General features: G+C 46.1%; 1 protein-coding gene across 2 annotated transcripts; it reads left to right on the top strand.

The window, feature by feature from the left end:
- Positions 1-3,549: 3,549 nt before the first annotated feature.
- Positions 3,550-91,579, top strand: ZC3H7A (zinc finger CCCH-type containing 7A). 2 transcript variants are annotated; one of them, XM_069734052.1, is made up of 23 exons: positions 3,550-3,609; positions 7,630-7,734; positions 17,866-17,905; positions 21,250-21,447; positions 23,355-23,513; positions 25,382-25,462; positions 26,912-26,950; positions 27,770-27,803; positions 28,909-29,180; positions 31,512-31,665; positions 31,790-31,824; positions 32,156-32,354; positions 33,913-34,074; positions 47,345-47,541; positions 51,983-52,086; positions 52,502-52,683; positions 53,211-53,284; positions 55,451-55,584; positions 55,683-55,788; positions 67,889-67,997; positions 88,951-89,069; positions 89,632-89,795; positions 90,988-91,579. In XM_069734052.1, the coding sequence occupies exons 2-23, from the start codon at positions 7,667-7,669 to the stop codon at positions 91,175-91,177; spliced, it is 2,820 nt and encodes a 939-aa protein (XP_069590153.1). In that variant the 5' UTR covers positions 3,550-3,609; positions 7,630-7,666; the 3' UTR covers positions 91,178-91,579. The 2 variants fall into 2 exon arrangements, with proteins under 2 accessions (XP_069590153.1, XP_069590154.1); XM_069734053.1 differs by having other exon boundaries at positions 3,557-3,609; positions 32,183-32,354; positions 90,988-91,323.
- The last annotated feature ends 20,395 nt before the right edge of the window (positions 91,580-111,974 follow it).

The raw sequence follows: 111,974 nt of genomic DNA, 5'->3' as shown, positions 1-111,974 counted from the left end.
ATTCATGGACATCTGTGGTTTGATATCTTTGCCTGTGTGGATTGGATGGCTATTAACTCTGCAACAGATAAAAATGTTTTGCAAAACTAACAACTAATTGCATTTGAGCTCAGTCATAAAAAATTCAAAGAAGTGACTAATTAAGCATTAATGAATCCTGAAAAAAAAGATGTATTTGGACAAATTATATAAATGCACTTTTATTTTATTCTCCTTCCTTTTCATTTTAACATTTTAAAAGGGTTTTCTTGTGAACCTAATTAATGTAATATTAATTATATATTTTTCTAATAAAAAATGGCACCCTTGCTCAGATATATTGTTACCATTACCCACAGTTTCCAGTGAAGGAAGTGTCCTATCAATCAAATTTTTGTACTTTCTTTTACTTTCTAAAAATTGGTATAACTTAATAAAATATCGCACCATTGCTGCTTCATATAATTACAAGTATCCAGTGTTTCCGATGGAGGACGTGTTCTGTCAATCAAATTTTCTTCTTGTCCCTTCATAGAATTTTGCGACACAACCAAACCATGACCCATTTTCTAGACAAGTGTCGATCATGTTGCAAACATCTCTTTGGTAATCATCACATTTATCCATAAATGATTATTTTCAATAAAATTCTGGCACATTTAATTCCAGAATTTAAGGCACAAGAACAACATTAAGTCCACGCCACTGTTTGCCCCATGCTGTATTTTTAACATCAGAGTGATACGATGGAATGATGGGCTCCCTCTGCTGGCGTGTGTTAAATGCTGCTGTCAGAGAGTAACAGGTTAACAGCTGCGGGCAGGGCTGTTCCACCCACGGCTGTTAAAGGCACATGATGGCTGATTAAATCAGTCATCATCTACCTGGAAAGATGCGGGCTCGGAGTGCAACCCTGCATCAATGGCAAGGACACCGTCTATGATGTAAATATTCGTCATATGCCTTGATGTGCTCAGGAGTGCACTACTCTCCTGCCTTCCAAAGTATCGAGCGTGTTCACAGACCCAGTGACTCTAAGCGGTGATGGCGCATGCGCAGTCAATGAAGCTGGATACGTAGACCCAGATTCAGTGTGCATGCGCAGGGAGCCACTCGTCAGTGTGCATGCGTAGGGAGCCACTCGTCAGTGCACATGTGCAGGGAGACACTTATCAGTGCGCATGCGCAGAGAGACACTCATCAGTGCGCATGCGTAGTGAGCCACTCATCAGTGCGCATGAGCAGTGAGCCACTGGTCAGTGTGCATGCGCAGGGAGCCACTCGCCACTGTACATGTGCAGGGAGCCACTCGTCAGTGTGCATGCACAGGGAGCCACTTTTTGAGCAGATTCCAGTGATGTCGGCGCACCCCATAGCATCAGAGTGCGTGGGTGTCGACAATATGATGAGCCCATGACTGAAAGTAAATGAAGCTCCGCCCTTATGACTGAAAGAGAAGGTACCATATTCACTGAACGGGAAACCACTGGGTAAATCTGACAGGAAGAAGGACTTGGGGACCCTAGTTAATGATAAACTTACCTGGAGCAGCCAGTGCCAGGCAGCAGCTGCCAAGGCAAACAGGATCATGGGGTGCATTAAAAGAGGTCTGGATACACATGATGAGAGCATTATACTGCCTCTGTACAAATCCCTAGTTAGACCGCACATGGAGTACTGTGTCCAGTTTTGGGCACCGGTGCTCAGGAAGGATATAATGGAACTAGAGACAGTACAAAGGAGGGCAACAAAATTAATAGAGGGGGAGAACTACAATACCCAGATAGATTAGCGAAATTAGGATTATTTAGTCTAGAAAAAAGACGACTGAGGGGTGATCTAATAACCATGTATAAGTATATAACGGGACAATACAAATATCTCGCTGAGGATAACTCAGTCGAGGGGTTCAAGAGAGCTCTCATTTTTCATATTTCTAGTGCAGTAATGCAGTTCAAATTTCGTGTTTTCAAGTTTGCATGTTTTGGCGCTGCAGTGTGCTGCCCTATTTACTTAACTATGTACGAGTTGGCGACTCTGGGTTCAGCACCTGTTCACACTCAGTCTATGTTTGGATGTGCAGGTCAGGTTTTTGAAATGTATTCTTTAGCCTTCTGATCGTGCACTCCCCGCCTCCTAGCCACAGATGTTTTAATTATAGTAGGTCCAATACCCCTCCACAGAGAGAGAGAATTTGAGTCCAAGAAGAGGTTTCACATGTACCCATTCAGATGGAGACGTTTATTCTCAGCGAGGTAGGTCAAGCGTAGGACCTCGTATAAGAGAGATGCCGTAAAGTGGCTATGAGGTACACATAAATATGGCCATTTTTATGCGCTAAAAGCTCTCATTTTTCATATTTCTAGTGCAGTAATGCAGTTCAAATTTCGTGTTTTCAAGTTTGCATGTTTTGGCGCTGCAGTGTGCTGCCCTATTTACTTAACTAGAGGGGTTCAAGAGAGGCCTGGATGTCTTCCTGGAGCAGAACAATATTGTATCATACAATTATTAGGTTCTGTAGAAGGACGTAGATCTGGGGATTTATTATGATGGAATATAGGCTGAAATGGATGGTCTTTTTTCGGCCTTACTAACTATGTTACTATGTATACAACGTGATTTTTGGAGATAATTATGATGCAGTTTTGATTGAAAACAATGTGTTGGCGACGCACATTGCATCACTAACAACACATTGGGGACAGGTTAGTTCCTAAAATTATGTGACCGGTTCACTTTAACCTCTGAAACACCACTATCAATCTCTGACATCAGCATTTAAGTTGTGTGGTCCTGGTGCCACGTCCATACTGGAATCCATCGGCCTCACACACAACATGACGGCATAGTGCAGATGGGTAGCAATGGCAGCCGAGGGTCTGTGAAAGGCAACTGCTGCTGGGGTCTTGGTACTCTCATGAAGAACACCGAGTGGGTGGGCTTCATAGAAGATTATGATTTTCACTATATACAGCAATACGGTACAAAAAAAACTACGTTTTTTTTCCCCGCACTTTGAATTCTCCCAATCCTTGGTATATTATACGGCGGTGGCAGACAGAACGGTGTGAAAACGTCACTTATCCTGCAGAAATACAAGACCGTGAAATGTAAAAATGTTATGGCTTCTGGGAGGAGCGGGGGAAAAGGTCAAAAATCCAAAAAGGCGTCCTTATGGTGGGCGACATCCCAGACCAGGGATGAGATGGTGGTGGTCACACTACAGGGGGAACGCCGGACCCTGCAACCAGGGGCATCATATCATTGGAGCAACGAGGGGCCCTAGAGGAAAGGGTGACCATTTCTACCTATAAAGCAGGTGAAATTTTGCATTTTAGGAGCTCTCGGGCTGTAAATAGTGTTCTTGGACGGCGGTCTTTGTCCACCAGTGCCCACATCGTCATAGGAGGACCCCCGAGCAGTATGCCCCGCCATTGTCCTCATGTTTCTCCCCATGTTGGCCGTTTCTGTGCCAGGCAGGACCCCAGTACGATGCCATGCTGGCACCCGTGATGCCAGAGCTTGCTCCTCTGCTCTTCGGTCCATCTGCCAGTAGGTGGCGCTGTGACTGTCGGCGGCTCCGGCTTCCTCGTTATCCACCCTGAAGAACGGCGCCTTCACCACCGCCAGGTAAAGGAGCGGGCTGCGGGGGTCGCCGCCACTGTGCGGGTGTATGGGGGGGCTGTGCTGTGGTGCTGGGTCTGGGCTGTGTGTTGTTATTGGGGTCTCTGTGCTGAGAGTCGCTGGACGGAGATAACTCCCTGACATTGACACTGAGCAGTCTGGTGGTCCTGATGGTGGCCCACCACTAATGGAATGAAGGAGGAAGAGGCTGGGAAGTTCATGTCTGTGGCACTATAACTCCCAGCATGCTCCTGCTGTGCTGCAGGGGGCTTGTTGTGTCTGGCAGCAGCCTGCAGTGGGGAATGGAGGTGACAGGTAAGAAGGGCTCGGCCATGTTCCTCCATATCCTGGTTCCTGCACTTCTCAGGGGGTGGACTGACCCCCCCTCACACAAGGGGTGGACTGACCCCCCCCACACAGGGGGTGGACTGACCCCCCCCACACAGGGGGGTGGACTGACCCCCCCCCCCCCACAAGGGGTGGACTGACCCCCCCCCCCCCCCACAAGGGGTGGACTGACCCCCCCCACACAGGGGGTGGACTGACCCCCCACACAGGGGGGTGGACTGACCCCCCCCCACACAGGGGGTGGACTGACCCCCCACACAGGGGGTGGACTGACCCCCCCCCCCACACAGGGGGTGGACTGACCCCCCCCACACAGGGGGTGGACTGACCCCCCCCCACACAGGGGGTGGACTGACCCCCCCCACACAGGGGGTGGACTGACCCCCCACACAGGGGGTGGACTGACCCCCCCACACAGGGGGTGGACTGACCCCCCCACACACAGGGGGTGGACTGACCCCCCCCCCCCCCACACAGGGGGGTGGACTGACCCCCCCCCCCACACAGGGGGTGGACTGACCCCCCCCACACACAGGGGGTGGACTGACCCCCCCCCCCCCCACACAGGGGGTGGACTGACCCCCCCCCCACACGGGGTGGACTGACCCCCCCCACACAGGGGGTGGACTGACCCCGCCACACGGGGTGGACTGACCACCCCCCCCCACACAGGGGGTGGACTGACCCCCCCCACACAGGGGGTGGACTGACCCCCTCCCCCACACAGGGGGTGGACTGACCCCCCCCCCCCACACAGGGGGTGGACTGACCCCCCCCCCCCACACAGGGGGTGGACTGACCCCCCCCACACAGGGGGTGGACTGACACCCCCCCCCACACAGGGGGTGGACTGACCCCCCACACAGGGGGTGGACTGACCCCCCCCACACAGGGGGTGGACTGACCCCCCCACACAGGGGGTGGACTGACCCCCCCCACACAGGGGGTGGACTGACCCCCCCCACACAGGGGGTGGACTGACCCCCCCCCACACAGGGGGTGGACTGACCCCCCCACACAGGGGGTGGACTGACCCCCCCCACACAGGGGGTGGACTGACACCCCCCCCCCACACACAGGGGGTGGACTGACCCCCCACACAGGGGGTGGACTGACCCCCCACACAGGGGGCTGCAGGTGCCCAGAGGCGGCAGCACTACCTGCGGCACCACCTCGTGCGCCCTCACCGGGGATCTCCGCACACCTTTATGCGTTTTCTTCTCTGCCAGTACTTTCTGGAGAAAAAAGATTTGTAAAGTCGAAATTTGTTTGTGCAATGTGAGACTGCTAAAAAAAAAGTTGAGACTTTTGGCGTTTCAGAGACTGAGATGATTATGGGTTACAGCCAATGAAAACGCAAAAGTCATTATCTCAGTAAATTAGAATTAACAAAAAACACCTGCAAAGGCTTCCTAAGCGTTTAAAAAGGTCCCGTAGTCTGTTTCAGTAGCTCCACAATCATGGGGAAGACTGCTGACTTGACAGATGTCCAGAAGGCAGTCATTGACACACTTCACAAGGAGGGGAAGCCACAAAAGGTCATTGCTAAAGAAGCTGCTGTTCACAGAGTGCTGTATCCAAGCAAATTAATGGAAAGTTGAGTGGAAGGAAAAAGTGTGGTAGAAAAAGGTGCACAAGCAACCGGGATAACCACAGCCTTGAAAGGATTAAGAAAAGGCCATTCAAAAATTTGGGGGGGAATCACAAGGAGTGGACTGCTGCTGGAGTCATTGCTTCTAGAGCCACTACACACAGATGTATCCAGGACATGGGCTACAAGTGTCACATTCCTTGTGTGAAGCCACTCATGACCAATAGACAACGCCAGAAGTGTCTTACCCGGGGCAAGGAGAAAAAGAACTGAACTGTTGCTCAGTGGTCCAAGGTGTTTTTTTCAGATGAAAGTAAATTTTGCATTTAATTTGGAAATCAAGGTCCCAGAGTCTGGAGGAAGAGTGGAGAGGCCACAATCCAAGCTGCTTGGGGTCTAGTGTGAAGTTTCCACAATCAGTGATGGTTTGGGGAGCCATGTCATCTGCTGGTGTAGGTCCACTGTGTTTTATCAAGACCAAAGTCAATGCAGCCGTCTACCAGGAGATTTTAGAGCACTTCATGCTTCCCTCTGCCAACAAACTTTATGGAAATGGAAATTTCATTCTCCAGCCGGACTTGGCATCTGTCCACACTGTCAAAAGTACCAATACCTGGTTTAAAAACAACAGTATCACTGTGCTTGATTGTCAGCAAACTCGCCTGACCTTAACCCCATAGAGAATCTATGGGATATTGTCAAGAGGAAGATGAGAGACACCAGACCCAACAATGCAGATGAGCTGAAGGATGCTATCAAAGCAACCTGGGCTTCCATAACCCCTCAGCAGTGACACAGGCTGATCACCTCCATGCCACGCTGCATTGATGCAGTAATTGATGCAAAAGGAGCCCCAACCAAGTATTGAGTGCATTTACTGAACATACATTTCAGTAGGTCAACATTTCAGATTTTAAAGTATTCTAATTTACTGAGATAATGACTTTTAGGTTGTCATTGGCTGTAAGCCATAATCATCAACATTAACAGAAAGAAACACTTGAAATAGATCACTGTGTAATGACTCTGTATAATATAACAGTTTCACTTTTTGTATTGAAGAACTTAAATTAACTTTTTGATGTTATTTGATGATACTTTTGCAAGAAGCACCTGTATATAAAGGAAAATAAACAATATATTAGATCTATGAGTGAAGTGATTGACATAGACCCCGATTCATCATTTGAGTCTTTATTTTTTGTCTTGCGATATTTGCGCCAAATTAATCAAAATTAAGCAAACAATTCATGAGTTTTGCACAGTCACAAAAGGGCTTTTTTTCCCTGCCTGGAACTGGTTTTGATGACATTGCACCAAAAAATGCTGGTGTAATAAAAATAGGGAGGGGGGAGGACTAGAGTGAAGTTGCGTAAAACTTGGTGACTTTTTAAAAAGCTGCAATTGATGAATCAATTTTAAAACATCTGTAATTGCTAGCGCCCAACCACAAAGCGGAAAAACAGACCAGCACATATAACATAGAGTTTGAAAAGGTGCAAATAGAATAAAAATAATACATTGGGTGCAAACAAAAAAAAAAGTGCAAAATACACAAAAGTAGACAAAAAACAGGCTCAAAGTCAATGTTTCGCAGTATGCTTATTCAAGAGCATTCCACAGAGCAAAGGTAAAAAGAGACACACTATATATATATATATATATATATATATATATATATATATATATATATATATATATATATATATATATATAATTACGCATGTATTTTGCTCTGGTAAGTTGACAACTATCTGTAACATTACATCTGTCTCAAGCACGTTGTCAGCTATCTTTTTGATCTGTTAACCATTTATGGAAACTCTGCTTCATATCAGTTTTAATATTCAGATAATTGAGAAGATTATCAGACTCCTTGTTCACTTATTTGTCACCAGTGCTAAGCAGGTGCTCAAATTCCTTTTTTTTCCATTCGTCCCCTTTTTGGTGCCCTTTGGGATAGAATTCGCAATTTTTGTTTAGTAAATCTCCCGTTTTATGGCAACATTAAAAAAAATAAAATAAAATGAAACGCTTCTTGTTTGTTGAAAATTTCTGATACTAATGAATGATTTTTTATTTTATAGATTTTTAACCATTTAGGAATCTGATGAGGAGAACATCATGTCCTACGTGTCAAACGACCGTCTCGGCCGGCAGGAAGATATAAAGAGCGGGCTGGAATTTATTCAGTAAGATTTACAGTATTCACCCTACTTTAACTGCTGAAATGAGTAGAATTCTGCTGCACCTATATTAAGGGATTTTTCCCGCTTTATACATTTACTGCACATCCCCAGGGTAGATGTGGCGGTCTTAGGCTAGGTTCCCATTGCGTTAGGGCAATCCGTTTAGCGCATAGCGCTAGCGGATTGCGCTAACGCAATGTATTTTTTGGGGTCGCGTTTAACGTCCCCGCTAGTGCAGATCCCCGATCTGCGAGAGCGGGGAACGGACCTTGGGCGCGCCTTGGACACTGCAAGCAGCGTCCGAGGCGCGTCGCAAAAGAACGGCACATCGCTAGCGCGTGCTGAAAATGGCACGCGCTAGCGATGCGCGTTAACATTGCTGCCAATTGGTGCGCTAACGGACGCGTTGCACGGCGTTAATTTCGCCGTGCAACACTGTCCGTTAGCGCTGTCAAATTAACGCAGTGGGAACCTAGCCTTACACTCGCCTGTAACGGTCATAGATTTTAATGCAGAGAGGTGTGCGCGTTTGCTGCCAACTTTCTTTGAAGACTCTTCCTTTGTTAGCAGCTGCATTTCTTTTCGGAGATCCTCTATTTTCTACAGAAGAGAGGGTCTAAGATTGTAAGACCCTGATAAAAGGAATATGTCGCCAGGTTTTTTCCTCCTAATGTGATAGCATTGTAATGTAGACACAAATGACCTGATTCCAGTAATGTATCACTTACTGGGCTGCTTGCTTGTTTTGAGAAAATTACCCTTTTATCAGTAGGAGGTTGCCACTAGTAATCCTGCTGCCATGTGGTCCTCCATGTTGATGAGCTCTGTATAACCCCTTCCCCACCAGTGATTGACAGTTTTTTGCCTATGCACAGTGTGGGCGGTTTTATACACAGCTCATTACTCAGAGAACTGGGAGATCTGCAGAAAAGAAAATAGTGATTTGTATCAAAATGTCAACACGCAGCCCAGTAAGTGATACATCACTGGAATCAGGGTCTGTGCCCCTATGTTAAGCTGCACTGAAATGAGATAGCAAGAACCTGGTGACAGATTCTCTTTACTATCCTTTGCAGTTACGATGTACATAGAATGCATGCCTTAGTACCATAGTCTTATGTCAGATAACTCCAGTTTTCTCTTCCTATGGACTCATTCACCCCTTAGTTATTATCGTTCTTTTAACAGACATACAGTGCCTTGCAAAAGTATTCGGCCCCCTCGATCTTTTCAACCTTTTCCCACATATCATGCTTCAAACATAAAGATACCAAATGTAAATTTTTGGTGAAGAATCAACAACAAGTGGAACACAATTATGAAGTTGAACGAAATTTATTGGTTATTTTAAATGTTTGTGGAAATTCAAAAACTGAAAAGTGGGGCGTGCAATATTATTCGGCCCCTTTAACTTAATACTTTGTTGCACCACCTTTTGCTGCGATTACAGCTGCAAGTTGCTTGGGGTATGTCTCTGTCAGTTTTGTACATCGAGAGACTGAAATTCTTGCCCATTCTTCCTTGGCAAACAGCTCGAGCTCAGTGAGGTTTGATGGAGATCGTTTGTGAACAGCAGTTTTCAGCTCTTTCCACAGATTCTCGATTGGATTGAGGTCTGGACTGTGACTTGGCCATTCTAACACCTGGATACGTTTATTTGTGAAAAATTCTACTGGAGATTTTGCTTTATGTTTGGGATCATTGTCTTGTTGGAAGACAAATCTCCGTCCCAGTCTCAGGTCTTTTGCAGACTCCAACAGGTTTTCTTCAAGAATGGTCCTGTATTTGGCTCCATCCTCCCATCAATTTTAACCATCTTCCCTGTCCCTGCTGAATTAAAGCAGGCCCAAACCATGATGCTGCCACCACCATGTTTCACAGTGGGGATGGTGTGTTCAGGGTGATGAGCTGTGTTGCCTTTACACCAAACATATTGTTTGGCATTGCTACCAAAAAGTTCGATTTTGGTTTCATCTGACCAAGACACCTTCTTCCACATGTTTGGTGTGTCTCCCAGGTGGCTTGTTGCAAACTTTAAACGACACTTTGTTTGGATATCTTTGAGAAATGGCTTTCTTGTTGCCACTCTTCCATAAAGGCCAGATTTGTGCAGTGTACGACTGATTGTTGTCCTATGGACAGACTGTCCCATCTCAGCTGTAGATCTCTGCAGTTCATCCAGAGTGATCATGGGTCTTTTGGCTGCATCGCTGATCAGTCTTCTCCTTGTTTGAGATGAAAATTTAGAGGGACGGCCGGGTCTTGGTAGATTTGCAGTGGTATGATACTCCTTCCATTTCAATATGATCGCTTGCACAGTGCTCCTTGGGATGTTTAAAGTTTTGGAAATCATTTTGCATCCAAAACCGGCTTTAAACTTCTCCACAACAGTATCACAGACCTGCCTGTTGTGTTCCTTGGTCTCTATGATGCTCTCTGTGCTTCAAACAGAACCCTGAGACTATCACAGAGCAGGCGCATTTATACAGAGACTTTATTACACACAGGTGGATTATATTTATCATCATTAGGCATTTAGGACAACATTGGATCATTCAGAGATCCACAATGAACTTCTGGAGTGAGTTTGCTGCACTGAAAGTAAAGGGGCCGAATAATATTGCACGCCCCACTTTTCAGTTTTTGAATTTCCACAAAAATTTAAAATAACCAATACATTTCGTTCAACTTCCCAATTGTGTTCCACTTGTTGTTGATTCTCCACCAAAAATTTACATTTGCCATCTTTATGTTTGAAGCATGATATGTGGGAAAAGGTTGAAAAGTTCCAGGGACACAAATACTTTCACAAGGCATTGTAACACTGAAACATTCATATTTCTTGGTATAACATGTAAGTTTTTTTTTTTTTGTGGATCAGTGGTCTGCAAAGTAAATGGATACAAAATCATGACAACGCTCATTGGAGTACACAAAAACAGAAGTAACGTTTCGCTCTTCATGGTCTTTATCAAAATACACATAGTAAGTTAAAAACAGCAGGTTTAAATAGGGCGATCATTGAGAGAACACCAACCACCGATCATTAAATTGGGCGATCGTTCAGAGCTCATTAAATAGGGCGATCATTAAGAGAACACCAACCACCGATCATTAAATGGGGCGATCATTGAGAGAACACCAACCACCGATCATTAAATAGGGCGATCGTTCAGAGATCATTAAATAGGGCGATCATTGAGAGAACACCAACCACCGATCATTAAATAGGGCGATCATTAAGAGAACACCAACCACCGATCATTAAATGGGGCGATCATTGAGAGAACACCAACCACCGATCATTAAATGGGGCGATCATTGAGAGAACACCAACCACCGATCATTAAATAGGGCGATCATTGAGAGAACACCAACCACCGATCATTAAATAGGGCGATCATTGAGAGAACACCAACCACCGATCATTAAATAGGGCGATCATTTAGAGAACACCAACCACCGATCATTAAATAGGGCGATCATTCAGAGAACACCAACCACCGATCATTAAATAGGGCGATCATTGAGAGAACACCAACCACCGATCATTAAATAGGGCGATCATTGAGAGAACACCAACCACCGATCATTAAATAGGGCGATCATTCAGAGAACACCAACCACCGATCATTAAATATGGCGATCATTGAGAGAACACAACCACCGATCATTAAATAGGGCGATCATTGAGAGAACACCAACCACCGATCATTAAATAGGGCGATCATTGAGAGAACACCAACCACCGATCATTAAATAGGGCGATCATTCAGAGAACACCAACCACCGATCATTAAATAGGGCGATCATTCAGAGAACACCAACCACCGATCATTAAATAGGGAGATCGTTCAGAGATCATTAAATAGGGCGATCATTAAGAGAACACCAACCACCGATCATTAAATGGGGTGATCATTGAGAGAACACCAACCACCGATCATTAAATAGGGCGATCGTTCAGAGATCATTAAATAGGGCGATCATTAAGAGAACACCAACCACCGATCATTAAATAGGGCGATCATTCAGAGATCATTAAATAGGGCGATCATTAAGAGAACACCAACCACCGATCATTAAATGGGGTGATCATTGAGAGAACACCAACCACCGATCATTAAATAGGGCGATCGTTCAGAGATCATTAAATAGGGCGATCATTAAGAGAACACCAACCACCGATCATTAAATAGGGAGATCGTTCAGAGATCATTAAATAGGGCGATCATTAAGAGAACACCAACCACCGATCATTAAATAGGGCGATCATTCAGAGATCATTAAATAGGGCGATCATTGAGAGAACACCAACCACCGATCATTAAATAGGGCGATCATTCAGAGATCATTAAATAGGGCGATCATTAAGAGAACACCAACCACCGATCATTAAATGGGGTGATCATTGAGAGAACACCAACCACCGATCATTAAATAGGGCGATCGTTCAGAGATCATTAAATAGGGCGATCATTAAGAGAACACCAACCACCGATCATTAAATGGGGCGATCATTGAGAGAACACCAACCACCGATCATTAAATAGGGCGATTGTTCAGAGATCATTAAATAGGGCGATCATTAAGAGAACACCAACCACCGATCATTAAATGGGGCGATCATTGAGAGAACACCAACCACCGATCATTAAATAGGGCGATCATTGAGAGAACACCAACCACCGATCATTAAATAGGGCGATCATTGAGAGAACACCAACCACCGATCATTAAATAAGGCGATCATTCAGAGATCATTAAATAGGGCGATCATTGAGAGAACACCAACCACCGATCATTAAATAGGGCGATCGTTCAGAGATCATTAAATAGGGCGATCATTAAGAGAACACCAACCACCGATCATTAAATAAGGCGATCATTCAGAGATCATTAAATAGGGCGATCATTGAGAGAACACCAACCACCGATCATTAAATAGGGCGATCATTGAGAGAACACCAACCACCGATCATTAAGAGAACGCCAACCGCCAATCATTAAATAGGGCGATCATTCAGAGATCATTAAATAGGGCGATCATTTAGAGAACACCAACCACCGATCATTAAATAGGGCGATCATTGAGAGAACACCAACCACCGATCATTAAATAGGGCGATCATTGAGAGAACACCAACCACCGATCATTAAATAGGGCGATCATTACATAGGGCGATCATTAAGAGAACACCAACCACCAATCATTAAATAGGGCGATCATTACATAGGGCGATCATTAAGAGAACACCAACCACCGATCATTAAATAGGGCGATTATTGAGCGAACACCAGTCGCCGATAACGGTGATGCCATTGTTTTCCGGATCGGGCGGAGGCATGTGCAGTGATCTCCTGGAGATGCTGATGAATACACAGTAGATTCATTGGCAGTATTGTAGTCACCTGTAGGTTTGTGTTGCATGTATCTATATCAGGGGTCCCCAACCTGTAGCTCGGGAGCCACATGTGGCTCGCGGCCCCATGAATTGTAGCTCGCGACTGTCTGCCAGCTTGATGCATTAGGTCCAGGTCTAGCACACAGGTATAAAGAGTACATCTCAAAATGATGAATTTTGGGAGTAGCCCTGCACAGAATTGCAGATCTGGATGCATATATACTGGTCTTAGGGGTTTAGAGATGTTTTAGGTATGGTGCGCTGGAGGTTTGTACTACCTGTTAGAGGAGGTGCTCAAAGCTGGATGTGACAGTGTGTTGGGAGAATACCCCTGGATCTCAGTATACTACTCTGGAGTGATTTCTGTGGAAAAGCTTTGGTTATCATTATACCTGTAATGGGGGCTTTGGTTGACACTACTTTGAAGGGGGTGGGAGCTGGATGTGGCTCGCAACCCTCTCTCTTAGCTGAATGTGGCTCTCAAGGTCAGAAAGGTTGGGGACCACTGATCTATATGAATCATGTAAATGTGTTATGATATGGATACTTCCTATATGGTATAAATGATTCTGGCTTTGGGAAAATGTATCTGCATCTTATTGAGCGGTGATTGATGTTCGCTCAGTGATCGCCCTAATTAAACCTGCTGTTTTTGACTCGTGCTGTGTCGCTTGATAAAGACCATGTAGGGCGAAACCTTGCTTCTATTTTTGTGTTTGGTGGAATAAAGTCTACTTTTGTGCCCGATGAGCGCTGTCCAGATTTTGCTTCTATGACTGCCTGAGGCAAGTGGATTTTGTTATCTTTTGACTTTGCCGCTTTTACCATTGAGGGTGCTGCAGACAATTGTGTTCCGTAATTAAAAAATGGAATTGTGTCCGTGTAGTGAACAAAAAAAAAAAAGTGCACACAGTGTCACCTAAGTGCTGCCCATTTTTCACTGAGCGTTTCATAGGTGAAGCTTTTAAAAACTTTTAAAAAAAAATTCACCTCAAAAAACGGACCACAGATGGATTGTAAGAAGGTAGACAGGCTAAAAATGTTTCTGGCACATTGAGAAGAAATAAAAAAGGCCCCGTTTTTGCCACTGAAAAAACTAACTTGTGAATTTGGCCCACCGGGCTCTAAATTGAAGGTCAACACTACATACTGCGCCTAAAAGCCCGATTACCGAATGTGACCACCAGTTAGTGAATATTAGTGTAGATGATGCGTAATTATCATCACATGCTCATTAATCTGTTGGATCTAAGCCTCCGGAGAGTACTTTAACCCCTTCCCGACCTGTGACACAGCGTAGGCGTCATGAAAGTCGGTGCCAATCCGACCTGTGACGCATATGCTGTGTCACAGAATGATCGCGTCCCTGCAGATCCGGTGAAAGGGTTAACTCCCATTTCACCCGATCTGCAGGGACAGGGGGAGTGGTAGTTTAGCCCAGGGGGGGTGGCTTCACCCCCCCGTGGCTACGATCGCTCTGATTGGCTGTTGAAAGTGAAACTGCCAATCAGAGCGATTTGTAATATTTCACCTATTATAACTGGTGAAATATTACAATCCAGCCATGGCCGATGTTGCAATATCATCGGCCATGGCTGGAAACACTAATGTGCACACGGTGCGGATTTGGCTGCGGATCCGCAGCGGTTTGGCCGCTGCAGATTCGCAGCAGTGTTCCATCAGGTTTACAGCACCATGTAAACCTATGGAAAACCAAATCCGCTGTGCCCATGGTGCGGAAAATACCACGCGGAAACGCTGCGTTGTATTTTCCACAGCATGTCAATTCTTTGTGCGGATTCCGCGGCGTTTTACACCTGTTCCTCAATAGGAATCCGCAGGTGAAATCCGCACAAAAAACACTGGAAATCCACGGTAAATCCGCAGGTAAAACGCAGTGCCTTTTACCCGCGGATTTTTCAAAAATGGTGCGGAAATATCTCACACGAATCCGCAACGTGGGCACGTAGCCTTAGGGTTAGGGTTGGAATTAGGGTTGTGGTTAGGGTTAGGGGTGTGTTGGGGTTAGGGTTGTGGTTAGTGGTGTGTTGCGGTTAGGGCTGTGATTAGGGTTATGGCTACAGTTGGAATTAGGGTTGTGGTTAGGGTTAGGGTTAGGGTTGGAATTAGGGTTGTGGTTAGGGTTAGGGGTGTGTTGTGGTTAGGGTTGTGGTTAGGGGTGTGTTGCGGTTAGGGTTGTGATTAGGGTTATGGCTACAGTTGGGATTAGGGTTAGGGGTGTGTTGGGGTTAGTGTTGGAGGTAGAATTGAGGGGTTTCCACTGTTTAGGCACATCAGGGGTCTCCAAACGCAACATGGCGCCACCATTGATTCCAGCCAATCTTGTATTCAAAAAGTCAAATGGTGCTCCCTCACTTCCGAGCCCCGACGTGTGCCCAAACAGTGGTTTACCCCCACATATGGGGTACCAGCATACTCAGGACAAACTGCGCAACAATTACTGGGGTCCAATTTCTCCTGTTACCCTTGTGAAAATAAAAAAATGCTTGCTAAAACCTCATTTTTGAGGAAAGAAAAATTATTTTTTTATTTTCATGGCTCTGCGTTGTAAACGTCTGTGAAGCACTTGGGGGTTCAAAGTGCTCACCACATATCTAGATAAGTTCCTTGGGGGGGTCTCGTTTCTAAAATGGGGTCACTTGTGGGGGGTTTCTACTGTTTAGGCACACCAGGGGCTCTGCAAACGCAACGTGACACCCGCAGACCATTCCATCAAAGTCTTCATTTCAAAAGTCACTACTTCCCTTCTGAGCCCCGACGTGTGCCCAAACAGTGGTTTACCCCCACACATGGGGTATCAGCGTACTCAGGAGAAACTGGACAACAACTTTTGGGGTCCAATTTCTCCTGTAACCCTTGGGAAAAAAAAAATTCTGGGCTAAATAATTATTTTTGAGGAAAGAAAACAAACGTATTTATTATTTTCACGGCTTTGCGTTATAAACTTCTGTGAAGCACTTGGGGGTTCAAAGTGCTCACCACACATCTAGATAAGTTCCTTTCGGGGTCTAGTTTCCAAAATGGGGTCACTTGTGGGGGGTTTCTACTGTTTAGCCACATCAGGGGCTCTGCAAACGCAACGTGACGCCCGCAGAGCATTCCATCAAAGTCTGCATTTCAAAACGTCACTACTTCACTTCCGAGCCCCGGCATGTGCCCAAACAGTAGTTTACCCCCACATATGGGGTATCACCGTACTCAGGAGAAACTGGACAACAACTTTTGGGGTCCAATTTCTCCTGTTACCCTTGGGAAAATAAAAAATTGCAGGCTAAAAGATCATTTTTGAGAAAATAATTTTTTTTTTTATTTTCGTGGCTCTGCGTTATAAACTTCTGTGAAGCACTTGGGGGTTCAAAGTCCTCACCACACATCTAGATTAGTTCCTTTGGGGGTCTAGTTTCCAAAATGGGGTCATTTGTGGGGGATCTCCAATGTTTAGGCACACAAGGGCTCTCCAAACGTGACATGGTGTCCGCTAATGATTGGAGCTAATTTTCCATTTAAAAAGCCAAATGGCGTGCCTTCCCTTCCGAGCCCTGCCGTGCGCCCAAACAGTTGTTGGACAACAACATTTGGGGTCCAATTTCTCCTATTACCCTTGGCAAAATAGGAAATTCCAGGCTAAAAAAATCATTTTTGAGGAAAGAAAAGTTATTTTTTATTTTCATGGCTCTGCGTTATAAACTTCTGTGAAACACCTGGGGGTTCAAAGTGCTCACTATGCATCTAGATAAGTTCCTTGGGGTGTCTAGTTTCCAAAATGGGGTCACTTGTGGGGGAGCTCCAATTTTTAGGCACACGGGGGCTCTCCAAACGTGACATGGTGTCCGCTAAAGAGTGGAGCCAATTTTTCATTCAAAAAGTCAAATGGCGCTCCTTCCCTTCCAAGCCCTGCCGTGCGCCCAAACAGTGGTTTACCCCCACATATGAGGTATCAGCGTACTCAGGACAAATTGGACAACAACTTTCGTGGTTCAGTTTCTCCTTTTACCATTGTGAAATCAAAAAAATTGTTGCTAAAAGATAATTTTTGTGACTAAAAAGTTAAATGTTCATTTTTTCCTTCCATGTTGCTTCTGCTGCTGTGAAGCACCTGAGGGGTTAATAAACTTCTTGAATGTGGTTTTGTGCACCTTGAGGGGTGCAGTTTTTAGAATGGTGTCACTTTTGGGTATTTTCAGCCATATAGACCCCTCAAACTGACTTCAAATGTGAGGTGGTCCCTAAAAAAATGGTTTTGTAAATTTCGTTGTAAAAATGAGAAATCGCTGGTCAAATTTTAACCCTTATAAATTCCTAGCAAAAAAAAATGTTTCCAAAATTGTGCTGATGTAAAGTAGACGTGTGGGAAATGTTATTTATTAACTATTTTGTGTCACATAACTCTCTGGTTTAACAGAATAAAAATTCAAATTGTGAAAATTGCGAAATTTTCAAAATTTTCGCCAAATTTCCATTTTTATCACAAATAAACGCATAATTTATTGACCTAAATTTACCACTAACATGAAGCCCAATATGTCACGAAAAAACAATCTCAGAACCGCTAGGATCCGTTGAAGCGTTCCTGAGTTCTTACCTCATAAAGGGACACTGGTCAGAATTGCAAAAAACGGCCAGGTCATTAAGGTCAAAATAGGCTGGGTCATGAAGGGGTTAATTTAACATATTTCTTTTTTGGCTTTTTTTTTTTTTTTTTTTTTAGGTCCCCATTGCCATTTCTTGGTTCCCAGAAAGATTATGAGGTAAGTGTTAAGAACAAATTTGATAGATTTATTGTATATCTTGGACAAATGGATGCACCTTGTAATAATATTATGCTGTCTGTTTAGTGAATTTACACACAATACATGTTTAAAGGGAACCTGTCAGTCTATTCTTCCTACCCAAACCATGGTAGGCACGTATCCGAGCATGGCTCCATGGTGGCCACCAGGTATATATATATTTTTTTTCTGAAATGATCCAATATATGAGAGAAAGTATAAGTTTGAAGATTCGACCAAGGACCATAGGCAGAGACGAGACTAGTCCGGTGCCACCCTAAACCGAGTTGTCCCAGAGTTGCTACAGGTTATTTGACCGGTGTTTCATGTAAGTACTTAACAAGAGACCTGTCAGTCACGGTAACAAGGAGGTTTTCCGTAACATCACCAACTGTCATGTCGTCGTTGGGGGTCTGTGGATTCCTCAGATTCCGACAATCCCCCTTGTTACTCCATGGATAGATATGGTCTGCACAGGGTGACTAGGCTGTCAACTCTTAGAGCTTCAGAGTTAAATCTTTACTGGTCTGAGCTTGTAGATTGCCTGCGGTCACATGCTGTGGGAGAACCATGTCTGCTATTTCTCTATTTAAGCTGGCCCTGCCATACAGGTAATGTCAGCAATAGCTTCTCTGTCCTTGATCTGGAGAGGTGGACACGTTCTAGTTATTAGTGATTATTTCCAAAGTTGTTGCGAGTAGTGTTTGGTTAACCCTTTCCTTTTTCCCTAGTTATGTTTATATTACTTTGTTGCCTCCTGGACTGTACACTTTATATTTCTTTGTGTATTTCCATGAAAGAGTGTTGTGTGATTGTGCTTCTGTTCTGCCTTGTTTCATATTCTCCCCATACACTGTACAGACTAGTGTAGGGACTAGGACTATGAAGACTAGGAAGGAACGAGGCCCAGGCATCTCCACCTTCAGGGGTAACCCTTGGGTTAGGTGTAGCTAAGGACCCCCATCCTGAGGGGTTTACTTTGCACATATGCTATTAAACAGTCACACTGTGACAATCACATGGATAGGCGCTGGGAGAAGCCGGCAAGTGGCATATTCAGACCGGTCTCATTTCTGTCTATGGTCACTTGCCTGATTTTCAAACTCTTGATTCATGCTGCAAGTGGTTTGGACAGACATGAATTGACTGACAGGTTCCCTTCAATGGAGAATTCACTCAGTACCTATGCAGCAGAAACACAGCAGAAAATGTAGGCCATGCTGTGCACAAGATACGTTGAGAATAAGCTGCACTGTTACCCATATACCGGATTGGCTCACGTTGGTGGATACCTCACCAGAAGCTCAGATTACCGTATATACTCGAGTATAAGCCGACCCGAGTATAAGTCGACCCCCCCTAATTTTGCCACAAAAAACTGGGAAAACTTATTGACTCGAGTATAAGCCTAGGGTGGAAAATGCAGCAGCTACCGGTAAATTTAAAAAATAAAAATAGATGCTCCATGCCGTTCATTATTGCCCCATAGATGCTCCATATAAAGCTGTGCCCCATATATATTGCTCTGCACCGTTCATTATTGCCCCATAGATGCTCCATATAAAGCTGTGCCCCATATATATTGCTCTGCACCGTTGATTATGGCCCAATAGATGCTCCTTATAAAGCTGTGCCCCATATATATTGCTCTGCACCGTTCATTATTGCCCCATAGATGCTCCATATAAAGCTGTGCCCCATATATAATGCTCTGCACCGTTCATTATTGCCCCATAGATGCTCCATATAAAGCTGTGCCCCATATATATTGCTCTGCACCGTTGATTATGGCCCAATAGATGCTCCTTATAAAGCTGTGCCCCATATATATTGCTCTGCACCGTTGATTATGGCCCCATAGATGCTCCTTATAAAGCTGTGCCCCATATATAATGCTCTGCACCGTTGATTATGGCCCCATAGATGCTCCTTATAAAGCTGTGCCCCATATATATTGCTCTGCACCGTTGATTATGGCCCCATAGATGCTCCTTATAAAGCTGTGCCCCATATATATTGCTCTGCACCGTTGATTATGGCCCCATAGATGCTCCTTATAAAGCTGTGCCCCATATATAATGCTCTGCACCATTGATTATGGCCCCATAGATGCTCCTTATAAAGCTGTGCCATATATTATGTTCTGCACCGTTGATTTTGGCCCCATAGATGCTCCATATATAATGCTGTGCCATATATAATGCTGCTGCTGTTGCTGCAATAAAAATAAAAAATCACATACTCGCCTCTCTTGCTCAGGACGCCGGCGCTTTCAATATTTACCTGCTCCTCGTGCGGCTCTGTCTCCAGCACTGACGCTCAGCAGAGGACGCGCACTGACTACGTCACCGTGCCCTCTAACCTGAGTGTCACAGCTAGAGGACGCTGTGGACGGAGCCGCACCGGAGCGAGGAGCAGGTAAATATAGCGCAGCGCTGCGCTCCCCGTATACTTACCTGCTCCCGGCGCGGTCCCTGCAGTCCCTGGCTTCCCCGGCGCTGCAGCTTCTTCCTGTAATTGAGCGGTCACAGTTACCGATCATTTACAGCAATGAATATGCGGCTCCTCCCCTATGGGAGGTGGAGCCGCCTATTCATTTCTGTAATGAGCGGTACCATGTGACCACTCAGTACAGGAAGAATCTGCAGCGCCGGGGAAGCCAGGGACTGCAGGGACCGTGCCGCAGCAGGTAAGTATAACTAGACAGCCCCCGCTCTCCCTCACCTGCCAACCCCAGGTATATGACTCGAGTATAAGCCGAGAGGGGGACTTTCAGCCCAAAAAAATGGGCTGAAAATCTCGGCTTATACTCGAGTATATACGATACATACAATTTGTAAATGCTTAAATAAAATGTTGGACCTCGAACCTGTGGTGCTTCTGATACCCGGATAGGGTTGTATTTTACACAGCCGCGTAAGGTGAGCAGTACCGCCTCTCACTTAACGCTGTTATCTAAGTAACACCTTATTGTGTGCAGTGGTTCCTACAATTGTTCTTTGATCTGCAGGATGACAGATTTACTCCCTGGATTTTTCTCACAATGTATAAGGTGAAATTTGCTGCAGAATTAGCCTGGAGTTACATCTGGCCTCACCCGAATAGTCAGAATGCTTTCTGCTGCCAGTGTTAACAAGCAGGGAGCACGTAGGACTCCGATCACCATATGATTTGATTACTCATAGACGATTTACACACTAGATCATTTTTCTTTGTGTCACGCTTTAGTTATTTCTGCATTTTAAGGTGCGGTACATCCTGTACTCCGAAAACCCACAGGTTGGCTTTTTTATGCGTGTTGACATCTTGTATTGCCTTTCCAGATCTTTATTCACAAGCTGATAAGAAACCTCTTCAATGAAGGAAATGATCTGTACAGAGAAGGAATCAAGGAAGAATCAATAAACCAGTATACGGAGGCCCTTAATATCGCCAGCTACGCTTCATCTGAGGAGATTGCCATTAGCAGCGAGACGCTGGAGAAGCTGCATGTGAATCGGGCTGCGAGTTATATAGACACGGTGAGAGCTTTGTATGCCGCAGATGTAGCACAGCTCGTATTAACAATGAACTGTCATTAAAGGGTTCTTCACCCGTCGTGTAAGTATGGAAAGAGCACAGCGTTTAAAGGGGTCCATTATAGTACCGCTTTCATAGGAGGTGAGACGTAAAGCGTAACCGTCGATTAAGTTTTATTTCATAAATCAATAGAACACGTGAAAATAAGAAACTCTAATACATTAATACATCTTATCAGAGAGATCTGCAGCTTTCGCTGCCAAAACTAGTCGGTCATTATCAAAATTCTCGACTGGCAACTGCCATCTCCTATCTCAGTGATGGGAAAGTCTGTCTTCACTGAATACAGATTGTATCTCTGAATTGAGAATTTTGATAATTACTGATCAGTTTTGGCAGAGAAAGAATCAAATTTTTGTGTTTAAAATACATTACGAAGTTGCCTAATTTCAAAAGTACAGGAGTGTAGGTATTCTGTCTGCCTTCAATTGGCTCTGTATTACAGAAGAGTTCCTTCTAGGTGAAATATGGGTTAAGCATGTCATCTATTCATGGATTAGGTAATCATTGTTATATCAATGTGTGTCCCACCACTAGGATCCCACTAATAGCTAAAAATGAGACCTTAGTCCACTAGTGAAGATCTTTGCATCTTCAGCGCTAAAGGCTTTGAATGGAGCAGCCTGGTGCATTGTACGGCCTGGTGCATGGGCAGCCTGAAATTACAGGCTGATCCAACTTCAGTGGAAATGCCTCAAGACAAGGCAGTGATGCTCAGTAGTGTGTGTGGCCTCCACGTGCCTGTATGACCTCACTACAATGCTTGGGCATGTTCCTGATGAGATGGCGGATGGTCTCCTGAGGGATCTTCTCCCAGACCTGGATTATAGCCCTCAGATCACCCTTATGGATTCTGTTTGACAGTTTGAGCAGACACATGAATGTTAGTGTCCTGCTGGAGGTCGTTTTGTACTGCTCTGGCACTGGTCCTATTGTTCCTCCTTGCACAAGAAGGAGGTAGCGGTCCTGCTGCTGGGTTACTGCCCTCATACGACCCCCTCCATGTCTCCTTGTATACTGGGCTGTCTCCCGGTATCTGCTCCATGCTCTGGACACTGTGCTGACAGACACAGCTACCCTTCGTGCCACAGCTTGCATTGATGTGTCATCCTGCACTACCTGAGCAACTTCTGTGGGTTGTAGACACCACCTCATGCTACTGTATAGTACTTCTAGGGGTGAGAGCAATGACAAAATGCAAAAATGACCAACACAACAACCAAAAAGGATGAGAACAGAAAAATGGTCTGTGGTCACCACCTGCAGAACCACTCCTTTATAGGGGTCATCTTGCTAATTTCCAATCATTTCTGCCTGTTGTCTGTGCCATTTGCACAACAGCAGGAGAAATTGATTCACAATCAGTGTTGCTTCATAACTGGACAGGTTGATTTCACAGACCTGTGATTGACTTGGAGTTACATTGTTTGTGTTCCCTTTATTTATTTGAGCAGTGTATATTCTATAGAGGGCTGAATATTTGCTCATTCTAACATAGCAGTGACGTACACTGCAGACCACAACGGGAACAGTTCTTCACTGAGTGTCTCTAATACAGTAACAGAATGTGCAACAGTTGGGTTTTCTGGGTTTCCTCGCAGTTTTGTGAGCTTAGTGTGGACTTTGGGGCAGTGATGATCTGTGAACATGGTGCTGGGTTATAATGCTGATTTAGTGTCCGCATTGCATTAATAAAGTAATGTGTTTGCAGAGTTAGTTTTCGGAATAGTAATTTTATATAAGGTATGATATATGAACTATTCTGTAACGTGTAAATTTGTGCTTGAACGTGTACAATCTATACTCTGGTATGGTCACGCACGGGGAGTAATACTATTTCTCTGTTTAGGGTTTCCATGAAGATGCTTTGAGAGATTGTGAAGACACTTTACATATTAATGACAAAAACCTCCGGGCTCTGTACTGTAAGTCCAAAGCCTTATTCACACTGGAGAGATACAAGGAGGCGTATGAGGCAGTTGCAAAATGCTCCATCATTGCCCCAAAGGTAAGTGAGCCTAAGACAATTCACGCATGTCTTCCAATTTATGTCCTAAATGGAAAATATGAATATTGGAGAGTCAGAGTGGATATTTTAGTATCTTAAAGCGTATCTCCATTTTCAATAGAAAGACTATCATAGTGCATGACGGACCACCCCAGGTCTGTTCTGTGGGCTGCAGTACACGGTGTAACATCCTGCTCCCGCGTTCAGTGTGGGGTGAGTGTCATACTGTCCTACAGCGATTGCCCCCGCGTGTGGGGTAAGCAGAACGCTGCCCTGGGTCAGTATAAAATCTTCCAATACAGTGATTTACAAAGACTATAATAATGCAATGGTTTTTCTTTTGAAAGTGGAGGTGAACTTGAAGCATCATGTCTGTTGCTGCCTCCTTTCCCCTCCAAAGACATTTATGAGTAGCAACTGTGACCTGATCCCTCAATGATCTAGTTATCTGGCTTCCCTGAAAACAGATTTCAGTAGTGAATGAAGAGGAGTCTAGTAGGTGGGTAAATAGGCATTTTTCTTTAACCTTGTAACGGCCAAGTATGGGGTTACAGCTCCTGTAATCTAGAGGAGGCCGGGTGAGGAAGACAGAAGCATATTGAGTAGAAGAGCAGAGTTTCTGCATCTTAGGCTACTTTCACACTTGCGTCGTTTGGCCTCTGTCGCAATGCGTCGTTTTGGAGAAAAAACGCATCCTGCAAAGTTGCCCGCAGGATGCGTTTTTTTTCCATAGACTTTCATTAGCGACGGATTTCCAGACGTCGCATCCGTCGTGCGACGGATGCGTCGTGTTTTGGCGGACGCTACATGTAAAGTTTTTTTGTGCGTTGTGTCCGCCATTTCCGACCGCGCATGCGCGGCCGGAACTCCGCCCCTCCTCCCCGGACCTTACAATGGGGCAGCGGATGCGTTGAAAAACTGCATCCGCTGCCCCCGTTGTGCTTTTACTTCACAGCATGCGTCGGTACGTCGGCCCAACGCACTGCGACGGGCCCGTACCGACGCTAGTGTGAAAGAAGCCTTAAGAGACTAAGATCAGTTCTGCTGGTGACTTCTGATACTGTAGCTTCGTTTGCACCTGTAAGGGCTCATGCAGATGTCCTGAAGCGTTGTCCGAGCATGGACCACAATACACCGGTCTGAACTCGATAGCCTCATGTGTGCTTATAAGACAGTGGAGTTTGGGTTGGAAGACCCGCGGGGAGTCCGTGCATTGCACTCCGTGCTTGGACCGAGGTTCTCGGACGTCTGCATGAGCCCTAATGTGCTCTACTATGGATGCCCCTGGTACAGTGGAGCAACTGCACAATTATGAAAACTGGCTGAACAGCACAAACATTTTTTTTGTTATATTTGCATTTCAATCACAGTGCTGCAAAATACAGCAACTTTTTTCTGCATAAAGCAAGGCCTTATACATACTTATCGTTGAAACAAAAGACAAAAACTATGGATGCGAATGTTTGGAGAGGCAAAAACTGAAAATTTGGCTAGTCATTACGTTTTTTTTTTGGCCTAGTCATTAAGTGGTTTATCAAGCACTATTTATTTTTTTATTATTTTTTTTTTACTTTGGACCTAAAAACTAACAGGCATGTAGTTGCTAACTATGCCCGTTCTGCCCAGGGCGTCCGATAGATATGTCCTAATTATCAGCCGCTGCAACTGAGTTTGGTAAAACTGGACTCAAGCTGCTGATTTTGGTAAGATGTAATGTGTATGGGGGAGCACAAGACTGTTCAGGGGAGCAGCAGCGTCAGACGTTCAGCATACCCTAATCTTCCCCTATGTTACATAGGCAATTACAGGCTATCCTCAGTATTTTGTCGATAGATAAGTTTTTACTAATACATATCACATTCCCGCAGGATGACAGTGTGGTGAAATTGACACACGAACTAGCTCTGAAGCTGGGACTGAAAATTAGGAAAGCCTATGTTCGCACACAGGTAAGTGTATGTTTATTTAGGCTGAGCTCACATTTCCAGGGGGGCCATGATTATAGGGTCCGTCTGGGTTCTGATTTATCAATTTTAGAACATGAAAAGTTTCTGCATGCAGTCCTGACACAAAACGGAATTGAAACGGACCGGCTAATAATCAATTGGGCCCCTCTGCAGCCATTTGCATCAGTAAAGCAATAAATCCACTTTGCACATACATTTTGTTTCTCTGAAATGGAAATTTGACCTTAAAGGTTCTATCACCACAAATTAAAGTTTCCCCAGGGGCTTGGAGCTCTAAGGGTACCGTCACACTATACCATTTCGATCGCTACGACGGTACGATTCGTGACGTTCCAGCGATATCGTTACGATATCGCTGTGTCTGACACGCAGCAGCGATCAGGGATCCTGCTGAGAATCGTACGTCGTAGCAGATCGTTTAGAACTTTCTTTCATCGCTGGATCTCCCGCTGTCATCGCTAGATCGGTGTGTGTGACACTGATCTAGCGATCTAGCGATGCGATCCAGCGATGCGTTCGCTTGTAACCAGGGTAAACATCGGGTAACTAAGCGCAGGACCGCGCTTAGTAACCCGATGTTTACCCTGGTTACAAGCGTGAAACTAAAAAAAAAACAAACAGCACATACTTACATTCCGGTGTCCGTCAGGTCCCTTGCCGTCTGCTTCCCGCACTGTGACTGCTGGCCGTAAAGTGAAAGCAGAGCACAGCGGCTGTGCTTTCACTTTCACTTTACGGCCGGCAGTCACAGTGCGGGAAGCAGACGGCAAGGGACCTGACGGACACCAGAATGTAAGTATGTGCTGTTTGTTTTTTTTTTAGTTTCACGCTTGTAACCAGGGTAAACATCGGGTTACTAAGCGCGGTCCTGCGCTTAGTTACCCGATGTTTACCCTGGTTACCCGGGGACCTCGGCATCGTTGGTCGCTGGAGAGCTGTCTGTGTGACAGCTCCCCAGCGACCACACTACGATTTACCTACGATCACGGCCAGGTCATATCGCTGGTCGTGATCGTAGGTAAATCGTATAGTGTGACGGTACCCTTAATAACAAAGTGATACTTACCGATCCCATCCTGGATCCATCATCGGAAGATAAAAACATCACATTGCACCAACAGAAGCACCGCTGTGAACTGAGATTGGCTCCAGCCAATCAGCGTGTCATCAGAAAAACATCCAATGACGCGCTACTCAAGTCACCTGACTGCTGCAGCCAGTCACAAGCTGCAGCGGTTCTGCAGCTGCTGGTGGAACAGCGACGTTTCCTCTTCCAGTGTCTGCACGGAGCAGCCTGTGCTGGTAGGTGAGTATGACTTTGTTATTTTTTACTACTCCAAGTTCTTGGGGAAACTTTCTCTATGCATGGACTATAACCTTAAATCTTTTATTTTACATATTTGATGTTAAAATACTACTTTTATGTTTTAGCCCAATTCCCAAGTTGCAGTCGTGGATCCATTAGAGAAGGTAAGTGCTCCCTACCTACAAAATGCTCTATATGTTACTGTTTAAGGCTGGGTTCACATTGCGTTTACAGCAGCCCGTTCAACACATACGTTAACGCGCCGCTGTAAACGCAAGTGCCGGTATGGCAGCACACTAGCGCAGATAGAACATCTGCTAGTTCTATCTGCGCTAGCAGTGACGGACCCAGAAACGCTGCGTCTCGGGGTCCGTCACTCAATGACGGCACATGGCTAGCGCATGCCCATTGTGGGCGTGCGCTAGCGATGCTTCCGACATTGTATTCAATGGCGGCGTTACACCGCGTTATGCCGCGGTGTAACGTAGTCCGTCTAACGGACACGTAGAACGCAGTGTGAACCCAGTTTAACATGGAGTTACTTTTGATCAAATTTTCCAACTACAAAACCAGACACTGAAGCATCATCCCAACATAAACTTCCAACTTTGTACTGCAAACACCCTTTGTATAGACGAATAAGCTGATAAAGGACAGCCATTAATTATGTCAGGTCTCTGACATGATGAAACCCATAGAGACATGGCCTAAATTATTATAATTACTTGTGAGGACCCAACATGGATTTTGTTCATCACCATTGTATTATATTGTGGCAGCACAGATTAGTAATGGTTGACTTGTGTTATCGTTTTCTCGTTTCAGTAATTGAATATATACTTATACCTTGTGCTTGCTTTATTTTGCTAAGATAGAAATGCAGTCTACTAAATTGCTATATTACTGGGGAGATTTTCTATGGAGGAGCGTGCATTATTTATCAGCATTTAGTAGGCATTAATGCATTTTAATTTAAATTGCAGCTGTCTGGTAGTTGTGCAGATCAGATAGAGCCGGGTAAGTGAGTTTCTGTGCATGTCTAATATTTTATGGTTTGGATGTTAGTATTATGTACACCAGTATGTGGACTAAGGCTGCGTGTAAAACGTCAGTGTCATTTGAGTGCAATCCAATTTTTCCGCTCCCACAGAAAATGAAGAAGATGCGGTAAATTAAGATCTCCATCATTTCCGCACCTGTTATCCGATTCTCTCATCTAAGAGAATCGGATCACAGTAAACTGACACTCTGATCAGCGTCGTTACTGTTATTGAACCGATTCTGTCGGAAGAGAATCATCGCTTGAGTGAGCTGGAAGGAATGGAAAAGTTTAACGACCCCCCGAGATGAAAGAAAGGGTCAAGTGAATAGAAAAGTAAAGAAAAGAGGGGAGAAAAATAAAACTAAATTGGAAAAAAGAAAAAAAAAACCACTGCCAGTCCAAACTATTGTTTACTGCCCCATCCCAATGAGAAAAACAAAAGACATATTTACCATATAAAAATGATTATGAAAAGGGCAACATGATCTAAAATGGATTTTAGTGGCCCTTTATGGATTTATTTATTTTTTTAAATATGAAAAATGGCATGTAACTTTTTTCCCCCCCCCAGAATGTAAAATTGATATGAACTTTAGGTCCCGACATATCTCGAGGCAAAGAGAAATGATTTGGGTAGCCAAACAAAAAATAACTGTATAGCACGTAAATCAACTCGTAGAAGAAAAACCCAGCAAAAATGGGGCTTGTCCTGCATAGGGAAAAGTGGTTTTGTCTAGAACTGGCTAACATACGTTCCTTCTCTACAAGCAAATTACTTTTTACTTGTATCGTAAAAGTATTAAAAAAGATGAGTGAACATGCTTGGATAAGGTGTTATCTAAGCATGCTCAGGTGCTTCGGCAGGCACAACACATGCATGGATTTCATGTTTTCTAGGCAATCCCTGCATGTGTTCTGCCTGTCGAACAGCCTCGAGACATGTAGGCGCAGGAATTCGAACATATCATTTGAGCACGCCAAAGGCACTCAGTTGGCATTCAAGCATGCTCAGATAACACCTTATCCAAGCACGGTCACTGATCACTATAAATTACATTTCATGTATATGTTGTATTTCAGATTTGCCCGAAGTTGATGGTCCTGAATCTCCTCTCGTACCTTTCTCTACACCGAGTCTTAGCAATGAACCATTAAGAGAAGCTTCACCAGATCCAGTCCCGTCAGCCTCCCCTAGTTTGCCTCCAGTTTCTGAGGCTGGGCTGTTTCCATCAGCACTCGTTAGTAGTGATACATCTGCTTTATTTCCTCTCCCAATTTTGCGGGATGAAATTATTGGTGATGAATTGGACCGTATCCTCGACTCTGTGCCATCATGCAATGGACTAAACATGGTGAGCTTAATGGGAAATGCATATGTATTTTCTGCAGTATTTTTTTTTTCAGATTTCCATTGTGCAGTTCTCGCTGTTTCCAGGAACAAATTTGGTTATGCTGACTCCCATTACTTTCTGTATTCATCTGCACTACCGTTTTCATGACATTTTGAGACTGATGTTGGTTCTAGATTTCCTTTTTGGATGCATTTGCCCACTTAAAAGTTTTATAATTGTCACATAAAACCACATTGCTGATTCTTGAGCATCGTTTTTCAATTGTTTAATGAGTTTTACATGGAATGGAAGCTTAAAGTATAAACACATGAGAATTAAATTGTGCAATCTGTTCTTCAGGCTGGTCTTTACTGGGTCGTCCATAACACCGGAGGTAACGCTGGAGTATAGGACAAGTAATGGTCACTTTGTAGAATCTTGCCGTGACGTAATGAGTTGTTGTAGTGTTGTGCTAAATTTCCGGTTGTAAGAGACCTTTAAACCTAATTTAAGTTGCCTTTATTAATGATCATAATTACTTTTAAAAAATCATAACTAAAAAAAAATACACATTTACATTAAATTTGTGAGCACCAATTCTACTTATGGGGTTTCCTACCAGTAATATGCATCTCATATCAATAGAATACACTATAAATATCTAATGGATTAAAGTTTTATCCACTACTTCATGCAGAAGGCAGCTTGTTAACCCATTATGGGAAAATTTTGTCAAAATTGAATATGAAGCCAATCGCTGCCCCTCAGCTTTAATTGGATTCTAGTTACCCATTTAAGTCTGTGGATGCGAGTGAAATATTGGACTGCATTTGGATGTCGTCCGAGTGCAGTCCAATGTACCCGCATAAAGACAATGGAGAAATTAAGTTCTCCGTACCTGTGCTGTGATTCTTTTTTTGCGAGAGACTCGTGTCTCACTGTCAGTAGAATTTCACCCCTCCAGACTATTTATGTGCACATGTAGCCCTTTCAAACCCAAGTCTAGCCATACATTTACATAGCTAGTCCATTACTGATTAAATCAGCTTTTTAATTGATATCCAATTATGGCTGAAGAGCTACTATAGATCTGAAGTCTCTGTCACTCCAACTTCATTTCACGCCCATTGCCGCCACCTCCTATTTGACTGACCACCTCTCTGCTGTGCAACGTCAGGCAAAGGAGCCATCGGACAAGCAAGAGAAGGTGGCAATAGCTGGGGTATAGAGCTGGAGTGACAGAGGCTTCAAATCTACAATCGCTCATCTGCCTCAGTTACATATCAGTTCCAATGCTGATTTCTTAGTAACGGAGGAACAGACCGGCCATGTAAAGGTCTTGTCGGACTTGTCTTTGAAAGAGCTACATGCGAATATGAATAATTTGGGAGGTGAAATGGTGCTGATGGATTCCCTTTCATGTAAGGGGGCACGTAGCCTTACTTTATTAGCTCTGCAAAGCATTTAGCACAAGGGAATAGTATATGTCATGGGAGATGAGCACCTCTCTGCTTGGCAGAACATGTTGGGTACGGGACATATTTCCTCAAAAATTAGCCATTGGGAAGAAACTTTGATTTAGAAATACTTTCAAACTTGAGATTGGACTTCAGATAATTTTTTAGGTCACTTATTAGGTTTAACGGTCCTTGAAGTAGTCCATGTCAGAAGATAAATCTGACTCCCTATGTGTCTGTCCCCATCCATGTCTACACGAGAATAACAATACAATAGAGGCCGGTGTTGACCCAAATGATTATTTTTCATTGCATATCATAACTATGGATTTTCTCAAGTAACAGATTTGTTTTTTTCCACATAGTATTTGGGTGAACACCTTTATATGAGTTGTGGTCTGTGAGGTGCAGACATTTGGAAGTATGCTACTGCTGTTAGCTCTCAGGCGCACAACCATTCTGCCGAAGGAGGCACACAGAGAGTTAGTGCTCATGCAGACCTCCGTGAATGGACCATCTGCTTGCAGCTCTCCTGTCCAGAGCATGACCGCTTCATCTATCTCTGAGGCTGTCACTCTCGAGTCGGGACTGATTTGCACGGATGTCTTCATGATCCTTTAATTTGTGATTTAATGCGATGGAGCAGGAAGTTTTTGCCCAGAGTTTCACCTTAAAGTTATTACCACACAGCATTTAGTGTAATATGTAGAGGAAGAAATTATTTTAAATATTTGCTTCTGGGCCTCGTCTTATTTGACAAAACCTCAAAACGGCATATAAATAATACCGCTGCAGGTGATTTATCATTCAGTGTATCCTCACATTATGTGACTGTACTATCACATTGCTTTATCACCAGTAGAAAAAAAAAACCCTTGATAAATGCTTGTTTCAGACCAGCAGTGCGTTAGGAGGAAGCAGCAGATTGAATGACTTTTCAGGACTGGAACCACCTTCAATATTTCCGAGTTACACATTCCCCCAGATGATGACACCCAGCTTGGACAGCTTTTCCGTAAACCCCCTTTCTATGAGTAGCTCTCAAAGAGGTAATTTTAAGCACATGCATAAACCATGAAGAATAAGAACATATACGTACATAAAATGTCTATAGTTGTGGATGTATTCTCATTTTTTTTTTTTTCTACATCTTTTCGGATATTTCTGTATTAGATCAGTTCAACGGAATCCACACTACTCCATTTTCTGTGAGTATTTACTTTTAAGTTTTATGTAGTAAAAAGAACCTGTATGTGTAATATCTATAGATAAATCTAATGATGGATATATTACACCCAGGTACATACAAAATGTATATATCCAGCCTCCGGCATTTGACATGGTCTGAGAAATTGGCACGGAATTGCATAACAAAAATGGATCTGTCCCCAGATTTTGCATTACAAGCTACAAACCTTGTATCGCTTAGACTTGATCAAGCTGGGGTACTGACTGTTAGAATGGCTTTAGAATGTTTTTCTTGAAAGTTTCCACACTTGATATCATCTGAACAGAGATTGTTGTTTTAATATTATACAGGTAAATAATTGCAAATACTTTCTCCAGCCAGAAAGTCCTATAGATTTTTCTGGGACACAGAAGAAAGCACATCTGTTAGAATGTGTTAATGGGGAGCCATCTACTGTGACAAATATCAGTAACGCTGTAATGTGCACCAATCCTCTTGAAGAAACCCATGAGTTCAGACAGGCCTGTCCGTTGTGTTTTACCAAAGCAGGTAAGATAATTCCATTTGTTTATAGAATCTTAAAGAAGCCCTCGTATGAATATTTTTTGTTCATTAATACTGTGTATATGTGCATGTAGTGTATATGTGATTATATACCCTGCTTTCTCTGGGATCCAGTAGCAGTTTTCGCCTCTTCTCGGAGACGTCGCCGCTCTTCTCCTGTCGTCTGAGACGTCGCCGCTCTTCTCCTGTCGTCTGAGACGTCGCCGCTCTTCTTCTGTCGTCGGAGACGTCGCCGCTCTTCTCTCGTCGGAGACGTCGCCGCTCTTCTCCTCTTGTCGGAGACGTCGCCGCTCTTCTCCTGTCGTCTGAGACGTCGCCGCTCTTCTCCTGTCGTCTGAGACGTCGCCGCTCTTCTCCTGTCGTCGCCTCTGCAGACTCTCGTCGGAGACGGCGCCGCTCTTCAGACTCTCGTCGGAGACGGCGCTGTTCTTCTGACTGTATACCGTGTCACTGTATGCTCTATGCATGAGCTGGAAGTGGAGTTTACAATGTGAGTATATGGAGCCTCATTTTGACACTCCGTAAACTTACATTGTAAAAGCCACTTCCAGGTAATGGAGAGTTCACTGTGACCCGGACAGTCTGCAGAGCCGTGACGTCACTTAGAAGCGGAGCAGAACAGCTCTGGATACTGGAGAAAGTAGCGTTAGGTGAGTATATTAATACCCCAACACTACACTACTTGCATATATACACAGATTTAAAGCACCACTCCAGCATTTTTTTTTTCTTAATTTCTGCGCTGGAGTGGTGGCATTAACATAAGGTCCTTGACCTGAGTATTATACCTACCAGCCACCGTCTTTAGCTTTTACCTGTGCTGCTCCAGTCTTGATCATGTGACCGCAGCTCCTGATTGATCGGAAGTCAGAGGTAACGATCACAAGTAGGGATGAGCGAATGTGGTGGGATAAGGTGATATCCAAGCATACTTGGGTGCTAACCGAGTGTCTTCGGCGTGCTCGAAAAATGTTTTAGCCCCCGCGGCTGCATTTCTCGCGCGCTGTTGAACAACCGTGAGACATGCAGCTGCGGGGTCTTGAACATAGTATGCGAGCACGCTGAAGTCACTCGGTTCGCACACGAGCAACACCTTATCTGAGCACGTTCGCTCCTCACTAGTCACAATCTCAATGCGAGTCTATGGAAGGCTTTTTCTGCCTCTCATAGACTTACATTGAGTGGTGACTTCCTGCTCACCCTGCAATCACTGGAGCGATGCGGCAGGTCACAACATGCAGGAGACGACCAGATAAAAGATGAAGCTTGGCGGCTGGTGAGTATAATACTAGGTGCAGCGACCTTAGACTATTGGCACCACTGCAGCGGTAAAAAACAAAAACGCAGAGTGGTGCTTTTATGAAAACAAATATTCATGGGAGTGCTTCTTTAAAGAATGTTTTAAAACTTTCTAGGCCTTCCCTTCGAGCCAGCAGGCTGTTTTATTAACTTAAATTCTTATGTCGAACCCTTGTTATATTATATGATTGTCAAATGTTTTTGTCACAGATTATATTCCAGATTTATCTTCTTTATTTAATAGGATTAAAGCCTTTGAGCTACAATTATCATCCCAACTTGGATCATAAATGTAAGAAGGACACTTTTATAGGGAGAATAAAAAGTCCTTCAGATGACAAATGGAAGAGAATAAGACCAAGGCCAATAAAGAATCACTATGCGGGTCAATACTACATATGTAAAGGTAATCGATGACTGATCGCTGGGTGGCTTTCAAGGGCCACATGGCCCTACTATTTTAATTCCGTGCATGCTTGTGACAGAAGTTTGTGAACAGCTAGCAAATACTAAAAGGAACCCAGAGTTTATGGTCAATGCTGGACATTGAGCTCTAGACCTCAATAGGAAGGCTAGTTAAACTAGTCAACTTGCTTAACTGTTCACAAGAACCGTAATTTTGACCAGGGGTGCTCAGACTTTTACATGCCTCACATGGTTGAGAGGAGTTAGTAATTTAAAGAGAACCAGTCATCGCCATTTAATCTGTTAAAGGGAATCTGTCTCCCCCTGGGCCGTATGACCTATTGATATAAGCGTTCAGGTAATAGAAATGTTACACTAGTCCTACCTGTATGCCTCATATTAGCGGACGTGTTGTTGAGAAATCTTATAGTCCTTCTTCCAGGCTCCGGGGTATACGGTGCCTTTAAGAAATCTCTGTTTCCTGTCTTCATTATAATACATGCATGTCATTTCTGGCACTGGAATCCTGCGCCCTGCACTTCCTCCAAAACTTGAACCTTTTCCTCCCTTCTATGTTAACTGCATTCAGGGATCTTCGGCACAGGCGACGTCGACTTCCGCTCTAGTGACCTCTGGCGTGTGCGACAATAAAGTTGCTCCCCCCACTTCCTCCCTGTATAGTCATCGCTAGAGTTGAGCGACCTTGACCTTTTTAGAGTCGAGCCGGGTTTTGCGAAACCCGACTATGTCCAAAGTCGGGTCGAGTGAAATCGGCCGATTATGACGTAAAGTCGGGATCGACCGAAACACGAAACCCAATGCAAGTCAATGGGGCAGCATAGTCGGCAGTGAGTGGGGGCCAGGAAAACACCTAGAGTGCCCATTTTAATGTCAAAACCATCCATTCTTCTTAATGAAGCTTGTCAAGCGTAATTTACCTTATAATAATTGGAAGGCATTTGAAATTGGGGGTCATTTGGCTAAAGTTGTGGGGGGTAGGGCTGGTTCAAGTAATTAGTGGGCCCAGGAAATCTGGACCACGTCACGGCAGTGGAGCAGGGAGAGGTAAGTATTTCAACTTTGCAAGTGCTGTGAACCTGAGCAAGCAGGGGGGGCCCACTCGTTGGCATTGGCACTGGCACAGGGCCCCTCAAAGTACAGCGGTGTGTTTGCACGGCGGGGGCGCCTCCCACCGGCAGCAACACTTTTGCGTACTATGAGAGGCCCTGTGCCAGTGACGTCGCCAACTAGTATTCCTCCCCCCACCTGATGAAGGAACCTGCACTTTCATCTGCACCTTCCTCTTTGTCCCCGTGTAAGGTGGTATGGTATGCGGGAAGAGCAACCTGACTTTCAGCAGGGTCACAATGTTGTTGTGTAGCGTGCACGGGGAATGTTGCGTTATGGGTCAATGTACCAGCAGACTCATCTATCACTGGCTGGGCAATGGGCACGATGAAGTGGAAACACAGATATAGGCCCAAAGAAGAAAGTGGGCTAAATGCAGTTCAAAATTGGTAACACAGGAATAACCAGGGGGCATTGCAGTGGAGGACAACTGGAATGAGAGGCTGACACAGAGAGTAGGGCCAAATCAGTAAGTAGTCGAAATGCAGTTCAAAATTGGCAACCGTAGTAAACAGGCGGCACAGCTTTGTTCAGTGGAGGAGAACAGCAAGGAGTGGCAGACACCGATAGTAGGCCCCAACCCAACTAGTAGGCCAAATGCAGTCTAACATTAACAACTACTTAACGAGAGGCTGAAAATGGTATTTCAGGACAGGAAACCAGGGGAACAGCAAGGAGTGGCAGACACCGATAGTAGGCCCCAAACCAACTAGTACGCCAAATGCAGTTGTTCCATTTAACCACAATTTAATGAGAGCCTGAAGATAGAAGCTCAGGAAAGGCAACCTGGGGAACACCTTGGAGTGTAACACACCATCTCTCTCCACCCCATACCCATTTTTTAGGCCTAATGCAGTGTACTTTTCTACAACTACTAAACGAGAGTCGGAAGACCGAAGCAATGGCAAGGAAACCTGGGGAACACCTTGGAGTGTAACACACCATCTCTCTCCACCCCATTCCCCATTTTTTAGGCCTAATGCAGCCTACTTTCCGACACCTACTAAACGAGAGCATGAAGATCGAAGCTCAGGAAAGGCAACCTGGGGAACACCTTGGAGTGTAACACACCATCTCTCTCCACCCCATACCCATTTTTTAGGCCTAATGCAGTGTACTTTTCTACAACTACTAAACGAGAGTCGGAAGACCGAAGCAATGGCAAGGAAACCTGGGGAACACCTTGGAGTGTAACACACCATCTCTCTCCACCCCATTCCCCATTTTTTAGGCCTAATGCAGCCTACTTTCCGACACCTACTAAACGAGAGCATGAAGATCGAAGCTCAGGAAAGGCAACCTGGGGAACACCTTGGAGTGTAACACACCATCTCTCTCCACCCCATACCCATTTTGTAGGCCTAATGCTGTGTACTTTTCTACAACTACTAAACGAGAGTCGGAAGACCGAAGCAATGGCAAGGAAACCTGGGGAACACCTTGGAGTGTAACACACCATCTCTCTCCACCCCATACCCAATTTGTAGGCCTAATGCAGCCTACTTTCCGACACCTACTAAACGAGAGCATGAAGATCGAAGCTCAGGAAAGGCAACCTGGGGAACACCTTGGAGTGTAACACACCATCTCTCTCCACCCCATACCCATTTTGTAGGCCTAATGCTGTGTACTTTTATACAACTACTAAACGAGAGTCGGAAGACCGAAGCAATGGCAAGGAAACCTGGGGAACACCTTGGAGTGTAACACACCATCTCTCTCCACCCCATACCCAATTTGTAGGCCTAATGCAGCCTACTTTCCGACACCTACTAAACGAGAGCATGAAGATCGAAGCTCAGGAAAGGCAACCTGGTGAAAACCTTGGAGTGTAACACAACCTGTCTCTACACCCCATACCAAATTTGTAGGCCTAATGCAGCGTAGTTTCCACCAACTACTAAACGAGAGCCGGAAGATCGAAGCTCATGAAAGGCAACCCGGGGAACACCTTGGAGTGTAACACAACCTCTCTCTACACCACGAAAGGGCTGATTCTTAGGAAGGAAGGCTGTTGTAAATAAGCATTGCGCATCCGAGGGTGATTATATTCTTATTCGGTATCTACTCACCCTCGGACGCGCCATGCTTCTTGATTTGTAATTAATGTTTATTTGCAATGTGCTTTTGACTTACTCAATTATTTTTTTAATTATTGATTTTATTAAATTAATAGTTTAACATCTTATTGGAAATAATTTAAAGGAGACGCGACAGGACAACACTCGGTGGATGCCATATCTGTGTTAACAACTCCAAAAAACTTTCAGTTAACTTCTTGCAGGAGAAAGAAATTGTAGCTGTTGGACCTTTGTAGTACAGTTCCAGATATTTGTTGTGTGTTTGTTTTGATTGTTAAAATGTCTGCATTTGAGATCTCAACACGATCTTATTTTTTATAATCAAATTAATTTTTTTAATATTTTATTAGGTTGGTTCAAGGGGTACACGGGCCGCAGTAGACAGGTCAGTGGAGGCCTAGTGGAAGGAGGGACCGCAGATGCGCCACTGTTTCACCCATACACAATTAGTAGGCCTAATGCAGCGTAGTTTCCAACAGCTACTAAACGAGAGCCGGAAGATCGAAGCTCAGGAAAGGCAACCTGGGGAACACCTTGGAGTGTAACACAACCTCTCTCTACACCACGGAAGGGCTGATTCTTAGGAAGGAAGGCTGTTGTAAATAAGCATTGCGCGTCCGAGGGTGATTATATTCTTATTCGGTATCTACTCACCCTCGGACGCGCCATGCTTCTTGATTTGTAATTAATGTTTATTTGCAATGTGCTTTTGACTTACTCAATTATTTTTTTAATTATTGATTTTATTAAATTAATAGTTTAACATCTTATTGGAAATAATTTAAAGGAGACGCGACAGGACAACACTCGGTGGATGCCATATCTGTGTTAACAACTCCAAAAAACTTTCAGTTAACTTCTTGCAGGAGAAAGAAATTGTAGCTGTTGGACCTTTGTAGTACAGTTCCAGATATTTGTTGTGTGTTTGTTTTGATTGTTAAAATGTCTGCATTTGAGATCTCAACACGATCTTATTTTTTATAATCAAATTAATTTTTTTTATATTTAATGATGTTGGTTCAAGGGGTACACGGGCAGCAATAGACAGGTCAGTGGAGGCCTAGTGGAAGGAGTGACGGCAGACAGGCATCAAAGGCCTAACATTGGGCTGGCTGTAGGCAAGTTAAAATTGGTTCCAAGGGAACACGGCCATCAGTGGCCTGGTCAGTGTAGTTGTAGTTGAAAGAACGGGACGCAGACAGGCTTCGAAGGCCTAACATAACAAACTTGGGCTGGCTGTAGGCACTTTTAAATTTGTTCCAGGGGTACATGGGCAGCAGTGTATGGTCAGTGGAAGTCTAGTGGAAGGAGTGACCGCAGACAGGCTTCCAAGGCCTAACATAACAAACTTGGGCTGGCTGTAGGCACTTTTAAATTGGTTCCAGGGGTACACGGGCAGCAGTGGTCTGGTCAGTGGAAGTCTAGTGGAAGGAGTGACCGCAGACAGGCTTCCAAGGCCTAACATAACAAACTTGGGCTGGCTGTAGGCACTTTTAAATTGGTTCCAGGGGTACACGGGCAGCAGTGGTCTGGTCTGTGGAAGTCTAGTGGAAGGAGTGACCGCAGACAGGCTTCGAAGGCCTAACATAATAACATAGGGCTGGCTGTAGGCAAGTTAAAATTGGTTCCAAGGGAACACGGCCATCAGTGGCCTGGTCAGTGTAGTTGTAGTTGAAAGAACGGGACGCAGACAGGCTTCGAAGGCCTAACATAACAAACTTGGGCTGGCTGTAGGCACTTTTAAATTTGTTCCAGGGGTACATGGGCAGCAGTGTATGGTCAGTGGAAGTCTAGTGGAAGGAGTGACCGCAGACAGGCTTCCAAGGCCTAACATAACAAACTTGGGCTGGCTGTAGGCACTTTTAAATTGGTTCCAGGGGTACACGGGCAGCAGTGGTCTGGTCAGTGGAAGTCTAGTGGAAGGAGTGACCGCAGACAGGCTTCCAAGGCCTAACATAACAAACTTGGGCTGGCTGTAGGCACTTTTAAATTGGTTCCAGGGGTACACGGGCAGCAGTGGTCTGGTCTGTGGAAGTCTAGTGGAAGGAGTGACCGCAGACAGGCTTCCAAGGCCTAACATAACAAACTTGGGCTGGCTGTAGGCACTTTTAAATTGGTTCCAGGGGTACACGGGCAGCAGTGGTCTGGTCAGTGGAAGTCTAGTGGAAGGAGTGACCGCAGACAGGCTTCGAAGGCCTAACATAACAAAATTGGGCTGGCTGTAGGCACTTTAAATTGGTTCCAGGGGTACATGGGCAGCAGTGTATGGTCAGTGGAAGTCTAGTGGAAGGAGTGACGGCAGACAGTCTTCGAAGGCCTAACATAACAAAATTGGGCTGACTGTAGGCACTTTTAAATTGGTTCCAGGGTAACACGGCCAGCAGTGGCCTGGTCAGTGTAGTAGTTGTAGAAAGAAGGGACCGCAGACAGGCTTCGAAGGCCTAACATAACAAAAATGTCAAAACAATGGTATTGTCAGTGCCAGGCATTGAAGGATGTCAGCGCCTAGACTACACATTGGTGAAGCTGTGAGAGATAATTTTGCTAGTGGTAGAGCACTGTTTGAGCTGGGGGGGGAACTGTCTTGTGGCCGGCGGTACAGGCACAGGGCCCCTCATATTACAACGGTGTGTCTGACGTTGGGTGCGCACCACCACCGCCAGAGACACTTTATTGTACTATGAGGGACCCAGTGGCAGTGCCGTCGACCAAAAGCGGCCACACCCACCTCTTCAGACAAACAGCACTCTCAAGGGTCCAAGCGCAAAGTGGCGATAGCACGGCCCCGTGTGGGGAGTTTGGCCATTTCGTGAGGTGGAAACATGTCGTATGCTGGACAATCAGGTGAAGAAAATTACGAGATTGGAAAAGTCATTCAGAATAGTCCACAGGCAAGACCTTTTCATAGGAAAGCTAGGTGTCAGCCGGGCAGGGTGGGGCAAAAGATTTTGAAATCCAGTTGTGGTTCATTTTAATGAAGGTTAGATCATCTACATTTTGGGTAGCCAGACGAGTCCTTTTTTCTGTTAGTATTGAACCTGCAGCACTGAATACTCTTTCTGATAGGACACTAGCTGCCGGGCAAGCAAGCTCCTGCAATGCATATTCTGCCAATTCTGGCCAGGTGTCTAATTTGGATGCCCAGTAATCAAATGGGAATGACGGTTGAGGGAGAACGTCGATAAGGGATGAAAAATAGTTTGTAACCATACTGGACAAATGTTGTCTCCTGTCACTTTGAATTGATGCTGCAGTACCTGTCCTGTCTGCGGTCATAGAAAAATCACTCCACAACCTGGTCAGAAAACCCCTCTGGCCAACGCCACTTCTGATTTCTGCCCCTCTAACACCTCTGGTCTGCTGGCCCCTGGAGCTCGTGTGAGAACGATCACGGGCGCTGTGTGCAGGGAATGCCAGAAGCAAACGGTCAACAAGAGTTGATTGTTTTGTTGCTAATATTAGTTCCAAGTTCTCATGTGGCATAATATTTTGCAATTTGCCTTTATAGCGAGGATCAAGGAGGCAGGCCAACCAGTAATCGTCATCGTTCATCATTTTTGTAATGCGTGTGTCCCTTTTGAGGATACGCAAGGCATAATCCGCCATGTGGGCCAAAGTTCCCGTTGTCAAATCTGCGGTTGTGCTTGGTTGAGGGGCAGTTGCAGGCAAATCTACGTCACTTGTGTCCCTCAAAAAACCAGAACCCGGCCTTGCCACGCCACCAATTTCCCGTGCCCCCGGGAAAGCTTCCTCATTAAAAATATACTCATCCCCATCATCCTCCTCATCCTCCACCTCCTCTTCGCCCGGTACCTCGTCATGTACACTGCCCTGACCAGACAATCGCTGACTGTCATCAAGGCTTTCCTCTTCCTCTGGTGCAGACGCCTGATCCTTTATGTGCGTCAAACTTTGCATCAGCAGACGCATTAGGGGGATGCTCATGCTTATTATGGCGTTGTCTGCACTAACCAGCCGTGTGCATTCCTCAAAACACTGAAGGACTTGACACATGTCTTGAATCTTCGACCACTGCACACCTGACAACTCCATGTCTGCCATCCTACTGCCTGCCCGTGTATGTGTATCCTCCCACAAAAACATAACAGCCCGCCTCTGTTCGCACAGTCTCTGAAGCATGTGCAGTGTTGAGTTCCACCTTGTTGCAACGTCTATGATTAGGCGATGCTGGGGAAGGTTCAAAGAACGCTGATAGGTCTGCATACGGCTGGAGTGTACAGGCGAACGGCGGATATGTGCGCAAAGTCCACGCACTTTGAGGAGCAGGTCGGATAACCCCGGATAACTTTTCAGGAAGCACTGCACCACCAGGTTTAAGGTGTGAGCCAGGCAAGGAATGTGTTTCAGTTGGGAAAGGGAGATGGCAGCCATGAAATTCCTTCCGTTATCACTCACTACCTTGCCTGCCTCAAGATCTACAGTGCCCAGCCACGACTGCGTTTCTTGCTGCAAGAACTCGGACAGAACTTCCGCGGTGTGTCTATTGTCGCCCAAACACTTCATAGCCAATACAGCCTGCTGACGTATGCCAGTAGCTGCCCCATAATGGGAGACCTGGTGTGCAACAGTGGCAGGTGCGGATGGAGTGTTTGTGCGACTGCGGTCTGTGGACGAGCTCTTGCTTCTGCAGGAGGACGAGGAGGAGGAGGAGGAGGAGGAGGAGGGGGTGCGAACGGCTACAGACAACTGTTTACTAGACCGTGGGCTAGGCAGAACTGTCCCAAACTTGCTGTCCCCTGTGGACCCTGAATCCACCACATTTACCCAGTGTGCCGTGATGGACACGTAACGTCCCTGGCCATGCCTACTGGTCCATGCATCTGTTGTCAGGTGCACCTTTGTGCTCACAGATTGCCTGAGTGCATGGACGATGCGCTCTTTAACATGCTGGTGGAGGGCTGGGATGGCTTTTCTGGAAAAAAAGTGTCGACTGGGTAGCTCGTAGCGTGGTACAGCGTAGTCCATCAGGTCTTTGAAAGCTTCGCTTTCAACTAACCGGTAGGGCATCATCTCTAACGAGATTAGTCTAGCTATGTGGGCGTTCAAACCCTGTGTACGCGGATGCGAGGCTAAGTATTTCCTTTTTCTAACCATAGTCTCATGTAGGGTGAGCTGGACTGGAGAGCTGGAGATCGTGGAACTAGTGGGGGTGCCGGTGGACATGGCAGACTGAGAGACGGTGGGAGATGGTATTGTTGCCGCCGGTGCCCTAGATGCAGTGTTTCCTACTACGAAACTGGTGATTCCCTGACCCTGACTGCTTTGGCCTGGCAAAGATACCTGCACAGATACAGCAGGTGGTGCGCTAAATGGTGGTCCTACACTGCCGGAAGGGATGTTGCGTTGATGACTAGCTTCATTGGCCGAGGGTGCAACAACCTTAAGGGACGTTTGGTAGTTAGTCCAAGCTTTCAAATGCATGGTGGTTAAATGTCTATGCATGCAACTAGTATTGAGACTTTTCAGATTCTGACCTCTGCTTAAGGAAGTAGAACATTTTTGACAGATGACTTTGCGCTGATCAATTGGATGTTGTTTAAAAAAATGCCAGACTGCACTCTTTCTAGCATCGGATACCTTTTCAGGCATTGCAGACTGAGCTTTAACCGGATGGCCACGCTGTCCTCCACCAGGTTTTGGCTTTGCCACGCGTTTTGGGCAAGATACGGGCCCGGCAGATGGAACCTGTGGCGATGTTGATGCCTGCTGCGGCCCCTCCTCCTCCTCTGCTTCAGAACTGCTGCCGCCTGCACCCTGTTCCCCCAATGGCTGCCAATCGGGGTCAAGAACTGGGTCATCTAATAACTCTTCTTGTACCTCCTGCGCAACTTCGTCTGTGTCACCGTGTCGTTCGGTGGTATAGCGTTCGTGATGGGGCAACATAGTCTCATCAGGGTCTGATTCTTGATCAGCACCCTGCGAGGGCAATGTTGTGGTCTGAGTCAAAGGACCAGCATAGTAGTCTGGCTGTGGCTGTGCGTCAGTGCACTCCATGTCAGATTCAATTTGTAATGGGCATGGACTGTTAACTGCTTCACTTTCTAAGCCAGGGACGGTATGTGTAAAGAGCTCCATGGAGTAACCCGTTGTGTCGCCTGCTGCATTCTTCTCTGTTGTTGTTTTTGCTGAAGAGGACAAGGAAGTGACTTGTCCCTGACCGTGAACATCCACTAACGACGCGCTGCTTTTACTTTTACCAGTTTCACGAGAGGAGGCAAAAGAGCTAGAGGCTGAGTCAGCAAGATAAGCCAAAACTTGCTCTTGCTGCTCCGGCTTTAAAAGCGGTTTTCCTAATCCCAGAAAAGGGAGCGTTCGAGGCCTTGTGTAGCCGGACGACGAACCTGGCTCCACAGCTCCAGACTTAGGTGCAATATTTTTTTCCCCACGACCACCTGATGCTCCACCACTACCACTACCCTCATTACCAGCTGACAATGAACGCCCCCGGCCACGACCTCTTCCACTAGACTTCCTCATTGTTTTAAAAACGTAACCAAACTAACGTTATTTGTTGCAGTCACACAACTTACACGGTGAGCTATAACTTCAGTATGATTTAGCTACCCCTTTACAGGTTGGTGAGACCACAGCGAAAATCAGGCCCAATGTTACACACTCTTTTTTTGGTGGCTGCAAATTAGAGAGATGCCCCACACGCAGGACTGTCACTGAAGCACAAATGTTAATATTAATGTCACACTATTATTTTTTTTTTATTTTTATTTTTTTCAGGAACACTTTAGAAACCCCCCAAAAAAAATAAAATAGATTTTTGCAGGGAGAATTTAGAAAACAAATGTAACAAACTATATGCTTTCTATGGGCCACTGAGTGAGAGATGACGCACACAGGAATCAGGAGTGGCACACAAGCCCAGAGGCCAATATTTTTCTACCAATGATTGATGGAGTTATTTTCTCTGGTAGATTTTGGAACCCAAATCAAGGAAAAAAAATATAGGCTTTCTATGGACCACAATTGGAGAGAGAGAGAGAGAGAGAGATGGCACACCCAGGAGTCAAGACTGGCACACAAGCAGAAAGGCCAATATTAATCTCCCATTTTTTTGGGGGGTTTTTTTTTTTTTTTTTTTTTTCAGGGAGACTTTAGAAAAAAAAATAATAAAAAAAATATGATTTTATCAGGAAGAATTTAGAAACCAAATAAAATAAAATTATTTTTTCAGGGAGAATTTATAAAACAAATAAAAACAAAAATAGGCGTTCTATGGCCCACTGACTGAGAGATGACGCACACAGGAGTCAGGAGTGGCACACAAGCCCAGAGGCCAATATTTTTCTACCAATGATTGATGTAGTTATTTTCTCTGGTAGATTTTGGAACCCAAATCAAGGAAAAAAAATATAGGCTTTCTATGGACCACAATTGGAGAGAGAGAGAGAGAGAGAGAGAGAGAGGGCACACCCAGGAGTCAAGACTGGCACACAAGCAGAAAGGCCAATATTAATCTCCCACTGTTTTTTTTGGTTGTTTTTTTTTTTTTTTTTTCAGGGAGACTTTAGAAAAAAAAATAATAAAAAAAATATGATTTTATCAGGAAGAATTTAGAAACCAAATAAAATAAAATGATTTTTTCAGGGAGAATTTATAAAACAAATAAAACCAAAAATAGGCGTTCTATGGCCCACTGACTGAGAGATGACGCACCCAGGAGTCAAGACTGGCACACAAGCAGAAAGGCCAATATTAATCTCCCACTGTTTTTTTTTTTTTTTTTTTTTTTTTTCAGGGAAACTTTAGAAAAAAAAATAATAAAAAAAATATGATTTTATCAGGAAGAATTTAGAAACCAAATAAAATAAAATGATTTTTTCAGGGAGAATTTAGAAAACAAATAAAACCAAAAATAGGCGTTCTATGGCCCACTGACTGAGAGAGAGAGAGAGATGGAACGCTTAGTACTGGCACACAAGCCCAAAGGGCAATATTAATCTCCCTTTTTTTTTCCAGGGAGAATTTCTAAAACCCAAAAAAAAAAAAAAATAGGCTTTCTATGGCCCACTATTTGTGAGAGAGATGGGACGCTCAGGACTGGCACAGATGGCACGCTCAGGACTGGCACAGAAGCCCAGAGGCCAATATTAATCTCCCTTTTTTTCTGGGAGAATTTATAAAACCAAAAAAATATTTAAATAGGCTTTCTATGGCCCACTATTTGTGAGAGAGATGGCACGCTCAGGACTGGCACAGATGGCACGCTCACAACTGGCACACAAGCCCAGAGGCCAATATTAATCTCCCTTTTTTCAGGGAAAATTTATAAAACCAAAAAAAAAATTAAATAGGCTTTCTATGGCCCACTATTTGTGAGAGAGATGGCACGCTCAGGACTGGCACAGATGGCACGCTCACAACTGGCACACAAGCCCAGAGGCCAATATTAATCTCCCTTTTTTCAGGGAAAATTTATAAAACAAAAAAAAAAATTAAATAGGCTTTCTATGGCCCACTATTTGTGAGAGAGATGGCACGCTCAGGACTGGCACAGATGGCACGCTCACAACTGGCACACAAGCCCAGAGGCCAATATTAATCTCCCTTTTTTTCAGGGAGAATTTATAAAACCAAAAAAAAAATTAAATAGGCTTTCTATGGCCCACTATTTGAGAGAGAGATGGCACGCTCAGGGCTGGCACAGATGGCATGCTCAGGACTGGCACACAAGCCCAGAGGCCAATATTAATCTCCCTTTTTTTCAGGGAGAATTTATAAAACCCAAAAAAAAATAAAATAGGCTTTCTATGGCCCACTATTTGTGAGAGAGATGGCACACTCAGGACTGGCACACAAGCCCAAAGGCCAATATTAATCTCCCACTGTATTTTTATCAGGGAGAATTTATACACCCCACAAAAAAAAATACAGAAAAATGAAAAGGCTTTCTATGGCCCACTATGTGAGAGAGATGGCACACACAGGGATGGCACTCTAGCAGAAATGCCAAATTGCCAATCTTAATCTCCCACCAAAAAAAAAACAAAAAAAAAAACAGGGAATGTCCTACAATTACTATCTCCCTGCCTGCAGTAATCTCAGCCAGGTATGGCAGGCAGCAATAAGGAGTGGACTGATGCACAAATTAAATAAAAAGTGTGGACAAACAAACAAGATAGCTGTGCAGAAAGGAAGGAACAAGAGGATTTGTGCTTTGAAAAAAGCAGTTGGTTTGCACAGCGGCGTACACACAGCAATGCAGCTATCAGGGAGCCTTCTAGGGCAGCCCAATGAGCTACAGCGCTGAGGGGAAAAAAAAAAAAAAAAAAACTTCCACTGTCCCTGCACACCGAGGGTGGTGTTGGACAGTGCAAATCGCTGCAGCACAAGCGGTTTTGTGGTTAATGGACCCTGCCTAACGCTATCCCTGCTTCTGACAAAGCGGCAGCAACCTCTCCCTAAGCTCAGATCAGCAGCAGTAAGATGGCGGTCGGCGGGAACGCCTCTTTATAGCCCCTGTGACGTCGCAGACAGCAAGCCAATCACTGCAATGCCCTTCTCTAAGATGGTGGGGACCAGGACCTATGTCATCACGCTGCCCACACTCTGCGTTTACCTTCATTGGCTGAGAAATGGCGCTTTTCGCGTCATTGAAACGCGACTTTGGCGCGAAAGTCGCGTACCGCATGGCCGACCCCGCACAGGGGTCGGATCGGGTTTCATGAAACCCCGACTTAGCCAAAAGTCGGCGACTTTTGAAAATGTTCGACCCGTTTCGCTCAACCCTAGTCATCGCTATGTATACATGGTTCCTAGCGGTGACTGTGCAGGGAGGAAGTGGGGAGAGCACCTTATCGCCACGCACCGGAGCTCACAGACTCCCCTGTGCAGAAGATCCCTGGATGCAGTGCCCATAGAAGAGAGGAAAAGGTAAGAAGTGAAATTTACAAAAGGAGGCTTATACAAATTTGAAAGGACCACGGCAGAGCAACTTTTTTTTTTTTTTCTTTAAGAAATGAATTAGAATTAATTTTGGTTTTCATGATGACTGAACTGACTTTATAATATTTTTAATTTATTTTGTAGATGTTGCTCAAGGCATCGAGTGCACGTACCCAGGATGCTGCACGTTTGCATATTGTCAAGAAGAAATCGATGTGTGGACTCTGGAGAGGAAAGGAATGTTTTGCAGAGAATCGATGTTCGGAGGCAACAAAAAAGTCAACCTGACAATCCCTCATCTATTGCAGGAGTATTCTGGGACGTTTGTCTTTCTGTGTGAGGTTTGTGATGATGTTGTGACATGTATTATTTCAGTGGTTTTCTTTTTTATAGGTATATTAGGCATGTATCATGCTACAGCACAGGCGCTGCCATTTTGGTGAAGTAGAATTTTTTTTTTTTTTGTAAAACCAAAATAGAGTATGTATTATGTAAAATAGGGGGCAAGTCATTGGGGATCAGTAGCCTGTCAGAAGCCATGCACATGAATACCTAATCAGAGCAGCACATAAAGCCCCCCACAGGCCGCCCCGGAGCACAAGACGGATTTCATCACCAGGTATCATTGTAATCAGTATAACGGCGCCGACCTGACACTGTCTGTAGGTTACCATGCACAATCCTGCTGACAGGTTCCCTTTAATTATCCTCTTCTGCGTTGCAGTCGGTGATGCAACTATGAGCTTCCATTTTCTCTAATTCCAATTTTTGTTGTTAAACCGAGTTGCAAAATTAACTATTTCTCTTTGTTAAAGTGGATCTGCTGTCTTAATAAGCTGCTTTATATAAGGGCAGTATAATATGGTTATAGGGCTGTATACAAAAAATGTGCCGTTTGGCTACTGGGTGCATGAAGCAGTGCCCCGAACGCGCCCTTTGTGTTCTTTCCAATTAGACAATTAGCTATTGTATTCACTAGGAGTTTCTTCTGGCATCAGTAGTTGGAGGCTATAAAGCACTGTTCATTTAACAATGCTCCTTAGGTCGGAATTTAGTAACATAGTTGTAAGCGCAAGTCCAGCTATGCAGCAATCCATAGAGGAGCTATAATTTAACGACAGAAAAGCTGTACAGAAATTCTTACATTACTTGAAGAGTAATTTTAATGTTTTGTTTATATACTTAAATCAATAGAACACGTGAAATTAAGCAACTTTGTAATATATGTTGGACTGATGTTTCATTCTCAATATTCTCAGTTCACGTCTAAAATCTGTCTTGGTGAACACAGATTCTCCCATTACTGAGATAGGAGATGACAGCTGGTGCTCATAAGGTTCTATGGATCGTGCATTAGAATGTGTCTGTCTCAAGCCCATCCATAGATTAAAGGTACCGTCACACATAGCGACGCTGCAGCGATACCGACAACGATCCGGATCGCTGCAGCGTCGCTGTTTGGTCGCTGGAGAGCTGTCACACAGACAGCTCTCCAGCGACCAACGATCCCGAGGTCCCCGGTAACCAGGGTAAACATCGGGTAACTAAGCGCAGGGCCGCGCTTAGTAACCCGATGTTTACCCTGGTTACCATCCTAAAAAGTAAAAAAACAAACGCTACATACTTACCTTCCGCTGTCTGTCCTCGGCGCTCTGCTTCTCTGGTCTGCCTGTGAGCGCCGGGCAGCCAGAAAGCAGAGCGGTGACGTCACCGCTCTGCTTTCCGGCTGACCGACGCTCACAGCCAGAGCAGGAGGAGTGCAGAGCACAGCGCTGGAGGACAGACAGCGGTAGGTAAGTATGTAGTGTTTGTTTTTTTACTTTTAGGATGGTAACCAGGGTAAACATCGGGTTACTAAGCGCGGCCCTGCGCTTAGTTACCCGATGTTTACCCTGGTTACCAGCGAAGACATCGCTGAATCGGTGTCACACACGCCGATTCAGCGATGTCTGCGGGGAGTCCAGCGACGAAATAAAGTTCTGGACTTTCTTCCCCGACCAGCGATCTCCCAGCAGGGGCCTGATCGCTGCTGCCTGTCACACTGGACGATATCGCTAGCGAGGACGCTGCAACGTCACGGATCGCTAGCGATATCGTCTAGTGTGACAGTACCTTAAGAGCTCCAGCCGTCATTCCCTATCACAGTAATGAGATTATCTGCAATCACTGAATGCAGATTTTACTGAAAGCCGAATCCAAGAGGAGTGAGAATTTCACTGATAATATATATTACAAAGTTGCTTATTTTCATGTGTACTATTGTTTTATGGAGTAAAAATTAAAACAACATTACTTTGTGAAGGCACAGATAGGAGATAGTTTATCAAGACTTGCATTTCGTACACCAGTCTACAACCAAATTTTATAATCCTCAAAAGAATATTCATCAGACACAAATTAATAATATCAATGATACTTTATTTGAACATGGTAAACAACAAATCATCACCATAAAAATTAATCATCATAAAAATTAAAAATTGTATTAAAGCTGCTAGAAGAATAAGAATGAATAATATAAAAATTAAAAACAATTAAAAACAACTATGTATGTGCAGGGCATGGTAAACTGACTGGCACCCAGTAAAATAATAATAGATGAAATATCAAATGAATAATGGTAATCAATACACCAAAAAATGTGTTTGTGTGTGTATATGTATACACCTAAAAAATGGGCTGAAAGTGCCCCTCTCGCCTTATACTCGAGTCATGGAAGGCGGAGGGGTCGGCGGGTGAGGGGGAGCGACGACAGTCACATACTCGCCTGCTCCTGGCGCGGTACGTGCATGTCCCATAGTCTCCAGCACAGGCACCTTCTTCCTCTGTTCAGCGGTCACGTGGTACCGCTCATTAAAGTAATGAATATGGACTCCACTCCCATAGGGGTGGAGCCACATATTCATTCCTGTAATGAACGGTACCAGGGACCGCTCAATACAGGAAGAAGCTGCGGGCGCCGGGGACAATCTGTCCGGGAGAAGCTGCCAGGGACCGCACCGGGAGCAGGTGAGTATTAAATATTCACCTGTCCCTCGTTCCAGCGTCGGCGCCACTCCGTCTTCCGCGTCCTCTGCAGTGACTGTTCAGGTCAGAGGGCACGATGACGTGTTATTGTGCGCGCCGCCCTCTGCCTGAACAGTCAGTGCGGAGAGACGGGACGCTGAGGAGCAGCGACGAGAGTTAAGTATGTCATTTTTTTTTATTGCAGCAGCAGCATTATATGTGGCACATTGTTATATGGAGCGTCTATGGGGCCATAATGAACTGTATGGAGCATTATATGGGGCATATTTGTATATGGAGCATCTACAGGGGCATATTTGTATATGGAGCATCTACAGGGCCATAATGAACTGCATGGAGCATTATATGGGGCATATTTGTATATGGAGCATCTATGGGGCCATAATGGACTGTATGGAGCATTATATGGGGCATATTTGTATATGGAGCATCTACAGGGGCATATTTGTATATGGAGCATCTACAGGGCCATAATGAACTGCATGGAGCATTATATGGGGCATATTTGTATATGGAGCATCTATGGGGCCATAATGGACTGTATGGAGCATTATATGGGGCATATTTGTATATGGAGCATTATATGGGGCGTATTTTAATATGGAGCATCTTATGGGGCCCATCCTGAACTATATTGAGTATTATATGGGGCTCCTGATTCAATATGGATACTCAGAAACACTTATCCTACTGATGTCTCAATTAATTTTACTTTTATTGGTATCTATTTTTATTTCCGAAATTAACCAGTAGCTGCTACATTACCCACCCTAGGCTTTATATATGTATATATATATATATATATATATATATATATATATATATATATATATATATATATATATATATATATATATATATATATATATATATAAAGGAAAAAAGGGAAACAGCACAGCTATTAAACTTATCTGCGGGTGCAAAGCCTATAAGGAGCCCGTCCACCGGCTATCCTCAGTCCATAGAAATACCAAAAAATAGGCAGCACTCCATAGTCTTGAAAATCTTGGTGCAGTTTAATCAGACCCACATGTCTTCATAGCAACGTTTCGGCTCAGACTGAGCCTTTCTGAGCCTTGGCTTGAGAAAGGCTCAGTCTGAGCCGAAACGTTGCTATGAAGACATGTGGGTCTGATTAAACTGCACCAAGATTTTCAAGACTATGGAGTGCTGCCTATTTTTTGGTATTTCTATATATATATATATATATATATATATATATATATATATATATATATATATATATATATATATATATATATATATATTGTGAAAACTATATGTGAATGTTATCCTATTATTTGTGCCTATAAATATTTCAGAATAATAATATAATCAAAGTGCTGGTCCCAATGAATATTATGATTAAAAATAATTCATAAGCAAAACAATAAAAAATGGTCTTCTGAAATTTTTAAATTAATCATAAATATTCTGGTTATATACAATTCATAAGCAAAACATATGAATTAAAAACTGATAAATAAAACACAAGTGTGATCAAGAATATACAAAATATTTGGTGCAAAAAAAGAGAACCACAATACTAACCAGTACTAACACGCCACTGTCCCTGCACACACCACTCCAACGCATGTTTCGCTTCCGCCTCGTCAGGGAGTTAAAAAATTCACTTTTTGGTGCCAGATGGTCCCTATAGTATTTTATATCGCTGATGGGAGGTGGCAGGCTGATGAGTATTATCTAATAACAATGATTGACGTTATAAATTGCTATTTGATATTTCTATTCCAGAAATGTTTTGATCACAAACCCAGAATTATTAGTGAAAAAAATAAGGACAACTTTAGCCTGAGCTGCTCCCATCCTGTTGCGAAGCATGACTTTGAAGAGAACAAGTGAGTATGAATGGACGGCTCCTTCAGCCAAAGACCCTTTTTTTTTTTTTTACATTACAATGTCACTGGTTCTTTATAAGTAGTTCAACTAACTTTTTTATTTTTGCAAAAATCTCATTAAAAGCCTTGAAAAATTCCTACCTTGTGAACCTTCCTGCATTCTTCCATACAGCTGCTGTATGTGATGTAAGGCCTGACTTGTATTTTATGTGCGGTATTAGAAGAATCCTGGTTGCTCCCTTTTGTGTCATTTTATGAATGCGAAAGCACTCTGAGGTGCGGGGAAAGGTAGAAAATCAGATTTTTTTTTTATATCAGGCAGGTGTTAATGTTTTATCATTGTTTAGTACATACAATACCCCCTATGTGTTACATGTAAATGTATTCATCATATGTTTCTATTTCTGTACTACAGGTGTCTTGTTCACATGTTCAGAGACTCTATTGTCAAGTACTGCAAGATCCGTCCATTCAACAATCTTCTTTTACTTGATCTTTGTCGACATGAGGTTCGATATGGATGCATAAGAGATAACGATTGCTTCTACGCTCACAGCCTGGTGGAACTTAGAGTTTGGGTCATACAAGAAAAGACAGGTGCGTGAGCTTGCGGGGTGTAGTGTCTGATGATGGCTGAATTTACACTTCAATTTTTTTCACCAAGAGTAAGACTGGGATCTCAAGACAGGGAAGGAACCCCCTGTCCTGTAATTCATTTCCATTCTTAGTGATCTAAAGGGTAACATTTCTCCTTGTGGAGAGTGATGTGCCACTGTAAGGAGACTTATAGGCCATGCAGTGCAGTACTCTGGGAAATTAAATATGTAAATTGTCTCTTCAGAGAGGAAGAGGAGATGAACTTTAGTGCCACCTATTGGAAGTAGCCATCCTAAAAGTCAGTCGACCCTTTAACAACCCGATACTGACTTTTAGGATTGCTACTTCCAATAGATGGCACTACAGTTCCAGTTCTCTTCCTCTTTGAAGTGGCAGTTTGTACATTCTTGGTGATTAATGATAGGAGAACAGATTTTCTGTACATTAGTACAGGTACCATCAAACACATACGTTGATTTATATAACCTTAAATTGCATTGTTTCATTATTTTATTTTTTTATTGTAGGAATTTCATTTGAGCGAATTGTTCAGGAGTCAGAATCATATTGGGCAAAGGAGTCCAGTTCACTAAAGCCCCAGGTACATGTTCAGTGTTTGATATAGTTTATGTGTCGTAGAGAAAAATTGTAAAATTCATAAAGACATCTCCAGAAAGGGGATATATCACCCTCACATTGAACATATGAAATCAGTTATAAGTAAGAAAGCGTTGACGCTTCAACCTCCATTGAAATAGGACCTCCTGCTTCGAACATGTAATTACAGCAGAGATCTTCTGAGAACCAACCACTAAAACTAGGATTCATATACTCAAAGTGGAGAAGTACACTTCTGAGACGAGGGCTTCCCGTTTTATACCAAGTGAATGTATATACCGTACTGTTTTGTTCCCCATTTCTTAACATCTTTGTATATTTTTTTATAAACAGTGCCTACCGTTTCGTATTGAATATATAAAATTTAATAGCTCTGTTCCTCTTGTTCTGTAAACCGCACTCTTGAAGCCATGCACTACCTGTAACTGGTGTCCAATCGGCCTGTATAAACGATTGGTGGTGGCAGCTAGTAATTCTTTTTCTAATTGTGGAGTTGGCAGTGATTCTATCGGGATATATATTCCATGTGTTGGCATTGGAGGTGTACATACCATACGCTCACTGTGAGTTCCCCAATAACCGGCCTAGTAGTGGAAACAGCTGCAGCCTCGTCCGTCACTCATCAGTCAGTTGCGTAATTGTCCTGACAATTGCAGGCAGGGGAGTTGCGTCCCTGATAAATTGGTGGCAGCGGTGGGATCAGTTTGATCTCTCCAATGTTCTTCCTGACATTGTTTTTATTCCTTATAATCTGTAGCGCTGTACAGACATTATCAACAGTTACATTATTCCCTGCCGTACAATCTACATTCCTTTTATCAAACACACAATACCAAATTCATGGCATGCCTGTTTCCTATTTTGTAAGAAGAAAACTGAAGGAAGTTCACAGGGACATGGGGAGAACATACAAATTCCATTAATGTTAATATGTTTTTCAGTGTTAATATAATATTTGTAATATGAGTAGTATTAAATGGAATCTGTCAGCAGGATTTCACTCCCAAAATATTGATATGTGCATGTAGCTTTCAAAGACAAGTCCAGCAGTACCTTTACATGGCCGGTCAGTTCATCCATTACTGAGAAATCAGCATTTGAATTGATATGCTAATGAGGCTGCAGAGCTTTTGTAGATCTGAAGCCTCTGTCACTCCAGCTCTATTACCCGCCCAGCACCACCTCCTGCTTGACTAAAGCCTCTTTGATGTGAGACTTAAGGCCCCTTCACATTAAGCGACGCTGCAGCGATACCGACAACGATCCGGATCGCTGCAGCGTCGCTGTTTGGTCGCTGGAGAGCTGTCACACAGACCGTTCTCCAGCGACCAACGATGCCGGTAACCAGGGTAAACATCGGGTAACTAAGCACAGGGCCGCGCTTAGTAACCCGATGTTTACCCTGGTTACCATCCTAAAAGTAAAAAAAACAAACAGTACATACTTAACTAACGCTGTCTGTCCCCGGCGCTCTGCTTCTCTGCACTCCTCCTGTACTGTCTGTGTGAGCACAGCGGCCGGAAAGCAGAGCGGTGACGTCACCGCTCTGCTTTCCGGCTGACCGACGCTCACAGCCAGTGCAGGAGGAGTGCAGAGCACAGCGCCTGGGACAGACAGCGGTAGGTAAGTATGTAGTGTTTGTTTTTTTTACTTTTAGGATGGTAACCAGGGTAAACATCGGGTTACTAAGCGCGGCCCTGCGCTTAGTTACCCGATGTTTACCCTGGTTACCAGTGAAGACATCGCTGGATCGGTGTCACACACGCCGATCCAGCGATGTCCGCAGGAGATCCAGCGACGAAATAAAGTTCTGGACTTTCTTCAGCGACCATCGATCTCCCAGCAGGGGCCTGATCGTTGGTCGCTGTCACACATAATGATTTCATTAACGATATCGTTGCTACGTCACAAAATGCAACGATATCGTTAACAATATCGTTATGTGTGAAGGTACCTTTAAGGAAAACTCAGTCAAATGAGAAGATGCAGCGCCTGGATATGACATGTGTGTGCCCGGACACCTCTGTAAGCGAGTTAATGTCCATCCAATGTGAATCCTTGCAGTTCTGATTCTCGTGTACGTTCAGTGAAGCTTTTTATATTTCACTTTATGTAAGAAAATATCTTAATTCAGTCCCTTTGCCTTCAGCTGTTGAGCGTTCCCAATAGTTCTGGACATCCAAATTTCAACATCAAATTTGTTTGTGGACAATGCTGGAGAAATGGCCAAGTGATTGAATCTGAAAAAAGCAGAAGATACTGCAGCGCAAAAGCCAGGCACATGTAAGTATAAGCGAGCAGTCCGTCCTCCGCCATAGTGGACTAATAAAGGGCCGTGTAAGATCAGTGCATTCATTGCCGTAAACATTGCTTCCTCTTAGGTGGACCAAAGATCGCCAAGTTGTTCTTGTGATGTCCAACGAGCGCAAAAAGTGGATAACTATCCGACCTTGTCCCGCAAAAAAGCCCGTTCCAGTTCAGTTTGAGGTGATTTTTTAATCCTGATTTCTCAAGGTATCTACATATCTCTTAAAGGGACCTGTCCACTATCTGGGAAACCCCTTTTTAAACAAATTAGCCTCTTGTAAAATAAAAATAACTGACTTCCTACACCGGCTCCATTCCACCATGTTTGACGGGGTTTGTGTCGCATTGTTATGTCACATGAACACCGCCGCCAGTTGGCGCCCGCTATTGATCTACTGTGCTCTCACTTCTGCCACTTGTTTGATCGAGGGCAGTAACAGCGCAGCTGGGCTCCCATAGCATAACAATGTCACGCAAGCCCTGGAAAACCTGGCGCCAACATACCTGGAATGGCGCCGGAGCGGTAGGTGAGTATTAGGTCCTCTTATCTTACAAGGGGGACTACTTTATTTTAAAAGGGGTTGTCCAGGCAGTTGACACAGTCTTTAATTGATGCAGAGGATTATTGAGGCTTCTGCTGATAGAAGCAGCTGGAGACGTGACGTACTGTCTGTACATTGTAGGATTACTTCTGGATGACTTTCCAGTCATTGTTTTTAGATGAATGCTGAAAAAGATCCATAGTGGATGCTTTCCTGAAACGGAAAGTACTTGCAAGCAGCATAATGCAAAGAATAGCAGGTTTACCCGGAATCCTTTGCAGTAGGCAGAGCTATGCAAATCATCTCTTTCCACCCCTGTCTAATCCACAGCGCTTGGAACCGCCAAGCGTGCAATGCTGCGGATTAGTTTCTAAATTTATACAGCCAACCAATTCCTACCTGTGGACACGTGTTTCGGGCTTTAGGCCCTCATCAGCACAGGGCTGGAATTGGTTGGCTGTATGGAGTGGGGCTCGGTGAGCAAGCGATACATACATGCTAGCCACCTTAGGGAGAGACCCAAGTTGGGCTAAATGTAGCGGGACGAAAGAGACCGAAAAGCCCTCTACTTAAAGGAAATACATAGTGGATGCTTTCCTGAAACGGAAAGTACTTGCAAGCAGCATAATGCAAAGAATAGCAGGTTTACCCGGAATCCTTTGCAGTAGGCAGAGCTATGCAAATCATCTCTTTCCACCCCTGTCTAATCCACAGCGCTTGGAACCGCCAAGCGTGCAATGCTGCGGATTAGTTTCTAAATTTATACAGCCAACCAATTCCTACCTGTGGACACGTGTTTCGGGCTTTAGGCCCTCATCAGCACAGGGCTGGAATTGGTTGGCTGTATGGAGTGGGGCTCGGTGAGCAAGCGATACATACATGCTAGCCACCTTAGGGAGAGACCCAAGTTGGGCTAAATGTAGCGGGACGAAAGAGACCGAAAAGCCCTCTACTTAAAGGAAATACATAGTGGATGCTTTCCTGAAACGGAAAGTACTTGCAAGCAGCATAATGCAAAGAATAGCAGGTTTACCCGGAATCCTTTGCAGTAGGCAGAGCTATGCAAATCATCTCTTTCCACCCCTGTCTAATCCACAGCGCTTGGAACCGCCAAGCGTGCAATGCTGCGGATTAGTTTCTAAATTTATACAGCCAACCAATTCCTACCTGTGGACACGTGTTTCGGGCTTTAGGCCCTCATCAGCACAGGGCTGGAATTGGTTGGCTGTATGGAGTGGGGCTCGGTGAGCAAGCGATACATACATGCTAGCCACCTTAGGGAGAGACCCAAGTTGGGCTAAATGTAGCGGGACGAAAGAGACCGAAAAGCCCTCTACTTAAAGGAAATACATAGTGGATGCTTTCCTGAAACGGAAAGTACTTGCAAGCAGCATAATGCAAAGAATAGCAGGTTTACCCGGAATCCTTTGCAGTAGGCAGAGCTATGCAAATCATCTCTTTCCACCCCTGTCTAATCCACAGCGCTTGGAACCGCCAAGCGTGCAATGCTGCGGATTAGTTTCTAAATTTATACAGCCAACCAATTCCTACCTGTGGACACGTGTTTCGGGCTTTAGGCCCTCATCAGCACAGGGCTGGAATTGGTTGGCTGTATGGAGTGGGGCTCGGTGAGCAAGCGATACATACATGCTAGCCACCTTAGGGAGAGACCCAAGTTGGGCTAAATGTAGCGGGACGAAAGAGACCGAAAAGCCCTCTACTTAAAGGAAATACATAGTGGATGCTTTCCTGAAACGGAAAGTACTTGCAAGCAGCATAATGCAAAGAATAGCAGGTTTACCCGGAATCCTTTGCAGTAGGCAGAGCTATGCAAATCATCTCTTTCCACCCCTGTCTAATCCACAGCGCTTGGAACCGCCAAGCGTGCAATGCTGCGGATTAGTTTCTAAATTTATACAGCCAACCAATTCCTACCTGTGGACACGTGTTTCGGGCTTTAGGCCCTCATCAGCACAGGGCTGGAATTGGTTGGCTGTATGGAGTGGGGCTCGGTGAGCAAGCGATACATACATGCTAGCCACCTTAGGGAGAGACCCAAGTTGGGCTAAATGTAGCGGGACGAAAGAGACCGAAAAGCCCTCTACTTAAAGGAAATACATAGTGGATGCTTTCCTGAAACGGAAAGTACTTGCAAGCAGCATAATGCAAAGAATAGCAGGTTTACCCGGAATCCTTTGCAGTAGGCAGAGCTATGCAAATCATCTCTTTCCACCCCTGTCTAATCCACAGCGCTTGGAACCGCCAAGCGTGCAATGCTGCGGATTAGTTTCTAAATTTATACAGCCAACCAATTCCTACCTGTGGACACGTGTTTCGGGCTTTAGGCCCTCATCAGCACAGGGCTGGAATTGGTTGGCTGTATGGAGTGGGGCTCGGTGAGCAAGCGATACATACATGCTAGCCACCTTAGGGAGAGACCCAAGTTGGGCTAAATGTAGCGGGACGAAAGAGACCGAAAAGCCCTCTACTTAAAGGAAATACATAGTGGATGCTTTCCTGAAACGGAAAGTACTTGCAAGCAGCATAATGCAAAGAATAGCAGGTTTACCCGGAATCCTTTGCAGTAGGCAGAGCTATGCAAATCATCTCTTTCCACCCCTGTCTAATCCACAGCGCTTGGAACCGCCAAGCGTGCAATGCTGCGGATTAGTTTCTAAATTTATACAGCCAACCAATTCCTACCTGTGGACACGTGTTTCGGGCTTTAGGCCCTCATCAGCACAGGGCTGGAATTGGTTGGCTGTATGGAGTGGGGCTCGGTGAGCAAGCGATACATACATGCTAGCCACCTTAGGGAGAGACCCAAGTTGGGCTAAATGTAGCGGGACGAAAGAGACCGAAAAGCCCTCTACTTAAAGGAAATACATAGTGGATGCTTTCCTGAAACGGAAAGTACTTGCAAGCAGCATAATGCAAAGAATAGCAGGTTTACCCGGAATCCTTTGCAGTAGGCAGAGCTATGCAAATCATCTCTTTCCACCCCTGTCTAATCCACAGCGCTTGGAACCGCCAAGCGTGCAATGCTGCGGATTAGTTTCTAAATTTATACAGCCAACCAATTCCTACCTGTGGACACGTGTTTCGGGCTTTAGGCCCTCATCAGCACAGGGCTGGAATTGGTTGGCTGTATGGAGTGGGGCTCGGTGAGCAAGCGATACATACATGCTAGCCACCTTAGGGAGAGACCCAAGTTGGGCTAAATGTAGCGGGACGAAAGAGACCGAAAAGCCCTCTACTTAAAGGAAATACATAGTGGATGCTTTCCTGAAACGGAAAGTACTTGCAAGCAGCATAATGCAAAGAATAGCAGGTTTACCCGGAATCCTTTGCAGTAGGCAGAGCTATGCAAATCATCTCTTTCCACCCCTGTCTAATCCACAGCGCTTGGAACCGCCAAGCGTGCAATGCTGCGGATTAGTTTCTAAATTTATACAGCCAACCAATTCCTACCTGTGGACACGTGTTTCGGGCTTTAGGCCCTCATCAGCACAGGGCTGGAATTGGTTGGCTGTATGGAGTGGGGCTCGGTGAGCAAGCGATACATACATGCTAGCCACCTTAGGGAGAGACCCAAGTTGGGCTAAATGTAGCGGGACGAAAGAGACCGAAAAGCCCTCTACTTAAAGGAAATACATAGTGGATGCTTTCCTGAAACGGAAAGTACTTGCAAGCAGCATAATGCAAAGAATAGCAGGTTTACCCGGAATCCTTTGCAGTAGGCAGAGCTATGCAAATCATCTCTTTCCACCCCTGTCTAATCCACAGCGCTTGGAACCGCCAAGCGTGCAATGCTGCGGATTAGTTTCTAAATTTATACAGCCAACCAATTCCTACCTGTGGACACGTGTTTCGGGCTTTAGGCCCTCATCAGCACAGGGCTGGAATTGGTTGGCTGTATGGAGTGGGGCTCGGTGAGCAAGCGATACATACATGCTAGCCACCTTAGGGAGAGACCCAAGTTGGGCTAAATGTAGCGGGACGAAAGAGACCGAAAAGCCCTCTACTTAAAGGAAATACATAGTGGATGCTTTCCTGAAACGGAAAGTACTTGCAAGCAGCATAATGCAAAGAATAGCAGGTTTACCCGGAATCCTTTGCAGTAGGCAGAGCTATGCAAATCATCTCTTTCCACCCCTGTCTAATCCACAGCGCTTGGAACCGCCAAGCGTGCAATGCTGCGGATTAGTTTCTAAATTTATACAGCCAACCAATTCCTACCTGTGGACACGTGTTTCGGGCTTTAGGCCCTCATCAGCACAGGGCTGGAATTGGTTGGCTGTATGGAGTGGGGCTCGGTGAGCAAGCGATACATACATGCTAGCCACCTTAGGGAGAGACCCAAGTTGGGCTAAATGTAGCGGGACGAAAGAGACCGAAAAGCCCTCTACTTAAAGGAAATACATAGTGGATGCTTTCCTGAAACGGAAAGTACTTGCAAGCAGCATAATGCAAAGAATAGCAGGTTTACCCGGAATCCTTTGCAGTAGGCAGAGCTATGCAAATCATCTCTTTCCACCCCTGTCTAATCCACAGCGCTTGGAACCGCCAAGCGTGCAATGCTGCGGATTAGTTTCTAAATTTATACAGCCAACCAATTCCTACCTGTGGACACGTGTTTCGGGCTTTAGGCCCTCATCAGCACAGGGCTGGAATTGGTTGGCTGTATGGAGTGGGGCTCGGTGAGCAAGCGATACATACATGCTAGCCACCTTAGGGAGAGACCCAAGTTGGGCTAAATGTAGCGGGACGAAAGAGACCGAAAAGCCCTCTACTTAAAGGAAATACATAGTGGATGCTTTCCTGAAACGGAAAGTACTTGCAAGCAGCATAATGCAAAGAATAGCAGGTTTACCCGGAATCCTTTGCAGTAGGCAGAGCTATGCAAATCATCTCTTTCCACCCCTGTCTAATCCACAGCGCTTGGAACCGCCAAGCGTGCAATGCTGCGGATTAGTTTCTAAATTTATACAGCCAACCAATTCCTACCTGTGGACACGTGTTTCGGGCTTTAGGCCCTCATCAGCACAGGGCTGGAATTGGTTGGCTGTATGGAGTGGGGCTCGGTGAGCAAGCGATACATACATGCTAGCCACCTTAGGGAGAGACCCAAGTTGGGCTAAATGTAGCGGGACGAAAGAGACCGAAAAGCCCTCTACTTAAAGGAAATACATAGTGGATGCTTTCCTGAAACGGAAAGTACTTGCAAGCAGCATAATGCAAAGAATAGCAGGTTTACCCGGAATCCTTTGCAGTAGGCAGAGCTATGCAAATCATCTCTTTCCACCCCTGTCTAATCCACAGCGCTTGGAACCGCCAAGCGTGCAATGCTGCGGATTAGTTTCTAAATTTATACAGCCAACCAATTCCTACCTGTGGACACGTGTTTCGGGCTTTAGGCCCTCATCAGCACAGGGCTGGAATTGGTTGGCTGTATGGAGTGGGGCTCGGTGAGCAAGCGATACATACATGCTAGCCACCTTAGGGAGAGACCCAAGTTGGGCTAAATGTAGCGGGACGAAAGAGACCGAAAAGCCCTCTACTTAAAGGAAATACATAGTGGATGCTTTCCTGAAACGGAAAGTACTTGCAAGCAGCATAATGCAAAGAATAGCAGGTTTACCCGGAATCCTTTGCAGTAGGCAGAGCTATGCAAATCATCTCTTTCCACCCCTGTCTAATCCACAGCGCTTGGAACCGCCAAGCGTGCAATGCTGCGGATTAGTTTCTAAATTTATACAGCCAACCAATTCCTACCTGTGGACACGTGTTTCGGGCTTTAGGCCCTCATCAGCACAGGGCTGGAATTGGTTGGCTGTATGGAGTGGGGCTCGGTGAGCAAGCGATACATACATGCTAGCCACCTTAGGGAGAGACCCAAGTTGGGCTAAATGTAGCGGGACGAAAGAGACCGAAAAGCCCTCTACTTAAAGGAAATACATAGTGGATGCTTTCCTGAAACGGAAAGTACTTGCAAGCAGCATAATGCAAAGAATAGCAGGTTTACCCGGAATCCTTTGCAGTAGGCAGAGCTATGCAAATCATCTCTTTCCACCCCTGTCTAATCCACAGCGCTTGGAACCGCCAAGCGTGCAATGCTGCGGATTAGTTTCTAAATTTATACAGCCAACCAATTCCTACCTGTGGACACGTGTTTCGGGCTTTAGGCCCTCATCAGCACAGGGCTGGAATTGGTTGGCTGTATGGAGTGGGGCTCGGTGAGCAAGCGATACATACATGCTAGCCACCTTAGGGAGAGACCCAAGTTGGGCTAAATGTAGCGGGACGAAAGAGACCGAAAAGCCCTCTACTTAAAGGAAATACATAGTGGATGCTTTCCTGAAACGGAAAGTACTTGCAAGCAGCATAATGCAAAGAATAGCAGGTTTACCCGGAATCCTTTGCAGTAGGCAGAGCTATGCAAATCATCTCTTTCCACCCCTGTCTAATCCACAGCGCTTGGAACCGCCAAGCGTGCAATGCTGCGGATTAGTTTCTAAATTTATACAGCCAACCAATTCCTACCTGTGGACACGTGTTTCGGGCTTTAGGCCCTCATCAGCACAGGGCTGGAATTGGTTGGCTGTATGGAGTGGGGCTCGGTGAGCAAGCGATACATACATGCTAGCCACCTTAGGGAGAGACCCAAGTTGGGCTAAATGTAGCGGGACGAAAGAGACCGAAAAGCCCTCTACTTAAAGGAAATACATAGTGGATGCTTTCCTGAAACGGAAAGTACTTGCAAGCAGCATAATGCAAAGAATAGCAGGTTTACCCGGAATCCTTTGCAGTAGGCAGAGCTATGCAAATCATCTCTTTCCACCCCTGTCTAATCCACAGCGCTTGGAACCGCCAAGCGTGCAATGCTGCGGATTAGTTTCTAAATTTATACAGCCAACCAATTCCTACCTGTGGACACGTGTTTCGGGCTTTAGGCCCTCATCAGCACAGGGCTGGAATTGGTTGGCTGTATGGAGTGGGGCTCGGTGAGCAAGCGATACATACATGCTAGCCACCTTAGGGAGAGACCCAAGTTGGGCTAAATGTAGCGGGACGAAAGAGACCGAAAAGCCCTCTACTTAAAGGAAATACATAGTGGATGCTTTCCTGAAACGGAAAGTACTTGCAAGCAGCATAATGCAAAGAATAGCAGGTTTACCCGGAATCCTTTGCAGTAGGCAGAGCTATGCAAATCATCTCTTTCCACCCCTGTCTAATCCACAGCGCTTGGAACCGCCAAGCGTGCAATGCTGCGGATTAGTTTCTAAATTTATACAGCCAACCAATTCCTACCTGTGGACACGTGTTTCGGGCTTTAGGCCCTCATCAGCACAGGGCTGGAATTGGTTGGCTGTATGGAGTGGGGCTCGGTGAGCAAGCGATACATACATGCTAGCCACCTTAGGGAGAGACCCAAGTTGGGCTAAATGTAGCGGGACGAAAGAGACCGAAAAGCCCTCTACTTAAAGGAAATACATAGTGGATGCTTTCCTGAAACGGAAAGTACTTGCAAGCAGCATAATGCAAAGAATAGCAGGTTTACCCGGAATCCTTTGCAGTAGGCAGAGCTATGCAAATCATCTCTTTCCACCCCTGTCTAATCCACAGCGCTTGGAACCGCCAAGCGTGCAATGCTGCGGATTAGTTTCTAAATTTATACAGCCAACCAATTCCTACCTGTGGACACGTGTTTCGGGCTTTAGGCCCTCATCAGCACAGGGCTGGAATTGGTTGGCTGTATGGAGTGGGGCTCGGTGAGCAAGCGATACATACATGCTAGCCACCTTAGGGAGAGACCCAAGTTGGGCTAAATGTAGCGGGACGAAAGAGACCGAAAAGCCCTCTACTTAAAGGAAATACATAGTGGATGCTTTCCTGAAACGGAAAGTACTTGCAAGCAGCATAATGCAAAGAATAGCAGGTTTACCCGGAATCCTTTGCAGTAGGCAGAGCTATGCAAATCATCTCTTTCCACCCCTGTCTAATCCACAGCGCTTGGAACCGCCAAGCGTGCAATGCTGCGGATTAGTTTCTAAATTTATACAGCCAACCAATTCCTACCTGTGGACACGTGTTTCGGGCTTTAGGCCCTCATCAGCACAGGGCTGGAATTGGTTGGCTGTATGGAGTGGGGCTCGGTGAGCAAGCGATACATACATGCTAGCCACCTTAGGGAGAGACCCAAGTTGGGCTAAATGTAGCGGGACGAAAGAGACCGAAAAGCCCTCTACTTAAAGGAAATACATAGTGGATGCTTTCCTGAAAAGGAAAGTACTTGCAAGCAGCATAATGCAAAGAATAGCAGGTTTACCCGGAATCCTTTGCAGTAGGCAGAGCTATGCAAATCATCTCTTTCCACCCCTGTCTAATCCACAGCGCTTGGAACCGCCAAGCGTGCAATGCTGCGGATTAGTTTCTAAATTTATACAGCCAACCAATTCCTACCTGTGGACACGTGTTTCGGGCTTTAGGCCCTCATCAGCACAGGGCTGGAATTGGTTGGCTGTATGGAGTGGGGCTCGGTGAGCAAGCGATACATACCGTTTCATTTCCGTTTCAGGAAAGCATCCACTATGTATTTCCTTTAAGTAGAGGGCTTTTCGGTCTCTTTCGTCCCGCTACATTTAGCCCAACTTGGGTCTCTCCCTAAGGTGGCTAGCATGTATGTATCGCTTGCTCACCGAGCCCCACTCCATACAGCCAACCAATTCCAGCCCTGTGCTGATGAGGGCCTAAAGCCCGAAACACGTGTCCACAGGTAGGAATTGGTTGGCTGTATAAATTTAGAAACTAATCCGCAGCATTGCACGCTTGGCGGTTCCAAGCGCTGTGGATTAGACAGGGGTGGAAAGAGATGATTTGCATAGCTCTGCCTACTGCAAAGGATTCCGGGTAAACCTGCTATTCTTTGCATTATGCTGCTTGCAAGTACTTTCCGTTTCAGGAAAGCATCCACTATGTATTTCCTTTAAGTAGAGGGCTTTTCGGTCTCTTTCGTCCCGCTACATTTAGCCCAACTTGGGTCTCTCCCTAAGGTGGCTAGCATGTATGTATCGCTTGCTCACCGAGCCCCACTCCATACAGCCAACCAATTCCAGCCCTGTGCTGATGAGGGCCTAAAGCCCGAAACACGTGTCCACAGGTAGGAATTGGTTGGCTGTATAAATTTAGAAACTAATCCGCAGCATTGCACGCTTGGCGGTTCCAAGCGCTGTGGATTAGACAGGGGTGGAAAGAGATGATTTGCATAGCTCTGCCTACTGCAAAGGATTCCGGGTAAACCTGCTATTCTTTGCATTATGCTGCTTGCAAGTACTTTCCGTTTCAGGAAAGCATCCACTATGTATTTCCTTTAAGTAGAGGGCTTTTCGGTCTCTTTCGTCCCGCTACATTTAGCCCAACTTGGGTCTCTCCCTAAGGTGGCTAGCATGTATGTATCGCTTGCTCACCGAGCCCCACTCCATACAGCCAACCAATTCCAGCCCTGTGCTGATGAGGGCCTAAAGCCCGAAACACGTGTCCACAGGTAGGAATTGGTTGGCTGTATAAATTTAGAAACTAATCCGCAGCATTGCACGCTTGGCGGTTCCAAGCGCTGTGGATTAGACAGGGGTGGAAAGAGATGATTTGCATAGCTCTGCCTACTGCAAAGGATTCCGGGTAAACCTGCTATTCTTTGCATTATGCTGCTTGCAAGTACTTTCCGTTTCAGGAAAGCATCCACTATGTATTTCCTTTAAGTAGAGGGCTTTTCGGTCTCTTTCGTCCCGCTACATTTAGCCCAACTTGGGTCTCTCCCTAAGGTGGCTAGCATGTATGTATCGCTTGCTCACCGAGCCCCACTCCATACAGCCAACCAATTCCAGCCCTGTGCTGATGAGGGCCTAAAGCCCGAAACACGTGTCCACAGGTAGGAATTGGTTGGCTGTATAAATTTAGAAACTAATCCGCAGCATTGCACGCTTGGCGGTTCCAAGCGCTGTGGATTAGACAGGGGTGGAAAGAGATGATTTGCATAGCTCTGCCTACTGCAAAGGATTCCGGGTAAACCTGCTATTCTTTGCATTATGCTGCTTGCAAGTACTTTCCGTTTCAGGAAAGCATCCACTATGTATTTCCTTTAAGTAGAGGGCTTTTCGGTCTCTTTCGTCCCGCTACATTTAGCCCAACTTGGGTCTCTCCCTAAGGTGGCTAGCATGTATGTATCGCTTGCTCACCGAGCCCCACTCCATACAGCCAACCAATTCCAGCCCTGTGCTGATGAGGGCCTAAAGCCCGAAACACGTGTCCACAGGTAGGAATTGGTTGGCTGTATAAATTTAGAAACTAATCCGCAGCATTGCACGCTTGGCGGTTCCAAGCGCTGTGGATTAGACAGGGGTGGAAAGAGATGATTTGCATAGCTCTGCCTACTGCAAAGGATTCCGGGTAAACCTGCTATTCTTTGCATTATGCTGCTTGCAAGTACTTTCCGTTTCAGGAAAGCATCCACTATGTATTTCCTTTAAGTAGAGGGCTTTTCGGTCTCTTTCGTCCCGCTACATTTAGCCCAACTTGGGTCTCTCCCTAAGGTGGCTAGCATGTATGTATCGCTTGCTCACCGAGCCCCACTCCATACAGCCAACCAATTCCAGCCCTGTGCTGATGAGGGCCTAAAGCCCGAAACACGTGTCCACAGGTAGGAATTGGTTGGCTGTATAAATTTAGAAACTAATCCGCAGCATTGCACGCTTGGCGGTTCCAAGCGCTGTGGATTAGACAGGGGTGGAAAGAGATGATTTGCATAGCTCTGCCTACTGCAAAGGATTCCGGGTAAACCTGCTATTCTTTGCATTATGCTGCTTGCAAGTACTTTCCGTTTCAGGAAAGCATCCACTATGTATTTCCTTTAAGTAGAGGGCTTTTCGGTCTCTTTCGTCCCGCTACATTTAGCCCAACTTGGGTCTCTCCCTAAGGTGGCTAGCATGTATGTATCGCTTGCTCACCGAGCCCCACTCCATACAGCCAACCAATTCCAGCCCTGTGCTGATGAGGGCCTAAAGCCCGAAACACGTGTCCACAGGTAGGAATTGGTTGGCTGTACAAATTTAGAAACTAATCCGCAGCATTGCACGCTTGGCGGTTCCAAGCGCTGTGGATTAGACAGGGGTGGAAAGAGATGATTTGCATAGCTCTGCCTACTGCAAAGGATTCCGGGTAAACCTGCTATTCTTTGCATTATGCTGCTTGCAAGTACTTTCCGTTTCAGGAAAGCATCCACTATGTATTTCCTTTAAGTAGAGGGCTTTTCGGTCTCTTTCGTCCCGCTACATTTAGCCCAACTTGGGTCTCTCCCTAAGGTGGCTAGCATGTATGTATCGCTTGCTCACCGAGCCCCACTCCATACAGCCAACCAATTCCAGCCCTGTGCTGATGAGGGCCTAAAGCCCGAAACACGTGTCCACAGGTAGGAATTGGTTGGCTGTATAAATTTAGAAACTAATCCGCAGCATTGCACGCTTGGCGGTTCCAAGCGCTGTGGATTAGACAGGGGTGGAAAGAGATGATTTGCATAGCTCTGCCTACTGCAAAGGATTCCGGGTAAACCTGCTATTCTTTGCATTATGCTGCTTGCAAGTACTTTCCGTTTCAGGAAAGCATCCACTATGTATTTCCTTTAAGGAAAAAGATCCAGTAATTAACCTGTTCTTACGCAAATATATGTATTTTCTCTCCCACAGTTGTGTCATCATATATTGAATGGCAAAAAATGTCAATATATAGGAAATTGTGCATTTGCTCACAGCCAAGAAGAAAAAGAGATCTGGACTTTCATGAAAGATTTAAGCAGTAAGTTCATCTAATCTCGGCTCGTAAACAATTATTCTACATGATCGGTTTCAGCTTTCTGTCAGTTCATCTTGTGATGTTTTGCGGTACCCTGAAAAGTGAAATTTTCATTCTACCATCTGATACTGGTTACCGTATATACTCGAGTATAAGCCGAGAATTTCAGCCCATTTTTTTAGGCTGAAATTGCCCCACTCGGCTTATACTCGAGTCATACCCAGGGGTCGGCAGGGGAGGGGGTGCGGCAGCTGTCTAATCATACTCACCTGCTCCTGGTGCGGTCCCTGGACGTCCCTGGTTCTCCAGGCGCTGACAGCTTCTTCCTGTATTGAGCTGTCACATGGTACCGCTCATTACAGTAATGAATATGGACTCCCATGGGGTGGAGCCGCATATTCATTACTGTAATGAGCGGTACCATGTGACTGCTCTATACAGGAAGAAGCTGCTAGCGCCCAGAGAACCAGGGACGTCCAGGGGCCGCGCCGGGAGCAGGCGAGCATGGCGGGGGCAGTGTGTGATATTCACCTGTCCCCTGTACCACCGTCGGTGCCGCTCCGTCTTCTGCGTCCTCTGCAGTGACGCTCAGTTCAGAGGGCGCGATGACGCGATTAGTGTGTGCCGCCCTCTGCCTGAACAGTCAGTGCAGAGGACGTGGAAGACACAGCAGGGCTCAGCTGTGGAACGGGAAAGGTGACTATAGCAAGTGTTGGGGGCCTAAGCGACGAGAGGTGAGTATGTGTTTTTTTGGGGTTTTTTTTTATCGCAGCAACAGCATATGGGGCAAATGTCTTTATGGAGCATCTTATGGGGCCATGTGCAGCTTTATATGGGACAAATATTTCTATGGAGCATCTTATGAGGCCATGTGCAGCATTCTATGAGGCAAATATCTGTATGGAGCATCTTATGTGGCCTTGTGCAGCATTATATGGGGGCAAATATCTGTATGGAGCATCTTATGTGGCCATGTGCAGCATTATATGGGGGCAAATATCTGCATGGAGCATCTTATGGGGCCGTGTGCAGCATTATATGGGGCAAATATTTCTACATTGTATCATACAATTATTAGGTTCTGTAGAAGGACGTAGATCTGGGTATTTATTATGATGGAATATAGGCTGAACTGGATGGACAAATGTCTTTTTTCGGCCTTACTAACTATGTTACTATGTTACACTCCCTGACAGAAGTTATGTCGCTTATCCATGTTATGTAAATAAAAGCTTATAACCTGACGTTAAACTCATCCTTTGGTTGTATAAATTATTCTTTTGACAGCTGAAACCCTCTGAAATGTCGTTTAGGTTAAGAAAATAAATTGGCATCAATGCAGAAATATTGATCAGTTAATGGACACAGAATGGTCAGATTTTGGCAAGACAAAACTTTTGTCGCCCACAGAAAGTAATGTGATATTCAAACAAATAATGAACTTAAAATACAAATAAATGTTGCATAACATTGGTGAATGAAGTTGTGGTGCTATTAGTCATATTTAATATTTTGTGTGACTTCCATGACCTTGAAGGACTACATCCATGCGGTTCAACAATGATTCATACAATTTATTAATGAAGTCATCAGGAATAGCAAAGAATGCAGTCTTGCATGCCTCCCAGAGTTCATCAAGATTCTTTGGTTTTGTCTTCCAAGCTTCCTCTTTCATCCTACCCCATATATGCTCAATGATGTTCATGTCTGGTGACTGGGCTGGCCAGTCCTTGAGCACCTTGATCTTTTTTGCCTGGAGGAACTTTGTTGTAGAGATGGATGTATGAGATGGAGCACCATCCTGCTGCAGAATTTGACCCCTTTTATGATTTGGAATATAAGAGGTAGCTTATACTTCTTGATATTTTAGACTATTGATATTGCCTTCCACCCTGCAAATGTTTCGCACACCCCCATATCGAATGTAACCCCAGACCATGATCTTTCCACCACCAAATTTAATTGTTTTCTTGGTGTATTTTGGATCCATACGGGCTCCAGTAGGTCTCCTGCAGTGATTGCGGCGGCTGTGGTGTAATTCTACTGAAGATTCATCAGAGAAATCCACCTTCTGCCACTTTTCCAGCATCCATCTGTTTAGCAGGCTGTAGGACTTTGCAAATGCCACACGGTTTTTTATTTGCCTTTTGTTTAGTGCTGGCTTCTGGGCACTGATTCGACCATGGAGGCCATTTCGAGACAGAATCCTACAAACTGTTCTAGTTGATACGGGAAATGAGGTGACCAGGCCTGTTGGAGCTCTGCTGCAGTGGAAGAGGGGCTTGCTTTGGATTTTCTAACCAACAAATGTTCCTCCTGAGCAGTTGTCTTGCGGGGTCTGCCGCACCTGGGCTTGTCAAACACATCTCCAGTCTCTTCAAATCTTTTTGTAATTCTTTGTTCTGGACGCTGAGACACATTAAAGGTGCCAGCCATCTCTGGAATGGATCTGGTCTTCAGCCTCTTGATAATCCAGGCTTTGGTCGCAGGGTGGATTTTTTGCATGTTGTCAGAGCTCAAATTGCAGTTCAAGTGAAGGTCTGGGATGCTGGGTTTCTTTTTATATACACACTAATTAAGCGACCATTTACTAAGCACAGGTAAAGATGTAAACTAGAATTGGGTGCGTGCATTATATGACCAGGCGACAAAACTTTTGTCTTGCCAAAATCTAACCATTCTGTCTCCATTAACTGATAAATATTTCTGCATTGATGGCAATTTATTTTCTTAACCTAAACCACATTTCGGAGGGTTTCAGCTTTCAAAAGAAAAATTTATAAAACCAATGGATGAATTTAACATCAGGTTATAAGCATTTATTTACATAACATGGATAAGCGACATAACTTCTGTCATAGAGTGTATGGAGCATGTTATGGGGCAAATATTTCTATGGAGCATCTTATGGGGCCATAATCAACATTTGTGCAGCATTATATGGGGCATATATTAATATGGAGCATCTTATAATGCTCCATACAGTTCATGATGGGCCCATGAACTGTATGGAGCATTATATGGGGCTCCTGATTCAATATGGATATTCAAAAACACTTAACCTACTGATGTCTCAATTAATTTTACTTTTATTGGTATCTATTTTTATTTTTGATATTTACCGGTAGCTGCTGTATTTCCCACCCTAGGCTTATACTCGTGTCATTAAGTTTTCCCAGTTTTTTTTGTGGCAAAATTAGGGGGGTCGGCTTATACTCGAGTATATAATGTATTTCTCCGTATTTTCATACACATGCTGCCTAAAGAGTACGGGAAGAGAAGTGACCGCCGCCCTGAGCAGTGGTTGTCACGTTTCAGACTCATGTTTGGGGTATATTCTGGGAAAAGATCCCATTGTGAACACCAAACGTATTCATTGGACACCATTTACCCCGCCATAGGCCAAAACATTGTCTTTTTTATTTTTGTTTGGGGCGGTATACATTTTATCAATCGCATTTCTGATCGGCACTCATAGCTGGAAGACAGTGGTGCCCTGTAGTCGGGGATGTCTCTCCAAACAATGGAGTCTATGTCCTACGCTTCCTAGCAGATTCAGGGGCTCTCATATTGGACAGGCCGTAATCAAGGTCTGGGGCAGACTGAAACGTTGGCCATAGCTTCTATTTACATAGACATATACAACGTTTCGTTTTTGTTTTGTTTTTTGCAATATGGAAATCCCTTTAAGCTTAATCAGTATTTTCAGGAGGATGGCGATTGATAGAAGAATAGCAAATAGCTTTCTCCATTGAATAATCTATGATTTAGTTGTTTTCCGTTTTTATCATTGAGACTCTGATTATTGTCATTTCCTTCTGGTCAATAGAGAATCTCCGGTAGGCAGATACCCGGGGTAATTTGGGCCATTTGCTACTTTTGCCTTCATTGCCATGTACACATTACATGTTGGGGACCCATCAGTCTCTTTCTTTGTGGTTTGCAGTGACAGTTTAGGTTTTCGTTATCTGATTTTCTCTATCGCCTTTCATTGGGGGACACAGGAACCATGGGTGTATGCTGCTGCCACTAGGAGGCTGACACTATGCAAATAAAAAAGTTAGCTCCTCCTCTGCAGTGTACACCCCACCGACAGGAAGCAGGATATTCAGTTTAGCTTAGTGTCAGTAGGAGGTGGACACGGGTCTTTCATTAGACCCTTATCTACCTCAATGTGCGTCGTTCCTTTTCAGGTTTCCTGGAGGGATACAGGGTGAACAGTCACACCTGTAGTCCCACAATGCGGACTATGAGTACGGCGTGTACTGCCACCCCGTATCCTCATAGATCCCACAGCAGGACCAAGACCCTAGCACACAAGCGTGCTCAGAAGTCCGGTCCTGGCTCCGTCCCCCACCCACTCGCCCTCCAGAGCCTGTCGGTTGGAGGAGACGAGGACGTCCATCAGCTCCATGGACGTCTGATATTTTCCCCAGAATGAGGTTAGTAAGGACGGCGTGGGATGTTTTAGGTGAGTATTCCAGTACCTCTGAGTCCTTCCTCAGTTCCAGGGCGATCATTTGGGGGTCCCTTGGGATATTTTTCCAGGCTGGTTTTTCATTTTCACATGGGGCGGGGGTCTTCGCCCCATTCACATGGCAGCCGCGCTATGGCGGCCGCGCTGTTCTTGGCCTTACAGGCGGCCGCGCTGTCCTTTTTTCCCCCGGCCGCATTGTGCTCTGGCCTTGTGCGGCGGCTGTGTGGCAGCCTCTGCCTCTTTTCCCCTGCGGCCGCACTGTTTCTGCCCCGGCGCGGCGGCCTTAGGTAGCCGCGCCGATTCCCTCTTACGGCCGCACTATTCTGCCCGCTGGCAGCCGTGCCGTTTTCTACGGAGGCACCGTTTCTTCTGGCGCGGCGGCTTTGCTGGCACTGCGCCGCTTCCTCCTCCGGACACACTGTGCACTTTTGCCTCGGCGCGGCGGCCTTGCAGGCAACCGCGCCGCTTTTTCCGGCGTCGGCACTTTTCCCGCCGCCGCGGCCCTTCCTGGTGGCCACCGGCCTCAAATTTAGGCCCCGGCTTCTACCGGGGCCTACTTCCGGCTTCCTCCTCCGGCCACACCGTGCCCATTTGCCGCGGCGCGGCAGCCTTGCAGGCAACCGCGCCGCTTTTCCCGGCGTCTGCAATGTTCCCGCCACCGCGGCCCTTCCTGGCGGCCACCGGCCTCAAATTTAGGCCCCAGCTTTTCCCGGGGCCTACTTCCGGCGCCGCGTCCCCTCCCACTTCCTCTCTCTCGAGCGGGCTTTTCTCCCGCCCGATTATCACGGCAAGCTCCGCCCACCGCCGCCATCTTGGTGCTCCTGGCCTGGCGGTTGACGAGCGTCTTGGAGTCTCATATTTCCTTCCTCCGGATCTCATTGCCAACCGGAACGAGAGGCGTTAGAGAACGACCTCTCCCTCTGTGGATCCGCCGACTGCTAGACTTGCCACCAACACAGTCCTCACGCTGTCCGGTGGGGCGAATCTGACAGATTCCATCGATAAGATCATGGAGTCCTTCGCGAATTCGGTTTTCGAAGCTGCCGCATCATCCCTGTGCCCGGCTTTCGCTTCCATTTGGGTTTCGAAGTCTATCCAAAGGGGCTAAACAACTCCGTTGGGGAATTCAAGCCGGAGCTCCACCAGACTGGCTTGCGAAAGTTGCCACCCAGATTACTCGCTCTGTTTGGCTCAAGGGTCATCAAGAAGTCCCTTACGAGCCTGCCTTTCTCAAGGATCACGTCTTTTCGGTTCCAAGCTGGACTAAATTATCAAGGACGCCACTGGTGGCACCAGTTCTCTTCTTAGGCAGCAACTTCGGTCCTTTCGGCCCTCTTTTTCGTCGTTTTCACGGCATCTGACCCCTTTTTCGCAACAGCAGAGGCCACAGGCACGTTAAGAGAAGAAGGTATTCTTCGACTCACTCCTTCCTGGCGTTCCCGCTACTCCTAAGGTGGACTCTCCAGGACTGGGAATTCCACCTAGGCAGGACCCACGACTAGGCCCCAGCCCGTCTCCTAGGCCGGGCAGCCGTTCTCCTGTTCCCCAGGGACGTCTTTGTTTCCTCAACAGAGAACGCATGGGCCAGGGAACTTGTATCCTCTGGAGACGAAATAGATTAATTTCACGGTCCTGGGATCGTTTTCTCTAATCCCAACCTCCAAGAGACCCCATTCTAGTCCTGGGTTTCTTTACAGCCATTGTTTCCCTCCTTAAATCCGGGGTAACATTCCCGTCCCTGAACAGGAACGGACGGTTCACAGGCTTCTCTTCGAACCTATTTGTACTGAAAGAGGACGACAAGGTTCGCCCCAGTGCGGATCTCAAATTGCTGAACAGGAAGTTTCGTCTGAGATACTTCAGGATGATATTCCCTCGTTCAGTAATCACTTCCATGGAGGCTCAGGAATTTCGGTTTCAGGCTCCCGAAAGTCTATCCCTCTTTCCCGACACTCTAGCCGTTGCGGTGGCTCGTCAATAGGAAGAAGTTCCGTCTTGTTGCTCCAGGGTTCTCGGCTCCCCTCTTTTCTGATGGACCATAAAGGTCCTAAGGAGGTTGGTTGCAACACCGGAAGCAATTTTTCCCTTCGCCTGTTTCATTCAAGACTTCTTCAGCAGTCTATCCTATCACAGGAGGACAGGTCTGTCTTCTCCTTGCATCGTCCGATCCGTCTTTCTACCGTGATCAAACGGTTCCTCCACTGGTGACCGAGGTCTCTGCTTTTATCCCAGAGCAGATCCTTCCCAGCTTATCCTTCCTTCCAGTTTCCTGGCAGGTGGTGACGACGGTCGCCAGCCTTTTCGGCGGAGGCGTGGGGTTTTGTCACCTGTTCTTTTCATGGTTGGTCGGCACAGGAGTACTCTCTGCCGATCAATGTCCTCGAGTTCCGGATCTTCTTTCTGTCTTTCCTTCACTGGGTAAGGATTCTCAGCAGCCTGCCAATTCGAACCCAGACAGACAATGACACCGCTGTGGCATATGTCAACCACCAGGGGTGGACGTGGAGTTCTCTGGCCTTGGCCGAGATTCCAGGATCCTCCTTTGGACTGAGTCAACGGTCCTGGTGAGATCCTCAGTGCAGGTCACCGGCGTGGACATTTTGGCCGCCGTCTTCATCAGCCGCGAGGGCCTCGTGGCAGGGGAATGGTCCTTACTTCAGGAGGTCTCTTATCGGATTGCTCTTCGTAGGGGGACTCCAGAGGTGGTCCTCACGGCGTCCCGATTGAGCAGGAAGGTCCCTCGGATCGTCCCAAGGTCCCGCGATTCTCTCGCAGTGGTGTTGACATTTTGGCCATTCCTTGGTCGCAGTTCCTGCTCCCCTATCGGTTCCCACCCCTTCCCTTGCTTTCCAAGCTGTCGAAAAAGATCAGGTGGGATGGGTGCCGGTCATTCTGATCGTCCCGGATTGGCCCAGGAGGTCTTGGTTTGCAGACATCGTCAATCTTCTCGCGGACACCCCTGGTGCCTTCCAAACAGACCCGATCTGCTGTCTCAGGGTCCAATCTGCCACCCAAATTATCGGTCGCTCAGTTTAACGGCGTGGCTGTGGACTCCACAGTTTTAAGAGCGTCCGGCCTTTCGGGCCGGATGAGTCACACTATAATCCAGGCTAGGAAGCCTTCATCTTCTTCCAGGATCTACTATCGTAACTGGAAGGCTTACTTTCGTTGATGCGAGTCCAACCGCTTTTCACCTATGTCCTTTCCCTGCCTTCCATTTGGTTTTCCTTCAGGCAGGACTGGATTCGGGCTTCGCTCTCAGTTCCCTAAAGGGCCAGGTTCCTGCGCTCTTCTTCCCTTTAAGAAGACTTTATCTTCTCAGCCACAGGTTAAGACCTTCCTTCAAGGAGTAGTCCACGCTGTCCCTCCGTACAGGGCCTCTGTGGATTCATGGGATTTAAAGGTTGTGTTGTTGTTCTTAGGGGTTCCCCCCTTTGAGCCTCTCAGGGAGTTTTCCCTGTCAGTTCTATCTCGGAAGGTGGCTTTTCTCAGGTCCATCTCTTCGATCCGCCGCGTTTTTGAGTTGACAGCCTTTTCCTGCCGACCTCCTTTCTTGATTTTCCACCAGGACAAGGTGGTCCCAGGCCTCCGCCTTCCTTCCATTTCTCGAGATGGTTTTCATCTTTCCACCTCAATGAGGACATCGTTCTACCTTCCCTTTGTCCAGCTCCGACTCATCCTCTGGAGTGATCGTTTAACAGGCTGGACCTCGTCAGGGCAGTGAGGATCTCCCTGGCTAGCACGGCCGCTTTTCGAAAGATGGATTCTCTTTTCGCCATCCCTGATGGCGTGCGTAGAGGCCTGCCGGCTTCCAAGGCGACTATTGCTCGCTCGTTCAGAACGGCAATTTTGGAAGCTTACCGGGTCAAGCACAGAGGGCCCCCTCCTGAGATGAAGGCTCACTCTACCCGGGCAGTCGGCGCTTCCGATGCGGTAAGTCACAGGGTTTTCGCTGACGGCTTTGCAAAGCGGCAACCTGGTCTTCCATCCACACGTTTCGCCGAACTACGGTGGACTCCAGCCTGGGCAGAAGGATCCTGCAGGCGGCAGTGATGAATCCTCGGACCTGATGGAAGTCTGTTTTTCCCACCCCAGGGACTGCTTTGGGACGTCCCATGGTTCCTGTGTCCCCCAATGAAAGGCGATAGAGAAAACAGGATTTTTGGTTGCTTACCGTAAAATCTGTTTCTCGGAGCCTTCATTGGGGGACACAGCACCCTCCCAAGTTGAACAGCTCTGTTTACTGGTTACGTTTGAGTTCTTTGAACACTCTTTGGGTGTTTGAATCTGTTAATCTGTGAAGCGCCGTGGATTTTGTTGGCGCTATATAAAGTTTATTATTATTATTATATTATTATTTCTCTTTTACATGTTGCTTCTCCTACTGCTTTCTCACTAACTGAATATCCTGCTTCCTGTCGGTGGGGTGTACACTGCAGAGGAGGAGCTAACTTTTTTATTTGCATAGTGTCAGCCTCCTAGTGGCAGCAGCATACACCCATGGTTCCTGTGTCCCCCAATGAAGGCTCCGAGAAACAGATTTTACGGTAAGCAACCAAAAATCCTGTTTTTATATTCACAGTGTAAACCCTCGATATCAGATGTGTCTGATAAAGTATTACCAAATATTGTGAGTACAATACTGTGAAACCGCGGAATACCCATGCTGCAAGCATAAGTTACCCGTCACTGATGGTCTTGTGTTATGTGAATTATTTATAGGAGTTTTATGCCAGTGAAGAGTAAAGGGATATCCTCATTTTGCAGTGCTCCTGACCTCTGACTTCCTGCATTGCCGGGGCGGTGCGGTCCTGAAGACCAGCCTCCTAGTTGTGCCGATGGTCCAAACTGCACTTTCTCCGAGGCTGCTTGTTCTCTGTAGCACGGCCTTAGATCAGGAGGCACAGAGGATGGTCGGATCCTCCGATACGGATAGCTCTGTGCTATGCTTGCAGGCTGGAAAGCTGCACATGCCGCACCCTCTATACCTAGAAAACAGGCCATGCTGGGACCGCAGGGTGGCCTCTAACCTAGAAAATGAGCTGTACACTGTGAAATTAAATATCCCTCCGTTCTTTAGAGACTAAAGTTGCTTGTTGGTACAAGCAATTTACAATTGTACCCATTTATGAATTTGGGACAACCCCTTTAATGAAATGTTTAAATGGAATCTGTCACCAGTTTTATGCTACGTTATCTGAGAGAAGCATGATGTAGGGGCAGAGACCCTTATTCCAGCAATGTATCACTTACTGGGATGCTACCTGCAGTTTTAATAAAAATCTGTTATAGCTTCTGCAGATCTAGCAGTTCTCTGAATGCTCAGCTCCGTATAACCCCGCCCACACCACTGATTGACAGTTTTCTGCCTATTCACAGTGTACACAGAAAGCCGCCAATCCATGATGGGGGCTGGGTTATGCACAGCTCATGAATATGGAGGACTACGTTGCGGCAGGTTTACTAGTCGTTTAGTGATAATCTCCTGATGATAAAACTAAGATTTTATTAAAACTACAGCAAGCAGACCAGTAAGTGACACATTGCTGGAAACACAGGGTCTCTGTCTCTACATTATGCTGCTCTCAGATTAGATGGCAAAAACCTGCTGATAGAATATTGAAACTGAAAAACTCTTCAATATATTTAGCGAGATTTATGACAATAACTGCAGATATATTTTAACCCCTTAATCCCATATGACGTACTATCCCGTCGAGTTGACCTGGGACTTGACTCCCAGTGACAGGATAGTACGTCATATGCGATCGGCCGCGCTCACGGGGGGAGCGCGGCCGATCACGGCAGGCTGTCAGGTGACTATCACTGCTGACGTCAGGCACTATGTGCCAGGAGCAGTCACGGACTGGCACATTAACCCCCGGAACACTGCGATCAAACATGATCGCAGCGTTCCGGCGGTATAGGGAAGCGTCGCGCAGGGAGGGGGCTCCCTGCGTGCTTCCCTGAGACCCTCAGAGCAACGCGATGTGATCGCGTTGCTCCGAGGGTCTCCTACCTCCTTCTCCCTGCAGGTCCCGGATCCAAAATGGCCGCGGGGCTACATCCGGGTCCTGCAGGGAGGTGGCTTACCAGTGCCTCCTCAGAGCAAGCGCTGGTAAGCCTGCAGCCCTGCATGTCAGATCGCTGATCTGACACAGTGCTGTGCAAAGTGTCAGATCAGCGATCTGTCACTATAACATGATGCTCCCCCTGCGGCAATGTTATAAAGTAAAAAAAAAATATTCACATGTGTAAAAAATAATAATTCCTAAATAAAGAAGAAAAATAAATATTGTTCCCATAAATAAATTTATTTATCTAAATAATAAAAAAACAATTAAAGTACACATATTTAGTATCACCGCGTCCGTAACGACCCGACCTATAAAACTGTCCCACTAGATAACCCCTTCAGTGAATGCGGTAAAAAAAACAAAAAGAGGCAAAAAACAACGCTTTGTTATCATACCGTTGAACAAAAAGTGGAATAACACGCTATCAAAAAAGACAGATATAAATAACCATGGTACCGCTGAAAACGACATCTTGTCCCGCAAAAAAAGCCGCCATACAGCATCATCAGCGAAAAAATAAAAAGTTATAGTCCTCAGAATAAAGCGATGCAAAAATTATTTTCTCCTTCGCCTCATTGGGGGACACAGGACCATGGGTTATGCTGCTGTCACTAGGAGGCTGACACTAAGCTGAGACAAAAAAAGGTTAGCTCCTCCCCTGCAGTATACACCCTCGTACTGGCTTCCAGATACCCAGTTTAAGCTTAGTGTCCGTAGGAGGCACACTGATTTTTATTTTCACGAATTTTTTCCTTTTAATCTATTCCGGACGAAGGGGGCGACGGGTCCTTTCTAGGTCCGATCTCCCCCGAACCAACAACAGGCGAGCACGGGAGTTTTACCTCTCCGTATCCTCTCCTGCGACGTGGGAGCCACTGCCTGAGCTGACATTTTTTGGGCGACGGTTTCTCCCCTAATAGGGCCCCGATCTCCCCTTTTTTATACAGACGAGCACTGGGTTTTCCTCCAGTATCCTCCTCTGCAGCCAGGCCTTTTTTATGCCGGACATATGCCCTGTCCACCAGGTTCTACCCTCGGCTGTACAGTGGCCCTATCCCCGTGGCGTCCGTGCAGACCACACTGCATCACCAATGTTCTGTGTGACTCAGGTGGTGGACGGTTCCTCTCCACCCCTCTCTCTCAGGGGCTGGTGGATTGAGGCTTCCCATTCCCTGCACCGTCCCAGCCATCCTAAGGCTCCTCTCACCTCCATAGGGTAAGTGTTCCGTGGGGGATGGGGGGGTCACAGCGGTCGGAGGGCTCCTCCTCATCTGGCACATTGGCGGGCTGCAGCGCAGTATGGTGGGCCGAGACGTCGGCCTTTTGCGGCCGCGCGCCGGCCCGGGGCCGCAAATTTAGCCCCCGGCTTCGGCCTGGCCGCTGGTCGCTGCCGATAGGCTCCGCCCACTCCTGCGCGTCATCGGCGGCGCCGCCCCCCGGTCCCTGGCGCTTCTCGCAGCCGCCGAGATCTCTCCTCTGATCTCGGCGGCCATCTTGGTCCACACATACACGCCGCAGCTCCAGCTCTGCCGCATCACGGAGGCACAGCGCCCACGTGCAGCTCTAGCTCGGCAGCTCAGTTCTCTGGATTCACAGCTCGGCTCTCCTGGACAGCGGGACACAGGACCGGGGTAAGGAGACATCATCAGCTTCTCCTCTGCAGCGCCGCCCTCTGCTTCCCAGGCCAGATTATAGCCCCTGTGGTTTTTGTGCATTAGAGTCATGTCGCAGACTAGATCTAAAAAATCCTCTAAGGTGCATACGACCTTTTTTTCTGCGTGTACCACCTGTCAAGCCCCTCTTCCTAGGCCTCAAAGTTCCCCTCTCTGTTCTGCCTGCGATGTCCCATGTGCCCAGGAGCCCTCCACCGCCACCGACTCTGGCGTACCTAGTCCCCCCCCGTGGGTCGCTTCTCTCTCTCAATCCGTGGATTTTTTAGCCAACGCCATCAAATCCATTCAAAATCCTCCCGGGGAACGAGGCAACCCGTTACAGGCGTTAAGAGATCCCTCCATAGCAGGGGAATCGTCGGTCAGCAGGGGCCGCTCTCTCCATAAAGAGGCTCGGTCATCCCGAAAGCGGATCCGCCCTACCTCTCCTGAACGCTCTCCTCACCGTTCAGAATCTGGCAGCTCCCCCTCTCGCTCACCCTCTTTGGGGGCTCACAGCGTTCCCGACTCTGAACATGAGTCCGAGGTATCATTGGACCCGGAGGCTCCGGAGTTCAGAGCTACGGTCGACTCCCTCATTGTAGCAGTCAATCACGCTCTTAAAGTGGAGGATGACGCTAATTCCGCTCCGGAACACGCGGTCTCTTTTACCAGATCCAAACGTTCCCACAAATCCTTTGCCTCTCATCCAGCCTTTCTGGATATAGTCAGGCGTCACAGGGAGCATCCAGATAAGCGGTTTGCGGGTAAGAAGAATCTGCTATCAAAGTACCCCTTCTCAGCGGATCTCGTGAAAGACTGGACGGATCCTCCCTTAGTAGATCCGCCGGTCTCGCGCCTAGCTTCTAAAACGCTTCTCTCAGTTCCGGAAGGCGCGTCAATTAAGAGCCCCACCGAACGCCAGATAGACTCGCTAGCTCGTTCGGTGTATGAAGCCTCTGGCTCTTCCCTGTCCCCCTCCTTCGCAGCGGCTTGGGTGTCCAAGGCTATGGTTTCCTGGGCGGATGCTCTAGCGAAATCCATTAACGAACAGGACCTCCCGTCTGATATGGCAGACCTAGCCAAGCAGTTGGCCATGGCTAGCGATTATGTGATGTTCGCATCCCTCGACGCGGCGAATTGCGCAGCTTCCGCGGCTTCCAACGCCATCGCTATCAGAAGGGCTCTTTGGCTCAGAGATTGGCGCGCAGATTCCTCCTCTAAGAAATCTCTGATCTCCCTCCCTTTTCAAAGCGGGCGTCTTTTCGGCGAAAAGCTTGACCAGCTTATTTCCGACGCCACAGGGGGAAAGAGCAAGTTCCTTCCCCAACAGAGGCCCAAGGCGGCCTTCCAACGCCAGCCTTACTTTCGCTTTCGGCCCTTTCGTACCAGCCCAGCCTGGTCCAATCCTACCGGTCTTCCAAGATCGGACCGAGCCGCTCGCACAGACAGAGACGCTCGTCCCTCCTTCAGGCCTATTCCTTCCTGGCGCGGGAAACCGAGACAACCCAGATCCCGAGGGTCCAGACCTCCCAGATTCCCGTCTCAATGACTCGGGAACGACGCCAGTCGATACCTTCAGAGTAGGCGGACGCCTGCTCCTTTTTCAGCAAGCCTGGCTCTCCGTCGTGCACGACGAATGGGTCAGGGATCTGGTATCGTCAGGCTACAAGATAGAGTACTCCTCTCCTCCCCCAACTCGGTTTTTCCCCTCTCGTCTTCCCAGCTCGGCAGCTCAGTCTCGCGCCCTTCTTTGCGCCATTCACACCCTCCGCCAGAGCGGGGTCATTGTCCCGGTCCCGGAACACGAGAGGTTCAAAGGTTTCTACTCAAACCTCTTCGTCGTGCCAAAGAAGGACGGAAAAGTGCGGCCCATTTTGGATCTGAAGCTCCTGAACAAGTGCGTAAGAGTCCGGCATTTCAGGATGGAATCGCTCAGATCGGTCATCTCTTCGATGGAAAGAGGGGAATTTCTGGCCTCGATAGACATCAAGGATGCCTATCTTCACATCCCGATTTTCCCGCCTCATCAAAGGTTCCTCCGCTTTGCCATTCGGGAGGACCACTTCCAGTTCACGGCCTTACCCTTCGGTCTCGCCACTGCGCCCAGGGTATTTACCAAGGTCATGGCGGCTGTCATGGCCATTCTTCATTCTCGAGGAGTCGTCGTGTTACCTTACTTAGACGATCTCCTCATAAAGGGCCCGTCTTTTCAAGCCTGCGAGTTAAGCGTCCACATTACCCTGGATTCTCTTTCGCGCCTAGGTTGGTTGATCAACTGGGACAAATCCGCTCCCGTTCCGGCCCGTCGGATCTCCTTTCTGGGAATGATCCTGGACACTTCAAGGGGACTGGTCTTGCTTCCTCGGTCCAAGGCCCTAGCACTTCAGAAGGGAGCCCGAACGCTCTGTCATCCCCGCCCGTGAACCATTCGGTTCGCCATGAAGATTCTGGGAAAGATGGTTGCCACAATCGAAGCAGTTTCTTTTGCTCAACTCCATCTCCGTCCCTTGCAACAGGCTTTGCTGGACAGCTGGGACAGGAGTATCTCATCTCTCGACCGCCCTTGTCCCCTGTCCCCGCGGGTCAGGCAATCTCTCGTATGGTGGACCCTGGGCCCATCTCTTCTCCAGGGGAAGTCCTTCCTCCCGATCCGCTGGTTAGTGGTAACTACCGACGCCAGTCTTCTTGGCTGGGGGGCGGTGTTCCTCCACCACTCTGCCCAGGGCCGCTGGACAGTTCGGGAATCCAAACTCCCCATCAACATCCTGGAGATTCGTGCTATCAGACTTGCTCTGAGTCGCTTTCACGCCCTGCTCGCGGGTCACCCAGTACGTGTCCAATCGGACAACGTCACGGCGGTGGCTTACATCAACCACCAGGGGGGTACCCGCAGCAGGGCGGCGATGCAGGAAGTCTCCCTCATCCTTCGTTGGGCCGAAACCAACCATTCCATCATCTCTGCGGTGCACATTCCGGGAGTCGAGAACTGGGCGGCGGACTTCTTGAGCCGCCAGGGCCTTGCCTCGGGGGAGTGGGAACTCCACCCAGAGGTTTTTCACCAGATCTGTCTTCGCTGGGGGACCCCGGACGTGGATCTGATGGCGTCCAGATTGAACGCCAAAGTCCACAACTTCATTGCTCGATCTCGGGATCCCCAGGCCATTGGAGTGGACGCGCTGATCTCTCCGTGGCATCAATTTCAGCTCCCATATGTCTTCCCTCCCCTTCCCTTACTGCCGAAGGTGATCCGAAAGATCAAGACGGAGGGAGTTCCAGTCATCCTGGTCGCCCCAGACTGGCCTCGTCGCGCTTGGTACGCGGAGCTCGTTCAGCTCGTAGCCGACGTTCCCTTGCGGTTGCCAGACCGCCCAGACCTGCTTCACCAAGGACCGATCTACCATCAGAGCTCAGGGGCCCTACGTTTAACGGCGTGGCTGTTGAAACCTGGATTCTAACTCGTGCCGGTTTCTCTCAGCAGGTCATCCCCACCATGTTAAGTGCTCGCAAGGCGTCTTCCGCCTCCATTTACCACCGCGTATGGAAAACCTTCTTCTCATGGTGCAGGCTCCGGGGTCACCCTCCGCTCGTTTTCTCTATCCCTTGCATCTTGAATTTCCTTCAGTCGGGTCTGGACTCCGGTTTGGCCCTGAGTTCCCTCAAAGGTCAGATCTCAGCGTTATCCGTGCTTTTCCAGCGTAGGATCGCCACCAACCTTCAAGTCAGGACTTTCATCCAGGGAGTCTCCCATGTGGTTCCTCCCTACAGGATGCCGCTAGAGACCTGGGATCTCAACTTGGTCCTCGGGGTTCTTCAGGAACCTCCGTTCGAACCCCTTCAAGACGTTCCGCTCTCTGTCCTCTCTTGGAAGGTTTCCTTCCTGGTAGCGGTGACGTCCATCAGAAGGGTTTCAGAGCTTGCCGCTTTATCCTGCCGGGCTCCTTTCCTTGCCTTTCATCAGGACAAGGTAGTCCTACGTCCTTCTCCGGCATTTCTCCCGAAGGTGGTCTCATCTTTCCACCTCAATGAGGACATCATTCTTCCCTCCTTTTGCCCGCAGCCCAAACATAGGGTCGAGAAGGCCCTCCATACCCTGGATGTGGTAAGGGCCCTCAGGAGGTACATTTCCAGAACGGCTCATTTCAGAAAATCGGACGCCCTTTTCGTGCTCCCGGAAGGTCACAGAAAGGGTTTGGCTGCGTCTAAATCCACGATAGCCAGATGGATCCGATCTGCTATCCAGGAATCCTATCGGGTCAGGGGCAGTCCTATCCCGGCGGGGATTAGAGCTCACTCCACTCGGTCGATGGGTGCTTCCTGGGCCATCCGGCACCAGGCAACAGCGGAGCAGGTTTGCAAGGCCGCAACGTGGTCCAGCCTGCATACTTTCACAAAGCATTACAATGTTCACATTCACTCCTCTGCGGACGCGGCCCTTGGCAGGCGTATCCTGCAGGCGGCCGTTGCGCATTTGTAGTCAGATGGTACACGGAGTTATTTGGTTGTATTGTTTCCCTCCCAGGGACTGCTTTGGGACGTCCCATGGTCCTGTGTCCCTCAATGAGGCGAAGGAGAAATAGGGATTTTTGTGTGTACTCACCGTAAAATCCTTTTCTCCGAGCCACTCATTGGGGGACACAGCACCCACCCTGGTAGCCTTTCGGCTCGTGACCTTGTTTTTTGATCTTGACTGTTTGTTTGACATGTTATATTCTAATGTTGCTTGTTATATTGTTAATATCCTACTGCTTTTGCACTAAACTGGGTATCTGGAAGCCAGTACGAGGGTGTATACTGCAGGGGAGGAGCTAACCTTTTTTTGTCTCAGCTTAGTGTCAGCCTCCTAGTGACAGCAGCATAACCCATGGTCCTGTGTCCCCCAATGAGTGGCTCGGAGAAAAGGATTTTACGGTGAGTACACACAAAAATCCCTATTTTTCTATAAAATAGTTTTTATCGTATAAAAGCGCCAAAACATAAAAAAATGATATAAATGAGGTGTCGCTGTAATCGTACTGACCCGAAGAATAAAACTGCTTTATCCATTTTACCTAACAAGGAACAGTATTAACGCCTCCCCCAAAAGAAATTCATGAATAGCTGGTTTTTGGTCATTCTGCCTCACAAATTGGAATAAAAAACGATCAAAAAATGTCACGTGCCCGAAAATGTTACCAATAAAAACGTCAACTCGTCCCGCAAAAAACAAGACCTCACATGACTCTGTGGACCAAAATATGGAAAAATTATAGCTCTCAAATGTGGTAACGCAAAAAAATATTTTTTGCAATAAAAAGCGTCTTTCAGTGTGTGACGGCTGCCAATCATAAAAATCCACTAAAAAACCCGCTATAAAAGTAAATCAAACCTCCCTTCGTCACCCCCTTAGTTAGGGAATATAATAAAATTAAAAAAATGTATTTATTTCCATTTTCCCATTAGGGTTGGGGCTAGGGTTAGGGGTGTGTCAGGGTTACTATTGGGATTAGGGTTAGGGGTGTGTTTGGATTAGGGTTTCAGTAATATTTGGGGGTTTCCACTGTTTAGGCACATCAGGGGCTCTCCAAACGCGACATGGCGTCCGATCTCAATTCCAGCCAATTCTGCGTTGAAAAAGTAAAACAGTGCTCCTTCCCTTCCGAGCTCTCCCGTGCGCCCAAACAGGGGTTTACCCCAACATATGGTGTATCAGCGTACTCAGGACAAATTGGACAACCACTTTTGTGGTCTAATTTCTCTTGTTACCCTTGGGAAAATAAAAATTTTGGGGGGCTAAAAAAAAACATTTTTGTGGGAAAAAATGACTTTTTATTTTCACGGCTCTGCGTTGTAAACTGTAGTGAAACACTTAGGGGTTCAAAGTTATCACAACACATCTAAATAATTTCCTAGGGGGTCTAGTTTCCAATATAGGGTCACTTGTGGGGGGTTTCTACTGTTTAGGTACATTAGGGGCTCTGCAAATGCAATGTGACGCCTGCAGACCAATCCATCTAAGGGTACCGTCATACAGTGGCACTTTGGTCGCTAGGACGGCACGATCCGTGACGTTCCAGCGATATCCTTACGATCTCGCTGTGTCTGACACGCTACTGCGATCAGGGACCCCGCTGAGAATCGTACGTCGTAGCAGATCGTTTGAAACTTTATTTCGTCGCTGGATCTCCCGCTGACATCGCTGAATCGGCGTGTGTGACGCCGATTCAGCGATGTCTTCACTGGTAACCAGGGTAAACATCGGATTACTAAGCGCAGGGCCGCGCTTAGTAACCCGATATTTACCCTGGTTACCAGTGTAAATGTAAAAAAAAACAAAACACTACATACTTACATTCCCGGTGTCTGGTCATGTCCCTCGCCTTCAGCTTCCCGCACTGACTGGTGAGCGCCGGCCAGCCATAAAGTACAGCGGTGACGTTACCGCTCTGCTTTCCGGCTGTCCGGCGCTCACTGTCAGTGCAGAGAAGCACAGCGCCGAGGGACGCGACAGGAATGTAAGTATGTAGTGTTTTTTTTTTTTTTTTACGTTTACGCTGGTAACCAGGGTAAACATCGGGTTACTAAGCGCGGCCCTGCGCTTAGTAACCCGATGTTTATTCTGGTTACCGGGGACCTCGGGATCGTTGGTCGCTGGAGAGCTGTCTGTCTGACAGAGCTCTGCCATGCGCCCAAACGGTGGTTCCCCCCCACATATGGGGTATCAGCGTACTCAGGACAAATTGCACAACAACTTTTGGGGTCCAATTTCTTCTCTTACCCTTGGCAAAATAAAAAATTGGGGGCAAAAATATCATTTTTTGTAAAAAAAAAATAATATATATATTTTATTTTTACGGCTCTGCATTATAAACTTCTGTGAAGCACTTGGTGGGTCAAAGTGCTCACCACACATCTAGATAAGTTCCTTAGGGGGTCTACTTTCCAAAATGGTGTCATTTGTGGGGGGTTTCAATGTTTAGGCACATCAGGGGCTCTCCAAACGCAACATGGCGTCCCATCTCAATTCCAGTCAATTTTGCATTGAAAAGTCAAATAGCGCTCCTTCCCTTCCGAGCTCTGCCATACGCCCAAACAGTGGTTTAACCCCACATATGGGGTATCAGTCTACTCAGGACAAATTGTACAACAAGGTTTGGGGTCCATTTTCTCCTGTTACCCTTGGTAAAATAAAACAAATTGGAGCTGAAGTAAATTTTGTGTGAAAAAAAGTTAAATGTTCATTTTTGTTTAAACATTCCAAAAATTCCTGTGAAACACCTGAAGGGTTAATAAACTTCTTGAATGTGGTTTTGAGCACCTTGAGGGGTGCAGTTTTTAGAATGGTGTCACACTTGGGTATTTTCTATCATATAGACCCCACAAAATGACTTCAAATGTGATGTGGTCCCTAAAAAAAAATGGTGTTGTAAAAATGAGAAATTGCTGGTCAACTTTTAACCCTTATAACTCCCTAACTGTTATGACCTGGTGGTTAGGACAATAATGGACCTGGTGGTAAAGAGCACATGGAATGACCTGATAGTTACTAATAATATAGGACGAGCTCTGAGACGTGGGAACTCTGCTGACCGCAATCCCTAATCCTATCAAACACACTAGAAATAGCCGTGGATTGCTCCTAACGCTCCCTATGCAACTCGTCACAGCCTAAGAAACTAGCTAGCCCTAGGGATAGAAATATAAAGCCTACCTTGCCTCAGAGAAATTCCCCAAAGGAAAAGGCAGCCCCCCACATATAATGACTGTGAGTAAAGATGAAAATTACAAACACAGAGATGAAATAGATTTAGCAAAGTGAGGCCCGACTTACTGAACAGACTGAGGATAGGAAAGGTAACTTTGCGGTCAGCACAAAAAACTACAAAAAGACCATGCAGAGGGCGCAAAAAGACCCTCCGCACCGACTCACGGTGCGGAGACGCTCCCTCTGCGTCCCAGAGCTTCCAGCAAGCAAGACAAAAATTAAAATAGCAAGCTGGACAGAAAAATAGCAAACCAGAGAAAAACAAGCAGGAACTTAGCTTCTGCTGGGAAGACAGGTCAAAAGAACGATCCAGGAGTGAACTAGACCAATACTAGAACATTGACAGGTGGCATGGAGCAATGATCTAAGTGGAGTTAAATAGAGCAGCCAGCTAACGAATTAACCTCGTCACCTGTGGAAGGAAACTCAGAAGCCGCAGCCCCACTCACAACCACCAGAGGAAGCCCATGAACAGAACCAGCCGAAGTACCATTCATGACCACAGGAGGGAGCTTGACAACAGAATTCACAACACCTAACAAAAAAAAATTTTGGTTCCAAAATTGTGCTGATGTAAAGTAGACATGTGGGAAAAAATACTTAAGTATTTTGTGAGACATATCTCTGTGATTTAAGGGCATACAAACTCAAAGTTGGAAAATTGCAAAATTTTCTAAATTTTCACCAAATTTCCGTTTTTTTCTCGAGAAAACAATGTCAGAATCACTGGGATCCGATGAAGCGTACCAGAGTTATAACCTCATAAAGGGACAGTGGTCAGAATTGTAAAAATTGGCCCGGTCATTAACGTGCAAACCACCCTTGGGGCTTAAGGGGTTAATATTTGAAGATATTCCCGAAGATAACTAGTCACATTGCTCCTTTATTTCTAATTCGTATTGTCAGAGCTGGTCACCGGTTAGTTTGTGTGCACTAGTCGTCGTGGTCTGAGGCCGTGGTGACATTTGTGTGTGAACCGCGTTGTGTAACGTCCTCGCCTTCTGCTCAGTTCAGGATATGGAACAGTTGTATGAGAAGCTGGACAGCAAAAAGACGGCAAAAGGGAGCGAGGGCTCGAGTCAAGTGAACAAACAAATCCACCTTCCCACCGATTACGCGGAAACTGCAGTAAGTTCTAGTATAATTACATTGACCTCTCAGAAAGTGTCACAATTTCACTTTTTATTTTACTTTTTAACCCTTTGTGGACTGCATATTGGCGGAAAACAGCTGATGACCAAGTCTCTTGATTATTTTATTTTACTCAATCCTTTTTTTTTTCAGAAAAGTTTCTTCCATAGACTGCGGTATCTATGAAAACAAACCAAGAATGCCTTGCCCTCTTACAGTCCTGTGCAGTGATCCTCACTGCTGCCCCGGTCTCAGTTGTTTGGTTGCAGTGCTGGCTTTGGCCAATTGGTGAGCTCAGTGGCGCTGCCCACGTAGATGGCGCGATCTGCTGAGCTCACTGATTGGCTGCAGCGATGTCAACAACAGAGACCGGGGCAGACAATCACTCTGGACCCAGGGAGGGCAAGTAATGCTAAAAGATCTTTTTTTAAAAAAAATTTTTTACAGCTATCGCAGCCTGTGACAAGATGTTTTGTGAAAGAGCATAAAGCTCTTTAATCTTTAAAACATCCTCGGAAATATATGGTGCAAATTCATTGGTGTCAATTTTCATCTGCAGGTTGATTTTCATTGCTGGCTTTGTGGTAAAAACAGCAATAGTGAACGTCAATGGAAGATGCATATTTCATCGGAAAAGCATAAAGAGAAAGTTTTCCATTCCGAAGACGATCAGAACATCTGGCAACATCGTTTTCCTACCGGACATTCTAGCATATGTAAAAAGTAGGTTGTCGCACGTAACAAGACGGTGTTACATCCTGACCAACAGTAAGATTACTCTAAGAACTTCCAGAGTCGCAAAGAGTTTGCCGAAGCCGGAGAATGGATCCCGACTGCTCAAAGGATTGGACACTTAATCGTTACTTTGAACGACGTGTGAGGGACTTGATTTTGTGGCATTTACTAATACATAGGAGGCTGGATGGAGTGGTTGGGTCCTTTTTGTTGATAGGAACGCTGTGCGGGAGGAGTACCTATAATACTTCTATATTAATAAAAGCCACAAAATTATCCCCAACACAGTAAAATAACGATAAACTGGCCAAACCCTTCAGTGTCACCGAATACCAAGATGTTTGACTGACATGGGATTTGTGTAAGCGGTCAGAAAGGTCAAGGCCTATATTACAAAAGAGCTGTCCTCTAACTTCGGTGACGACAGTACAATATACGAAGACTTCCATTGTGTGCATTTACGCCTTGTACACATCACCTTAAAGGGCTTTTCCAGTTTCGGAAAACCACTCTCCACCAGCGCTGATCCTTTTTGAAAAACCATACTTTGCTTAACTCTCCCTCCCCAGGTCCAGCACCGAGTCTTCATCTGTTGTCTTGCAGCGCAGATGTCCTGTCGATAGCACTGCAGCCAATAAGTGAACTCAGCGGCCCTGCCCGAGTTGACGGCACAGGCGCTTAGCACATTGATTGGCTGCAGCTCTGTCAACCTGATTTTGGCGCTGCAGACAAATGCAGACACTGAAAGCTGAGCATAAACTCAGCACTGGACTTTGGGAAGGTGAGAAAAGCAAAATTTGATTGGGATTTTCCGAAACTGTTAAGAAAAACAAAACAAAAACCTTTATTGTGTGAACACGACCTTAGATACACACACACAATGCGTGACTTCATACTGTGAGTTGTAAGATACGTCTGTCTATATCGTAACTGGAAAACCCCTTTAAGCCCTACGTTAAGCAAGCTACAAGCATAGGTCTTGATTTCCCCAACAGAGGCCAAAAAAAGTTTTCTTTTTGGCTTTATATATGTTTCTTTTGCTGTATAGTACAGCAGAGTACACAACGTTGTCCTATGTTGTAGCATCCTGCAAAAAATCTTATACACGGTATACTTTTTCTTTTTTTTTTTTTGTAAAACTTTAACTTTTTTTATTTTCTTGTGCCTTGCTCAAAATCAGGTTCTTATCTGGCTCGTGTCGGAACGGAGACCAATGCAGCTACGCTCATGGAGAAGCTGAACTTTTGGAATGGGAGGAGAGAAGCAACGTTCTACGTCACAAGCTGGAGAGAGCTCGCAAGGATCAGCTGCTTAACCCCGATGATAATGACTTTGGAAAATATAGTTTTTTGATTAAGAATTTGAATTAAGCCTCCGATGACACAGGGAACGAGATACCACATGGGTAACACGGTGTAAGAGTTACAGATCTTGTTAGGAGATCAGCTCCGCTCTTCTTGATGATCTGAGTCATATGTGGATGTAGATCTCTTACGGAAAAGATCATGGTTTCAGAGTAAAAAAAAATAATAAATAGGGGAGTAAAGGTGAGCAGTAATGAAGTCAGCATTGCAGACTAAGACATTGTTGTAATGCTCGATTGATACTCTAAACGACATCAATGATTTTGCGAGAAAGGGTTGATTTTGGAAAATACTTTTTATTGATTACTTTCAATATCTTATTCCAGTCTTTTGCCAATTCCGGTCACTATAAACGGAAAATTTTAAAGTATATATTTTTTATTAAAAATCCAAATATAAGAAACAGTTACTAAATGGATGTTTTATTTTAAATAGATTATTTATTCATGATGCAACCAAATGATTCCATCTCCAAATGAGAGGTTTGGAGCAGTGTAAGGGTATGTGCATGTGGAGTTTTTGGAGCTTATCTGGTCTAAAAACCGCCTGAAAAATGACTTGCTAGTCATATATTCAGTCTTTTGATTGTTTTTTTTATATTAGCTTCAAGTTCTCAAAATTAATAAGCATTTAACAGTAGTGACCGGAGAATTCTATAAAGCCACTCCATACTTTTCCAATAGACGTCATTGAAAAGGCTCCAGAAAATGTAACAAATCCACCTGGCTAACCTTCTAAGCATTTTGTAAGTGTTTTTGAGGCCTTTTCGCCGTCACTTAAAGAGAATCCGTCACCAGCATGATACAGGGATTCTAGCGATGTGTCACTTAGATTATTGGGTGCAGCAGTTGTGATAAAATCTCAGTTTTATCTGCTGAAGATCTAGCAGAGCTCGGAATGCTGGGCTCGGAATGCTGGGCTCGGAATGCTGGGCTCGGAATGCTGGGCTCGGAATGCTGGGCTCGGAATGCTGGGCTCGGAATGCTGAGCTCGGAATGCTGAGCTCTGTATAACCCTGCCCACACCAGTGATTGGCTGCTTTCCTTGTTTGTATAGTGACAGGAAGTTGTTAATCAGTGTTGGAGGTGTAGTTGGACTAGGAGGTACAAGGAAGCTTGTCTCCTGCTGATTAAAACATTAAGTTGATATAGAAAACATCACATTGAAGTAGCATTTCTTAAAGCGTCTTCCGCTTGAAAAACTCATAATTTTTGGTCACTTCCAAAAAAAAAACCTCCCATGTGCACAATCCCCTAACAGACACTAAGGTTTGTGTCCTGACATGCTGCACTATATATATGTGTTACCTCCGGGATAGGACGCCAAGTCATATTGATATTTTCGTAATCAGACAGTGGCTATGTGAGTATTTCGCTTGTGCAGAGCTCCATATGTCAGACCGTTTTAACTGTAAGTCTAACATAAAGAATGGTTGGATTTAATAGCTTTAGCTCAGAACCTTTTTGACATTATTTAATGTGAATATTTAGTAGAACATGAGCACAATATGCTGAACTTTATATTATTGATATATTTTCATGTTTAAAGGGAGATCCAAAAAATAAAGTACGGTAAGTCTCATTCTGTAGACGTTTCTAAACACTTATTAACACATCACGTTAGTTGTGTCTAGTGCCTGTAGTATAGCACTATGGCCCCGTCTTGTTTTTGTGAAGTCATTGCATTATAATAGGGCAGGAGCTTGTGAGCACGTGCAACAGGACGCTTCGCTGCTGTGACCCGGCGACCGTTTGACACTACGTAATACGGGACACCTCTAGGTCACAGCAGCCGCTCAGAAATCAGAAAATCTGGACTGTAGTGTGAGTGATTTCTTAGCCGTGGGCCCCCAGGTGTCTCCAGGATTAGATGTGAGTACCCCTCCTGTACATGACTGGAGGCGGTGGAGCTTCCTACTGCACATGCTCCTGTCTTATTAACATTTAGGACTGCGAGTTTAACATGATGGCGGTCAGTTTAATGTGCTATAATGAATAACTCCCTAGACAATTTGTGATGTGACAATGCAAGGTATTTAGGAATTTATAATGACATTTCTTTAGTATTGCTTTTTTTCTATTCCTGGAGAACCCCTTTAATCTGTTACATAGACTTGTGAAAATGCACTCAGATGTAGAGAGACACTACTGGGAGGTACAGTAAAAGCAGATATTTAGCGCACAACAAAAAAAAATTGCATCGCTACAATTATTTATCTCTTAAACATTAACAATGAGATATGTTTTTGTCACAGGGTTCTGAGAGCTGCATGTAGCGGGCTCAGGAGCTGAGCCTGCTTCATGCCTGGCCAATACTGGCTGTTTTACTTAGCTAACAGCTGGAGCTGAGCTCCGATCGCTGCTGTTAACCACTTAGTTGCTGCTAGCAATCACTGACCGGTATTTCAATGACACAATTGTAGGTGAGCTCGTGCACCATAGGAGGCTGAGCTTTAAAGAAGAACCACAATTTAATTATATACCGCCACAGTATTGTGTTATGTAGTATTCAATTTCCCCTAAGGGGGCTAAAAAGTAAAGTAAAAATAAAGAATGTTATTTAAAAAAAAAAATAAAAAAGCTGTCTGAACGACCCCATATGCAGCTGGGGAGGCGCCAACTGGGGCAAGTGACCAGAAAAATCCCTTACCTTGTGATTACTGCTACATCTCAATAATATCCAGATCTGAGAACCGCCATATGTATATGTGAATAATATTAGCAGCTCTGATAAATTATTGACATTAGGTTTAGTAGTGGCCCTTTCGCATGGTAGTATCCCGTGATAATTAGTCGTTTTCAAGTTTAGTCATTTGACCTTATACTCCCTCAGGTCACTTTCGTTAAATACCAGTAAATTCCGTTTATGTGGTTCGTGTTTTACCTGATCATTCCACTTATGGTTTTTGTTTTTTTTTTTACATCTGAAAACATTTTATTTTTGTGATTTATTTATATTCTTATAAACTCTGGATTTTGTCTGTGTTTTTTTTTTTTTTTTTTTAATTTCATGCTTGTGCATTTTTGTATTCTGCTAAATATTTAAAGGAGACCTGTCACGAGATCAAAAGTGGTTAGTTTTTGCTCCTTTATGTTATTCCTGCTGCTCCCATGAGTATTCTATTTTTTGTTTTTTTTAAATCCAACATACTGTTAGAGAACAGATGGGCCTTTTTATTTAGTGCTAATTTACAATGGGGCGTGGCTCACAAGTCAGTAGGTGTGTCTACTGGCTGATTTGCATAATTACTCTGATCCACACCCCCTTGTAGAGACTAGAAAAAACAGCATCTTAGGGCTCATTCAGATGTCTTGTGTTTCTCGTACAAGTGCTATTAGTTTTTTCACGGATAGCACTCGTATCCATGATATTCCATGGGGTTGTTCAGAATATCGGAGACTTATCGGCAGTGCAAGTCTATGGGTCCATGAAAAATCGGACCACACTGTGATAACATCCGAATGGGATCCAATTTTCTTGGACTGTAAGAATGGAGAAACTTTTTTGTTTTTGCTCCAAGCGTGGAGAAAGATGGCCCATGTCTCTGGAACCTTATATCCTTTAAAAAAAAAAAATAATAATAATTAAAAACAAACAAACAATACTTTAGGGTAACATTGAGAATAAAATATGAGCAGAAACTGTCCACTTTTGGCCTGGTGACAGGTCGCTTTTAAAGAATAATCAGTATACCGTTAATTAACTTTGTGATTGTGACTTTAGGCACTTTGGCTTCATCTCATAAATTATATTATGAATATTTGTCACGTATAAATGTTTTTGCAATTTTGAGGGTTTCTCTGTTTCTGTAGCTTTCCACATTTTCTGATTGTCAAGTGTGCCATAATACCACAAGTGTCCAGTCCAGCATCCTCCGCTATACTGCTGGGTTTACGCTGCTACGTTAGCCAATTGGCGGTCATTTAATACACCGGCTGCACACATTACCACTATTATGATCGTCGATGCACCTGTTGTCAGCAGCACATCACCTGTTTACACAGGACATTGTGCTGCCGAGAATGATGATTTTCAAGCAAGTTTAAAAATCATCTTGCCTGCCAAAGAATAAGGCCATGTTTATAATACTGGCTGGGATACCCCATAAATTCCTTAAGGATGTATCCATAAATGTTGAGCATTCATAAAATAACACAAAATAACAAAATGAACACCATACTGTATGCCTTGTATCCTGAAACACTAGTCCATGAACAAACATATAAAGGGAGCACTGGTCATATTTCCATTAAGTCATAGTATTTGTTCAGTTTCTGACAAATTGTTATTACAGTGTGAAGTGTTGTTTGCCTGTTGCTGTATTTTAACGTATTTTTATATGTTGACTTTTTAATACACTCTTGTATGTGTCTGATCTACACAGAATAATAAACTATGTACTGTAGAAATGTATTTGCTTTGTAGAGTAAATGTACTAGGCCTCATTTAGCAAAACTGTCGCAACAGGCTGCTCACTCCTCGTTTTAAGGCCTCCGTTTAAGGCATACATCGGATAGAACTCCTGACTGTTGTTTTAGGCAGAGGCTTCAATGGAGGTCATACATTCCTTGTAAAAAAAAAAAAATTAAAAAATATCATCCTTTTTGATTGACACGTTTTTAGTGGATCCTGTAGGATGGAAAGGTGTAGGTTACTATGTTTTTCAAAACTTTTTTGTGGTATATCCTGGTCAGAAAGAATAAGGTAGGCATTGATCTCCATCCTATGGACTCATAGGTCAAAAAGCACAGTGTGACCATAGTCACAGTAAGACGGTCTAAAGGCACCCATACACATTATTATTATAACTAGATGGTGGCCCGATTCTAACGCATCGGGTATTCTAGAATATGTATGTCCACGTATATTGCCCACCACGTAGTATATAACAGTCACGTAGTATATAGCCCAGTCACGTAGTATATAGCCCAGTCACGTAGTATATTGCCCAGCCACGTAGTATATTGCCCAGCCACGTAGTATATTGCCCAGCCACGTAGTATATTGCCCAGCCACGTAGTATATTGCACAGCCCACATCGTATATTGCCCAGCCACGTAGTATATTGCCCAGCCACGTAGTATATTGCTCAGTCACGTAGTATATTGCCCAGCCCACGTAGTATATTGCCCAGCCCACGTAGTATATTGCCCAGGTACGTAGTATATTGCCCAGCCACGTAGTATATTGCCCAACCACGTAGTATATTGCCCAACCACGTAGTATATTGCCCAACCACGTAGTATATTGCCCAGCCACGTAGTATATTGCACAACCACGTAGTATATTGCCCAGTCACGTAGTATATTGCCCAGGTACGTAGTATATTGCCCAGCCCACGTAGTATATTGCCCAGCCCACGTAGTATATTGCCCAGCCCACGTAGTATATTGCCCAGCCACGTAGTGTACTGCACAGTGATGGAGTATACAGCACAGAGCCACGGAGTATACAGCACAGAGCCACGTAGTATATTGCACAGCGATGGAGTATACAGCACAGAGCCACGTAGTATACAGACTTAAAATAAAAATTATACATATACTCACCCTCCGAAAGGCCGTTGAAGTCCTGGCCCTGTGTGCGGTGCACACGGCAGCTTCCGGTCCCAGGGTTGGTATGGGCACAGGACCTGTGGTGACGTCGCGGCCACATGACCGTGACATCATGGCAGGTCCTTCTCGCATACCATCCTTGCGACCGGAACCTGCCGCTTGCATGGAGCGGTCACCGGAGCGTCGCGAGGGGCGGAAAAGGCAGCGGAAGGTGAGTATATAATTTTTTATTTTTTTTTATTTTTAACATTAGATCTTTTGACTATTGATGCTGCATACGCATCATCAATAGTAAAAAGTTGGTCACACAGGGTTAATAGCTGCGTTAATGGAGTGTGTTACACTGCGGTCCATTAACGCTGGCATTAACCCTGCGTGAGGGCTGACTGGAGAGGAGTATGGAGCGGGCACTGACTGCGGGGAGTAAGGAGCGGCCATTTTTCCGCCGGACTGTGCCTGTTGCTGATTGGTTGTGGCTGTTTTGCAGCGACCACTCAGCGACTTGGATTTCCATGACAGAGGCCACGACCAATGAATATTTGTGAAAGAAAGACAGACGGAAATCACCCTCGGGGTATGTTTCCACGTTTAGGAAACGCTGCGTTGAGCTGCAGCGTCAAAAACGCAGTGTCCAGATGTTACAGCATAGTGGAGGGGATTTCATGAAATCCCGTCTCCACTATGCGTGGTAACACGCATCCGGCGGCCCTGCGATTCCGGACATGCGGTGCGTCTTTTTAGATCGCAGCATGTCTGTTAACCTTCTAGCGACGCTGCAAGGTAAAACACAGGGCCCTATGTGTGGGGCGGGATGATTCCGGATGTGTGCAATGAACACATCCGACATCATTGCGTCCCCAGAAGGGGGCGGAGCGATTTTGTCGCTCCGTCCAAACCGCCGGCCATCCTGAACGTGGACACGTACCCTTAGACAATTATATAGTAGATGCTTTGCTTATACAGGTCCTTCTCAAAAAATTAGCATATAGTGTTAAATTTCATTATTTACCATAACGTAATGATTACAATTAAACTTTCATATATTATAGATTCATTATCCACCAACTGAAATTTGTCAGGTCTTTTATTGTTTTAATACTGATGATTTTGGCATACAACTCCTGATAACCCAAAAAACCTGTCTCAATAAATTAGCATATTTCACCCATCCAATCAAATAAAAGTGTTTTTTAATAACAAACAAAAAAACCATCAAATAATAATGTTCAGTTATGCACTCAATACTTGGTCGGGAATCCTTTGGCAGAAATGACTGCTTCAATGCGGCGTGGCATGGAGGCAATCAGCCTGTGACACTGCTGAGATGTTATGGAGGCCCAGGATGCTTCAATAGCGGCCTTAAGCTCATCCAGAGTGTTGGGTCTTGCGTCTCTCAACTTTCTCTTCACAATATCCCACAGATTCTCTATGGGGTTCAGGTCAGGAGAGTTGGCAGGCCAATTGAGCACAGTAATACCATGGTCAGTAAACCATTTACCAGTGGTTTTGGCACTGTGAGCAGGTGCCAGGTCGTGCTGAAAAATGAAATCTTCATCTCCATAAAGCATTTCAGCCGATGGAAGCATGAAGTGCTCCAAAATCTCCTGATAGCTAGCTGCATTGACCCTGCCCTTGATGAAACACAGTGGACCAACACCAGCAGCTGACATGGCACCCCACACCATCACTGACTGTGGGTACTTGACACTGGACTTCAGGCATTTTGGCATTTCCTTCTCCCCAGTCTTCCTCCAGACTCTGGCACCTTGATTTCCGAATGACATGCAAAATTTGCTTTCATCAGAAAAAAGTACTTGGGACCACTTAGCAACAGTCCAGTGCTGCTTCTCTGTAGCCCAGGTCAGGCGCCTCTGCCGCTGTTTATGGTTCAAAAGTGGCTTTACCTGGGGAATGCGGCACCTGTAGCCCATTTCCTGCACACGCCTGTGCACGGTGGCTCTGGATGTTTCCACACCAGACTCAGTCCACTGCTTCCTCAGGTTCCCCAAGGTCTGGAATCGGTCCTTCTCCACAATCTTCCTCAGGGTCCGGTCTCCTCTTCTCGTTGTACAGCGTTTTCTGCCACATTGTTTCCTTCCAACAGACTTACCATTGAGGTGCCTTGATACAGCACTCTGGGAACAGCCTATTTGTTGAGAAATTTCTTTCTGGGTCTTACCCTCTTGCTTGAGGGTGTTAATGATGGCCTTCTTGACATCTGTCAGGTCGCTAGTCTTACCCATGATGGGGGTTTTGAGTAATGAACCAGGCAGGGAGTTTATAAAAGCCTCAGGTATCTTTTGCATGTGTTTAGAGTTAATTAGTTGATTCAGAAGATTAGGGTAATAGGTCGTTTAGAGAACCTTTTCTTGATATGCTAATTTATTGAGACAGGTTTTTTGGGTTATCAGGAGTTGTATGCCAAAATCATCAGTATTAAAACAATAAAAGACCTGACAAATTTCAGTTGGTGGATAATGAATCTATAATATATGAAAGTTTAATTGTAATCATTACATTATGGTAAATAATGAAATTTAACACTATATGCTAATTTTTTGAGAAGGACCTGTATAGTGCCTTCCTATATTATCACTGTCCCCATTGAGGCTCACAATCTAAATTTCCTATCAGTATGTCTTTGGAGTGCTGGAGGAAACCGGAGAACATGGAGAGAACATACAAACTCCTTGCAGATGTTGTCCTTGGTGGGATTATAATCCAGGATTTGTGACCTCGGATCCTATTCTCCAGAGAGGAGTCTGACTGTGGCTTTGCATTGTGTCAAGAATATTTCACCCAGGATCAAACTATTTAAGAGGCTATTGTCAAAGACTGAGATGGAATAAGTTGGATAATTCCGCACTGTTAAAGGAATAAAAAGAATCTAGAACCAAGGAGGTATTAATGCGGTTTTATTTGTCGCGTTTAGAGGCAGAACACATTTTTTCCTCTGGAAACAACCACATATGGACACGTTGCTAAAAGTTTTTTGTCAATATGCTCATATATGGTTGTTTCCTGAGTAAGGAGTATACTTTGAAATCGAATAAATACATCCTTGGTACCGATTCTCTTCATTCTTTCAGCAGCACGGAATAATGCACCAACTTTTTCCTTCTCAGTCTTTGCCAATAGCATTTTAAATAGTTTGATCCTGGATGAAATATTCCAGACACAATCGGGGACAGGACAAAGTATTTTGGTGCCGTAGTCACATGAGGTAAGTGGCGCATCCTCATCCCTGGCACGCACATTCGCACAACTATATCATCCCCCACCCTACCTCCATCTATAACTCATACACGGGACCACATGTAGTTATAGGTGTATAATAACCACTGTATCTAAACAGGCCACAGAATACATCTAATATATAAAGAGGTGTGTGTGTGTGTTTGGCATTGGCATCTGCACCGTCGCAGCTACAGCCACAAAATTTTGCACAGTCACACGTCTGAACCCTGAGAGCGTCATAGGCTATGTTGTGAGGCGAAATTTTAACCCCGCGCGTTCCAATTCACCAAACACTTTTCCCCCTATCTACATAATGGGGAAAAAGTGAAAGGAAAAGTGTTGGAGGCAAATTGACAGCTGCCAGATGTGAACAAGGGGGACTTGAAGAATGAGAGCGATGGCGCCAAAGAGTATATACCGTACAGTTGCTAAGGTGGGGCCCCGACATGGGATACTCACCACACACGGGGATATAAACACACACAAAATGCGCCACACACTACCACGTGCTTGAACACATATCACCCTCAGCACACATTTCACCACACATTCTCCAACCTCGCCACATAAAAGTCGAAACACAAAAGTCGCCACTCAAAACTCGCCACGCGCAATATTCGCCCCATGCAAAAAACTAGGCTCACGCAAAACTAACCACACGTGCAAAACTCACCTCATGGAAAACTCGCCACACGCAAAACCTGCACACGTGGAAAAATTGCCACATGCACAAAAGTTGCCTCACACAAAACATAAAACAAAACACTATAGTGGACGCATACCAAGTCACCAACATTATAATTTGACCCAGGTGGGGTACATTTTTATATAATAGAAGTGGGACCAAAAATAGGACCATAACGGACCAACTGCAAAGCATAGACCAAAAACCAACAGAAGAAAAAAAGCAGCATATAGTCCAAGTATAATGTAGAAAAAGAACATACATACAATATGCCTAGATATTGGGACAGGAGTGAGGTGCCAAGTACACGCTGTGACATATTGCCACATTAACCGGTATGTATATTAGTTATCTGTATTGTGCATGTGTTTTTAGACATCTTCTGGACCCGTGTATCCAATATATCTAGGCATATTGTATGTACTTTACACAACTTCTGATTATTGTATAATGCCTATGCAGGTTATTTTGTGGATTTCTTTATTTTGTAAGCACCTATTTCCTGTCCATTTAGGTGCATGCTGAGTGTAGCATGGGAACTGTTTTTCCCCCTGTCGTTTTTAATCTGGCTTAATTATTAATAAAGTGTTCTTTTTCTACATTATACTCACACAAAACATGCACATACTCAAAACGCACCACACATAAAACTCGCCACGCGCAAAACTTGCTGCACACAACTTGCTACACTAACCTGTCACATGCAACTCGACACACAAAAAGTTGTTACACCCATGTCGCCACACAAAACTCATCTCACAAAAGTCGCTACATGCATGTCGCCACATGCAACTTGACACATGAAACTCGCCCTAAAACACACACAAGTCTGGTATTATCCTTCAAAAATAAAAATCTGATTAATAAGCAGACAAACTACAAGAGCAACAAGTGTACCATATAGGAAATATGGCAGCTGTCAGTCACATGACCTGTCTATTATGTGTATGTGTGAGCTAATATATACTGCCAGGGGGAGGGCTTCCTGTTGGCTGGGGATTTATCAGGCTGCCAATAGCAACCAATCACAGCTCAGCTTCTATTTTGCTACAGTTAATTAATCTGAGCTCTGATTGGTTAATATAGGCAACAAAGGACATTCTCAGTATAACAAAGCTTGTATGAGGTAATAGCATGTCAGTTAGGGTGTGTTGGTGGAAAGGCTGATGTCAGTCACATTACCGCTATGTGAGAGGATATAGAAGCTGCTAGTTACAGACTATTTTTACCATAATAATGCCTCATAAGAAAAGAAATTCCATGGCACAAATGTCAGCTGATGCGAAAAGAAAAGCTGCATTACGGGCCAATGAAAAATGTGAAGACCGAGAAACAAGGCTGAAGCACATGAGAACAGCAGCTGCTTCCTCAAGAGCCAATGAACTTTCTGAGCGGAGGGAAGCGAGGCTTGCAGATGAGAACAAGAGCTGCTTCCTCAAGGGCCAATGAACTTTCTGAGGAGAGGGAAGTGAGGCTTGCAGACATGAAAACGAGCTGCTTCCTCAAGGGCCAATGAACTTTCTGAGGAGAGGATAGCGAGGATTGCAGACATGAAAACAAGAGCTGCTTCCTCAAGGGCCAATGAACTTTCTGAGGAGAGGGAAGCGAATCTTGCAGATAAGAGAAGAGCTGCTTCCTCAAGGGCCAATGAGTCATCTCAGCAGAGAGAAGGCCGACTTGCCACTAAGAGAATTGCTATTTCTTCCACCAGGGCACAGGAAATGGTTGGAGATTTGAAACATGCTGCCTGTTGTTACCAGTCAGACATAAACTATCAGGATAATCCTAAAGTTCAGATAGGAAAAATGGATGTGGTCTGCATGTACTGCAGTGCTCTGAAATGGAAAGATGAACCTCCAGGTTTATGCTGTGCAAATGGCAAGATAAAACTTCCACCTCTCCTGTCATCACCAGATCCCCTAAAGTCTCTGATGACAGGTACCAGTACAATATCAAAGCATTTCTTGGATAACATAAGGAAGTACCTTCAGTCGCGGTGATGCACCCTCTGCTGGTTGTCCTTCCAGCGTGGGAAAAAATCAGAAAAGTTCCCAGGCTCGAGTTCATATGAGGACAACCAGCAGAGGGCGCATCACCCGGACTGAAGGTAACTGCAGGTCATTGACCTAGTTTCCATTCATTGGCTGGGGTTTTACAGCCAGGAGCACAGCTGCATTAGCAGAGCTCCTGGCTGTAAAAAAATTTAACCCCTTCAGATGGATTTACATCGTGGGACGTGACAGATCATCGGAAGGTATGAGATATTGTTGTTTTTTTTATTTTTCCTTTGTTACAGAGCGAGAGTCTTCAGGTGGATTACCAGGATAATAAAATATTCCAACAACCTGTGTTTTTATTTCATTAAAAGACTTTGTAATAATGTGTTTGTGTTTTTTTTTAACCATTTCAGACTATTGGATTAATAATGGATAGGTGTCATAATTGACGCCTCTCCATTATTAATCTGGCTTAATGTCACCTTACAATAGCAAGGTGACATTAACCCTTCATTACCCCATATCCCACCGCTACACGGGAATGGAAAGAGAGTGGCCAAGTGCCAGAATAGGCGCATCTTCCAGATGGGCCTTTTCTGGGGTGGTTGGGGGCAGATGTTTTTAGCCAGGGGGGAGGGCAATAACCGTGGACCCTCTCCAGGCTATTAATATCTGCCCTCAGTCACTGGCTTTACCATTCTGGCAGAGAAAATTGTGCAGGAGCCCACGCCAATTTTTTCCGCGATTTAACCCTTAAATATAGTAGCTAGAGCGCCCAAATTTTGCACATACACACTACTAACATTAGTAGTGTGGAATATGCAAAAAAAATGGGGCTGTATGTAAACCAGGTCTCATATCATGTCGGGTTTAGGAAGGAGATAGCAAAAGCCGGTAATTGAATTACCGGCTTTTAAGCTACCTAGCGCTGCATTAAATAAATATATATATATATATGTGTCTCCCTGACATAGAATAGGTATATATACATATATATATATGTGTATACATCTAATCTAAGCTGTCAGTGTGATTTTACTGTACACCGCGCTGAATTGCCGGCTTTTCAAAGGACACCGGTGCGTAAAAATCAGACAGCACTCGCATGGTGCGAGTGCTGTGCGTTTTTTTCTCGCACCCATTGACTTGCATTGGCGAGTCTCGTCCGAGAATCGCAGCAATACGCAGCATGCTGCGATTTTTTTCTCAGTCCGATTTCGGCTGACAAAAAATCGCATATGGAATGTCACCTATTAAATAACATTGATCCGAGTGCAATCCGATTTTTTATCGGATTGCACTCATCCATTTTCCTCGCAAGTGGAAAGGGGCCCGAACATCCACCACCTCATCAGGATGAAGCCCAGGCATTGTGTGGAGGCCACACACACTTCTGAGCATCATTTTCTTGTCTTAAGGCATTTCCACTGAAGTTGGATCAGCCTGTAATTTGATTTTCTACTTTAAGGCCGCGTTCACACTTGCGAGTGTAATCCGAGAAACTCGAACGAGTCTCTCACATCAATACCCGGTACAGCTGCTGGCACTCGGACCACAGCGTTCAGCTGCATAGAAATACATGCTCGCAAGTGTGACCCCGGCCTAATTTTGAGTATTATTCCAAATCCAGACCTCCATGGGATATTGATTTTTATTTACATTGATCATTTTTATGTTTCATTGTTTTCGATGCATTGCACTATGTAATCAATAAAGATTTGCAACTGGAATATTTCATTCAGTGATAATCTAGGATGTGGTATTTTAGTGTTCCCTTTTATTATTTTTTTGAGCAGCAGTAAGGGGTGACAGGTCACAGCAGGAAGATGTGAAAGATCACAGCAGGAAGAGGTGAAAAATCACAGCAGGAAGGGGTGACAGATCAGAGATGGAAAGGGTGACAGATCACAGCAAGATGGTGACATCACAGCAGGAAGAGGTGACATCACAGCAAGAAGGGGTGACAGATCACAGCAGGAAGAGGTGACATCACAGCAAGAATGGGTGACAGATCACAGCAGGAAGAGATGACAGATCACATCAGGAAGGGGTGACAGGTCACAGCAGGAAGGGGTGACATCACAGATGGAAAAGGTGAATGATCACTGCATGAAGGGGTGACAGATCACATCAGGAAGGGGTGACATCACAGATGGAAAAGGTGAATGATCACAGCATGAAGGGGTGACAGATCACATCAGGAAGATGTCAGGATTCCCCTGACCGCTGCCACCAATTTGTCACGATTCACACCGTGACCGTCACCCCTACATCACGGGTCGGGGTGGCTTTGGGCCAACAGACGGCTATCACATGTGCAGGGGGGCTTATCTTAGTTATCCCTCCACTGCTAACAATGTGATGAGAAAACACACACAAGGCTATTGACCTCTTAGTTTACAGCAGGGGCTTATTCTAGGTATCCCACTGCTTTCAATATACCACAAACTGCAGGGATTTATGTATATCCCGCTTACAGTTCCACTTAACACTTGCAGCTCTCTGGCGCCCCCCTTACTCTCAGGTCAGATTAGGTACTGCACCCTGGGTAATTAGTCGCCAGAAAGGCTGCCTGCTATGTACTGGCTATTGGGCACGCTGCAGCGACGCGATAAACTACTCCCGCTCAGGCAGGAACAATAATTATCAACGCCGCAGCCGCTACAACATAACCCAAAAGTCTGCACACTAGCGGTATCACTGCCACCAGCTTCGATTAAACGGGTCTGAAGCTAACCCAACACAACAGTAGCGTGTTTCCCTTCAGAAGACTAAGGCTAGGGTCACATTGCGTTAGTGCAACCCGTTTAGCGCTAGCGGGTTGCGCTAACGCAATGTTTTTAATGTGGCCGCGTCCCGGGGTCGCGGTAACGTCCCCGCTCGCGCAGATCCCCGATCTGCGAGAGCGGGGAACGGACCGCGGGCGCGCCTCGGACGCTGCAAGCAGGGTCCGCGGCGCGTCAGGAAACACCGGCGCGTCGCTAGCGCGTGCCGAACATGGCACGCGCTAGTGCTGCGCGTTCCCATTGCCGTGAATGGGTGCGCTAACGGACGCGTTGCACGGCGTTAATTTCGCCGTGCAACGCTGTCCGTTAGCGCGTTCCCATTAATGCAATGGGAACCAAGCTTTAGGGTACGGTGACTTAGGAAGAGGTGACAGGTCACAGCACGAAGAGGTGACAGGTCACAGATGGAAGAGGTGACAGGTCACAGCACGAAGAGGTGACAGGTCACAGCAGGAAGAGGTGACATCACAGATGGAAGAGGTGACATCACAGATGGAAGAGGTGACATCAGAGCAGGAAGGGTTGACAGATCACGGGTGGAAGAGGTGACAGATCACGGGTGGAAGAGGTGACAGATCACGGGTGGAAGAGGTGACAGATCACGGGTGGAAGAGGTGACAGATCACAGCATCAAGATGTGACAGATCCGAGATGGAAGATGTGACAGATCACGGATGGAGGAGGTGACAGATCACGGATGGAAGAGGTGACAGATCACGGATGGAAGAGGTGACAGATCACGGATGGAAGAGGTGACAGATCACAGCAGGGAGAGGTGACAGGTCACGGATGGAAGAGGTGACAGATCACGGATGGAAGAGGTGACAGATCACGGATGGAGGAGGTGACAGATCACAGCAGGGAGAGGTGACAGGTCACGGATGGAAGAGGTGACAGATCACGGATGGAAGATGTGACAGATCACGGATGGAAGAGGTGACAGATCACGGATGGAAGAGGTGACAGATCACGGATGGAAGAGGTGACAGATCACGGATGGAAGATGTGACAGATCACGGATGGAAGAGGTGACAGATCACGGATGGAAGAGGTGACAGATCACGGATGGAAGAGGTGACAGGTCACGGATGGAAGAGGTGACAGGTCACAGCACGAAGAGGTGACAGGTCACAGCAGGAAGAGGTGACAGGTCACAGCAGGAAGAGGTGACAGGTCACAGATGGAAGAGGTGACATCACAGATGGAAGAGGTGACATCACAGCAGGAAGGGTTGACAGATCACGGGTGGAAGAGGTGACAGATCACGGGTGGAAGAGGTGACAGATTACGGGAGGAAGAGGTGACAGATCACAGCATCAAGATGTGACAGATCCGAGATGGAAGATGTGACAGATCACGGATGGAGGAGGTGACAGATCACGGATGGAAGAGGTGACAGATCACGGATGGAAGAGGTGACAGATCACGGATGAAAGAGGTGACAGATCACAGCAGGGAGAGGTGACAGGTCACGGATGGAAGAGGTGACAGATCACGGATGGAGGAGGTGACAGATCACAGCAGGGAGAGGTGACAGGTCACGGATGGAAGAGGTGACAGATCACGGATGGAAGATGTGACAGATCACGGATGGAAGAGGTGACAGATCACGGATGGAAGAGGTGACAGATCACGGATGGAAGAGGTGACAGATCACGGATGGAAGATGTGACAGATCACGGATGGAAGAGGTGACAGATCACGGATGGAAGAGGTGACAGGTCACGGATGGAGGAGGTGACAGGTCACGGATGGAAGAGGTGACAGGTCACAGCAGGAAGAGGTGACAGGTCACGGATGGAAGAGGTGACAGATCACGGATGGAAGAGGTGACAGATCACGGATGGAGGAGGTGACAGATCACAGCAGGGAGAGGTGACAGGTCACGGATGGAAGAGGTGACAGATCACGGATGGAAGAGGTGACAGATCACGGATGGAGGAGGTGACAGATCACAGCAGGGAGAGGTGACAGGTCACGGATGGAAGAGGTGACAGATCACGGATGGAAGATGTGACAGATCACGGATGGAAGAGGTGACAGATCACGGATGGAAGAGGTGACAGATCACGGATGGAAGAGGTGACAGATCACGGATGGAAGATGTGACAGATCACGGATGGAAGAGGTGACAGATCACGGATGGAAGAGGTGACAGATCACGGATGGAAGAGGTGACAGGTCACGGATGGAAGAGGTGACAGGTCACAGCACGAAGAGGTGACAGGTCACAGCAGGAAGAGGTGACAGGTCACAGCAGGAAGAGGTGACAGGTCACAGATGGAAGAGGTGACATCACAGATGGAAGAGGTGACATCACAGCAGGAAGGGTTGACAGATCACGGGTGGAAGAGGTGACAGATTACGGGAGGAAGAGGTGACAGATCACAGCATCAAGATGTGACAGATCCGAGATGGAAGATGTGACAGATCACGGATGGAGGAGGTGACAGATCACGGATGGAAGAGGTGACAGATCACGGATGGAAGAGGTGACAGATCACGGATGAAAGAGGTGACAGATCACAGCAGGGAGAGGTGACAGGTCACGGATGGAAGAGGTGACAGATCACGGATGGAGGAGGTGACAGATCACAGCAGGGAGAGGTGACAGGTCACGGATGGAAGAGGTGACAGATCACGGATGGAAGATGTGACAGATCACGGATGGAAGAGGTGACAGATCACGGATGGAAGAGGTGACAGATTACGGGAGGAAGAGGTGACAGATCACAGCATCAAGATGTGACAGATCCGAGATGGAAGATGTGACAGATCACGGATGGAGGAGGTGACAGATCACGGATGGAAGAGGTGACAGATCACGGATGGAAGAGGTGACAGATCACGGATGAAAGAGGTGACAGATCACAGCAGGGAGAGGTGACAGGTCACGGATGGAAGAGGTGACAGATCACGGATGGAGGAGGTGACAGATCACAGCAGGGAGAGGTGACAGGTCACGGATGGAAGAGGTGACAGATCACGGATGGAAGATGTGACAGATCACGGATGGAAGAGGTGACAGATCACGGATGGAAGAGGTGACAGATCACGGATGGAAGAGGTGACAGATCACGGATGGAAGATGTGACAGATCACGGATGGAAGAGGTGACAGGTCACGGATGGAGGAGGTGACAGGTCACGGATGGAAGAGGTGACAGGTCACAGCAGGAAGAGGTGACAGGTCACAGCAGGAAGAGGTGACAGGTCACAGATGGAAGAGGTGACATCACAGATGGAAGAGGTGACATCACAGCAGGAAGGGTTGACAGATCACGGGTGGAAGAGGTGACAGATTACGGGAGGAAGAGGTGACAGATCACAGCATCAAGATGTGACAGATCCGAGATGGAAGATGTGACAGATCACGGATGGAGGAGGTGACAGATCACGGATGGAAGAGGTGACAGATCACGGATGGAAGAGGTGACAGATCACGGATGAAAGAGGTGACAGATCACAGCAGGGAGAGGTGACAGGTCACGGATGGAAGAGGTGACAGATCACGGATGGAGGAGGTGACAGATCACAGCAGGGAGAGGTGACAGGTCACGGATGGAAGAGGTGACAGATCACGGATGGAAGATGTGACAGATCACGGATGGAAGAGGTGACAGATCACGGATGGAAGAGGTGACAGATTACGGGAGGAAGAGGTGACAGATCACAGCATCAAGATGTGACAGATCCGAGATGGAAGATGTGACAGATCACGGATGGAGGAGGTGACAGATCACGGATGGAAGAGGTGACAGATCACGGATGGAAGAGGTGACAGATCACGGATGAAAGAGGTGACAGATCACAGCAGGGAGAGGTGACAGGTCACGGATGGAAGAGGTGACAGATCACGGATGGAGGAGGTGACAGATCACAGCAGGGAGAGGTGACAGGTCACGGATGGAAGAGGTGACAGATCACGGATGGAAGATGTGACAGATCACGGATGGAAGAGGTGACAGATCACGGATGGAAGAGGTGACAGATCACGGATGGAAGAGGTGACAGATCACGGATGGAAGATGTGACAGATCACGGATGGAAGAGGTGACAGGTCACGGATGGAGGAGGTGACAGGTCACGGATGGAAGAGGTGACAGGTCACAGCAGGAAGAGGTGACAGGTCACAGCAGGAAGAGGTGACAGGTCACAGATGGAAGAGGTGACATCACAGATGGAAGAGGTGACATCACAGCAGGAAGGGTTGACAGATCACGGGTGGAAGAGGTGACAGATTACGGGAGGAAGAGGTGACAGATCACAGCATCAAGATGTGACAGATCCGAGATGGAAGATGTGACAGGTCACGGATGGAAGAGGTGACAGATCACAGCAGGGAGAGGTGACAGATCACAGCAGGGAGAGGTGACAGGTCACGGATGGAAGAGGTGACAGATCACAGCAGGGAGAGGTGACAGATCACAGCAGGGAGAGGTGACAGATCACAGCAGGGAGAGGTGACAGGTCACGGATGGAGGAGGTGACAGATCACAGCAGGGAGAGGTGACAGGTCACGGATGGAAGAGGTGACAGATCACGGATGGAGGAGGTGACAGATCACAGCAGGGAGAGGTGACAGATCACGGATGGAGGAGGTGACAGATCACAGCAGGGAGAGGTGACAGATCACGGATGGAGGAGGTGACAGGTCACGGATGGAAGAGGTGACAGATCACAGCAGGGAGAGGTGACAGGTCACGGATGGAAGAGGTGACAGGTCACGGATGGAAGAGGTGACAGATCACAGCAGGGAGAGGTGACAGGTCACGGATGGAGGAGGTGACAGGTCACGGATGGAAGAGGTGACAGGTCACGGATGGAAGAGGTGACAGGTCACGGATGGAGGAGGTGACAGATCACAGCAGGGAGAGGTGACAGGTCACGGATGGAGGAGGTGACAGATCACAGCAGGGAGAGGTGACAGGTCACGGATGGAAGAGGTGACAGATCACGGATGGAGGAGGTGACAGATCACAGCAGGGAGAGGTGACAGATCACGGATGGAAGAGGTGACAGATCACGGATGGAGGAGGTGACAGATCACAGCAGGGAGAGGTGACAGATCACGGATGGAGGAGGTGACAGATCACAGCAGGGAGAGGTGACAGATCACGGATGGAGGAGGTGACAGGTCACGGATGGAAGAGGTGACAGATCACAGCAGGGAGAGGTGACAGGTCACGGATGGAAGAGGTGACAGGTCACGGATGGAAGAGGTGACAGATCACAGCAGGGAGAGGTGACAGGTCACGGATGGAGGAGGTGACAGGTCACGGATGGAAGAGGTGACAGGTCACGGATGGAAGAGGTGACAGGTCACGGATGGAGGAGGTGACAGATCACAGCAGGGAGAGGTGACAGATCACGGATGGAGGAGGTGACAGATCACAGCAGGGAGAGGTGACAGATCACGGATGGAGGAGGTGACAGGTCACGGATGGAAGAGGTGACAGATCACAGCAGGGAGAGGTGACAGGTCACGGATGGAGGAGGTGACAGGTCACGGATGGAAGAGGTGACAGGTCACGGATGGAAGAGGTGACAGGTCACGGATGGAAGAGGTGACAGGTCACGGATGGAGGAGGTGACAGATCACAGCAGGGAGAGGTGACAGGTCACGGATGGAGGAGGTGACAGATCACAGCAGGGAGAGGTGACAGGTCACGGATGGAAGAGGTGACAGATCACGGATGGAGGAGGTGACAGATCACAGCAGGGAGAGGTGACAGATCACGGATGGAAGAGGTGACAGATCACGGATGGAGGAGGTGACAGATCACAGCAGGGAGAGGTGACAGATCACGGATGGAGGAGGTGACAGATCACAGCAGGGAGAGGTGACAGATCACGGATGGAGGAGGTGACAGGTCACGGATGGAAGAGGTGACAGATCACAGCAGGGAGAGGTGACAGATCACGGATGGAAGAGGTGACAGGTCACGGATGGAAGAGGTGACAGATCACAGCAGGGAGAGGTGACAGGTCACGGATGGAGGAGGTGACAGGTCACGGATGGAAGAGGTGACAGGTCACGGATGGAAGAGGTGACAGGTCACGGATGGAGGAGGTGACAGATCACAGCAGGGAGAGGTGACAGATCACGGATGGAGGAGGTGACAGATCACAGCAGGGAGAGGTGACAGATCACGGATGGAGGAGGTGACAGGTCACGGATGGAAGAGGTGACAGATCACAGCAGGGAGAGGTGACAGGTCACGGATGGAGGAGGTGACAGGTCACGGATGGAAGAGGTGACAGGTCACGGATGGAAGAGGTGACAGGTCACGGATGGAAGAGGTGACAGGTCACGGATGGAAGAGGTGACAGGTCACGGATGGAGGAGGTGACAGGTCACGGATGGAGGAGGTGACAGATCACAGCAGGGAGAGGTGACAGATCACGGATGGAGGAGGTGACAGATCACAGCAGGGAGAGGTGACAGATCACGGATGGAGGAGGTGACAGGTCACGGATGGAAGAGGTGACAGATCACAGCAGGGAGAGGTGACAGGTCACGGATGGAGGAGGTGACAGGTCA

This window comes from Ranitomeya imitator, chromosome 7, assembly GCF_032444005.1.
Source record: "Ranitomeya imitator isolate aRanImi1 chromosome 7, aRanImi1.pri, whole genome shotgun sequence".
Taxonomy (NCBI): domain Eukaryota; kingdom Metazoa; phylum Chordata; class Amphibia; order Anura; family Dendrobatidae; genus Ranitomeya; species Ranitomeya imitator.
This window is presented reverse-complemented; position numbering and strand designations above follow the sequence as displayed.

Bases quoted from the DNA above. Each gene is read 5' to 3' on its own strand.
- ZC3H7A (XM_069734052.1), top strand. From the start codon at position 7,667: ATGTCCTACGTGTCAAACGACCGTCTCGGCCGGCAGGAAGATATAAAG. The intron at 29,181-31,511 runs GTGAGCTTAATG...TGCTTGTTTCAG, and splicing joins CATGCAATGGACTAAACATG to ACCAGCAGTGCGTTAGGAGG. The intron at 32,355-33,912 runs GTAAGATAATTC...TTTATTTAATAG, and splicing joins GTTGTGTTTTACCAAAGCAG to GATTAAAGCCTTTGAGCTAC.